We start from the raw sequence: 131,684 nt of genomic DNA, 5'->3' as shown, positions 1-131,684 counted from the left end.
AGCCTCCTTTAAACTGGAATTCAAAATTCTGCATTCTCTTTATTTTTGCAATCAAAAGAGGTAAACCTCTACGGCTGTTCGCAGTATTGTGGGAATGTGGTTTTGCGCCAGTTCCGATAACCAGCGGAGCAGGTTCCTGACGAAGACATTTTTTCGCACGCATGCATTTCGGTAACATCGTTAACAGACGAGGCGTTAATTTTATGATGTGGGATATTGTGTCAAGGTAAGTGGTCGTGCAAGGCATTCGTAATTGTTCCACGCGAAAATATTGCTATTGCAGTGAGCCCTTGATTTCTACTTGCGAATTTCCACCTATTTCTTCATAAACCTCCTTGTAAACTCCCTTCATAAATATGCTGCGTTTAGGACTAGTATGCTAGAATGTCGCATAATAATACAAAGAGTATTTCGAAATCCCCGAACAGTGGTAGTTGGATTTTACTAAATGCTAACAGAGCACATTATTTTTGACTAGTTAAAAATCATATGTATCGGTGATGACTATCCCCTCGATGGTTTTGTCGCGTTACTGCTTCAAGTGAATTAGGACCAAGTTTATTAGTAGCGCTAAATAAATCTGCAGTAATGCAAATTCGCCGGTCTGTTCGCTGAGGCTTCGGCCAGGGACTATGTTTGGGACGATCTATGTTCCTTTACCGTTTTCTACGATTCAGGCTTTTTAAATTACGGCTACCTAATATTAAAAAAATCCTCATCCTGTTGCATTCACCATCGCCTTCATACTATAAACACTGCCTTCATTTAGATGTATGGCACCTGGTGGGCATGACGTCCCTGGGATTTCTGAATGATATTTCAGGGTCACACAACGTTGCAGGAGTGCGGAAAGATGGCTGCTATGGAATTTTCCGTCTTGCTGGCGTTGGGTGTGCAGTTTCTTTAGATCTATTTCAAAGTATTTTTTTGATATTTCAGGCAATTATTTTCCTGGTGTTCACTACGTTAACCTAACCAAAGCCCAAAACTACTATGTTTGATTTCTGTGACAGATGAGCATTAGCATAGATTAAATGTTAAACTAGACTGCTTGGTTGCTCTCCTGATGCCTAGATTCATTGGAGTAAACAAATAATGTCTTAGTTGTGAGAGATAACATTAAAGCAAGCGATATTGCTATAGCTGAAAATCCGGTGAAAGTGTAAGGTATCTTCCTATCTGTTGGCTCCTATCACTAATAGTAGCCCTACACCGTAATCAGATCGTCCTTTCCACATTCAACCCACCAAGGATACCTTTTAGCTCTGTTGTTTATGATGATGTCAAAATGAATGCACGGACGAAGTAATCCATGTACATTAAGAGCATTGGAAGAGTTCCAAATTATATTGCCCATCTTCCAGTTTACAATTGGCATTTGTTTTTTTACTACAACTTCACAATAAAATGTAGGGGGAGGTGCATCTACGTCGTGTCATGGAACCCATTCTAGCTTTCACCACATGAAAGCCAAAACAAAAATGTATCATAAAGGAAAAAAGGCGGGATTTTTATGCTTTCATACCTAGTAAACACTTCCTTAATTAGTGATGACGTTAAACAGGTTGACAACATTGATTGCCTAACTGCATTTTCAACCATAAAATCGCAAAAGCCAGCTGAGAAAAGTTCCACTGAGTGGGTAAGCAATTTTAAAGCAGTGTGAAGGTTTTGTGTGTTCTAAGTGTTGCTCTCGGCACCAAAATCGAACCACTGTAAGGGGCAATAAATAGTGATGGCGGGCACCTTCTCCCTCCATCTCTTGTCTGTATATGGTGAAGTGGGCAGGACTCATGCTTTTTTGGAAATCCCTACCGAAAGACATTAAGGTCCTCATTTTTATCGTTTTTCTACGCTTAGGTCACAACCACTACTTTCTTGCCGCTGTGAAAAACAAAGATGCGCCATGGAGATTGAGGAAGTTACCGCATTTGCTTTAGTATCTAACATAGTTGTCTAACGACTACAGTTCACTGCTACGGTGATTAGAAGACCTAATGTAGCAATTGGAATCGCCACTAAACCAACAAAACGCTATACCATATGGAGGACTAATGATCGTTACAGGTTTTGTAATCTGAGGACCGCTTGAGCTTTGTCAACAATGAACAACATGGCCACAACCATGATGATTTGCAATAGTTCGAAACCCTTTTCATATGATATTACATATCTCCCGATGTGCATAGATGATGAATGGGAAAAGTCTCTGAAATTAGCGTCAGATTTATCTTCGTTGGGCAGAAAGGGGCATTTTAAAGTGTGTGCAGCTTGTACGCCTTCATTTTTCGAAATAGGCTTATTTCTTCGGCAGTGCGCTGTACTTGCTATCAGGCAAAAGGATGTTGGGAATTCAAGAATGGCATGATTTTAATTTGATTAGGATATCCTTTTAACCTGAGGGTTATCACGTGGGGGTGAGCTTTGCATTACTGTTTGAGCAGACTTGTTGAGATGGCGTTGGTTGACAAAACCACGCGAGTAATTAAAGTCAGAATGATGCAAATACGTATCCAGTTCCTATCATTCGCAGGACACGCATGTCTTCGCTGTGCATCACATTAAATTTGCATTCATGTTTTCTTCCACCCAGGCACACATCACCCCCAAAGCTCACTTCCGGAAGGTTGATCACATAATCCTCCGTTCACTTATAAAAGTTGGCATTGTCTCCGAAAAATTGTTGGATAATCGTTCAGCCGTGCTTCAAATGCGACGCGTCGAGCGCCTGAGCCGCAATTTCGGCCTCATTTTCTTCGATCTTTCTTCCGCAGCAGAGGAAGCCGCAGTCCTCCCCTCCACCTCCTCTCCCTCCCGCAGACTGGATGTTTCTGTGCTCCTAGACACCCTGAAAAAACTCCAGGAAGCTCTCAACACCCTGATCGAGGGTCAGCTCAGTCCCAACTCGATCAACCAAATGAACTCAGTCTTTGAGGAGCTCCAAGATGCACGCTTATGGCAGTATATTTTCGACCACTCTATAGCCAGTTCGGATGAATGGCAGCTAGTTCGAAATTTGCGCAACTCATTTCATAAACTTATTGAGGCGAAACTTCTTTGATTACTCCCATATATACTTCTTCAATTTTTGTCGTCTGCATTGGAGTGCCAATATGCGCCTAAATAGTATTTTTAGATTTTCGTCCCTTTGTGAAACCCAAACAAGTTACCCAGGAAAACTGTCATGATAAACGATAAGTCCGTTGGATTTTTAGTAAGAAATCAGCCCTTTCAACTAAGTGGCTACAGTATTCTTTGGTATTATTTTGATGTCTAGCAGGACTTTGGTAATGAGTTGGGAGTGAAATTGTAGAATGTTATTGTGGCAGAGTTTCCTTCTGAAATAATGTGAAATGGGTCAATCCTGATGCTGAGATCCACTTTCGGGTAAAATTTTGTTTGTTCCGTTTACTAATTAGAACGTCGTTGTAATTTATTCGGAGCTTTATGGAAAAATAGGCCTTATTAGGATACGATTCGCTGCAGGACTCCTTGTTCTCAGCAGAAGTGCATGATGGAAGGGCACTTGAGAGCGAATACTTTTTTGTCAACTAAGGTCGTTAAGCTTAGGGTTTTTTCTGTTGAATAAACGGTTCCATACTTGGAACAACGCATTTTTGGGGACAAATGGGGAAGTTACGCCAGTAGTCGGGATGCCTTCCCCACAGCATTCGACGCATCGTAAGCCTGTTAGATGTGAGGGCATAATCGAATGAGCTTTTTAAGACGCCACTCTACATTGTGGAGCATAAGAAATCCAAATTTCCATGGCAAATTTTGCAACTATTCAGAATTACAAGAGTGTTATCCCGATACTAATGCACATTTTATAGATCCACTTAACGGCTTATTTTTATAAATGTTGAGAATTGCACCTTAAATGAAAATGGAAGGGGGGTTTTGCAAATTGTGACAACAGTATATCAGCGGTAATCGAGAAGTATTCCGTCAAAAAAGTAGTATATTTTGTAAAGACTCACATAATCAGGTAACACTAGGTTTGATTTGATAAAATATGCTCGAAGGAGCCTCAATGAAAAGCTCGGCATGATACAACACTGCTATGTCGAGTTTAAAATGTGCACTTGAGGTGAACAAATCAGGTAAACCTACAGTAAGCTCAGACACTCTTCACACTATTCGTCCAATACATCATCCAGTTTTATCATGTATTGCACTTAACCGCTCCTAAATCCACCACACCCAATGCAGACCGTTATGAAATATTTATCAGGGATATCACCACTTGACACATTATGAAGATTGGCTGTTAACAAAAAGTTGAACAGCAAACCGTTTTGGCATACGAAAACATTCCGGCGAAATCGTACAGATTAGTAAAAATAATGAGAACCAAAAGTCTAAAGTGAGAGAGCGTCTAGACTTAAGTCATTAGTGAGGATATTACATGTTTAGTTATTAATAAATGATGGGATTTGCGAGAAAGCTATTAAAAACTGACGCGGCGCTAGCCGTGAACCATCTGAAAGTTTTGTTACAGGGTTTCCCTACCGTATCTGCATTAAGCTGTTGATAAAGTAAATTCGCGATGCCTCCTCCATTCACTTACTATCTCAGTAGAGCCTAGGCAGCTCCAAAGTGTGAACAGCGCGGCAAGGAGGAACGGAAGCGAAACCCCTCCCTCCCCCCGAAAGTGTCTAAAACCCAGGCCTTCCTTACACAAATCGGCTTTGATACCAGTGTTCCTACGGCTAGCCATGGACACGCATGATGGCCAGCACAGTTTCCCGTTCCGGAATCCACTTCCCAAACCTAGACGAAACTCCAGATACAGTTGAATCACCAAGAGGATCAGTGATGTTGCGGTCAAGTATCCCCTCAGTTGCATAGGAATTTGATGACTGGCATGGCCAGATCGCGTGTGTTTCCTTACAGCACCGACTACGTTGTGATGGCTGACGCGGAAGGCTGACCAAGCCAGGGGGAGCGCCGGGGACGACGCTCAAAAGAGGAGAGGGGTTATGTACTACGTTGACTGTTAGCTTAACGATCGGTTTTGGTAAAGGGCCACTTTATCTCTGTTACTGTACCTCTCCAGGTGGGCTAGCCTCCGGGCCATGCCAGAAGCTCAAATACCTTCTCTGTGCTGAATAAATATGTTCTTCCCGAGTATTATGTGTTATTTTATCCTCAAGGAAGTCTAGAGGATCTACAATCACATTAATTAATTCAGCAATCTGTCGTGTTTATAAAGCTTATTAGATTCATAAGTGAATAAAGGGCTCAAAACATTCATGATTTACCTTATTTTGCACTATATTTTATTTGAAAACGAATGGATGCCGTTGATTCCCAACCATTAAAAAATAACACATTATAGCTCATAAAAGAACGAGTGCATAAGGCCAAATAATATAATCTAGTGACTTTAAGCACATCTAAATATTTCTTAATTTTATTCATGTAGATTGATGCATTGCCTTTTGAAAAAGAAAAGTTCTCGAAGGAAATTTTTGTCATTTGTGACGTTCTTCAACAGCGTAGTGCTTTAGTCTCCAAAGGCTGCTATTCCGCATTGCAAGGCGGCGTTCAAGCCACGCTATTGGCATCTCAAATCCTCTGTGCGTTAATAGTGAACTGTAGCGTCCCGAGAGCCAGTCTCGTGCCAAATGCTGAAATCCCCTGGTGCGCAGTCACCGGGTTGCTATTTAATGGCGTGATAAGTGGTTAGCTGAGGCATAGCATGCTCAAAGGTGCAACCAACCCGTCCTTCCCCCGATCAATCAGCACCGTGTTAAAGAGATGCACGTGCAGTGTATCGTGTAGAGTCTACATATAAATATTAGCATAAACCATACTACCCTTACAAACTCTGCATTTCTGTGCCTTTTAATCAAAAAGCCAGCTAGTCTACTCACTATATTTGTAAGTTTTGCATATTCATGAAGATCAGCAGCAAAAAATTAGTTTTGTTAGTTTGTTCGGTTTAGCTCCGTGGCACGACTGCAAATAGCCTTGCCGGGTGTGGGGTGAGGTTGATGGCTTCAATGAGCGATTTGGATCGGCAAATAGCATTGCTTAGGGAATGTAAATTGATATCAGAAAGCGAAGTTAAAGCACTTTGTGCTAAGGCGCGTGAAATCCTAATCGAGGAAAGTAATGTGCAATACGTTGACTCTCCTGTCACAGTGAGTCAAGTCGCACTCTTATTATGTTCTTAGGTCTGCGGAGATATTCACGGTCAATTTTTTGATTTAATTGAGCTCTTTAAAGTTGGTGGTGAAGTACCGGACACGAATTACCTGTTTCTGGGTGATTTTGTTGATCGAGGGTATTATAGTGTGGAAACGTTTTTGCTCCTACTTGCGCTGAAGGTAGTCTGAATATAGTCGTCTGTAGTGGCATCATAGGTTAGATATCCAGATCGTATTACTCTTATCAGGGGCAACCACGAAAGTCGTCAGATAACTACTGCGTATGGGTTTTACGAGGAATGCTTACGAAAATATGGCTCTCCTCTCGTCTGGCGTCAATGCACGGAGATATTTGATTATCTTTGCTTATCTGCGATTATAGACGATCGGGTAGGCCTTTTTTATCAGTTTATTTAACGACGCATCAGTAAACCGAGTGGTTTCGACAAATTGTGCATGAATAAGCCCTTTTACGGAACTGCTAATTGCTACAGATATTTTGCGTACACGGAGGTCTTTCACCCCATATTGAACGACTTGATCAAATTCGAGTCATCGATCGCAAGCAGGAGGTGCCACATGAAGGGCCCATGTGTGATCTCCTTTGGTCCGATCCTGAGGACTCTGCTGGCTGGAATGTAAGCCCTCGGGGCGCTGGGTTCCTCTTTGGAGCTGATACTGTTCAGCAGTTTAACCATGTGAGATTACGGCTTCGTGAAATTGATAATTAATTTGTAAACCTGTTTTAAATGTTTTTTTTTTTGCGTCAATTGCTGATATTTCGTCGTCCCCGTGCTGCAATATATGTGAATTCTTAAAGGTAAATAAGCTCGATCTGATTTGTCGTGCCCATCAACTTGTGATGGAAGGCCGGCGTTATCACTTCAATGAAACTGTGCTTACAATATGGTCAGCGCCAAACTACTGTTATCGTTGTGGTAACGTGGCTGCTATTCTCCGCCTTGACGAATACCTGAACAGGGACTTCGCTTTTTTTGAAGCTGCTTCTCAGGTGCGCGGAACGCTTTTCGAGGACCTGTTCGAGTTTAACCTGATCGGATTTGAGACACTTGCATTAATCGGCATTTTTTACTTGTAGAACAACCGCAATTTTCCTGCACGCAAGCCCGTTCCGGATTACTTTTTGTAATTCGAAGTGACGGAAGTGGCTCGGCGGTATGAGCAGAAAAAAAATGCAAAATAACTCCCGTTTATGCTGCCTTCCGGGAAGTTGTAGATTTTTACCTCTAAGTCGGATTACTTTGCCGAGTGTTAATGCTCATGTGCATTTCCGGACATGTAATATACGATTTCTAATTTGTTTTTATGTGAAAACTTCGCTCGCTGGACTGTGCGAAAATAATGCTTGTTTTAAAGTGGATTCTTATCATTGTTTAGTAGCCCGTGCGATTAGAACGTTATATACACTTCGTGATGTCCCGTACAAATGCGAGTGATTGGGACTTTTAATCTCAATGGTCTGATTATTCCGCGGTAAAAGTACGCAAGCAGATGCGGCTTTTTCTCACAAATTACATGAGTGATTTGTTTCGGCACCGAGGGGTAACTGCGATGGTGTTGAATTCCGAATGTATTCGCATGTGTGTTGTCTGTAGCTGCAATTTATGCTACGACTTTTCTGTTTTTCACTCCGCCAACTCTAGTCGTCTGCAGCATCGGGATGATCGTGTAGACTCCGGGTCCTCTTGAAGTCAGGAGCGATAGGTGGGCACAGTGTTTGCCTGGGTCGGTTTGGGGCTGTGGCCCTTCGAATACTCTTCGTCGGTGCCTTCGATCACGGATCACTGGACGGCGTCTAGTGGTGTTCACGCGCGTATGGGTGCCTGATGTAATTTGAAGAAACAAAAGTTTCCTGAGAGTCCGGTTTCTTATTTCATGCCTCGAAAGGCCCAAAAATACTTAAAAGCCCAGGCGGTTGGGTAATCCTGTATGCCTTCCTGTAGTTTGGTCGTGTTGAGAGTATGTCAAACGGTGTACCATTAAGCGCAAAGACTTGAGTATTATCCATGGCAGGCAAGGGCACGTCGGAAAATTGGTTAAGAATTGTAGTGTTTAAGCACGCTGTGTTCATGCGGACGCATTTGTCTCTGCAGGTCGTGCTTCTGCTCTGCAACGTGGTCTTCGAACCATGCTAGTGTTGTCCCAACTTTTTCGGTGCGCTAGCAATATGTTTTCTTTCATGTCAGTTAAATTTATCACGACTTCGGCAAAGATTTAAGGCGCTGCATTAATGGCAGCAGTAAGTAAACCTGATCGAAAAGGTATTTTTCATGGTTCCCATGTCTGAGTGTAAAACTTTGACCGCACAGAAGCTTAAGATGCCATGGATGCTAAATATGTGAAAGTCGGCACTATTTACGTTTGGCATTCAGCTGAATTTCTTGTTCTACACGAAAGCTGTTAACAGCTGAAGTAGCACCAGAATTGGACCATTCGGAAGAACCTATTATGAAGCTACCTACGAAACCTCTACGAGAATACCAAGTACGCGGTTGGTATTCCTGGTTCGTAGATGGTTTCTAAAGCGCTGGCTGCGTTGTGCTGACTGGCGAGAGGCGCTTAAAAGAGGAGACACGGCCGCTTGAGTCTTCGTAGATTGTTCTTTCGCTCTACGGACCAACCTCCGGGTCAATATGGTATTCTTTCAGCTAGACCATGTGACGTTAACTTGTTAAAACTTCAATGAAGGCTTAGAGAGCCACGTATGCTTTCTGCGCGCATAACACAGCTGTAGATTGGATGGGAACGAAGCTAATTTAAGTCGGTTTAAGCCTGTGGAATGTAACATCCTGTATTTATATTTCAATGACAGGCTTGAAACACTCCAATGAGCCGAAATGAGATCTAGATTGTTCAAGAAGATTACCCATCATGCTTTTTGTTCTCTAAAAATGCAAAAGAAGTTTGCAATGACAACATTGGTTGTAAAATTAATATTGAAATGGGTTTACTGAGTAGTATCATTCTTAACTGAAACAAACAGCAAATATTCTGAAATATTGTTACTTGCACTTCACCGCCACGTGAATAACCTTAAAATTAGCATGCGATTGGCCAGTAAACAATAAACTAAAGGGGTTAGGGAATTTGGCCGCGCCGTGTTTGTTGTGCGTTTCCTCGTTTTCTACGCGAATATTGCTGTTGGGGGACTTCGCGTCCGTTTTGAATTGATACAAGTATCCGACAACGCTCGATCGTGTAGCTATCCTGTATTGGACTGCAAAGTTGAAAATAGCAGTACTTGGGAGGTAGTTGGTAATAGCTCGTACACCTGCCTTTTTATAGTTAATTAATGATATATGCCTTCAAATTTTCATGTTTAGATGGATTTCCCACACGAGAATCCTCATTGTCCTTCGTTACCACCCCAACAATATGTCCTGACAACCCAGATTTCCGGCCAGCCTTTCATCTGTAACCATCCAAACTGGTATCTGCAACCCACCGCTTATCCCTTGCATGCCGCGGAATGCTATCTTCCCTTCGTATTTAGTGATGTTCAAATGAACAACTCGGCTCCTATTATGCCCTCGTCTCTTCAAACTCAGAGGATAGAACGACGTGTGGCTACTGCTCAAGCTTCGAAGCTCGAACAACTTCGCGCGAATCACGTAAATGATGAAAAGAAGAATAGAACCCACATGACTAAACCAGAATCGAGAGAGTCAGACGCGCTGCTAATTTTGGATCCTAAGACACGCACTCCTCATGTATCCCAACCTGGTGCTTCTCCGTCACCCTCCTCTACGTCATTTCCTCGAAGGCATGGCGTTGGATGCAGATCTTCATTTACCTCCACAGGCATGGCTGATGTGGAATCCTCAGAAAGCCATCCGTACGGAGTAAAAACCTCAGAATCGGAAAATGATTCCACTCCGACTAGGGAAACGACACTATCGCGAGAACGCATTAAACACCCTGATTTAGTGAGGCGAGTTAATGAGACCTGTAATGAACAAAGATGCATTGATAACATCACCGATCATCTCTGTCAGCGTCTTCATTTAGGAGGTCCGGAATCATCCACGTCTTCTTTCGAACCGCGCTTAGAGGTTGTTGCTGGTACACACTCGTAAGTGATGCTTTCATCTTCGCTTCATTAATCAATAGTACCTTTCTGTTTATTAAATATTGACCAACGAGTTTTCAGTTTGCTAATACAGTTTGATATGGTTTTGCAGCTGCTTAAAATGCGAAGACAATACTGTGTACATTTAGGTCTATCTATTAATAACTTAAAGTACCAGTAAATTTGTCCTTCTGGCATCATTGGACCTTAAAATCAATACCATTATCTTTTCTAAGTATTTATAGTACACAAACCCTTGTACTTTTTACCAAACTTGGGTTTTGAGTGCTTTTGTCTTCTTAGGAACTTGGAGTCCAAACGCAGCAAGAACAATCGCAAGGCTAAGTTGGATTCGCCTCAAGATCCGCCTCAAACCAAAGCTAATACCACTTTCACGAGACCAAAGTGCCTAAAAACGACTAAACTGGAATCTCCTTCCCCACGGTAATTCATTGTGTGATTAAATAACTTGGATTGCCCTCAATACCGCCTCATGTCCAAAGTTCTTTTCTTCCTATCGTTTGTCCTACAATATTTGACTACTGTTCAAACGAATTCCATTTTGCGAATAATATTTCCTAGGTCCCTGTATAATCATTTTTAAAGGAACCCTGAACATTGTCTTTTTTTGAACACAAATGTACTTGTGACTGTTCTGGCAGGATGGGAGATCCGACTTCGTGGGCTGCCGTAGCATCCGCACCACCAAATCTCAAAATATCGGAGGTGCGTGTGCTCAAACGCACCGAGCCGCTTCCAACCGCTGCTGCCACCATCGCTAGCACCGCCTCGCATCCACGGATGCGAAGGAAGGCGTTGCGAGCGCAGCGTAATCCGCGGCGCGGGGGTTATCTCACCGACCTTATGAAGGAGCGAATGCTCTTTCGCTACCGGAGCCTTCTGGCTCAGAGCACCGCGCCTAGGCGCCGTGGCCAGGAGCGCTTGACGCCTAGGAGGAAACATTACTCTCATCTCAAGGCTGGCATCCTCCGCGATCGTCTCGTCAGGGGTATGGTGGGACAAATGACACACCCGTGTGAGGAGAAATTCATTCTCGCCGAGGCCACACGCAATGTTGTGGTTAGTTTACACCTACCTGATTCGTAGTGCTTAACCGCATCAACTTTGAAGCGCCCTTTTCATTTTAAGAAAACATTGTATTTTTTATATGATTTCTAGTAATATTGCTTTATCGCATATTAGCACTCTGAATAGACTAAAATATTTGCTCTGTTTTGTTTGTCCAATTTCGGTTAATTTTTTTACCATAACGCAGTTGATTCTATCAGCTTCCACATTTTTAAAATGGGACGTGTGGAGTCCACTTTCACTGCAGTTCAAACATCTGTCGTTAGGCTCTGTCACGTAGAAAGCAGTATCAACTGAGGGTGTGATGAAGACTGTTTTCTTCAGTTTGACCCTAAAGCAGAAAAGCGTTTTTGATGTCGGATAAAAAGACTGGGATGAAAGGTAAAATACCTTCTTTGCTGAAGAAAAAGTGCAACTCGCTTTCAGTTACACCTACAAAATTGTGTGGTGGCAAACCCATAACAAGTTGTTTATTTTAAAATGCCGACCATGATGCGTTGTATGTATCTAGGCTAGAAATTACGCACAAGTTTCGCCAGATTTTTCTCATTAAAAATCCACAAAACTTCTAGCTGCGTAACGGAACCATACTTATAGTACTAGAAGTATTGCTGTTATTTTTTGTGTTCTAACGCCATTTCGCTGCATCCCTGACTTTAAGCTCGTATTAGAATTTTATCAATTTCGACTGGCATTTTTCAATACACCAGTGAAATCTTATGAAAATAATGACAACCTATTTGATTATCAGGTCTTCATTATGCATTTAAGATAAGTGAATGAGTAAGTAATAAATAGTCATATATGTCCCCATCCAGTAATCTACACCGCTCATCCGAGTAGGGCTTTCTATCTCTTCAAATGAGTTGTCAATATAAAAGAAGGCCTTTTCGGATAAAGCTTACAATTTTTTCCAACATATGCCATCATTGATGTCCTACATCGTAATTACCCCGATTTACTTGTGCATTCCAGAAGATAGTTTTGCCAAGTATGCCAGACTTGGAGGCACCCGTGGAGGAGATGTTAAAAAAACTGGCGGAATTTCATGATCGGGCCTACAAACAGACAGCGGAGGCGCCTGCGAAGCGAAAGAACACTCGTCGCATTGTCTGCGGCTTTCATGAGGTTATCAAAAGCCTCAAGCTGGACAAACTCAAATTCCTTATTATTGCCAAAGATCTTGAAAAAGGCGCCTATGAAATAGGTAAATTGGTTCACATAGCCTTACAATGTTTTTGAATGCAACCCAATAGCTTTGAATACTTAATTCAATCATTACATACTGAAACACTCATTGAATAGGATTTTAAGAGGTAATGCACTGTGTATTGGGCACACTTATGAAGCCTTTTCTTCAGAGGAGGAGGGATCGAATCAAACAGAGGGAGCGGTCGATCTGCCGAAAAAGTCGAACGCCTTGGCCAAGACACTCAAACAAACCGTTGACATGGCCCGCGAACGTGGATGTCCAGTGATGCTGGCTTTTAAACGACGTTACTTGCAGCGCTTATGTCATAAGGGCGCTGCTGTGAGCTGCGTGGGTGTGATAAACCTTGCTGGTGCCGAGGATCTAGCAAAGCCGATCATGGAAACATATCGCCAAGCGGTTAACGCAGTTGGCGAGTAACGCTTCACTATACCTTGATATTACCTTCTCTCATAGCATAAGGTAGACACTTTTAGTAAGAAATTCGAGGCTGATAATCGTTTATGGATCCTATATTCAAGCCCTCTGGGGAGCCATTACTTCCCTTTTTGGGGCTCTTCATCGGTTCCATCAATCAAAACCTGGAAAGTATTAAAGTGTTTATTGACGAATTGCATACAAATGAACCTAACCCCGAAGCTGACGTTGAAACTCGCCGGCAAAGGATGTGTGACGTTTAATCGCAGTGGAAGGAGCTGCTGAGCCGTGTAATAGTTAGAGGGTGCGGGACGATGGATGGGGTGGGGTCTCCGCCACCGTGGCCACTGGTTAGGTGCCCGGGCGGATAGCTGGGTCCATGAGCTCGGGTCTTAATTTGTGTTCCGGGTGTTGGGCCCTCGGTTGATTCGTGATAGTTGCTCTGGGGTGGGAGGGTCACTTGGGGGTTGCCTTACGCGTGGGGAGGTTTCCTGTGGCGGTATTACTTGGTGAGTTACTTGGTTGGGTTACCAAACTAATTGCTTAGTTGTCTTTGACGGTCCGGTACTGGGACTGCGCATTGCAAAATGCAGATAGTTGGGGTGTACACAGTGACACAAGTTCAAGATATACAACAAGTGCAAATTCACGAGAAATACTCACACGAAACCTCATACGGTCTTACCCAAGCTAAAAACAGTTTCTGTTTGCTAATCTATATTGTGCACTTATTAGACCTCTAGAACAGGTGCATTCCTAAATTTTACATTTTGTTTAAATGATTCATTTTCAATCAATGATGGAAGCGGCTAAGTCGTTCGGGCCGATTTTTGTTCGATGACGGTGGTTTGTGTTATTTTGGGAATATCGAGGTAGGTGACTTCATTATGCTGGCAGTTTGTGGATGTCTATTTGCACAAACTCCGGTGTTTTTTATTTTTTGGAGTACATATTCTTTTCTGAGTTAGCGTCATGCTCCTATTTCTAGTACGTAGTTGCTTCTTTTTAGGTGCCTTTTTCTTGAAATAACTCCCTTTTTATGCTGATGTTTTTGTGCCCCATAGTATACGTAATAAATTTGGTCCAGTGGAACTGCTTTGTTAGTATTGCATGTGCGGTGGAGTGTTTTAACCTCTATCGTTTTCTTTCTCATTTCTGACATAGCTGAAACATATTTTACAGTAGTTTGCCACCTAAATTATGTAAAATCTCTAATGCTTTATTCTGTGGAACCTTTTTTTGTGGAGCAGATGTCTTTTAGCCTCTATCACTTATGCTTCTAATGATATAGGCAAAATTGTCCTGTTCATGTCTATTTCTAGTTGTTGTCTGACTTCACATCCATTCTCCTGTTTATCATGCAGTTTTTGTGATTTTCTGTCGGGACTTTGTTTTGTTTTCTATCTAGCCTAACTTTTGTGGTTATATTCTGTTCTCACTTTATTAAATTAGATAAAACATGGTTGAAGTGAATTGTCTTGCCACTAGACTCTGTATGTTTTTTGGCAAGTTATACCCCCACGTTTCCATTTCTATCGTTATGTTAACTTTTGGTCGCACCGCTGTTGAGTTTGACTTGTTATTTTATTAGCCGGTCAAATAACTGTCTTTAGAAAAAACCATCTTGTTATGGGATGGTCACATTTTGGTCCACCTGCTCTAACTTTACTAAGGCAAAATGTTTTCTCTTTTACGACTGAAAGATGATTATGGTTTTGCCGTTTTAAAATGACGTAACTTAGCAGCAGAGTACGCTTTTACATATCCATTCCCGGTACAAGTATCTTATTAGGCCGCAAGTGATCCTGGAAATAGCTAAAGTGCCCGCTTTAAGTATTGACGTTAGCATTTATGCATTTAGCATTATCTTTTTATCTCATAGGCTCAATTCAATCAAAATTTCCGAGGTCAAACCAATGCTTATTATCTGAGTAGACGTGTGCCGAACCCTTCCTGAGATGGATGAACCCTTTGCATCGAAGCCAACTGAGACTATTACTTCCCTGGACGTGGAGAGTACCACCGATACGGATACTCAGTCATCGAGTCCAAGGTGAGTCATACGTAACCGCACTTGTACCTGAAACCCACTTAAATTCCATTTTATAATTGTACCCGAAGTTCTCCTGGTTTGATTAGCGTGTATTATGGGAGTGCCAGATGGATGTCAGGTGCCTTTAAGCAGACTTAAAATCGGATACTTTGTGCCATGTGAATGCCCGGTTGGTGGCCTGTAGTGAGTTTGGTGTTTCTGTTTTCTGCTTAGCGTCTTTTTTGCTTGAAATACCATTTTGCTTAGTGGATTACGGAAATGGCTTGGTTACTGCCTTTTTACCAAATTACATTTTGTTATGCTAACCCTTGTGAAAAACGTCTATTTTTGATAATGACATCACTGAGATGGCCACTTCCGCGCTTTATCATTCAGTCATCATTCTCAATCTTGCAGCTGCATATACCATCCCTTAAGTCAGGTTACTAGACTGGGGTATTATTTAGTAGGTAATCACATTTTATTGCTTACTGCATTCTTTGAGGCTCGTGACCCCACATTTGCGAGCCAGTGAAGCATTTTGCTACATATTCTGCTTTAGGGTCGGCACAGCCGTTAAAGGGTGGTTCCAAGGTCATGCATTTATCAAAAAGAATCTTCACAAACCTGCAACTTGCCATCATTGCTGTGATCTCCTTTGGGGCATACTTGGAACCACTGGGATGATATGCGAAAGTGAGTTGTTCTAGCTGTCAGTTGGTGCCAATCTAGCTTAACCGAGTAGTGTCCTTCCAACATTTTAACCCCACTGTGCCTTAATGCATTATAGCGTTAGCGCATTTTTCCGACTAAAGTTCCTTGATTGTTGTTTCTCAACGTAGTATCCACTTGTCCACAATTTTTGGCTTTTAACGAAACATTGCTTAATTCCCATAACTATCTACTACTCTTCGAGCAAATTTACTCATTGTGAACACTGCACGATCAAAATCGACAAATTCTACAGAGCAGAGCTTCTGTTTTGATTTGTGCTAGTAAATAAAAGTCAGCCATTGAACAGTAAGTGCCTTTTCGAACAACCTACTCATGGATTTTGCTCTCTTTCAGTTGGAACGCTGCTGCTGGACTTAGACTTAATAATGCCAAAGCAGGATTACATTTGGGGCGGAAATTATTTGAATACTTGTGCTAGTGCATATGCATTCTATGCGATGTGTTTTGGGAGAAGCGCCGCCATCTAGATTACTAGCAGCAATTTTAGTGAGATTCTGTAGACCCTAAAGTTTTTATTACCCTTATAACTCCCAAAATTGGGATTGTTCACGTTTGGCCTTCTCCTCTTTTCTCTTAGGAGTAATAAGTTCACGTCTTTAGAGATTTTATTACTACTGCCGGCTAGTAAAGTGGGTTAAAATGTAGATATGCCACCGTGGCCTTATCTGTGGCCAGAGCATTTTCACTAACCATGGCTTTAACGAAGGCATGACATTAATATTTTCCTTATATCTATTTGTGCCTCTATGCGTTTTCTGCTACGATTCTTAATTGGTTTATATTCCATTTGAAATATTGCAATAAACAATGCAATCACGATTCAGCAAGATGGTGGGTGACTTTACTTTTTTACCCTAAGAATAAATTAATCCAATGATTTAATGCTTGTGAGTTTGAAATGACGGTGGTAGTCAATGAAGGGATCGAATAAAACTTGACGCTTCTTGAGCGGACACCCTTGTTAGGGAATGTGCCAGTAAGCATACGCCTTGGCGACAAGTCCGATTATACTGATTTTTGTTACTCTCAGGCGTTTGCTCTATTCTCAACCCGCATGTTTGAGGCATTTTGCGAAGTTTTACTTGTCTAGAAGTCAAATTCTGCATATGTAAATCATACTCAAAGCATCGGACAGAATTTGCGAAACTGAAATCTCACTTTACTTCGGGGTTCTTCTTCGAAGGGAAGTTGAGTAAGAAGTTATTCAATCCTTTAAGATGAATTTTCTCTTGACCCTTCATGGATAAGGGGAACACCGCATGTATTTGTTTTCTATTTACAGTCTGCAATTTTCTTGCGCACGAGAAATGCATCCGTCAAGTTGTCTCCCCCTGTACCTGCATAATCCCATTTTTAATTCAGGTATGCTTCACTACTTTGCCACTTTATTGCATTGTTTCAAGGCTTAACATTTCAAGGTAATGATGCTCTGAACCATTCTGACTATTGTCAGATTGGTTTTGTTCCGGATAAGTGGTGAACGGCGTTGATAGAGATTTCGCAACGAATTCCAAGTACGATGCTGGTACGCTAACTAGTATTTTTAATTGTAAGAGGCAGTAGTTCTCTATCAGAGCCAAATTCGGGTATTAATTTTTATATGAAAGGAGAGGGTTTCCTCTCCGTGTTTGAACTTGAATGGTCAACTCTGTTTCCCCTAAAACCTACTTATTTGGACTTCCCTGAGTATCATTGGGAGAGGCTTTATCGAAGTTGCCGAACAAATAATTCGTAAGCCTTTAGGAAGACTGTAAAACTGTTAAGTCTTAATAAGACTTCACGACAAGGTATAAACTGTGAATGATAAACACTATCTTAGATTTGAGAAGACGCCGTATCGAGCTCTGGGATTCTTTGTTCCCTCAACTTTAGTTTATTTTCTACTCGTAAAGCAGTTTATGGTCGAGGAAGGTGTGGCGCGGGGCTAAATGGCTGTATATACAATTATTTCCTCGAGATTTGATTTCCAGCCTTGCTAGAACAACTTAATTTTTTTACCTGAGAATAGGGCTTACTGCAGTCTCCAAACTTATTGTTGAGGAGAGGTTTTAGGTCTAGCATCAGACATACTGGTGTTCTTGCCCTACCCGTATAGTCTGTCATTTATTTTAAATGCTTTCAGGATCCCATGGCCCATTGCTGGTCAGATGTTGGTCATTTTAAACGGAAATTCTGCAACGTCTGTCGAAAACGATTGGATGACTTGCTGTCTGTCAGATGCGAGAGTAAGTACCACAATTCATTGTTCTTCTACGCTCCTTTTTATTGCATTCCTAAATCTTGGCATTAGATCCATCCATTCGATTGTATTGCTAGCTCCTACTTGCTTTCAGTAATCAACCATGCTCTAACGTTACCTAAAGGAGTGTCATCAAATTGTTCGTCTAAAACCTGAGTAGGTTTCATTTTAGAGGCAGGAGTATTTTCTTTTTTGCGGTTCAAATCTTCGGCCTGGCCTGGACTACAATCTGTCGTAAGGCCACCCATCAGTAATGTCTTTTCATCAGATGCACCAGTATTTCGACTGCCTTCGTTACCTAGACAAATAATCCTTCGTGTCGCTAGGCCTGGTTGCCTCTTTTTTCATTATTCGTTCGATTGACCCATTAGTCTAACCACTGTTACCGCCTCCTAACCAGTTCGTACGGGATGAAACCGAATTTGAAAAATCACAGTGGCACTGCGTGTTTACCCGTAATATGGAGTCCTCTTTCGTAATTTAACCAATGTACAACTTTCTCGTTGAGATCTTTTTTGTTAAACCGCTATATTCTTTGCTTAAATGGTGGTCTTACGCTAGTTCATCCCTCAAAGTCTGCAAACTTATTATTGAAAACCGTCTTTCATACGGAAACATCCTAATTGGCTCAAATCCATCTTTGCCTCCGAATGGAATGGTGAAAGCGTTGAACCAGAGTTTAAACGAGTGAGAGGTAAGGAATGTTGCACCATACGGCCACCCAGCTCAGGCGTCGATAGGAAGCAAGTTTTAGTCTCTAGACGCTAACTGAAGTGTCTGAAAGGGGGAAATAGGGAGAAAAACGGAACCTCGATCCCGGCCTGTTCAGAATTTCGAACATGAATCACTTGGCCTGTTGCACTGACATTGGTCTTTCATTTCATCACATGCTTGGTCATCTTCGCACCAATCGTGTGGAGGCAGAGCTATTATTTGGTCGGTTCAGGTACTGCTCTTCTACTTTATGAGAACACATGGATATATTGCTGTAAAGATTAAGTGAAACATCCACAGGTGCACTTAATGCTCAAGATAATGCTCTTCTCATTTACAAATCTGGTACTTCACGGCATTTCATATGCTCTGTTGGATTACATCCCGTGTCCTGTGTTTTCCATTACCTCATATCTGTGTCCTTTTCACTGAGCACAAATCCGGGCAACAATTGAAACTTCATTTGAAGCCACCCCCACTTGTCACCGAATCAGCATTTACTTTTCCGAATGAACCAAGTAGGGCACAATTATTCACATCTTTTCGTAATTGTTTGACCCCTTCTTGCACAGGAAGCTAACAGCATTGGTGTGTCTGCGTGCTTGTGTGCGGTGCGGTAGGGAGAGATTGGTCTTCTATTCACTCCTATTTCTCCCCGAAGCATAAATATCTACAGCCTTGTGTGTGCTTATCGAGCGGTCGAGCCCTACTGCCATTCTCTCCCTCACCCAGCCCAAGCGCCACCAGCAGCAGCATTATCACCACCGTCGCCATCCGCCGACGGACCGACCGACTGACGTGCGCACGGGGTGCAGAGAGTGGGAGTGCGTAGAACATGCACAGTAGTGGTGAGCACGCTAAATAGTCCAAGTGGTGAGAACGCGTGAGTGGCGCGCGCGTCTCCTGTTAGCTCATTCACAGCTCTCATCTACTCCCCTTCACGTCCGTGCGCGCACGTGCCGTTATCGACTTTTTCGCTCCTATCCGCGTTCACGCGCGCTTGCAAGAGACGGCTCAACGACGACGATGATGATGATGGCACGAGTCCGTGCGTACGTGCGCATGCGTTTGCGTGTCGGTGCGTGCGTGAATGTGGAGGAATTTGCACGCGCATGCAGGTGCGCACTCTTCAGCGTCAATTGTCGGGGGGATAAGTTCCCGCTTGGCTCATACTTGTTCACGCCGCGTAGCGTACGCGTATGTATGCACTCGTGTGTGTGTGTGTGTGCGCGTATGGCACTTGTATGATTTTATTGTCCCACGTGATCGATCGGTGTAATACGAATGCACAACTCTCAGTTCATTAAAAATGCTCAACTTTGATACGGCCCGTTTGTACCCCCCTCTCATTTGTTACCAAAATGGACAGTCCATTATTTCTTCGGTTTTTCCTATGCAGTAGCTCATTTGCTTCAACCAATCAAACCTGTCGAGGAAGCTGTATCATGACTGTACTGTTTCCGTTACATGAATCATCAGGTTTGAACCCTTACAGACAATTTCTTCACTTCACAGAAATTGTAAGCGGTCGCATTATATAAAAGGGTTCCTGTAGATTTTGACCACTCCAAAATGACATTCAATGTTCATGGCACTCCAATACCTTATAATGCAAGTTCAGATGTGATTTCAAGCGGTTTCAGCCAATTTTCAGGTTTTTGGTGGCGATTCTGTTGATGTACTTTTGTGTTCCACTCTGTGAGTTTTACCGCCTTTTAATAGTTGCTGTTTTGACTCGTTTTCCTTTATCCCCACTTAATTTTTTTTGTAGTCTGTGAGTACTACACCCACTACGAATGCTTGGAATTCGTCTCAGCAGATTGCAAAGTTTGCTCCATCTCAACTCCCTCCAAGGATCGCGAAGTGCGTTCTCGTTTTTTACCCTTTGCAATATCAGCCATCTTACTGTAATCCCTCATCATCGAGTAGTTCAACTAATTGCACTAAAGCCGTCTTTCTGCTGATTGTTTTGTTACTACTCTGTGATTGCGATGTAATGATGAAGCAAGAAATAAATTGTTGGGAGCAGATTGAAATTAGATTCATGCCTTTTACGGGTGTAAGGTTGTTGCGAAAGCATACTGCTCTCATCTTTCCGATTTAGGAGCCTCACATTTGAGTGCACACTTAGTATAACCTGCTCTATATTGTTATCTTTCCAATATTCTATCTCCGTGATTCCTCAGTCATATGCTAAGAGTGGACCACTCTCTAAGATCCTAGTCAAAGCCTGCTGCATTTTCATTCCTCTGGTCTAGCTGAAGCAGCTAATGACTGTAGCTCCTGACTCAGTAGTTGATAAATAGGGTTTCCTCGGCGTCCAAGACAGAAAATCCCAATGATTCTGTAGTCACTCGTACCTCATGAACACCCGGTATCGATGCCACCTTTGGGTATTCCAACTTGTCGTTGTGATCCTTTGCTAAAAAGAAGAATTGTGGGAAAAAGGGGACGTAGGTTCTAAAGTATGAAGAATCGTTTTTTTCCCAAGGTTTTTATTGTAGGCATCTGCGAATACATCAACAATTATTTGAATAGAAAGTAGTTTCAACAGGAATGTATTACGTCTTTTCTTGACCCGATGTAATCTAATGAATTCAGGCCAACCTTGTATAAACACTTCTATTAAAGAAAATATTGTCTAACTGTTGGCGCTGTTTGGTTATCAGTTGGAGCTATTCTTATCCCGAGATGGTTTCGACAGCTCTCCTCACAGTGGTAATTGACGAAATCACAACTTTTCAAATTATTAAATGCTCCGGAAAGGATTACTATTGAACTGTGGACTGTAAAATGCACGACAAAGTTCTCGCTTTTGAGTGCTATTAAATTTTTAATCTCGTTTTAATTGTGTTGCGTTTTGCGTAAGAGTTTTATCTAAGTTTCAATGTTATCGACAGGTTTGTATTGTGTCATTTTTCATAGTTTCCTATGCCCAAAAATGTGGCTACAAATGCAATATTAAGTGAGTTCAGATATTTGATGAGTTGGGTCACTTTAGGAGCTGTTGAAAGTGCCTCTGACCATGGGTACCATTCACTTTCCTGTTGCAAATATATGCTTTATTTTGACTACAAGTCATTTGGACTTTGAAGCCCCGGATTTCGATTTATAAATGATAACTTAGTACCTCTGACCTTATTTCTCAAAAAGTATATTTTATATTCAATTTATCCCACTTGTTAAGCATGTCTTGTTTGGAGCGTGGATATTTGCCACTTCCACGTACTAATAATATCTAAATCAATCTCTTAAGCAAACTACAGCCATATCTTTACTTCAATTTAAATAAAGCAAAGGCCTCATCGCTGGATTGTTCATTTCATTTCTAATAAATGAAATCGGTTGACTACTGTTTCACTGGGGATCTCAGTGAATGATGTATGTGCGTGCACAAGCTTGTACGTTCGACCTACGTGAGTATTACTATTTTGGTGATGTTACGAAACCCACTCTGGATGCGTTCTTTTTTTTATTCTTCCCGGCCGGAACAACAAACCAACATTACCAACTTTGTAACAGCCCAAAGCCACGAAGGTCCTCTTTTATACTGATCATGAACTCATTCCATAAGCGCTCTATCGCCTCGGGTGTGTCTTGAGGCATGCCTATGCCCTTGAGACAAGAGGCATTACACATTGAGTATAATCCTACCGATAATTTCTTGATTATTCTTTTGGTCCACATACATCAACGCAAAAGGTTGGATATGTTGTCTCAATATTCACACATGCAGAATTTACACAGCTTAAGTCTTGCGAATCTTTACAGAAATCGCCAACCCTCCTTCGCAAGCCGAGTGTTCTAGCATCGTTGGGCTTACCATTCTCCAACATCGCGGACATTCCCGAGTTGCACTCGGCCCTTGGTATGGCCAGTACGCCTGGCAGCAGCAGTGGTTGTGGTGGTGGCGCTACTGGCATTAGTGATACTGAGTCCGTTCCCCCACGTCCCTGGACTGGAGGAATGGCCGCATTTGCCGCCTATGCAATGCGCTCTGCAGCGATCCAAGCAGCTGCCGTCACCACTGCCACTGCCGCCACTTCAAGCTCGGTGAATTCGGGTGGAACACTCGCTTCAAGCTCCACTGCTACCGCAACCACCACATCGGCCTCCTCCTCACCCTTCCCCCAGACCGGCGTAAGCGGGGTGAGCGCTCCGACTAACCTGCCTCCGAGTCCCGTCTCCCCTCAGGCACCCCCGCCTCTTCCATTCACCATTACACCCCAAACTGATGTACCCGTACATCACTGGCGCGAGGGCAATCTGCCTGCCAACTCAAAGTGCAGCAGCTGCAAGAAAACCTGTTGGTCCGCCGAGTGCCTGACTGGCATGCGCTGCGAGTGGTGCGGCGTAACAGTGAGTGCAATCGTCCTCTCCTTTTTCTGACAAAAAATTTCACCACTCCGCAATATAAATGGCTTAAAAGTATCCCATCGCATTTTATTTGGTAGTTGATATTTATGTTTCTAGGCGGAGATATATTAAATGATGAAAATAATTAAATCTTTATTGACATAATGTATGTGTGAGTTCACCAACCCCCTCCTGACGTGTTGTATGCAAAAATCGCTACTTTTGATATCTTCAATTGAATGAAAAGTACTCTGTTAGAATGGATCTACTAGTTTCGATTTCTGCTTTTCTAGGCAGAAATGTTGTGTGATTTGGAGCGAAATGGGACTATTGAATCCGGTTTTTATTCATTAAATAGGTGCACTACACGTGCTTTCGAAACCTCCCCATGGAATGCGACTACGGGTCTCTGAGGGATATCATGCTGCCTCCGCAGGCTGTCTCCATTCCCAGAACCAGTCTTCTCATGGAACACATTATTGGTCTGCCCAAACCCCAACCGGACTTCTTTCCTGGCCGTAGGTTACAAATGCACGCCCGCATAAATCAACCACGTCATTATCTGGAATTGTTAGTTCATAGAACTAGTGTGCATGCAAGTCTGTTCCTCTTGAATAACAGGAATGCAAAGGGTCATTATGATTTGCTAATTTTAACTTAAGATATTAATCAAAGTGAAATTCCTTTCATTCAACTTTTTTGTTAAACAACTAATCGAGTTTGTTCTTTATGTACCTTATACAAATGCAGTATCGTAACTATTTTTTGTGTTCCGTTATGCATATTTTCGGAACTTAATCGAATCCGGTTCCATAGCCGTTGTTGTCTCAAGCAGCTGACCTGAGCCACACAGTCGAGAACTTCTGACGTTAAGCCTAAGGTTCGTTTCCTTTAGTTCCGGCTCTGATGGATGAGTTCACCAGTAGTGGTGAGAGCTTGGAGGAATCTGGCTTCGAGCGTCGAACGAATCGTGACAAATCCGATCGCGACTTTGATGGTATGCTTGATTTAGTTTCGGTCTTCTTACCCTTTCTACTGAATAATTTTCTAGTAGGCATCTGAATGTGCACCCTTCTATTGTGTAGATTATGTCCGCGTGTACGATGGCATGGACCGCTACAGGCGACATCAGTGTCGGTACCTCTCATTGGGAAAAAATGTTTCTGTTCGAAAAGTGATTGAACTATCTCTCAAGGCATTCCAACTTCCTCCTGATGAAGAAAAGGATTTCTATTTAGTTGAAATTAATGAGCGAGGTAATTACTAAGCCTGAGAGTTTGAATAATGTTTTACCTAGTAAATAAGCTTTCAAAAGTTTGTGGTGATGAATGATGCGACTTCAAAGATGACTATATTTGTTACTATTCGATTGAAGATGGCAGCGAGCATCCGTTAGACTCGAACACTCCATTCAAGCGCCAGCTTCAATTTGAGACCCGGCGACCTCAGATCATCCTTCGATATGTCGAGCGGGAGGAGAATCGCGATTATATCAATGTCTATCCTGGATCACTAGTGTAAGGTCTCTCTAATATGGCTCTTCACATTAGTCTGTGTGTATAGCTGCTCATCGAATATACTTTTTGCCGTGTAGCGACTACGCTGACATAAGTGTACCCTCAATCCAGGTCTCCATAACACCGACAACTTCAGCTCACGATGTGCTTGTCCTTTCGCTCCATCGGTTAGGCGTTGGCGTGAGTCATCTCTCATTGTTTTAAAAGTGCTGATAGAACGCCTAAGACTAATTCAGCTCTTAAATGGACGCAGTAATAACACTTTTTGAGCATCGTTTTGGGCCCGAATATTTAAAATGCTTTTCAAATATCTTTTCACTTTATTCATTCTATCACATTTATCGGGATTATTACCCATGGAAGACATATAGCAAAGTTTTTGCGCTTCGAATCAGATCCTTTATTAATCTATGCCTCGCAGTATCTGGACGCTAATAAGTTTAACTTGGTGGAGACGGTTGTGGACCGTGGATTGGTTGAGCGAGTGCTTCATCCGAACGACCGTCCTTGGGAGATAATTGATAACGTCCGACTGGAGTCCGTCCGGGCCCTGCGCCTGACTCGCTTTTACATTCGCTCCGTGAAGGATCCTTATGGTCAGGGCGTCTCTTTGTTTGTGGGGAACCTCAAAAGGGGCCTCAGTCAACGTCTCTATGAAATCATTCTTCTTGAGCGCCTGGGCTATCAGAACAAATGGGACGCCATAGGTAAGTGTGATTGCTCTATCCATCACAACTGGATAAATGCATATTTTACTCTTATTAACTGCCTAGATAGATGAGTTAAATAGAATCAAATGGATGTAAATACACACTTATAATCCTTGTACGTTAAGGCCGATTTGCATTTATTTTAACGACGAGCTAATTTGAAAACAAATTTTTCGTTTTCCAACATGATTGAAAGCTACTTGAAATATGGTACCATAGTAGCATCAATTAAATTTCTAACGTAATTGAAAACAGCTTTACCCAATAGATAAGCCAGAATGGCATGGGATTTCATTTCCCACTTTTCCAGCGCGATTTCTTATTTCATAGTCGTGTTACGCATATTTTTGGACTAATTTTCTACTTTAGGTGTCCGTCCTTTTTCGTAGGTTTTCATCCGAAATTGTGAAAAAAGTTGTCATGCAATGATATTATGGCTCTTATTAAAACACAGTATTTAAACCTTAATAATGTTCGCCTCATCATCTTATGCTTTAAAGCGAAACACGCTGGAGAAAAAAGGGAAAGCTGCGAACCAAGGGCCGAAGATAGAAATAAAAGACCAATTCACTGCGAGATAGATTTTCCGTTTTGCATTTATTTTCATAAATGTGTAGCTCCATTACTTTAGAAATGAAAAATGTTTACATCGAGTCGAAGATCGCTATGGTTATTTTAAAAATGTAAGCTTCTCGGTCAATTCCATTGTTTGCATTTATAAACACTCCTCAGAATCCGTTGAATTAGTCGGTCAGAAAGGAGTTTCCAAATGCCTCTGAAGCAATGTTTGGTAATTTTGATAAGAGGGCGATTTGTCGCGTCTCAGTACTCCTATTTGTTTTCACCCTTTACCCCAAGCTTATAGGCCAATCTATGGAGGCTTTGGCCAAGATGAAACTGTTACTATGGCGTATTTCGTGTTATCGAGTTTGCAAAATACAAACGCATTTCGCCAATCATTGCTAACAATAATAAAAATGGGCCAAGAAATAAGCCACTTTTATGAAATTAGAGTATGTGTTACTAAGATCCGCTCCTTTTCCATTTAATAGGTTTAGTCTGACATGTTTTTAAGTATGGCATTGCGTTCTTCAGTTGAGCGGTAGTCCATCAATGTTCCATACACGAAGTATCAGCTATATTGTTTACTTTAGGACTATCATTATTTCTATGCTAAATATCATTACTAATACCGTTCATTTCAGAGTATTAGCTAAGTGGCACAATTTTTAGGCGTTTTTAGACGTAAATTTCCTCCTTTAACCATGGCGGAAGATTCTTTCTAGATCATTTTCTTATGAGAACCAAGCCCTGTTTAAATTGAGACTTTATAGCGTTTAATGCTTAGCTGCTTCTCCAGGCATGTTTTTTTTCACGTTATTGTAATAGCTACCCAACTCATCATGGGATCTTCCCAAATGCTGGATAAGATCCTTCCCTATTACTTTCTTCTTCACATTTCAACGTCGTATCATTGGCTGAAATAATTTAGACTACCCTCTTTCTTGCATATGCTGTCTCATTTGAGAAGCCTGAAAGGATACTAGCACTGTCTGCGATTTTGCTTAGTCAATCAAAGTGCCAAAGTAATTGTAATCCCACTTGAAAAGTTAAATTAATTTGTATTTCATGCATTGATGCACCGTAAACTCCCTTGAACTTAACACCGGATGAATCGTATATGATTCTCGTGATTTTATACAAAAAAAGTCAAACATAATTTCAAGTAGCACAATATGCAGGTAATTAGTCTTTACTTTTATTTCTCCCACTTTTAATCAAATAAATGTTTCCTTCTTTCGTTTGATGAATACTTTATGGCGCATATGTCTGAGGGCTGTTAAATAAAAAGCCAATTGCATTTATTGCCCCCGATTATTCACTCCCCGTCGTTAAACTGAAAGCCACTTTTTCCGGAAACAGGTTGTTTCCGTTACTGCGTTTACTTGCTGCAAGATTATCTGGGGTTCCATGTTCATACCTTTACATCATGCCATGCATTTAGTTCCCCACAAGTTTTTTTCTCAACTTTAAACACCCCGTCTTTTCTCTACATAGCTAACCTTTGGATTAAAAATATGTAATATCAATTCATAATTTGCTGCGACTTGCCATCTTTAATTTCAATTTCTAGATAACCTATCTTCCCCCACTTTCCAGTGTTTTAAACTTTAAACGAATAATTATGATCATTTTGGAGGAGGAGGTAGCTGTTTACACATAACGAAATAAAGTGGCCTTCAGGAGTACTTGAATATTGATGAATTGGAGCAAAACATGAAGGGTCAGATCCCCCCTACACAATCTATCTCCGTGCATCTTCAAGAGGTTGAAAAATAATTTAGGTAGAGGCTGGGTCATTTCACGTAATGGGTTCTTGTGAGTGTGGGTTATGTAGACCTCAGAATCGCCTGTCAGTAGTGATGCAAATTCAGTCAGGAAGTCGATAAGACAGAAGTTGAGGATGACCTCGAGCAACAAGACCGCTTTGACGTCAGAATCCCGTGCCTTTTAATGAACTTGAAAACCGCCTCCAGACTGACATTAGCGAAGTCGGCGACCCTCTGAAGACACTGCTCCAGTCGAAACCCTCCCACGGACTTCTTATGGGAGGCGAGGAAGTGCAAGGGCTGCCTCTCCAATACATTTGACATCCTCGCAGCTCCCACTTAGTCGCCGTTTTGAAGTGAGATTAGTTTTCCGTAAAAGGGCATTGAAAATACCATAGTCGGGGGCAGCACGGTAGAGGATCCACGTATAGTGAACAACATCGGCCAGTCGCTTTAACGGCGGTGCCGGAGTGCGTTCTTATGAACGATACCACTTAATAATTGTTACTCCCACTCTTGGTGATTTCAGTAGGTTCTGTGGTAGGCTCAGGTAACCGGTTTAACTCGTGTGTCTTTCCATAAGCCTACCAAGGGTTTATCGTGCATGGCGTAAAGTTCGCTTATCAAAGGCCTTTACGGGAAGGGGAAAAATGGTTACAAGAACATCAATAAGGCTAGAGATTTTTCTACAAATTTACGGAGGCTGGGCTGTTCCAAAGATATCACAATACCTCTAGAGTTGAAATGCAGTGATGCGGATTGTAATTCATCTAAAGGTACCCCGTCAAGGGAATTGGGTGCTACAGCAGTCAGCAATGTGTAGGCGGCGTAAGCGGACGAGTTCTGTCATTAAATGTAGTAAACTTATCTTCCTCAAATTTTTGAACTTCCTTCAACATTTCATTTTTTTAATTTTATAGTGCGTTTAAATACACCAGTTTTTAACATTGGTCTTCATATCCTACTTTGAGCTAACTTCAGCTCCGGTTCCAGTTGACTCTTCAACATGGAAGTGGTGGAGGTAGGGGTTTACAATTTCCTACTGCCACACCTATGTGCTCTTTAGGATGCTGACATGGGGAGACAAAGACATCAGACCCAACATATTATTCGACTATTTAGCATTATTGACTAATTGTATGCTGTTATTTCTACTGAGCTATTGGCTCAGAGTAGCAATTTGGCTTTGCATGATTAAATACACGACGAGGGCAGAAAATAGAGACAGGTAGCAAATTAACCCAAGCATGAGGCCGATTTTGTTTGATTAATTGTGGTCCAAAGGAAATAGTGTAAATACAAGCAAACGCCTTAACTTTAGGTGAGGCAGTCAATCTTACAGAGTTTGGATGGAAAAGTCCCTAATATCATTTTGTACATCAAAATAGGGGCAGTGGCGGTGATGTGAGTCCTACTCGGTAATGGGGATAACAATAATTTAAATAGATTGGAAAAGGGAACAAAACCACACAAAAGGCGCGCCAGTTATCGTTGACAATTTGTAACTTTGATAAAGTACACACGAGTTTCAGGACAATAGGGCTTTAGTCATGTTTACGGACTGTTGGGCTGGTGTGCAGTGTCTATGATCACAGTGGAAGCTGCATCCAGTCGCTTCTGCTACCAAGCCTCCATTTTTTTTTGCTTTGACATTTCGACGTGAAAATTAGATTCGTCAGTTTCGCGTTTTTTTCAGAGGTGATCTACTACGACTTTGGAAGTCTAGTGGTGATATACTCGAATGCAGAGAAGGCAGACGAAGCCTACCGCCTTTTGAAGAACAGTACATTTGAGGATCGGCCGATTCTCGCGATGATTTTGCCCCGAATAAAGCCCGAACACATCCTGGATGGCACGCAACCACTACTAGTTTTCGTGAACGTCAAGTCCGGTGGGTGTCAGGGCCTAGAGCTTATCACATCTTTCCGAAAACTGCTCAATCCTCATCAGGTGTGTCTTTCATGCTCTTCTGCATGAATACCTTTTAACTTTTCCCTACAACTCATGAATCTATAAAGTGATTATTTACTCATTTTAATATACCCCTTTAACGATGAAAGTTGAACATAAAGTAGTTGGGACTGACTGCGAGCTCAATGAGGGTGATTGTTGACGGTAATGCTTAGTCTACTACTGCTACTCCTAATTTTTATTTTTATGGAAGGCAATGAGCCGGCTATGTGAGTTCTTGCATTATTTATTCTCCTCTCTATCAGTGAATGTCCACGCTGCTTTCGTGTGATGGGTTATTGATGCACTCCCAACTCATCACTCCGTAATTAGCAATACGGGTATCGTATTTACTTGTGAACATCCCCAGGATATCCCTTATTTTCCCCACTTTTGTGAGTTAACGCTATAGTTTCACTGATTTCGTTTGAGTAGCTGAGGTTGGATTAGGTGTTGAATGGATAAGTTCAATGATAGCCATCTGCTATGCTGTTGTTAAAGTGGCATTCCAAATTCCACTTTCGGGCAAAAATTTCGCTGAAATGAGAATCTCCTGCCAAAAAGTTGGAAATTTTATTCATGGTTATATCGAGTAATTAGGCGGACATTGTAGTTTTTGTAGAAATGACAGATCTGATGATGGGGTTCCCTGTTTTGAGTCTAGTTTTTCCCCACAAGGTGTTTAATCTGGATAATGGTGGTCCTCTGCCCGGGCTGCATTGTTTTCGGCACCTCTCGCGGTTCAAAATCCTCGTGTGCGGCGGTGACGGAACGGTGGGCTGGGCACTTTCCTGCTTGGATAATGTGGGTCAGGATGCTGCCTGCCCCACCCCACCCATGGCCATCTTACCCATTGGGACGGGCAACGACCTCGCGCGCGTTTTACATTGGGGTCCAGGATACACAGGCACCGAGGATCCCCTGCAAATCCTCCGGTCAGTCTTTCTTTCCTTCTCGTGAGCAGTAATATATCCAAGGGTTAAATAAATCAAAAATTCCTCTTCTTTATTAGTCGGGAATATCTCTCATGCCAGGTTTTAGAACTCTTTCATCTCATTTCAAGTAATATAGCTTCTATGGTGTAAAAAGGAGATGGAATTATTTTACTTTGATTGTCGGATGTCTGCAGCCCCAGATGATATTAGAGCACGTAAAAATCTTATTATCAAAAGTTGATTAGCTTATTATTACTAATTAAACTATTGTTATGATTCTTTTCTAATCTGAGAAAAGCGTTTCAGTCTGGAGTTGTTTCTTACTCATATCGTAACAAGTTGTGTCAGAAATTCAAAAATAGTTGATTGCGACTTTAATATTATTTTCGGAAACTTCTTTCTTTGGAAATTAACATTCACTAAACCGCCTCGTTTTCAAATCACAAGTGAATATTCAAATTTCATGGATGCCGAATCAGAACATGATTTCTTTGCTTTGAAAAAATTGGTCTAGTGATTCGGTTATAAGGTGTAAGCTCAAACCTTAGCAAATGATGAAAAACGATGCCACGGAAATGTATTAGAAGTGAAATGTTCTTATGATAAAAAAGTTTTCAAATTGTCGAAGAGAAAGACTCCAGGATTGTTCCCATTTGGTCGATGTATTTTTGAATAGCCATTCAACTTAAGAATGAGGCTGATGATGAACCTAGATATTTGTCTTAAGTCTAAGATGGCAGACATTTGACGTATCCTCTGTACTTTTTTGAACACAGACTTGAGAGAATATTGGCACACAAATAATAATCCTTGTTGAAAACTGAGTTTACGATCTGGATGGAGTAGAGTTGAGCTTATTTTGGCTCTTACCAAGAGGCTTATGTAATTAGAGAGTCTTTATTGTAACGTTAATTTAGAAATTCATTGTTTTTTTATTCAATGCTACCCCTAAATGTGTGAGGTTATTGAAATAGTAGAAATAACAACAAGGTATGACTAAAAACCCATTATAGACTCGCAGTTCAAGTAAGCTATCTGGGTAATGTGATTGTTTTAAGGTGATCTTTTTGTGCTCCAGAGACGTGGTGGAGGCGGAGGAGATACGCCTCGACCGCTGGACAGTTGTCATTAAGCCAGATCAGGTTGAGAGTGACGCGCAGAAGAAGCAGCTGCAGATAGAGGCGAACACCTGCAACACCAACGAGGACACCAGCCGCATTTTTGTGATGAACAACTATTTCGGCCTTGGCATCGACGCCGACCTCAATCTTGATTTCCACCTGGCTCGTGAGGAGAACCCAGCTAAATTCAACAGCAGGTCAGTTTTACACCTTACAAAAAACCCTATTTGACCGGTCCGCTTCACTTTACTGATTGTTTAATTTTTTGTTGCTCTAAGCAAGATTAATGCTCGTATTCCATTAGGTCTTTTACGCGTTTATTATGTTACCCAGTCGATGTCTTTGCAGTCATTTATTGGCTAATCTCTTCATACTACTTTAAGAAGTGAATTGAGAATTTTATAAGCATTGGTTATGTCAAGCCAGAGCGAACATGTGATGCGGTTTACTTTTAAATTTCTAGCTAAGAAAAAGTTTAGCAATTGGGAGTTCAACCCTCCCTGACACGAACGTTTCGTGGCTTACTGCAATTGCACCTGGTTTCAGTAAGTCGATTCAAAAGTAAAACTTTAACCTGGGGGCTTAACGACGGTGATATTCGGCCTCACCTGGTTAGAGGTACCCAGAGGATCCTCTTGAATGAGTGGCACTTCCAGCACCCTACCTACATATGAACTGAGGACTACTTTCTGAAATCTCGGCAAAACTATGTATCCACCAAATACGGATTCACACTCCAATTATGCTAGGGAGGTCCTTTCATAGGATCCGTTGATGCATAAACATTGACAGTTTACTGTCGTCAAGTTAGACGTTTTTTAGGAAAACGATGAAATTGTGTTCACCTGAGTGAGGGTGTATATTGTTCTTCGGTGTTTTGAATAATTATCCGCAATGCACAAAAAAGAACTGGGTATATAATAGTGGAGTTGTTTCGTATAGAACCTGATAAAAGTCGCTTTTCGTTTGTCATCCTCCATGTTGTTAGCCAATTGGCTTATCTCAGTCTTTTCAAGTTATGTTTTCAACTTGTGCCAAGTTCTGCGTGGGCTAATAAGTGAATAAGTTATAAGTGGATAAACTGTTGTTGATAAGGCACAAAAGCAAAATATGCGACATGTCATTACTACAAAATCTCTATTTCTAGTGGAAGACTTAGATTAAACCAAGTAAATACTGCTTTACCATTTCTATCGCGCCGTACACTCAATACGTAGCCTAGCCTCTGTACGCTTCTAGTTATTTGCTTAGCCCTTGTGTATCCCGCTACCTCCCCTCATGCATTGGCCTTTGAATAATTAAGATTGCTTCTGAATGGGCCTAATATAGCGTTTTCCCTGTCCAGAGCTCTCCACTTGCACACAGCAATGGTTTTGTTTAGTTTGCTTAAACCAAAGCGGCCTACTGGCTAATATTACAATACGACCATTAATTATTTTAACTTCTTTAATTGCCTAACATTTACGCGGTTGAGTCCATACAGCTGGCTCAAGCATATGTGGGTGGTTTAGTCGATCGTCAGTATATGTCCCCTAGGAATTTTACCTCTTGAAGGTTGATCGTCACCATCAAACTGTGCTAGCCTTCATACCACTGTGATTTGCGCATTGTTAGTAACCTGACTCGTTGCTGTTTAGATTCTTTTTCCCCTAGTGGCGGTTGCTTTGAGCAAGAGGACTTTTAAGTAAGAAATGTTGTCGTATACCTACCACAACCTAATCCCTAATCTTTCACGCATTCGCTTACATTCAATTACTATTCGTATATCAATCCCAAAATTATTCTCTACTAAATGTCATTGTCCATTCGAGAGAAAAAGTGGTTTATCATAACCTGCAGTACATAGCTATAGCCTTACTTAAAGGTAAAAGATACTGGTAAAAAAGTGGGGCTCGAACAATTAATAAACTGTAAACTATTTTTGGCTTAGTTTGGTGGTGGTTCTTTTCACTCTAAATCTGATAAAGTGATGGGATTATAAAATTTCATTTATTGGAGCGGTTTTTCGTACCAGCAGTGAGTGTTATCCGTATTGGCGAAATTCGGTTCGTTTGATTGCAGCGGGGTCACTGCCCTGTCTTGCCTTAATCACTTGATGGTCTCTAATGAAATCTGATAATAGAAACTGACGCTCCTTCTGTCTCGTTTTATTACCTTCATCATGGGTGCGAGAGGGACACCTATTCTTGAACAAACCTAAACTTGTTCGATTTCACATCCTTTTTGTGGAAAATATGCAGGTGGGAATAACAAACATATACATCGGCCTTATCTATATGTGTACTTAGGCCCTCTCTTTGTTAGTATTATTACCATATTTCTTAATTGATATATATGGATCCTTTTTGAATACAAAATCTGGCTTGATCTACATTTTTAGCCGAACTGTGGGTGCATTTATCTCGTTTTTTTTAGCTCACTCTATTTGGAACAGGAGGTAGAACATACTTTGAGTTTTACAAAAAAGAACTAGAATCTATCTCCCACAACTGCAGATTTTTAAAATCACATGCAAAATCTTTTTATTATGCCTAATTAGTCAGGCTTGAAATGCTACTCTGAAGCCGTCAATAGGTCTCTGTGAGGCATTGAAACTTTTCTCACATTCTTCAATTGGTAAATCTGAGAATAATGCATAGTTTCTGTATTTTGTTTCTATTTTAATACCAACAGTCCGTTTTTGGTAAATCGTTACTTCAAATGCTACCTTTATAACCGCACAAATTTTCATATTTACGGCTTCGTTTGGGTATAGTACCGGTTGAAATAGGAAAATCATCTACTATAGCTAAACAATTTGCCATAATGAATTTAGAGACACTGTCATAGCGCCAGGAGGAGCGATTTTTTGTCTTAGCTGGGTTATAATGGCATTCAGTCTTCGTGCTGCGTCTGTATTTTAAGGGCAGATGCTGTAGTAGATTCCTATTTAGGAACCCTAGGAAGTGGGAATCATGCATATTTGAAATTTAGTCATGGTTTCAGTTTTAGAAAACTCGGCAAACAATAAGCAACGTGGAAGATCATTTTAAGGTCAATCGATTTATTTCCTATCTGTGTAAACGACAAAAAATACTGCTGCAAATGAATTCGTTAAATTGGTGTTCCGAGGTTGACGAATGGAGGCGTGCTTTGGTTTTTCAGGAAGTGAAAATCTGAGGTGGCGCACTTTTTGAAGCTGCACTACGTTATAATTAATACATAGATGCCACTTTTAACTTGTAATGAAAACCCACCTTTGCTTAGCATTGCTGTAATGCTTTTACACTTCTGGCCATTATGTCTGCCTTTGTTGTCGAATCGGCGTACCGCTGAAGACTTTCATGAACAGCAATCTTCTATTGATGCTTTTTTGAATAGTGCATTGAAAGTAGTAATTATGAGGAAAATTGGGGGATCCCCACATCTATTTGTCCGTATTTCATTCTACTTCGAATCTCCTTATCCAAATTTTACTAGCTTAAATTTTTTACAATCCCCGTTATTAAATTACAGGCTCACTGCTCCAGTCTTTTATGCTGGAAACACTAGTCTTAATGCAATCTGTAAACTGCATTGGGCAGAACTGATGTATACCATTTCCTCCTTTTTCGTTCTACAGTCTTCATATCTGGATTAGACTAAAGTGGTGTCTTTCAGGAAGTGAAATAATCCGCTAATGTGCTATCAAATTACCTTCAATAGCAATCAGTAGTATATTGCTTTGTTTCCCTTGAAATGATGAGTAACTTCCTATGCATTACTGTAGATTTAAATTTAGCTGATTGATCGAGTGCCTGCTGTACCATGCATGTATTTCGATACTATTCAAATAATTACTTTTTTTAAAACGAATATAAGTGTTTTTAATGTGGATTTATGTAACTTACAAGTGGTATTTTTGCCTATCACTGATTCGTTTGACCTCAAAATTAGTTTGGTGCCCCTAGGGCATATTCCTTCTGGAGCATGTAATTGTTTTTTAGAAGTCCTGGTTTTTTTGAAAAGAAAGGGCTAGCAGCCTAATCGGGGGCAACATACAAGACCGCGTGACATTTCTCATTATGCCGTTAATCTCGCCTTATTTATCACCAACATAATAACTAATAGAATGTCTCCCAGCTTCATCCTCTTATGTGATTTGCTATTGCCTAATTTGCTTGATTTCAACATTAATCCAGTACGTGGCGTGCGTACCCCTTTTCTCGCATAAGGTCTTCTGTAGAAAATTCGACTAGAAGTGGAAATTTAGAAATGAGTCCCAAAGTCTGTTCTTTTTGGGAATTAGATAAAATTTTGTGCAGCCTATTTTCTAAATTCATAACAGCTGCCTTTTATCAGGCCGTCTTCAAATTACTTGGCTCCCCAGCGTTCATTACTGGGGATAAAGCATATGTGAAGGTCTGTGCTCATTTAAAATGGCTGACTACTTGATTATTTCCTGCCTTGAAGTATGTTTTTTCTCTAATTAAAGTTGGAATGGAGGCGTAACTTCATCATATGCTGTGTTTTTTCAAAGGGATATTTTTGAAGTCAGTGCGAAACGCTATAGCGTTTCTTCAAGGCATGAAGGTCGAACTTTAAGTCACCTATCTTAGGGAACCATTTTATGTGTATAGTAAATGTCGGTTCTGCTTAAACCCTCTGATTAGAATTGTAATTAACTTCTACTTATTTCTGTGATGGCCAGAATCCACAACAAGTCGGTGTACTTCAAGATGGGTCTACGGAAGATGGTGAACCAGACGAAATGCAAGGACTTGCACCAGAATGTCCTCATTGAGGTGGACGGCCGGCAGTTGGACCTGCCACCCATAGAGGGTATTATTATCCTCAACATCCTCTCGTGGGGTGCTGGCGCCAATCCATGGGGTATGGAGAAGGATGAGGCCTTCGCTAAGCCCACTCACTACGATGGCCTCCTCGAGGTCGTCGGCGTCACTGGGGTCGTTCATATGGGCCAAATCTTCTCCGGTCTCCGCACCGGCACGCGTCTCGCTCAGGGCGGACACGTAAGCTCTCATGAGTCAAGATATTATCCTTTGAAGGGACACGCTTCCTACTCCGACATCCCGCCCAACAAGATTCCTGAAGTTAGTAGTTTTCGTTGAGGTGAAAATGCGGATAGAACTAGGCCACTATCTTTTGCACTTAGCACAATGGGCGTATACCTCCTCCAAGCTACTATTACCCATTTTCAGCTGTTAAGAACCTTACCAATCTGATTTTGATGATCAGTGGCAAGACGGAGCCCACCCGATCCTCTATCCAACTCTAGACCGGGTGCTTCCTTTCGCGCTTACTTGATGTCCATGCTCTTTTGTACCGCGTGTCACAGGCGTGGCGTAGCACAACTTTATGATACAGCGGGACCGCGCGATGATTTATATCATCCCACATTACTAACACTATTACCGTTGCTGTTGCTATTACAACCATACCCAGGCGTGCCTGTTCGCACCTTTTAGATAAGAATCACACTGAAATCAGATATCCCCGTCCAGGTGGATGGCGAGCCGTGGATTCAGTCACCGGGGCAGATTGTTGTTCTGCGCTCCGCATTGAAGGTAATCTCATCATTGTACCTCCCCTCTATAATCTCACATTTAAAACTGTTTATGCGTCTGTGTGATGGCAGCTGAATGAATTTGGCTTGTATGCATTAATTTTACCATAGGAAATTCAATTTGACTAATTTTTTAACTTTAACATAGGTATGCGAAATTGAAGTACTCTTCCGTGGTTTTACATGAAGATTGCCGAAAAGCATTCTTATGTGTCCACACATTGTTTTCATTATTCTGACCACTGTCAAGTTCATACTCGAGAAAAAAATGATGGACACTTATTTTAACGCAGTATATTTGTGATTAATTTGGCTGTACGACCTTGGTAGACTGAAAGCGTTTTTAGGTGTTCAAGTCTGCTCACCAGGCTTCGGACTCGGAAGATAGCTGTGGCATTCTATCTTTGGATGTTTCTCTTAATTTTCGGGTCTTTCAAAACAGGCATTTCTAGGTGGCTTGTTATTTTCTGAAAATTGCTTGTTGCACCACCATTTTTAATTCTTGAAATCTGAAAGGTGATTTTCGAGGTTTTGAATATGCTAGAAATAGTATAGTAGGCAACGTTTGAAATATTTATGTATCTGAAGTAACAACCTATCCGATTAAAGATTGACTTTGAGAGCGTAATTTGAAATACAGCTACTTTACTTTTCATGTAATCGCGGTGGCCGTGATGTGCATAATACTCATTTTTGAAATCTTAATCTATTCATGCTATTATTGTCATTACACCAAAAGTTATTTGACGATTCAAATTGTATTAAACAATTTCAGTGATCATTTTCTGGCTTTACCATAACACCTGACTGCGAACGATGATCTGACTGCCAAACTCGGCTACCTACCCCAGGTCTTCGTGACATGCTGCTCGTTGAATTTACCTGGAATTTGCTCACATTCAATGTATTTACTCCAGACTATCTTTGTTCCCCATACGCAGCTGTTAATCTGCTTTGCTTTTCTATTGTGTGCTCGTACGGGAATTCAGAATCATTCAACTTTACCAAAAACCATCTTACATCCCGTCTGGACACCGCTCCCCTTCCATCCTGCCATACAAGACAAACAAATGCTTTACTGTTGGGAGTATTGGAATCGCCGTACTAATTTTATTTTAAAGCTGGCTTCTAGTTTGGGTACTACTTCATTTTAGTCCCTTGTCAAGAACAGATTTAAAGATCAACTTAATGGTGACGGTGTATTGAGATTTTCATTCAACGGAGTAAACTTTTAAAAGGGCCGGATTTCCATCTCTTTATTCCTAAAACATAATGTACGTGTTCTATTTTTTACCTGTGGGTTTTATAGGAGAGACTTCTTTCCAGCCATCGGAGATAGTGATCGTTTTTGGTGTGTGAGCACTTTTAAACTCATCAACTTCAGCTCGTTAAAAGCATAGTTAAATAACCAGAATGGATAATTTTGCTCTATTAAGGAAAAAAGCAACTATTTTATCACGGAATATTATACCATAGCTGGTGAGAGGCTTGCTCGCTGCCATGGGAAGGTACAGCTTTACAGTCGTTTTTAAACACACCAGGCGACAATGCTGAAGAAGCGAAAACGGCGAAAAGTCAACCGTCGCCACACAGAGCCCGGCTTGGGGGCAAATAGTGGAGTGGCGGTAGATGCTTCGAGTGGAGCTATGCTACCTGCCATTCTACCCACTACTACCGCTGTTGTCGAAACCGGTTCCTCCTCAACTACCACCACCACTACTGTTTTCTCTGCCAGCCCTTTGCCCTCCATAGTGAACAGTAGCAGCGGTGGTGGCGGCAAGTCCCGTCGCGGACTAACAGCTCTGCGCTCGGAAGCCGCTATTGGGGCCTCTCAGTTTACCCTCCACTCACAGGTCCGCCCTTCCATCTTCTCGCTGATCCAGCTGGCTAACTAGCTTACACTAACTAGGCTTACGCTTACAGGTAGCGATTCCCTCGGACCGTCGGCCAGTGACACCGACGCCCTTCCTTCTACACGATTTCACTCTTGAGGACCGATTCATCGACTGTGGCAGTGGACCCGAACTGGCTCCCCTATCTGCCAATCACAGTCATGTGGATGAAACTGTCGCTGCCGTGACCTCTGGCACTTCCTCTTCCCCCTCCTCTGCTTCGCCCGATTTCCTCCTCAACCCCACGCTGCCTGAGGAATAGCTTTGCTGAGAGAAAGCTTGTATTTTTATTTGGTTTGTTGTTCAAAACTCGATTTTTCTTTTTCGTTCGAGTCATGATATTTAAAATGCGTGCAATTGCAAGCGGCTGAGCTAATGGATACCAAATGATTACACTGTTAAATCTGCGATTTTCGGGTTTCGGAGTAACTGATAGGACTGCCTGATGACTCCTTGTTAGTGTCAGCGGAATGTATGACGATGCGATAAGCGACAGCGCCCCTAACGTTCAGTCATTCTCACTGACTCTCAAAACAACAAGGGTGTAAAGTGCTTCAAAAAGGGAGGCGAAACAAAAAGAAATGAAAATAATACAGCGATCGGGTAAAACCATCGCCTGTTTAGGAGAGTGTTTTTCTGCACCGCATCATTTGCACCACCTACCTTCGCACCTAATTATTTTTACTTAGCATGAAGGCAAAACGGAGTTTAGTGACTCGTCCAACCCACGCGCTGTCGCATTGAAACGAAAACGGAAATGATAAAAAAGTAATGGCAAAATAGATTAGTTTGCAATTTGACTGTGGTGTCACACCTGCATTGCACTTTCGCAAATAATTGAATTCTACCGTTGGTAGTTGCAATTATCAGTTTGCAAGTGACGATATTTGGGCAGTATGGAGTTCTGAAGTTGTTCATACACTATTATTAGAACTACTGTTCAAGCGATATCTAAAAGAGGTATCCTTGGCAGTATACCATATGAATATGAAGTTGTCATGCCTCTAGTTGAAACTTGTTTAGTTCTCGAGAGCAACACATGCTTTTTGGTCATTATTGAGGTTTGCTGGTTATGAAAACGTCATTTTTGCATGTCTTTTAGGTCATTGAGCCAAAGCGTGACAACAGGCCTCTTGCTCACACCCCCTTTCGTTTGCTGTCTCCTCCACTTTTGCACCGTACACCAAAAAATGATGACATTCCATTATAAGGTTAAACACCCGTCAGCCCACCAACCCATTCACCTTCCTTCTTTCTCCCAAAGACAATACGCAGAAGGAAAAAGACAGGGAAGCATCGACACAGATTCATGCAGTTTGCCTTTCCTCGTCACTATCCATCCATCTGTGTAGGGTTCATTTAATGCGAACGTTGCTTCACTCTAGCCATTTTTTGTGTCGGCTTTGTTTCCTCGAGCCCCATACACCCCACTCGACGCAACAAATCATGACGGGTGTTCGCACGTCGAACCCTCTCTGTGCAATATGACCTCTCTAACATAGAACCGCAACTGTGATTTTATCTATCTATCACTTCTCCACCTTGCCCTCTCCTCCTCTTCCTCCTCCTCTGTTACAGTATTTGCATCATCTAGGTTTTCTCGCCTTACTGTGCTTACTATCTCCTTGATACCCAAATCACTCACCCTCCCAACATTCTACTTTGTTCCCCATTGAGTCTGATGCGAACTGAGCCTCGTCCCTTACTTGTGGATCTCAACGTGTGTGTTTGTGTGATTGCATCCGTGCGTGCTTGTGTATAGTCGAATACGGACAACATAATTTTATGCCAGGAGGGGTGATGCTCAGTATGTCAGAGACCTAGTGATGCAAGCGACATCTATCCTCCCCTCCCCCACCCTCCAATCGGTTTTGATCCTCTCTTCAAATCTCCTCCCCTCCCTCTCGTCTTTTTGATTTGTTAATATAGACGGTGGCTTAATGATCGGATGTTTTCTCTCTTCCTCTTTTTCTCGCCTAACTTTATTACTTTCGGGCAGGAGATCTCAGAAATGAAAATGAAATGGATCAGTTTCCTATTTCTCAACTCTGTGTCCGTACCCTCGAAGGAGACGTTAATATTATGTTTGGTTGGGTGGAGACAAGATGAAAATGCTCTTTCTTACAAATTGTGTTTCTGTCATGGACCGTTTCTTTAAAATCATCCTACTTACAGCACAGAGTTTTTTAGTAAGATCACATAAATGGCAATGGGGTAAATGGTTCAACTGGTAGATACGGGGAAAATTATTACCCGTTTTTGCAGTAAGTGTACGCAAATGAAATGTCTAAACTGGTAAGCCTTTTCATACATCAGTTGGCCGAATTATTACCTGAAGCGCTTACGGCTGGTACAGCGAGAGGCGTTCGGTGTTGATTATTAGGCCCAAGTTTCATACAAACAACTACAGGATTTGCCAGTCATTGAGACAAGCATTGCCTTGTACAATCAATCAAATTTCGTCAATGCTGCTTTACCTCTTGTGCCTTCCTTTTCTATTGATTTTATGAAGTGACGATAAAGTGCCCACAATAACCGTTTTTTGCTATTTTCATTCTTGACTTGCACGTGCAGCGTTTTTGCTTTCTTAACAACCCTAGAGGACATTGGGTTGGCAAGTCCAACTACTTGTTGGACAGCTTAAACTGTTCAACTGTCCCCCGAAATAGTTTGCCACAACTTCACCAATGGTTGGTCTGGAATTTAGCACTAAAGCTCATTTATGGGCTGTTTATAGCATGCTATTTCATTTGTGGTAAAAGCTGACAATGGCGATGGTGCAGCTTGTTCAACACCACGACACTCACATATTGTCGTTTATAGTTATATTATAAAATTCAAGGGAAATTGCCCCAACATCATGACACAAGGCGTGTCCAATTCGAAGGGTGTGTTATTATTGCGGATATTACAGTGAATTTTTAATCGTCAATTTAACTTCAGCCAATCCATGACATACCTATTATTTGCGTGCATTCTGATGCCGCATCACTGCAAGTGATCGTCGCTCTGACGGTGTTGAGGTGGTCTTCCTCGACTCAGAAACCAAGGCAATGCCAAAAACCGATGTGACATGGTTTCTCGAGTGCTCAAAATAACCTTTCATTTGAGTATTTCCCAAGAGTGCCATTCATTTTGGTTGAAATTTAGGACGGGTCTGGGAGACTGGATACTGTTAAACCGTTTGTGTGCGCGGGCTCATCGGTCCCCACAAGCTGTGCTTCCGCTCAGTGAAATGGCCCTCGGAATGTGCTACTTGCCTGATAACTCTTACACGCGTTCTTATTGCCCTGGCTTGTTACGACTTCGGGGAAGACTCTGGGCGCTCCTTGTCGAGGATAATCATCTAACCTATCCGAATCAGCCTCTGTACAAACTTAAGACTCAGTTTTACATTTGCAATTTAGATGTCCAGTTCTCTCCAAATAAGCTTGGTGATGAATTGGCGACGGAAGGTAAGTAGTGGACCACTAGATATTAACGTATATCCAAGCCACCTAAAATGTAGTCATACTACTTTAGTATGGTTTTCATGTACGTAAAAATTCCTGTGTTAAAATGGAGAGTTGTGATTATATGTGCGAAAAGACGCTAGGTTTAGTCATTTGGGAATAGCATTCCTAGTTATTCAAAATGGGTAAGAAGCATGTTTGCTCCCTTTTGTGGGCTGTATTCTGGGGCAGAATTAAAGTATTAAGACATTATTGTTCTGGTGAAAACAATAAACACGGTGATGAAGTTTTCAATATTTCAAACATTTTTTGATTTTATGCAAAGTGTTCGCACGTCAAATGAGTAAGACTCGACCAAGATGTGCTTCAAACCTACGATTAAACACCAAGGCGTTAAGGGCCATTCTACACACTTCACTCGTCGTATTTTGAGGTTTTGAAGAATTTCAGAGCTGTGAGCTATGCCCATTAGACTATGAATATGCACTGGGTCGTATTGTTCCCAAAACAGTCGTATAACGAATATTTTGAGTCAACTCAATGTTGACGATATAATTAACGCACGTTTCTATGGCCACACCGTTTTCCACCTATCTCTCCCACAGATATCATGTTAAGTCATTCTAAGAAAGGTGGTACAAACAGGCATGATTTATGAGAAGTGTGCATTTATTTTTCTGTGATGTTTCAAAAATAAATGCCTCACACTGGAGCACTAAAAAGTGGGCTCATTTAGTGCCTGTCAAAGAATTTTTTCATCGAATGGAGAACAGTTGCATCAAACTAATGATGAAAGTATTTCTCATAGCGGATGTGTAAATTGAAACATTTCTTACCCTACTAGTATGCCAAGGCGTCGCATTCAAATGACCTATTTTTTATAAATTGTACAGGCAAATTTCGTAGTTCTGGCGTTATACAGTGAACTGCGTTGTTGTAGTTGAATTTTTGGGTTATGATTTTACTAGTTTACTAAATATCTGGCAAATCCCTTATCTAAGTGCGGGCGATTTTGCCTTCCCAATTGCCTTCAATATCCATTAGTAGGCCTATCAAGATATAAATAAGTAATCTGCCAACACAGGACTGAATGTTTAGTACGGATTAAGTGTTTTTAAGTGAAAAGTCAGTTTGCAATATCCTGTTCGTCTCCAGATGCGCCACTATAAGATTTCATAAGCATTAATTATCATCAGAAGTGGGATTATGGTTTCGCATCATTGATGAGCAACAACAGCCGAAATTAAATAAACGAAATAAAAATATACTTAAGAAGAATGCGGATTTATAACAAAAGAGCGGCTTCACTACTCAGGAACATTAAAGTTTAACAAGGTTCCTTGTCTTTTATGACATCAAACTTCAGCCATTTCTCTGCTCGCCTAAGATGATTAAGACCAGCAAATTTATGTCATCAAGGTATACCTTTGACGGGTTGTTGCATCATCAAACAGGGCACCTTTTAATGTATTTTTTGCCTTGCAATATGGTAATTACCACCGATTAAAAAGTAGCTTAAGTATCACCTTAGATAAGGGAGGCTGATACTGTACTGATATTGTATTCGAGATGAGTGATTGCAATGGCGTCAAGCGGAAAGAACACTTCGAATAACGCATCTTATCATGATTCTATCTTGAAGGTGTATTCAACCTTCAAGTCACCTTAAAATTATATGAGGCAGATTTCAACTTGTAACTGACGGTCAATCTGATTTGCGAAAGCATAATCAGTTGGGTCAACACGCAATTTGAGATAAGGAACATCCAGATTCTAAAATGCTTTACTATATGTCTTGGCTAATAGGAACGAAGTAAGTAATTCTTTACTTCATCAGGCGTACATCAACAGAGTGCAAATTTATGCATGATGTAGTTAGTAAGTTAAGGTGAGTTCAGAATGTGAGGAAAGTAAAATTTTTGCGTAGTAGCTGACTAAGCGCGAGGCTTTTGAACAGTATGGGGAAAGGCGTCTAAATCACCGGGATTCTGTAAAGCTACCTTGATTTATATTGCGTGAAAATGTCTAATTTATTAAAATGCTTCAACAAAAAGAAACAGAGAACTAGTTGCGAGCCAGGTTTAAAGCCAAATTATACTGGCCCAAGCAGATTCCCCAAGAAAACACAGAGTGATCAAGTGCATAGGAAGTGTTCAGGATATCACTTTCCTCAAAACTTCTTTTCGGCGTTTGTATGGAGGCGAACTGGGGTCAACGACACCAAAGTAACTTAGTGAAATTCATAATTTTAATGTACCTTATGAGACAGACCGTAAAGTTATTTTTTCTCTAAAGTGCTTTTTTAAACAGGGCGTTTGGCTGACGACTCATAAAACAATTTCCGTTGAACTTACTACCTCACGTATAGTGCTTTTGAAAGTGAATTTTTGTAGTTTTGCACAATAGGCTTAAAAAAATAAGTCTTATAAAATAAAACATTGTTGTGGAGCAGAGCACGCATGAAAGACAAATTGCCTATGGTGTATTTCTATAGAAATCCGGGAGAGATCCATGGTTCATAAACACGACATGATATTGATCTCTAATGAGAGAAAATGATGTCCAATGCAAATGAAAATTTGGGTTTATCGAAGTTTATGTGTTAAGTGATCACCATTGGGCGACCATAGTGGCTACCGGCCTGGTGAAGGGGAAGTTTGATCGTATCTAGTTGATAAAACTTGGTAATATGTTTGTCTATTTATGTTGACGCCTATAATGTCTAAAAATAATAAAATGACGTCCTTTAAATCCGGATGGAAGTAAACGAAAGTCCCTTAACCGACGCCGGAAATACGACTTGCCAGGGTGGGAGTAGACCTGTGACCACCTAATTTCCACGCGTCGGTGTCTAAATCAGGCGACATTGAATGATTTTAAGGTTACTAATTTAGTACGAGAAGATTTGTTTCGGTTTATATCATTTTATGAATATATCAATACAAGTGCTCTAACGCACATGTTTAGGGTTAGTTTTTGAGCTCAAAGCCCCATTATAAATATTTACTCACTTCGAGAATCTAGTATTTAATAATCGACAAACTTAACCCAAATGAAAAACCACACTCTTTGTGACCCGCCTTGTGAAGTTGAAATTTCAGGGAACATGGGCTTGGCGTCAGTCAATAGTCTCCCAGATGCCCGAGTAGTTATTATCAAAAAAGATAACGAGAAATGAACACACTAAACCAAATATGTAATTAAAATTTCAGAGCACTCATAAGTTAATTCGTCGATGCTAAAGCATTAAATAGCCGACTTCCGTCTACTATTAGGAGCTAGTTTTTTGAAAATAAATACTAGCTTGCTGGCACTTCTAATATACGTCATTCAGATAAATGCGGACTGTCATGTCAAAGTGATCGCGCCAATTTACATTCACGTATTCTTTAAGGCCACTGACTCGACTTACATGCTATTACAACAGCTCTACTTTTAACAGCATTTTTCTTGTGTTTAGAACAAGTTATATTCAAATCCTAGTTACCACTTCTGTTAGGAAGTAAACACACTTTGTGAAAGTTTTTCACTGGAAATGTCAACCGATTTCTTCGGTGGAACAGGCACTACACAATACACAGTGTTCACACTGTCAAACATCATTTGATATTATTTCTCTCAAGAATTAAAAACAACGTTGGACCATCCTTTGATGTTTGAGTAAATAATTTGTGATTTTGTTCAGTCGCATTAGCATCTTTATGAATGTTAAATTTTTAAAGCCTACTTTTGCAAGCTCAATTCACCCAATACGACACCGATCGGCCGAGTTACTAAGCGTTGACTACAGTTTCCAAGTGGTTGATATCGTCTCGTATCAACTAGAGCAAACTCCAAAGGGACTTCCTTGAGACGGTTAAAAGTAGCTTTTTTCGAGTAATTGCAAAAAAAATTGTTGAAATTTTGCAGAGAATGGAGATTAACGCGAAACGAATGATTCAATTTTCCATAAGTAAAAGTGAATGACTCATTTTGTCGAGTAATTGTCGATCATCTAGCCTCATACGAATGTGAGGAGACCAAATTTTTAACCTTATTAGGTAAATGATAGCCTAATTTATTCTTAAGCCTAGACCACCCGGTTGTGGTTTTATGCAATTATGGAATAAAGTCTACTCTAGTTTTCTCAAAAAAGCTTGCATGCATAAATGTTGAAGTCAAATGTGCGACCCGTCATTGGATTACTAGTAGATAAGAAGACTCTGTACCAAGAGGCTATCTAGCTCCCCTTATCGGCCATGTTGTATCGCACTGAGCACGCAATGCCTTGTGAACGGCTAAACCGTAAGCGTGAGATACGTCAGAACCATACACCTATCTGCACCATATACCACTTTAAATTAACTTTGTCGTAATTTCAAAAGATCGACTTTAACAATGCGGCAGATGCTCAACCTCTCCCCTTTTTTCTTCGCATCACATTAGAGAGGCGTTGCAATGTGTTTATTGCAAAGCTGCATTCGATTTTACTCTTATGTTTTTTAAAACCAAAAATGTGTTACTAATGGAAGACATGCGAGATTAAAGGTAATCAAGAATTTGAATTCAACAAATGCCTAAGAGCCGGTATGATTTTTGGTTTTCTTTCAAGCCAGACGTTGACGAAGATGATTCAGTTGTGAACCAAACCATGCCTCAAGTAACTGATAAAGTCAAACCTGCATGAGCAAAATTTCCATTTTTCTTGTTAAGATAAGTTAAACGTCACTAAAACACAGTGTGGATATGCGATTTGGTCCCCGATGGGCTTTTGGCAAAGCAGGAATGGGAGAGTGACAAGGTGGTCACGGTGAGTTGCGTAGTTTTTATCTTAAGCCTCAGCATTTCATTGCCCGTTGTTGAGTGTTGCGTGTTTAGTGAGGTAGGATGGCTTAGCGCTTAAAAATGCATGTACATCCTCATGAAGTCAACTTGTGTGAATATAGACGACAAACGGTATTTTCGGCAACAGTGTAATACGATGGTTGTTTATCTCCCGGTTTTGGTGAGGAGTCTCTTTTAACTTGGCCTCTGTACTGCACCGGGTGGGCTGGTCTTCGGGACATGCCAGTAGCCCAAATACCTTCTCTGTGCCGAATACATATATTCTGCCTGAGTATTGTGTCTTCTTTCGTCTTCAGAGAGGTCCTGGACTGGCATAAATGTATTCAGATAGTGATAAACAGATACCTTATAAGTCAATTTGATAGATGGAGGGATTAATAAGAGTTCATCCACCAGGGACAAAAGATGCTTACTAATGAGGTGATTTAGGAACTTTCATTTATTTCGTTCGTTAGTACGGTTTCAAATTGAGAACACAAAGTTTATCCTGGACATGAGCCAGTTTTGAATTCAGTTCGTGATAGTAAGTACCTTTGTTTATGCTTCAATAAAAGCACCGGCAAAAATTCAGACGGTGCACCATATACCTATAAAAAGGTGTGCCAAAAATACAATCGGCGGTCTAATTCCACGCTAAACGATCAAATTTCAATTAACAGCAGATTAAATGAACTGGAAGTTTCGTACTGCTTGGACAGTTTCCGAGTAATGCCGTTTGGGAACTGTACGATTGGTCTACTACAAGTGTGCTAAAGCAATGCGTTCACATTTTGCAAATGTGCCACTAATTAACCATTCTGACTCAAGACATGTCTGAATACTGCTGGTTTAGTCTTCACCACCTTTCAGAAACTAATGGAAGACAGTCCAGGTAAATAGGACAGAATTTTCCTAGATCACCGGTTGTTCTCAGTTTACACCCTAAGAAATCTGACCTTGTTCCCGTTTTAGTCAAAGAATATTAAGCATATGATACATGTAATTTAATATAAAAGCATTAGACAGTTCCCCTTCTAATAAATTTTGCTTTAAATTCAAACAATGCTTAAAAAATCCGGAATGATTGCAATTTAGCAGGGATTTATCTTCAAATCAGGGTAACTAGGCTTTGAGTAAAAGCCCACAGACAATATTCATACAAACTGCGATTAACGGAACTTTCACCATAGTCAAATCATCACTAGATAAGGACAATGTTCAGCAATTAAAAACTAAGATTAATCAATTTATATTCCTAATTTGTAATTGTGATTACAACTGAGATCTTATGAACACTACACCTAGCTAAACTAAGATCGACCCTAGAGCTAAATTAAATAAATAGCCTACCATAGTTTGAATGTAGCATAGCTGCGTGTAACGATTAATGGGCTTGTCCCATTTTACTTCCCTCAAATTGAAGACGGGAAACTAGGACTTTTAATTTGAGATAGTTGGAATTAAATACAAACAGCAAATAGCAACTACTTTATTTGCTGAAATTCCCCAAAACCTTAGCAACACAGTGCTCTATTTCCTATAATCTCCATTTAACAGTAGGAAATGGAAGAATGGCAGTCTTAACTGACTATTGGTCGGTTGACGAGCCAATCAATCGCCTGATGGAAAATTAACGAATCATTTAGCGAAGGGACAAAATATTTGCCCACATCTGCTGTCAAATGGCATCAGGCTATAAACCCAATTATGTAGTCTGACAGTAGGTGTTCTTATTGAGGTCACACGGTACTCAAGATCTGGGGTCCCAATCTAAACATTCAATTGCTTGTGGATTTTAATCTTTTGGATCTAACTAACCTTCCATACACTTCTTGTAAGTCAAAACGGCGTTGTTTTACCGCGTACGATACTATCGGCTAATAGTATGCTGCTTTTATTTATTTAATTAAGCACTTCATTTCCAATCGAAATAGATTTGATTGTGGAAGTCAGGTCAATTGAAATTTCTGGGTACAGCACAGCAAATCATTAGCAGCTATTGTGTGAAGTTTATTCAAGACTGGTAAATTTCTGTGGACAAAATAGGTGTCACTTTTAAATTTTGTGGTATGCAAGAGGAACGTTAAATTCAGATGCTTTTAATGAAAAAAAAAACCCAATCAAAATCCAAATTCTTATGTCTTGAATTTATTTTGATTACAGATGATAATAGCAAAGCTATTTGTTTCCTTTTTTGCTTATGATTCCTCCGAATACACTTGGCCAATAAAGCTAGCTGTTTACTGTTAAAAATAAAGCACCTAAAACCGATCTCTCTTCCTCTACAAATGAAAATGAGCTACTTGCCTAGAGTTCACAATGGATCTACTGCCCTTAAAGATACTACTCAAAACAGTAACAGCCCCTAGGGAACCAAATGATAAAGATATATTCGTTCGCAGAAATTGGTGGCGAACATTCTTTACGCAGCCTAATAACAGTCTGAGGGAATGAAATTTGCCTTATTATGCGAGTATTGGATATTTAAAAGGGACGTCAACTTTAAATGCTTTAGTTGGCTTTCACATATTTTGGGACCGGACTATAGGGGAGGGTTAAACAAGTTTAAATTCATGTCCTAAAGTGGTCCACTTTAATCATTTACATTCAAAGAAGTGCTAGAAGGAGATAACGAGTTAAACCCATAATGAAATAACTATTACAATCTTATCAGTGGAGCAAAGTCAGATGTAAATGCTTTTTAAACCTTTAATTAGTCAATAGACTGAACGGCACACTGCAAAAACCTGCTTTTCAAAAGGCTTACATTTTGAGCAAAAATATAATGCAGTTTGTTTTAATAATTTGCCATTTATTACATAATTAAGTAACTATCAATCATGTACTAAAACGTGTTGAATTCTAGCGCAAATCGCTGTTCCGCAATTCGGTTGAAACAGGTGCAACTTTTTCCAATGCGGGCTCAGTGTGGTTCCTCAACTTAATATGAGGTCTTCGTTTAAACTTGTGGACAGACTATCTCAATGTGGCATAAGGCGCGTTGAGCCATATTTTAAATTTAGGGTAAGAGCCAGCTAACCAATGGCATATTTGCTACATTTAATGGGACGCCTAACGACTTTTACCATGGGGAGGAGCCACGCCCTCCTTCATAGAGAAGATTTCGGGAAAAAGCTCAGTTACTCAGATGTTCTTCTCCCAGTTGCGTCTATTGGTTGGACAGATTGCGGAAACGGGTTTCGAGATGAAAGTCTATCACAAAGTTCTGCATCCATTTTACAGTTGAGATGAGAATATTTGAAATCTTAAAAGTTGAAAATTGGAGTAAAACTAATTATGTTGTCCATTATGTCAACAAACTTAACACTTAAAAATCATTATTTACGCATACACATAAATCTCTGAATACTAAGAGTTGATGCCATTTTATAGCGCCGATCACTCTCCATCACATTTCTTCGAATTCATGAAGACGAAAAAGCTGTTTATCTCAATGGGACAGAAGTTTTGCTCCCGGATAAGGGATTTTGACAGCATGTCAATAAACAGGGTGAATCCATATTGTAACGATGTGACATTATCTGCGTACAAAGCCCAACCCACGTGGATAAGATGGAAAGACAAGCACTTTTACAACTCCGGATACTAAGCCCTTCTTTCAGGGACAAGCGTCCCATTCTTCCAATTTCATCCAATGGCTGAACCACCTACATTTCACTAGCCAAACGTAGACCCTGATTAAATATTTTCGGAACACTTTCCTGACTTCATAAGCTCAACCCTAATAATCGGAAGCAATTTCACTATAGTGGAACACCCGCTTTGTTTAATGATTCTACTCTTGTGTTACAAATCAAATATTAATGCATCCGATGTGATGTTAGCTGCACAACTAAGATAATTCCCAATTTGCACTTCTGTTGATAAATTTAATTGAATGAAGAGTCAGTGCCGACAAAAAACAGGAATAATGATTGCAAGGGTCGCATTATAGTTAGATTGCAAAACTGGAATAATATCTTGTTTAAGTACAAAAGGTATAGCTTGTCCGAATTTTAAGCAGATAATGTCCTGGCACGCACAAATACGCACTGAATAATTTGACATCAATTCCAAAATTCACATGGGTCCCCATCCTGGAACTTGAGAACCGCATGAAGAGAGGGGAGTTTACAGAATGTCTGGCTGCTTATTTGTTCAGGCAAACATGCTACGACCTGAGAGAAAGGGCATTGGACAAAGATATGTTCAAGGGGCACTTGTGTTACGAAGATTATTTGAACAGACAATTCTATTCATGAGATTCTAGCCCCCAAATAGATCTTTTTATGTATTTTTCAATATTACAGTGATTTTACAGAAACTCGAATTTCTGCATAAATTTTCACGCTTAAAAAAGTATGAAAACTGTTTTGTCACTACCCTAAGTTCCCCATGTTTAGATAACCTATTCATTTTCTTACTGGTACTATCTGAAGTCCCATTCTGGCTATGACACTTGGATATCCATGACATTTTAGCAGGCCCAACACTAACATCAATCGTTACAACATAAAAACAGGGCTTACCAATTGATAATTCTTTTTTTACTATAGACCGTTGTTTTTGGGGTAGATGTAAGTAAACACTGATTGATTAAAGGTTAAGAACATTTGGCAGCTAAATGGTGAATAATTAATATTTACATTTTATGCAGTGTTTGAATGTCTTGCCACAATTTGAGAAGAATGTCGGCATTTCCAAAGTAGAAGCTCTGGAATGAAAGCACTTTTGTTCTCATAATGTCTGTGAACGGATATGTGATGTGAAAACGTTCCGAGTAAAAAAGGAGGTAAAAGATCAAGCGCATGTATGAGCTTTTAATTACAAGACACCACCAATAAACTAGTCTAACTTTGGATAAACTATTTTTCTCCACTGATTTGGGTAAGCAAGCGAGTTTTCTTAAGGATAAAATAAGCCTTCTGAGGAAACGAGGGTATTTTTTCTGTGAGACACGTAAATTCCGCATGGCCTTTTCCAGTTTAAATAAGCTCGAGACGCATTGTGATTTGAAGCACAGAATAGTGAGAGCCATCCGACCAGAATACAGTAAAGCGCATATAGCAGATAGGAATCATGAGTTATTAATATAAGACCAATAACTCTGAAGTTGATAGATTTGGAAGCAACTCTAATAGCTTTGCAATGTGTCATTTGAGAAAACTACACTCCTACGTTTACACACTTTACGTACCTTTCATGCTATAATTTCAGAAAAATTATTTGCCATCACTGATGTTTGACATAAATTCTTGGCAAGAAGTAGCTTCCGTGCAGTCTGTGTTGCCATATTATAAACGAAAGAGAGCTGTCTTAAAATCCAGAAGGTTTGGAGTTGTTACATTATGCATTCTAGCAGTAAACAAAAAGACCAAATTCATCAGTCCCCTGAGGCAAGTGTTACAGTAATTAGTGTTACCTGTTTGAATGAATGAGCTTTTAGCATTCTTTCATGAATAGCTCATTTGTGGACGCTGAGAGGAAGGGCAAAAGTCACCAATTCGTTTTCCACCTGGATACGACACATGAGGCAAGTAATAAGCTTCGAGAGCGCATGAGTTTGTGATTATACTGATGGTTATTATATGAGAGCAAATAATGGGTGCTTCAGTCCTTAAAATGCATTAAAGAATCTGCCTCTTCCTAGCATTTTAGTCAGCTATTAATCTTATATAATGTAATCATATATAATTGGCTTTTAGTGCGAAAGGAATACGAAGTCCCAAGCTTTGTTCTGTGTATACTTGGCGTTAGTTGACTATCTACCGAGAGTTAAATTATTTTAGATCTCTTTTGCGACGTTTCACTAATTGGCCTTGTTTGGTGTGGAAAACAAGACTACCGTAAGGCTCTGCTCCCCTTTAAGACAGTATAACCAACAAGGCTGTTTCAAAGGGAAAGATAACAGAAAATGAATATTGATAAAATCCGCTTTCTTCCATTGTTCTGTATTCACAACGCGTAAAGCGCCGACGCATGAGAAACAGAAATCACTAAAAAAGTTATCCCCTGTTGCAGAAAACAACATCGTGAAGTAGAGAAGATAGATTCCTGTTTCTGTTTTCTACCAATGAAGATTACCTACTGCTTAGCCCTGTAAAGTACCCTCACCCATGGTTGCGCAAACAATAGAGTGAAGCGAATTGATTAAGGCCATAGATAACAGCCTAACTGGTTTGTACATGCAGGATTTTTTCATGCGCCTTTATTAGGCGTGAGGTACAGGAAGTGATGGTTAAATTGATGATCCCTATATCTCTTACTGACCGTTATTAATAATCGTAAAAATCTTTCCACACAAATGACATGCATATTTCTGAATAGCACATACAACCCAGAAGCTCAAAGGTGTAAAAGCTACTACAAAAAGTCCACTAGATTTGAGATTTTTCGAGGCATGGGTACTATTAGCAAGTTATGTTGAGCTTAGGGGTAGGTTTTAGGCACTTTATTTATGGCGTGGATCTTGATTGCAGGGATAAGCAATTAAGGTGAAATTACACATTTGCCTAGCTAGCACAAATCTGTTTTTTAATTGTCCCTTTAAAAATCTTTTTTACACTTTGAACCAACTTCACAGTACATATCAAGTTCCATTTAGTGTAAATAGTTGATAATTTTTTTGATGTAATGAACCCCTTTAATCATCTTATAGTTTATAGGCTCCAAACTCTCCGGAAAGTACTTTAAGTGCATGAAAATTTATGCTTACTACTATCAGTCGCATTTTCGCAACGCACTCTCCTTTCCTAAGTATAACTTCATGCAAGATCTAGTTATTTTAAGCTAGCTTTAAAGTTATGCAAAAGTAGAAGCAGCCTAGTATCCATATTTTAGGGGTATATTTTAAAGAGGACATTTTGTTTTTGACACATGAGTCGGAATACCAACAGGAAACATTGGAGCAGCATGCCAAAGTACACAAGTTTTTATGAATGACCCATTTGCTTTGGCCAGTTTAATTTAAGCCATAAAATCAGAACTGTTGTGCATTCTACTCCAGTCGAGTATTTTCAAGCGGCAATTACAACATTCGAAGTGCAGGATATATTTAACAGTACAGCAGTGTATATATGTTGCCACTTGAGATATGCATGTTGAAGCTTCAGGATTAGAGACGCCACCCTGGTAATTGGGCACGGAAGAACAGGTACTTTATCTGTTTAGTGGGTGTTCAACCCTCAATCTGTGATTTTACTCCTACTCGCACCTCTAGCCTTGGCATGCGATTCCACTAGAGCGCATTCAGTGGACTCTAGGTAGCATTTGGAAATTGCTTAACTATAACTTGGAAAGGCAAATTTTGATGAAAGACTACTTATGTTTGGATTTTTAAATCACCGAAGTATAGGTTTGAGAACCAAAGCCGAAAATAACACCATGCTTACTCCTGATCGGGGATTGATTTCGTGCATCAGGGACTATAACTCTGGCTCTGGTTATAAAAACGGCATAAACAGACGAGCATTAAAAATGGACTAGAACATTTAAATAAAAGCAATTTTTTGCAGCAGCTATGAAATTTACATAGGGCCTTAAAATTTGTTATCAAACTAGGCCTCCTCTATTGAATGATATGAGAACTGGTTTCGGCAAATCCTACTAAACGTGACCCCACTTGGTGTTCCAATTTAGGTATGAAGAGGTGTACAGCAGGAACACGATAACCTGGCAAGTGCACATTAAATCAAAACACAGATTTTCACGGTCGTGTTCACTTCCTTGACCTACCCGCGCCCAGGTAAATAATCAAACTAGTGAATATTACCATTAATGGAAATTTAGAGCCTTGAGTAACGGACATGGTTTGACTAGAATAATTCAAAAATGCTTACAAATAGTCGACAAAAATCAAAGTGGGACAAATAGCTCCGGGATTTTTTACTGCGATCCACAACCCAAATCCCTCCTCTTTCAATTACCTCTTTGATGCTTCTCTGAAATCACACATAAAGACGACTGATATCTCGATATTTTGGAGTTTTTGGACCAACTAATTTAACATTAACCTGATGGATAGCCAAATGTGTAGAAAATTAGGTAATTCACTTTAAGTTAAGGCTGTGCCGACTGCCTAGCCAATGCAAGCATGTCCATGACAGTTGTCTAATTCATGAACTACACGGTAGAGAACTTTTCGACGGATCTGTGGAAACAATGGACTCAGAGAATCGAGTGATCCTGAACGTGGGTGGCATCCGACACGAGACGTACAAGGCGACCTTGAAGAAGATTCCCGCCACGCGGCTATCGAGGCTGACGGAGGCGCTAGCCAACTACGATCCTCTTCTCAACGAGTACTTTTTCGACCGACATCCCGGTGTTTTCGCTCAAATTCTCAACTACTATCGCACTGGAAAGCTACACTATCCTACCGACGTCTGTGGGCCACTGTTCGAGGAGGAGCTAGAATTTTGGGGACTCGATTCCAATCAGGTTCGTTCACACCTCCTTTTGCTCCACTTTGGTCTTTCTGATTTTTATACTCCATTGGAAATAAGAAATTTTAGACTATTGAGTAAATCAACAATTTATTGATAAAATCAACAAGAGATTAAGGCATGACTCACCTTAGCGTATTTATAGAATGACCGCAAACGCTTCTGTGGTTTTCAGTGCAGCTAACTCCACCAACTTTTCGTAACAGACATGAATTTAATAGCTGTGATCTATAAATTTGCCCCATTTTATTTCGAACCCGCATATTACATAAACTAAATATGTTGCAATAGGAGCTTGTCTGCTTCACGAATTTAAACGCTGTTTTAAAGCTCTTCTGGCTTCTCGTAAAATTCTTATGATATAAGGTAATAGCCGAGGTAGTAGAAACGTTTTGAACAGTTGACTTTAACGGTGGGACACTCAAAGGAGCATTAGGTTAAAGGGGATCCTTCATTCACGAATTGTGTGTCACTTTTACCAAAAATGACTTGAGATTATGGCATGTGAAATTTTCAATAGCCTTCTCTACGTGGATGAGGAAGCAATTTCTCCGCTATTACAATGACTGGGAAAGTCGTAGAAACTGCTAGGCTAATAAGTTACATATACTACGCACTAGTAGACGACAATCAGCTTCAAAGGCCATCACTCCACTCTACACATCTTGGACACCACCTCAACCCCGGAAATTAATCTCTAATGTGTGTGCAAGGTAGAATGGGAACAAATTAATTCCTGTTTTTTTTCGCTCGAAACCAGACAACCACGGCTGATTTGTATCGGCTTAATGAAAGCTTCTTCCTCTACATTCTCGTAATGGTCTTTCTTCCAGTGATGGCTGTCACATTCTCTTTAAATTGATATTTGATAATCGGCTAAATAGATACATGACCATTGAAATGATACCTAAGAAATAAGAGACAGAAACGGAGGTAGTTATGACCATGTCATTTGCTTCAGGAGAAAAGTGGTATTCGAAAGCTTGACCCTTAGGGTTAAAATTATGGATTGTAATACTGGTAATTTTAATAAATTACATATTTTGAAAGAGTTCTGTAATTATTCAACTTTTACTAAGAAGAACGACAAAATCCTATCTAGTTAACTCAAAACCCAATTTGGCTTTTCACCTAGTCTCTGTTTTTTTCCTTTTAACAGCGACTGATATTCTCGAAATTGCTTATGCGTTTATCCCATCGAACTGAACAATACAAAATGCTATCAATCATCCAGCCGATTTTACGCTGGTTAAGTTCTATTAAAATTGGATATCATAGAGTTCCACTTAGCGTCAGCTCGAAAAAATAAATTGACTTGATAGTGCCTCGCAAATCCATCATGTTACCATCATTATTAGGAAAATGACAGCATTTTTTAATGACCGACTTTTTAAAACGGTGCCATCTTTAATTGCGAATTTATGTGCCATACTAATCTCCATATAGCAGAACTAAGTTAACCGAAACTTTAAAAATCAGTTTTCACAACTATGGCACAGCAAATCAGACAAGGCTAGGGTGTCACCGGATCTCTTTTAGTGAATTTGAAATAGGCCAGGCACCATAAGGTAGTCTTTTATCTTATTGGCTTTGAGTTCACGTATTTATATGGGAGAGTGGAATAAATTGTGCTATTGATCTGCTCCCAATGCAGGTCATTTTGACAATTTACTCACGTGCTAAAGTTAGTGTCAGCAAATAGGGTAATAGAGTCGGGGTTAGAAGGGTAGTGCGCATAGACCCGAGACACCAGACTGTGCTCTGTCAGCGCAGTAAAATGTCTATATCAGTGAGAGTTATTAAATTAGGTAGTAAAGCCGACTTAAAATCACTTGGTGTAGGACCTGACTTGGTGCCATTTTGAGAAGTGATTAGATGAATTGTCACTTGGACATTGATTAAGGGGAAGTAAATATTATATCTTCTGGGCCAGGAAATAAAGGTTTTAAGAAAAAGTAATCGGTCTTACATTTCAATAGAATAAACTTGTAAAATTTTCCGGGTAAGTTAAATACAACCACTTCACAAGGAATTGGCTTTGGTTCAATTTTTTACTTTGCAATCATATTTAACTATTCCACACTATTTACAGATGGTAAATTTTCATTTAAAACACAAAATTCTCGAAATTCATTAAAAAATGGCTGAAACAGAGTACGACTGAATTTCTTTCCTTCTGAAGGTGAACTATTTCTTGCAACTTACTACCGATAAAGTATAAATATTTATTCTTTCTTGTCGGAACCCACCAACAGCTTCCTAGTGTCTCTACAGATAATCCAATCCATAGCCTGATAATACAATCGGTGCGCAAAAGCCAATTTCCACGACTTTAATATTTTGCCGGGGAAGATATAGTGGCAAATAGCTTTTGTCATTGACTTCATTTTTGAAGCACCACAATTCGTAGTACCTATTTTTTTAATGGTACATAAGCTTATAGAAATTTCAGACGGCATTGAAAGCCGTGAATGTTTTCCTGATAGGTGACGTCATTGCTGAGCCTGCCGCATGATATCTGTTGTGTTGAATCATAATGCTTCTAAGGTCTCTTTACCCTTCAAAATGATATCAAAATATTCCGATATATCTGTGGGCATTCCGTTAAAATTGCTACGAACCATTTATTTCTATGTTTTTTTAAAGTAAATCTCAACAACGAGATATTTGGCTAGAAACAGATAACATAAACGGTAAATTTGAATTAGCGAAACTACATAAGTGCTCAATCAAAGTATTTCCACTGTATTCTTAAATGATTCATCTGCTTAATAAGTGTTAAACTTATTCATCTTTGAGTGCTTTAAAGATTAGCACCAGTCATGTGCATTTTTTTCTATTTTCCTGTTTTCGTTTTAAGTAAATCACAAAATAAGGCACTAAGTTACTCTGCATAATCATAACTACCAATGCAGTGGCCATCGCAAAGGAATGAGAAATACAAAATGAGAAAAATTGTAGCTGTTACAGATCGAAGATTGCGTTGCGAACATGTTGAATGAAGTGAGATTCGTGCTCAAAAGACAAACACTGCTATGGCCTTCCACACTTTTTTCGGTTAGTGTCTATAAACTATGCGAATTTGGATGCGCCACCTTTTCATATTTTCTAGTGCTTCCCAAGCGTTGTGCCTCCAGATGGTTTACGTGCTTCTTAGTCTGTCATTCATATGGTAGATGTAAAGGAATGAGAATGATGCCTGAAATATTTCCCTACTTGTACTGAATGAGCACAAAAACTAATTTGATTTGACTATCGCCAAGTTTTCTCCTGATAGCCAAGTTGGTGGTCATTTTGCACACTGAATACAAAATAATGACATATCAGTTTGAAAGTGAATAATTCTTTAGACAGGAACTAATATGTCAAAATCAAACAGGAAACAAACGAACTGAGATCGAGTCGTATTTTGAAGCAAAATGCGGCAAACTGGCATTTACTTGTGGAGATGGGTACAAGAAGGTATTAAGGTAGAAATGTGAATAACAGTTTTAGAATGCAAGTTTTGTCAGAAGCTATAGCAAATATAATTGTACTACAAGAAAAGATGGAGAAAAACTAAGTAAACCCCACCGTGTCACAAACGACTTCACTTATCTGTAAAGAAGCTAACACCACTGCAACGTATTTGCAACATATTGCTTTTTTAGATCTGGAAAAAGATGCTTTTAGGCAACCTTAACAAAATCATTTTTAGCTTTGTAATATTGAGCTAGGCCACTCAAAATCCAGCAGGGATACCTAAACTTTGGTCATGGAAGCACAAAAATTCTCCCACTTTCATAATAGATGATGATGAACCTGGAGAAAGCGATTACATGAATTTTTTGCCTAGGCTAATGAATGGTCTTGGCGGTTTAAATTGGCACATCTTGTGGCGTTTCTCGTCTGATGTGCCTTTAGGTGCTTCGCTGGCACGAGGCTGCATTTGTGACTCTCCATTCGTAACAATCCACTTTTCGATGACAAGACCACATGGATACATTTATCGTGTATCTAAGTAGGCTGGATACTTTATACGCAACAGTTCCACCTTTTGCTACCTAAGTTACCTGGTAGGATGGTAATCCCAATTAATAATGCTGGAAAACCCTACTGTATAATAGGGAACAGTGGGTAGGCATCAAAACTCCGATGTGAGCTATGCGTTGGTTACTAATGGGACTGGATGTTCTTTTAGGGGATGGTTCATTTAAAATGTCTTTTGTCTTTTTGAGATGCATTGAATAGCTTGAAAGCTAAAAGACTTCTAATTCGAATATTTTTTGCTAACTTCGGTGAAGTTAAAATAAGTAAAATTTTTACATCGCGTTTTATCTGTATATTTATTTATACTCCTTAATTTGGCGAAACATCGCGATAAAATCGCGGCTTGAAACGGAAAACAGCATGAAATTCAGTTTCAAGCCCCATGATAGGCAATTAAGCCTGTGAAACACCAAAAGTCCAATATTGGCGGGCGCATTTTGAATGAACTTTATCAGTAAAATTTGCCTGTTAAGGACTTATCTCTTGAATAGCCTGCTACACCAGAACACAAAGTTCACAGCCCAAAATCAAGGTGATTGGTCACTCAGTCGGTGAACTCTGCCCCCTGATTAAGGCTCGACTGCTCTACCCATTCTCAACCCAAGCGACTCTGCTTCTTATTGTCATCTGCGATTTGGTTGTAATTACAAAGGTCACACATTGAGTTCAGAGGCTTCTCACCTCAATATATGTACACACTCATCAAACAAGCAGTTGCCTTATTTTGATATTGGGTCTTCTCGTTGTCTAGACATTCCAGAGTGTCTACACAATAGGCGTTCAATTGTTTATAACTGGCTAACTTCAATAAGCAACAAACGAAGCCGAAAAGCTCCTCCCATTCTTTATTCAGCATTTTCCACTCTTAACCAAAATGACTTGTTCGAGCATTATTTGCTGAAGGAAGTCCATTTGCTATAAAAACATGTTGTTAACATCGTCATCTATACTTGATTCCTGGAAAACCTCTTTTCCTGACCTCCTGCTTGAACATTCTGGTTTCATAAGACCCATTTTACAATGAGGTGCCTTAAAATAGCATTACAATTTTACTGCGATTCGGCACACTACTTATTTTACATCAATTTTGCCCCGAAAAATAGCACAACAGTAAAATTTAGAGCAGCCTTTGAAACAGCTTTAAGTGCGAACCAGCGTCACTTTATGATTCCTTGGTAGCCTTCCTAAAATTAGTATGATGTTTTAATTTCACTACCACTACCAAAGCCTTCTTTAGAGAAAAATGACTAATTCCACTTATAATAATTAACCAAACCTCAAGGATAAAAGACAGAGTGTCGTCTTTTAAACCGAACAGGCCAAACTCTTAGAAATACGATGATGGGTGGAAGCCGCCAATTTTATTAATCCCTTTAAAGTATCCCCATGATAACTGTGTGAACAAAAGGGTTGAAATGGAACAAAATAAAAAGCAGAACTAGCTAAGGTTCCCATTGATCCTTCTAGTCTCTGAATGGGTGACGTTCTGACTATCACTTTGATTTCAAAGCTAAATCTTTAGGAGTTTTCGGCAATATGTTGTTTGCGATTTTGCCACACTTGCTCCACCAGCGATACGCGAACCATCACCGAACAAATTTGCAAACAACTAAGGCAAAACTGTTTTCAAGATTATCTGGTTATTTATGCTTCGTACGCGAATTTGAACAAATCGCTTGGAGGTGGATTATAGCTTATATGAAACATGAGCCCTACTTTTGAGCATAGCTTTAACATTTTTTATTTTATTCATCATACTAGCACACTAGTGTTTCGATTATTTTAGTTTGGAGGAATCACATCCCTTTTATTATTCCGGTGTTATGGTCCACTGACTTAAAACCATGCGATAAAGGGGTCCTTACAAAACCATCGCCACGTTCTCATGCGTTTAATGCAACACTAATGCAGCGGTGCGGAGAACTGACAATTATAAGGCCTAATCAGTCATTATGCCAATCGCTCCACAAATTTTTAATTCAAGAAAAAATTTGGATTTGTTGACCTTAAATTTTGCCTTGTATTGTAAGTCCCTCTACGTAATTCGTATCAAACCATGATTAGTTTGATTGTATCTATAAAATCATTGGAAAATAACATTGATATCAGTTATCCTACCTAAAGGTTGAAATCCGACAAGTTTAATGAGAGACTAATCTGAATAACACGGCGCTTTATTTTCGAATAACGGCAATAGAAGTTTTATCCAAAGGGCAATAAAGAATTCCATCTGGTGAGATTCTTGGATTTTTTAGGTGGAGCCATGCTGCTGGATGACCTACACACGACACCGTGAAACTCAGGACACCTTACAAACTCTGGAGAGATTGGACATTGATACCGACAAAAAAACGGAAGAGGAGCTCTATGAGAAGTTCCACTTAGAAGAGCAATACCTTAGTGGGACTCTCACAAAATGGCAGAAGTGGAAACCCAAGCTGTGGGCACTCATTGATGAGCCCTATTCTTCCCTTTATGCCAAGGTAACAACTTCTCTGTCTTCAACGAAAATCACAATATTTGCTTTAACGACTTGCCATAGCATTCAGTCCAAATGTCCTCGCATGAAGTAAAATTTGATTACTACCCTCAAACGACCCCAAAAAAGGCTACTTACGTTTGTCCGGCGTTGTCATTTAACCCATTTACAACACTCGCAACAGTAGATATTCACAGATCCTTGAAAGTGTGAAAATCTCTCTACTAGAATTAAGATTATAAGGGTCCAGAAGTTTCAAATGTGGAGAACTAAAGAATCGACTCTTAAAAGCGGTATAATCGAAAGATTTTACGCACCTTCACTTCAATTATAAGTAGGATTTACGGGAAGGAGCAGCCGTCCCAAAATGCATAGGGTCCTTCTTCAGCGAAGTCCCTACTTCAGTACATGAATTGGCTCACAGTAATTACGAATCCATGGCTAGTCACAAGCAATGGAGGTTTTGTGCAAATTATTTGCATCTGCCACGGTCATCTGTACTTTATTCTAATTACCTTTAATAATCCTGACTTTAGTCTGATTTCAAACAAAAAGGAAATGGCGATATTTGGGAAGGATGCAGCCTTGGAATCAGCGTAAAAGGCAAATGAGGCGAATAGAACACTGAATTTTATCGCTGGTGAAGGGCTTGAAAGGGCAGTATGATATGATTGAAACCTAGATTGCTCTTGCTTCACCGTGGAGGTTTTTCCAAAATGGCAGAACCACTCCTAACGCGAATTTACTGATATTAAAGCATTGTTGTGAAATTATAAATAAATAGAAGTAGACGCGGGTGGAATTCAGTGCTCTGCTAACTTATCGCGGTTATCAATGTTTATGTAAGCGTCTCCAAAACCATATTAAGTACCTACAAGAGAGCCTAATTTTTAAATGCTGCCAAACGAGTGTTTTAAAAGGTTCCCTTATAAAATAATCTAGCTTCAAATTTTGACTTTTGTCCTAAAGCGAAGGAATGATTTGAACTATGCAAAACACATTAGGTGAATTTAATCAGTTGTATCAAGCTAAACAACTTTATTTAGTTACTGGTTTGATAGCTTCATTCACGTAACCGAGAAATCTTCAGAACTCGGATCCTAACTTTTCCAAAATGCAATAACTCTTTATTCCGCTTATCTTTCAGGCAGTAGCATTTGTTTCAGTCTTCTTCATCATCCTCTCAATCGTTTCCTTCTGTCTAAAAACGGCCCCATCAATGCGCATTCCGGAGCTGGTGAACCGAACCTTCGAAACACCTTTAGAGGAATCTGCGCCACCGAGAGAGAGCTATTATTTAAGCGATACGGAGTCCCGGCATGAGAACGAGGGTGCGCATGGCTTAGCGCATACGCGTATGCCACGGGCCGCCTCCTCAATCGCAGCATCCACCACCGCGACCGCCTCTACCGCCACTGTCGGACCCATGCAGACCCTCTGGATGATCGAGCGCACCTCTATCCGGGCGCACAACATCTTCGATTATATCGAGATCATCTGCAACATCTGGTTCACCTTCGAGATTAGCCTTCGCTTCCTCGTAGCTCACTCCAAACTCGCCTTCTTCCGCTCTGCGGTCAACGTCATCGACCTCCTCGCCCTCCTCTCCTTCTACTTGGATCAATTCCTTGCCAAGGTGCTCATTTTCAGCTCTGAATACGAGGTCCTGGAGTTCTTCTCCATTGTGCGCATCATGCGCCTCTTCAAGCTAACGCGCCACTACTCGGGCCTAAAGATCCTCATCCACACATTTCGAGCCAGCCTAAAGGAGCTTCTCCTCTTGGTCTTCTTCCTTGGAGTCTTTATCATCATTTTCGCCGCCCTAATGTACTACGCAGAGCGGTTTCAGAACAACCCACACAATGACTTTAACTCCATCCCTGTAGGACTGTGGTGGGCCATCGTCACCATGACCACTGTTGGGTACGGCGACATGGTACCAAAAACCTATTTGGGTAAGCTCATCCTAAAAATCCATTTACATTTCAACTGCTGTTTAAAGTAATCGTCAGTAACCCCTATGTTGATACTTGTACCCATTTACTAATAAATAGATTTCCCATCTAGGTGCTACTAATTGACATTCCCACCTATTATCAGTTCATTTAGACTAATAAGTGTCAGAGGTCTTTTTGTCGATAACAAGCTGTTATTTTTGAGGGTGCATGACAGCTAAGTTAAATTTACGGTCATATGCCTTCAGTGAAGTAGTCTTGGTTCATTCGTGAAGTCATGGTTGCCTCGGTTGCCGCGTCAACCTTTTTAATGAGATGGCATAAATACTACTTGTGGTAGCCATTTTGATTTGCTAGACACATTTACACATCATTTAATATGAGATTAATGAACCTTAAAACATCTACAGCTTTCCAAAACTGTAAAATGCAATTTGATTATAGTAATATATTAGTCACAAAGAATTCTCTAGTACTTCAGAAATCGAGATGCATGTCAAAAAACTGTCTAATTTTAATGGTATTGTGATGCAGCAAACGTTGGCTCTCATTACAACTTTAAACACTGAATAGTTGGTGTATGTTTGCAGGGCAATATTTTTAATGTGAGTAGAGTTAGATTGCTGGAATACAAAAGCCATGAAAATAAAAACATTATTAATATAATTATCAAACCCTGTCACCGGTCTGCTTTTTATTTCAATTCCCTCTCCTTAAGCGCTTAACGAACCTTGGAGTCCTCTTCCAAGTAATCTAAATGCTAACATTCTGCTTACTCCACCAACAAAGCCCCAGAAACGCAACTACTCTTTGTCTTATTGACGAATGAGCTAATTGAAAGCATTTCGGTCTTTGATCCGACAGCTAATTATTAAGCGCTCGAACAGTGCATTAGCATAGCATGGAACAGGAAAGCCTGTTTCATAAAATCGTTCTTGTACTTCAAATAGTCAAATGGATGAGACAAATTGTGTTTTGGCAAACGAGAAAGATTTTAATCCAACCGGAAGAAACAGGGAGAAGTCGTTACTTAACCAAAAGAGTTATCATAAATCCGTTTAAAGTTGATTTTGTCGGTAATCAAGCACAAATTTTTCTACCATCGGTCAAAGAATTGCATTCAATCCCAAATTCATGGCTAGAGGTAAGCAGATGCTGGTGATGTTAAACACTCCCACTTTGCTCTCAACAACTCATCACTAAGAATGATCACCTTACTAAATCACTACATAAATTGTTAAGCAATAGCGTATTCAAGGAATGCTGGCATCTCCTGTCTTCATCACTCAAAGTCTTTCCCGTTGAATTTTGGATTCCCTCATGCAACTTTTTCAAACATCTGTAGGATGAATTACACATAAGTTTTGTTCCAAAGAACTTGAATATTAACAAGAAAAACTTTTAAAACTGGTTTTCTAGACCTTATACATTCCGTGTTATTGGAGTCTCAGTCCATTCAGGGATACTAAGCGACTCAAATAAAATGCACATACCGAGATACAATCCTCTTATCTTCTAGTGGTTTGATTTACTCTCATAATTCCCTTCCTGTACCGTTCGTCAAAACCATAAGAAGTATGAGTGTTGAGCCAAAACCGAAAAAACCTTTTCCTTTGCAGGCATGATAGTCGGAGCGATGTGTGCAATCACCGGAGTTCTAACCATCTCGCTGCCAGTGCCAGTGATAGTCTCCAACTTCTCAATGTTCTACTCACACACACAGGCGCGCTCAAAGCTGCCTAAGAAGCGTCGTCGCGTGCTACCCGTGGAGGCAGTGCGGCCAAAATGTGGAGGTGGTGGTAGCGGAGGGAGCTCGAGGGGTGGCGGTAGGGGTATAACATCCAACGTCTTCACCGGCTTCGCGGCCAACTTTGGTCCCTCAGTCAAAATGACGGAACGCGGCGCGCTGCCCGAGCCGCTCCACAGCCCCGACAGCCGACGGATGTGGAACAGTGCCATTTTCGAAAACGTTCATACAGCTCCTCTCTGTCCTCGCAGAAGTATGCATTCCTCCTTACTCTCTCCTCTTTTCGCCTAGTTAAATCCAATAACAATAGAGAAAAACATACTATTATGGACTTGGTAGCCTGGTAACCGAAATAACACTTTATGAAGAGCTATAAGATGCAATGAGGTAAATTTGGCAGGTTTGGTATACGATCACGTATCTGTCAATCTACTAAACTCTCATACTGTCAAAAATGAAATCTTATTAAGTTGAACTAGTGTCAAGCCTATCGTTTTAAGGAACTGAAAGCTATTCGATTGCTAAATCAAATGTCTTTGGCTTCAATTACCTAGATGGCTGCGCAGGAAATGATTATGCCATGCACTTAAAGAGAAATGATTTGCCAAGCACTGTAGCAATTAATGGCGCATACATCTAACGCAATTTAGACACCTCGATAACCCCAGTATCGCTTTATAAAAGACAGACTTCCTGATTAATAGCATAGATTTCCTCCAATAAGCGAAAAGGCTTGTGTTGACTTACTATTCACATGCCTCAAGCAATTACTCAATCCCACTAAGCTGTTTTCCCGGTGCTAACGAATATTCAAAATGTTAACTTATTTTTACCTAATCAGCTTCATTTAAAACATCCAAAAGTCAAATCATCTATGGTTGATAAAACCTTATACAATGGGTTTCTAGAATCCACAATAAGAGACAATGGAATCGTTGAAAACTATTCAGTAGGAATTTCCCCCACACTTTAACAAAGTGATACCCCATGTGTAAGCATTGTATCAGTGGTTTGGCGTATTATCTAAAATGAATCTTTTTAACAGTTTAAATTTGCCTCGGCTACTGGATTACTAACCCGTTGGAGGAAAGGTTAAAATTTCAATCCCATTATAAGGAAAATACTGCGTAAAGCATGGAGGGGTTGGACGGTTCTTGGCTAAACGTTCACGGCTTCACAGAGTCTCGTTGGGAACGAATGTATCAATCCTAGCTGTGCTTCTAATGCAACCAAGGTTGCCTTTGAAATGGATGGGTAATAGTTCAGCCCAAATGTTAACTATTATAGCTACGCCTATCATCGTAAATTTGAAACAGGTACTAGTTTTCATAATCCCACTCACTTTTTAGACTTGCTGAGTTGCTCCCTCTTACTTGTCTTAGGAATGCTTGAGATTATCGTGTGCCATTACATTCTGCTGCTTGACATGTTCGTATTCCTCGATGAATGGTTTAATTTTTCCTTTCTACGTGCCAGTCTATACACCATAGTGACGGGTGAAACGGGCAAACAGATTACTATAAGTAAGAGGAAGAATTTTCCAAGCACGTCTTTGTGATCTCGGCCTGATACATAGCCAGAGTTCTTATTGACAAAAAGTGCTCATTCATCGAAGTATAAAGGTTGAACTATTTATAACATCTGAGATGGCACTCGAATACCACGGTCCCGCATATAGAGATACGCCTTCATAAAACAGAACAGTGGAAAGTAAAATCTTCTTTCATTTTTGAAGCTGCACGATGAGACAAAAAACATGTGAAAGTATTTTTCTTGAGCAGTAAAATGATCTATGTGATTTCATAAGTACAATAGTTGGCATCACTGAATTCAGGTAGTTAAAAATATTTAATAAAAACTCTCCTAATTTATCTTAAATTGCCTTGTAGTTTACGAATTTCTAACGAAGCCCACCTGTCATTCTCCGCAGACTAAAAACCACCCGTTATGGTTGTGCGAGGGTGCGGCTGTTTAAGATGAAGCGGTAGACTTGAATCGCGTCCCCATGATAAGGTAGAGTGGCTCGCGGGAAGAGGCGTAAAGTCGATTTTGCGGGATTACAAGCATTCAGCGAATCTAGTTAGGTCTCACGGGCTAGCGCAATACAATCTACCTTCCCCTGTACGATTTCACAGAATAGATGGAATACATGTTTCACTTGTATTCTATTGCTTGTCACCTGCAGCAGTATGCATCTGGTCTCTGAAAAGCCAAGTTTAATCAGGTATACGTTCTTTCAGGGGAAATAATATCATGCTATGCTATTGCATGCATTTTTAGTTGACCAATGTCTATATTTTCATTGCCAACACAGCACAATATCGGTTCCACCACGCTTTTATAATTTTGAAGCATCTGAGTTAAGCATGCAAATTCATGTTTTACAATTGGAACTTTTTCTTTCAGTCAAATGGTGTTTTGTCATAATACGATATATTACGGTGAAATCTAGCCGGCCGTCTGACACTTTTTTCTGCTTACTATCAAATCTGCAAGTCCACAAAGTTACCTTTTGGCGAGAGATGTTAAAAATCCCTCCAAAGAGTACGCACATCGCCACTCCTGGGAAGGATGGAGTTCTGTAAATGACCGGAAGCACACTAAACGGAAAGTAAAAGCAGGCTGCTAATCCGAATTGAGAGCACTTTTTAAGAAAGGAGTAATTTTAGAGAAAGTGAAGATTATATTAAATTGAGACAACTGGTTTAATAATGCTTGAAGCATTAAAGTGTATAAATTCGTACATGTGTATCTACTTTTTCATTTATTTTAAGGTATCAAATGGAAAAAAGTTTGAAATGAGAGCGCCAAAGTATGCAGAAGTGTAAGATCCTAGGCTTAAGTATGCGCCTTCATTGGAAGTTCACTCAAGTCGCCTACGTATGGGATCGAAACTTGATGGTCCACAAAGTGCGAAATTAATTTGTCAAACCTGCACTTGTGAGGATATCGTTCATAGCAATTTTTTCTGCGCGCACATAATTGCCATTGGCGGCACAAATCAGACTCCAAATGTGAACATCAAAAAATGGCATTAAAGAGGGCTTTATATTTTACCTGATTCAATTTAGTTTTAGATTCGATTAATAGTGAAGTAGCCAGGAGATAATTTGTTTCACTCGGTGCTTTTACCATTAGTTCTACCACCAGCGTTGTGCGAAAACGAAACGGTGTATGCAACTAACTTTTCGTTTAATAATCAAATTGTCGAAATGTGACTTAGTCGTGACTTGTTCATATCCAGGTATTCCATGCAACCGACAGGCCAGTCTAGTAGGGGCAGGCGAGGAGACTCCAAACTCGCCAAGGACTTCACAGCCATCAAGTAAGTTCACATCCTTCTAGACTTTTGCGTATTCAAATTCCCCTTTGATACATAGTGATGCCATTCTACCGCTATTATTAACAAAAATTGCCTTGCATATTGTTTTACTGATCCACGGAGAATTAAAAAGGTAAAGCATGTCGTGACTGTCGGTGAATTTATTGTGTCCTTAAGAGATACTTAAGTCTCAATCGTTTTTTGCACAAGATCAAGGACTTATATTAATATAGTAGTTACTGATTCCTTTAAGAATTTATGGATTAAAGACAGAAGAAATATTTGAAAACATAGAAAGCAAATCTTATGGGCTAACTTGCAAGCTGAAATAACATGAAGCAGTATCCCCTAACCTTTTGCAAAACGCGAATAATGCCATATTAATTTTTGACGACTCTTTCTCCGTAATTGCTGTGCCAGTATGTTTGGTATACATTCGCCATTAATAATCCGAATATTGCTGGCTATCTGGCTACTAACTTTCCTTAATTAATTAACTCATTAATTAGTCAGCCTGTCAATCAACTGGTTCATCAATCAGTCACGCATGCCCGACTTCAAATGCTACGGGAAAAATCGCTACATTCTTTTGACAGAGTTGGCGATAGTTCGTCGAATTGTAAAGCGTCCGCCTGTGGTCGTCTAGTGATCTTTTGATCTATGCAAGGAATCAAATTTTATTTTCCCAAGCGAAAACATGCGGTTGCATTTACGCTATAGACAAAGTGGAGCCGGAAAATTGTGACCCTCCCAGAGGTAAAAATAAATCTCTAAACATGAATTATTACCTGATAACAAAGCACGAAAATTGAAACAAAAGGATGCGCATTACTGCTAATTCACTGCAGTTGATAAGAATGGAGGAATCTGTTTATTGAAGGATTAGGCCAAAGCTATTCCTTCTTGAGAAGAAAAAAAAGTATTTATAAAGAAAATGGGCTTTTATATACGGCAAATGGTATTAGAAAAACATGTCTAAATCAGTCAAAGAATTCTCAGCTCCTTCGTTTAGTGTGTATATCCTCCAAATCTCACCCAAAGCCTTATCGTCTCATTTGTGCGAAACGGGGTTTAGCAGCTGTCCGAACCTTTGTCCAAACAAGAAAATGGAAAAGGTTACAATAAGGAAAAATGATCTTGTTAACTTTTCTCCGAGCTGAAATTCATCAATAAACGTCATAAAAGGTAGTAAATGCATTCCTTATTTTTTAATGACACTAATTATTCGCTATGTGGGATTTTAGATGTTTGAGTTTCATTTTCTCCTTCGCAAGACGGTATGAGCTAATTGCGAATCAAATGCAACTCAATAAGACTTGGTCTTTAAACGTTTTAAATCTTAGTAAGTCTCGAGATTTATGCATGAATAAATACAACATAAAATAGTTTTTAAGTAAGAGGAATCTTAAGCAGTAGAAATTACCCTTACTGAACTCTGGAATGCATGTAATATACATGAACCATTAATAGAGCCATGGGATTTTATTAAGGAAGTAAGATTTGCACTGGATAAACGTGCAAAGAGCGTGAGATGCGGGTCTGGATCAGGAAGCTTTGCCGCAGGGTTTGGGGTCTACCGCGGGATAACTTGCTGAGGAATGCTTTCAAATGTTGAGTGGATGTAAATAATCCTCCTATGCAAAGCACGCTTCATTAGACTCAAGCCCGTCCACGGTTTCACTGCTGAGTGGCAACTGTTCCGTGTGCGAATTGGAATTGTACGATGGTTGAGGAGATATAAGCACCTTTTGTAAAAAAGCACATGGAGCAGGAATGATTAAGAATGGACACTCTTACTAGAAAATTATTGGCAATATAGGGATTTTGAGTTGGTAACTGTCGGATCAGTATTTGTTCCACTTTTGTCCCCTTCTAACCTCATCATCTAAATTGCATTGGGTGGCATGTTTAATTCAAAAAATTTTTCCAACTGACTTAATATAAGCGGTTCTTAGATGCTAATTCTTTCACATTCAGTCTGATTGCAAAAAACCTATTCTCTCCCAGCTGAAGAGAGGTACCATTACGTAGGGCGTTATTATGCTTTGATTAATCGCCTGACCTGTTTTTTAACGAGTGACAACCCACTTTCCTTAAGTGAATCGAGATGCCATAAGTCCAGGGGCCAAAGCCTCTCAAACAGAGCAATATCACGAAATCATGCTTAATTCTCTACCTTGATAAACGTACGCATTTTTCACTATACTAAATGGTTACACAGCATTCTTTACCAAGGTAAGCACCAATCAGCTAAATTTTAAACATAACTTTATTATGACCTATGACATCAATGAACATACAATCCAAACTATCGACGCAAAGTGGATTTTCACCATTTCCACGTAAGGGGTATTTGTAACAAGAAGAAAACCATGAGATTTTGCTTTCTTTTGCAAATGCATCAAAGGTGGTTTAAGGTTCACCCGTCCGCAGATCACGCACAGCAGCGCATTTGCAATCCATTCCACTTCACGGAGGAGTAATAGTATTATTCTACCATCCCATTTAAAGTGTTTCCTCTCGGGATTGTTTTGTTTATTCATAAAAAGCTCTTTGTTTTTCAGCTACTTTAATAAAACAAATAAATAACTTTTTGTTTCCTTCATGCCTTTCTAGAATTGCACGAATACCTAACTGCTAGTACATTTCCACTACCTTTAATGGTATTTATTAAAAACGGCACTTTTGCAGTGCCGTGGAACCTAAATGGATCTCGCTATGCACTGAGGTGTTCTGTATTAGATCCGTGTATAATATTTGATGGATTGGATCTAATGTAATGAGAGAAATCGCTTTTTTGCACAACTTAGAATACAATATAAGAAATGGTAGTTTGTTTGGACATCATCATCGGTATATCCAAGCGCACAGTTCACCTGAAGAATTTATTTTTATGTCAATACTGATAAGGGTAAAAGTGGTTTTTATGTTTCCGTTTAGATGAAATTAACTGCAACTGTAGTTCGTGAACTACTTTAAATTAATTACCCATTTGACGGCATAAGCAACAAGTTTCCTTCTTAATAACCCAAGTAAAACACCACAAAGCCATCCTAACTTTGAGTTATAAACGAACAGAGGAACGCGTGCTTCGATGGCAAAAAGGGATTCTGCGCGACTAGGCAATTTTGAAGTAGTTGTGGTAAACAATCGCACCATGTTCGCCATTTCCATCTCTGCGTTTTATTAATACCTCATTTGAAATCTCGGTATGCATTATTGAACTATGCATTCTGACGATGCACATGAGTAGGTCAATAGTGATTTATGAAAGAAATTGCTTTCCCTGATAGCCTTTACTTCTTTACTTGCTGGAATAACATGGGTAACTCAACTAGGGGGTTTTGAGGTTCTCCTGCGCTTGACGATGCGATTTTGTTATGAACCAGTGTTTATTTTCGTGAGTCTGGATCCTGTCGAGTTTCCAAAAGGCGTAATCAGGAGACAAATTTCAGCACGGACGTGTGAGTAACCCAGAGATGTGGCATTTAAGTATGTTAACTGCTAGCCGATGAAGTGCTTCCATTCTGATTTTTTATTGGTGTTTAATTAGTCTTGATCTTGTGGTAATTATTAGCAGTCTAAAGTCCTTCTGTTCGTGATATTGGCCAGTCAGAAGAACTGAGCCAGAAAACGATGTTCTAGAATCCCTGGAGATTAGCCACGAAAAAGGGTGCTTCTGGGAAGCCGACACAGAAGCGTCTTCTGAGATTGGAGTCATTTCCAGCATACTTTTGTGTCTGTGTTAGCATCATCTCTGTAACAAACAACTACGCGATAGTAAACAGTCGCTGTTAAACTATGTCTAAATTTTGGCATGTTTTTAAATATATCAATATCATATTTTCCTAAGATAGGGTCCGGTATGGTGTTATGAAATCCACTTCAGGCAACGCATATAACCGACTGGACTAAAAAAACGCAAATCGACTCCAAAATGATTTAATTCAATGAGGTTCTACATGACTTATGTTCCACTTTGTGCAGTGCTCGGATTATTTTGACCATCATAACATGAAATATAAACGTCGCCGTGCTAAACTACTTATTTTTTGTTAAATAGAACTAGTTTATTTACAAGTACCAGAAAGCCTTCAATCATGATTCCTGGCACGTTGTATTTAGCTGTTCTCAGTAGCAAGATCGGTTGTTTAAAATGTGAAGATTTAAGAATGCGCGATGTTTCGTGCAGCATGTCCAAAGTATTTTCAAAACTATTTTAGTAGCCCTTTCCCTTTGCCACCGAAGACCTCATAACCTCCCCAACGATGCTTCACCACTGGTCACCGCTGGTAAGTACTCTATTGGTATCTAACCTACAGTGAATGCAAGTCTTCTGTCCAAATCTAACAACTCGGTACACCGTCAATATCCGAATGTTTAATAATCTTGATTTAGTTAAATCCGAGTACTCTGCTTCATGTTGCAATAGGTCATTCAGCTCGGAATACGGTTCATGCAAACGAAAAATTACATACTTAGCCCATACCTTGGGCCTTCGCATTAACAATGAAGTATGCAAAATCAACTTTTAAGACGTAACTGCACTAGATATTTAAGATTTCTTTGCAATCCGCCCATTAAGATCTGAAAGACAATTCTCAGTTAGCTCGCTTTCAAGAATTTGCACTGAACATTACGACCGCACTGTGCTTGCATGTTACCTCATGTGCAATTGAATAATTACGGATAAACTTATCTAATAAGTTTACTGAAACGCTATTGAGTCGTGAGGATTGACGATCTTTCTGCAGCTACAGTTATTAATTTATTTTTATATTAGTGTTTAAATTTGATTCAGTTTTGAGACTGCTTAGATTTGTTAGTGAAATGCCACATGCGTACCTTTCAAAAAATTAACTTATTAGTTCACTTTAATTCGTTAGCTTGGTAAAGAGCACTTCGTTCAGATCAGCATCCAATAATACTTCATTTTTAATAAATTAATGCTGAAGTTGGTGTTAAATATCTCAGAACTGAAGACTATCAACACTTAAATAATACATAGCGTTTTAGAATTCAGGATTTTGAAAATACATAACTTTAAGGCGTGAAGTAGTAAAAATTAACGAGTGCCCTAATTTATCTGAGAAAAAAAACCCAGCGTAAATCGTGAGAATCAGTAAGGAATGCAGCACTATGATGTAATCGGGATGCATACCGTAGAGCATTATCGTACATTCGAATCGTGATAGCTAACGCATGACTGAAAGATATGACCTTATTTCGAAAAAAATAGGCTGCATAACGAATGCATGTACTTTTCGTTCATATAAACTAAAGGTGGAGGCCAAAACTCCAAGAAATGTTCGACGGAACTCTTTATGGTTCCGCCCCAGCAGTCTATTTCGCGAAGTATCTACGAGACGGTGAACGAAGTAGCTTCGATAAGTGATTCCTCGCCCCCAAATCCCCTCACCCCAGAGATCCAGAGTCCTCCGGTGGTAGACACTTTCACTACCACCACCGTTACAGCAGAAAGTCTGCGAAGGCAGCAGCGGCAGCACCAGCAGAGTCGCTGCGACTTTGAGTCGCTCTGTTGGGATAGCGAGTTTCCTGCAAATAGGTGTCACTTCTCCTTTGCCTCGTCCACAGCCTCCTCCGCCACCCACCAGAAAGCGAGGGTGAGCAATTTCTCGCACACCAGCCTCGATCAACGCGCACCGTTCCCACCGCTGCGCGAAAATCGAACTGCCAACGCCATGTCCCCCGAGATCGCATAGAGGGCCGAGGGGTTGGTGTGTGGAACTGTAACTTGGGACCACGCCATGCTAGGATTGAACCTCACACTTCTGTTGTCCTACCCAAAGGCTAACCTTCCGTCGATGAAATAAATATTGTGTAATCTATTTGATTCCAAAGTTACTTTAAGGCAGATCATTAATTATAAGCCTAATGCAATAATAGTAGAATTCCATCTTATGGTTCATAATTAAGTTTCCAATTGAAAGCATGGCAAATTTGTAACTTCTGATAAGTGTGAAACGAATAACCTTAATAATCGAAATTTTAACTCTACATTGTTTTGAACGTTCTAGTTAAGTTAAATTGAATGATGTCCGAAAAAATAACTGAACCAGTGTTATTCTAGCGTAAATTAGTAGGAATTAATGAATATGGAGCAATTATCTGTGAGTTCCCGTGGATGGTAAAATTCAAAGTTAAACTAAGTGCCTACTGACGAGGAGAGTTAGCAAGGGGCTTGGGAACAACATGCGCGATTGTAGGTAGGGCCCTAGAAGCTTATGTTGGATTTATAAATAAAGAACTCAACTGTTACATGCGGACAACATGCTGCAGAAATAGAACTTAATTAAGGGAACTTTATGCGATAAAGGCAACGAGGAGGAAGGTATTATCTAACGCAACCGATTCCATAAATAGCATCAATAGTTGACTGGCAAAATACATCGTTGGGAAAAAATCACTTGAAGTGATCGAAATGCAAACACAAATTTATGTCGCTAACATCGTGACTCGGTGAGACAAAATTTTGGCCAGCTTGGCTATGCACTTGTCGACAATGAGGAAATGATACCAGCAACCAGCATAATGATAAGATAACCTGAAAAGATAGCACATGTAGAGCATCAGTTGTCCTCCCCTACGTAGCGCATTGGATCCAAATAAGCTGCACACTACGAATAAATAAAAACATGGTTGTTTTCCTAACTTAAAAAGTTATAAACAGACATCTTGAAAGCACACCATTGCAGCAGCAATTTCGAAATAGTTCAGTGGGTTAAAACCATATTTAGTTGCTTTTAAATGCTTAAAATGATTGAAACAAAAAGTTACAAATCCAATTGGAAGTCACGTACCTTATATGCCATCTAACAATTGCCAAGGGAGATGGGTAAACACTACCTCATCGCAGTCAATACCAAAACGAATTGTAACGGAGTAAACAGTCACCTATTCACCCAAAGAAGAAAATGACGGAGAGAGCAATAACTTTTATCACAAAGAAGGATATTAAGAACAGTTGTAAGAGGAATTCTGAAAAAATTCATAGACCTCGGGGTGCGTGGGTGAAAATGAACACTACAAATAAATATGTGGAAAATTCCACTTTCTACTTGATACTACTAAGTACCACGGCTTCACGAGATGAGCAGTGTGATCAAATCCTTTAAGACGGTAGTGATTGTCTTAAAACAACTTGACAGCAGTATCTAAAGGCTAGTATTCAGTCTATTGTCTGTTTTTTTTCCAACTTTGTGAGAGTAACTGGGGTACATTCCCACATCATTTTGAAAACGTCAAGTGATCATCCGACTTCCGCCTTCATTAATGTAGGATAGGTGGATGAAATTCACATTCTAAACCTGACATACTTAAAAAGAGGGGTGAAAAGTACTTTAGATTTGCGCAATAGTCTGCAAAGTATCATTTAGAGGGCGAGTGACTTACCAAACAGAAAGTTGACCTTAGTGCTCCATCAGCGCAAGCTCTGTGTTTAAATACAAATTTTGCGCCGACAATCAGGCATTTTAACAGTCATGTGCCATTTTGTAAAGTGTACATCAAAACGGAAGATATGCACTAATTTAGACATCTGTCAAGTCATTTCCAATGCCGAAGCATCATTTTAATAGGAGTTAGTCACGGAGCGCGTCACAGCTGCAGCACGGACGAACCTCAGAGAACCCGAACTGATGTCCGAATAGCTGCAAATTTTGTTCACTTGCCATTTTTGGAACACATAGAATGTACTCAACACCCATCAAGACCAAAGGCTGACGCGCCTACATTAAATAAAAAACAACTGCTAAAGCCAGCGATCCCCTTTATTCCTACAACATTAACAGGTGAATGGGTGGAGAGAACCACCGGTGCCCCCAAAAAGTTCTTCATCCATTTTCATTGCGGATCAAAAACTACAGCAGCGAAAAGCAACACATGCTGAAATAATCAAGCTAATATCCAGGAAGAAAATTTGCTCAAGATTGGTTTTGGTTTGGCATAACATTGCAACCACAGGAGGATTCCACACTGCAATTGGGGGGTCCAGTAGGATGGTGAGCACATTATACATCAGACATGCACAGTATCGCAGCATTCGTTCTCAAAGCCATAGTGCTCATTAAACAAGCAAACTGGCCAATTTACATGTGTACTTGCATGTGTGGTTTCGAAACCCCAAGAATCACAAAAAAAGACAACACACACACAGGATTACTGCATAAATTTTATTGAAAAGGGGGAGAAGGAATGGGATAACAATCAAATAATAAGGAGGCATCAGCCCACTACACATAGAAACGCATAAACAAAGTGAAAGTTGTGCATAACTAAGAGTAAATGCTGCCGACGCCACCGGGTAGGAGGCTAGCAAGACGTTGCATTCGAGGAGGTGGCACCCAGCCACCATTGTATTAAAACGACCCACGCTGAAGACAACTGCTCTTTCACTTTTACGAGGTCCCTGACATAAAGTCGGAAGAGCCACCAGCAGATGGCAATGAAACTGAAGTTGTAGACCAGCATTATCATCAACTCGCGCGTCGGAGGCGGCGACGACAGGGGCATAGTGCCCAAGTGATGCTGGTGTTGCTGTTGGATCGTGTGTTGCTGCTTCTTCCACATGCCCTTCATTCGTAAGAGATCCCGCTGCTGGTGTTGCGGCTGCAGACTGTGATCGTGAGGAGGCTTCGAGGACCCCTTGAATGAGAAGGCGGCCGAATGAAAGCCGTTGAGGTAGTGGGTGGGGTCGGGTAGTAGTGAAGATGGAGGAGGGGACTGTAGGCAGGGACAACTTGCAGGCCTGCAGAATCCCTCATCGAGGGTCGAGTAGTACACCGGAGGGAAGGAGGGCGTGGCCAGACCCAGAAAACTCGCCTGGAGGGGCACTGCGGAGGACATGCTAAGGATGCAGGTAGCGTTAAAGAGGAGGAGAGCCATACCAGCGCTGTGGGTTCGTGGGTAGATATGCTTGCACACCAGAGGGAGAGAGTAGAAGCCAAACAGACTGATGCAAATAACGAACACCACCATCAGTGCCTTGCAAAAAAAGAAGCAAAATTATCAATTGAACATTTGGAAGCAAATAGACAGTTAAAGATCGCTGCTCATACCCCTGAAGCAGATGTGAGAAGAATTCAATATTTTTTAAGCTCTAGAAATGAAGTTCTGGTGATATTTAAATTCGATAGATATATAACTATACCTAAATATGTTATACGCCTTAACTATTATTAATTCATGACTGAATATAATTGGTATTCGTCAATTGTTATAAACAATAATAAATATTTCAAGTATGGCATTTCTAATATAATGTTTAGCAGTAAACATAGAATGAGCGGCGTAACATACAGGTATCTCTGCTATTAAGGATAAGGGGCATATTTAAAAGTGAATCAGGAATACTAAGGAATAATCCGCGCAAGACCACAGAGGAAGAGGAACTCTAACTGTTCGTAATACGCAATTTTGAAAGCACAAGTAGTACGCATGGAAAAAGAGTCCCACCGTAACCAAATGCATAAAGCTTGTGGTAAATCATGTTTGAAAATCTTTTTAGGCGTTTTACAGGTACCATAAACTATTTACAGGAATACTAGTACCTACCCTGACTAACAACTATCATGTCAGTGAGAATATCAAGAAGAAATGAAGCAAGACAGAAGCACGTGCAGCAGGAGTAGTTACGCCCAGATTTTACCCCGCGAGAACGGATGTTCACAAAACAAAATACATGTGATAATAAATGATGCTTCAATTCGATAAAAAAACGCTATTTTTACTAACTAAGAAACTGCTGCAATGACCAGCTTAGCTGCAAGATTTGCGGTAAATGCCCCCTTGTAAAAATATAGTGAACCTCAATTAAACCGTTACCGAAAATGAGTTTAAAGGAATACAACAATCTTTGATCAAAATTAAGGGGAATTGATTTGAAACCTTGATCGACAATAAAAGAGATCTTGTTTGTAAATTTTAGTTAGCAACAACATAAAACTAAAAATCTCTAAATTTTTATCATGTAGTTTAAATGAAAATTACAGGAGAAAATGCGGTTTAATGATTGTTGCTCGTAAAACAATCAAATGAGTAATTTGAGGAATGTATTTTAGAGATAACCTTTTTTACGCACTAAGAAGTCGTTATCAAAATCGTGCAGAGAAAACGTCCTCCGTATTTAGCTTAAAAAAGGTATATTTTTCAAGAGTGCGATTCCTAAAACACCATTCCCACCGCCGCTTTTCTCAAACAAAATTCGAAAGCCATCAGGAAACGCTCAGACTTAGAATAATACCGATCAACTGAAAAAAAAACTAGCCTCACAAGAATGTTGCTGAAGATTCACACAAGCTAAATCAAAAAGACCATCTGTACTTCTTGTGAGCCACCATTTGTTACCAGCTGTGAATGTTACAAATACTTTATTGACGTTTAACAACAAGCCAAAAAGACCGTGTAACTGCGAGACAGATCAAATTGATGGAGTTGGGCTTGAGAAAGTTGTCATAGACCCCTCAGATTAATTGTGAATAGCACTCACAAAGCGGAATGCGATGGTTACCAGAAGCATGGCAAATGTGTACAAAGAGGAGTAATATTTTTGGAATTTGATTGAAATATACTTTTGAGGAAGACCAGTGTTTTGCTTTAGCAAGTTCAAAGCAATAGAAAGTTGACAATATGAAACCCTAGTTTTTCAGTAAAATTATTTGTTGCTGCAATCCAGTATTTCAGCAAAATGAATAACAACCACTTCATGCTGCATTTGAATTTCGTGGAACCAAATATTAAACGGCTAAAAAAAGTCAATTTGACAGTTTGATTAGAAAACGAACACTGAAATATCTTCGTCGCTATATGATAAAAAAAGCAAAATCCATATTTTTAACTCTTCATACATCCCAAATAACGTAGTAAATTGAATTCCTGGACAAAAGGGCAGTCACATGATGCAAGACTAAGTACCGCCAAAGAGCATGCAGAAAACGAAAAATACACCTATACACTTTCAATGAGACTGAAAAATGCTGAACTGCAAAAAAAACAAGAGATTAACCAACTAAGAAATTGTTTACCCATTTATCGATGTAAAGCTTGTACGAATTTCTCGTCTTGCTACTTTTGTACCTAATCTATTACACCCGTCATACTTGATAACTTTCTGTGTCAAAATCACCGACGAATTCCCTTATCCAGTGCACGCAAAAATGCTTAGGTTACAATGTAGTGCATTGTCTGACGAACGGATCGCGCCACGGGTGTCTGTAGTTAGAGATGGTGCGCACACGGATGGAAAGTTATTAGCATTACATTTTGTGAAAGTTATCACGCAACGCCCCATTTTGTTCAAAGGAATAACAAAGATAACACAAAAGTCAGTGCGAAGAATAGGTTGAAAAGCATCATATGAGGATAAGCGTCTTGACAGGTGAAGACGAGGGTCACATGGCGAATAGCACAAAATATCACGACAAAAAGTGAGCTAGTTTACTTCTACGACGCCTGAAGTAGTGTATATGGGAAGAAGCGCAAGTGCGAACAGCGAAGAGTTGACATCCAACTACTTTTGGGATTAACACCAACAGCGCGACTACATTCGCACTTTTGCGTTTCAACATTGTTATAAAATTGAAATTACTGAAATTATTTTAGTTTTATCCATACAGAGGGTTCAGGCTCGGCCAAATATTGAGCAGATAACATCAACTTGAATAAAAACTTCAAAAGCTATAAAACCCTATTTCCGGAACTAGGCAGACAAAAGCATCCAACGACAAGCCAAGACACTTGAGAACAAACCAATTGAATGCATAAACTCAAAAACGAGGAGGCTAAGAGATATTAATCACTCGATGACAATGATGCAGTGAGTGTAGCTGGAATATAATCTCGTCAATTTAAAAAAGGACGGCTAATTTTTTAGTTTTTACTCCAAATTTACACTCAACATCCAGACTCGCAGAAGCCTCGGCAGTGTGACACAATACACAACAGATCCACTATCACATTGACAGCGAAAATCCAAATTCGGCTAGTGCTTATGATCATCAACAAGTCTGCCGAAACACCAACTTTCCAAACTTCTTAAAAATGAGCGGATTTCAGCGCCTACATGAACATGAGATAGCTTTACCGTCTCAAAATAAGACTCCATTGATCACAACTCCATGTTAAAGCAAGATCAAAACTCCGTAGACCATTCTTGATATTGCTTCGAAAATTGACACACATCTACTCGGATGTAGATAGTACGCTCTACCCATAGGAAGAAAAACCGGGATGCCAACATAACGGTTCAATAGCTAGCACAGTTGCATTTCGAAGCTCGGGGATTATCGGTCTACATCATATTGTGTCTGCCAAAGTAATACGAGTGAAGACAAGAAAATCATAGTAAAAATAAGGCCTATTTTGTGTCAAACTAGCGACAAACCAATAGAATTAGGTAGAATGTTAATACATGTTACTTGTGACATACTTGCAAGCTTGCACCAATGAACCCAAACTTGGAGGCCGATTCATGTCCCAAAAGGATTGCATCTCTGGAAGAATGGTCTGCAATTCCGTGGGTACGAGATGTTAGGAGCTGATAGAGCAGTACAGTGACATTCATTGATGCATACAACGCGGCAGCAAGAAGCACTGATAAGAGGAAGAGGAAGGCCAATGAAGAGAGCAGTGAACGGCCAGTTTTAGGTGAGACTTCCTTCAGATCCCAGGATAATGAATTTACGCCAAATGAATCTTTGGACTCCAAGGAAGACAAGTGATAATGGGCGTCAACAGAAGAGCACGAGTGGATTCGATAATCTAGCTTGTCAAACTGCAAGTGAAGTGAGTGTCGAAGAGGTTCGTTTAGGTTCTCAATATATTTTAAGCACTGTTGTAGCTGGAGATGATAACTCTCATCTATCAGTTGCCAAATGTAGATATCATTAGAGAGAGAACGCAAAGATTGGGTTGTAGAAACCTTCATCATTTGAATGATTATGCTGCTGATCCCACTGGGGATGCAAATTAGTAGGAGTCCCAGACCAATGTAGGAAATGAACTGCTGTACCAATGTTAAGGAACTATTCACGCAGCAAATGATGTCGCCTAAAAGTTGCAGCGGCCAGGAGTAGTAAAAGAATGTTGAATTTAGGCAAGCGCGAGGTAGAAGCTTCGTGAGGAAATCATTGGTGCTGGCGAAATTTGGGAATTTGAACGCAAGCGCAAAGGTGGATACCAAAGTGGTTAGGGCGCCGAATGAAGCAAGGTATGTTATTGCGAGATATAGTATCGAATAGAAGAAGCGTGAAGATACGGCCTTGCTACCAGTGTATACACTGTGTGACGATAAAACAAAGAAACCGAATGGGATCAGAATGCATGTTCCTTTAAAAGCAATCTGGACGAATACGAAAAAGGTGCGCAGCAGTCCCGCGCTAATCCACTGAACGTAGTAACAGTTAGGGAACAAAATTAATACTTCATTGGCAAGGATTGACAAAGGAAGCATAAAAAACATTACGACACTTAAAGTCATCGTGGCTGTGCATATTCCCATTACAAAACTGTGCACATACATATCATCTTTAGAAAGATAAGGTTCTTTGTATTTCCGCCTTGAGGCGACAATAATGTATGATAGTGGAAGAAGAACTGAGATAGTCAAAAAAACAACAACAAGAGCTCGGACATTTTCATAAAACAAGCTTGCCTCTTGATCAAGTACTTCATCAGAAATATCCATGAAACTAGATGTAAGCCTGCAGAAGGCATTGAGGTTGCGCACAGAAAAGAAGGCTAAGGAGCAAATTACAAGTCAGCCAATTAGACAATGAATTGGAATTCAGCTGTAACTGTTGGAAGAACACAATGGTATTTACATATATATTGCGCAAAAAACGAACAGTCCAAAATTTATTTTTTCGTGCTAAACTAATGCAGTAAGTTTTTAAAAAAGTGACCCCAGATTAACGCAGCTTTTTTGGCTGTAATTATTTTGCACATTTTTATGAACTCTATAGACACAAACCCTCGATGCTGCAAAATAGCATTTACTCAGGTACTCGTTTCATAGTGCACTCTCATGACGTGACTTAGGTGATTTTTAAGCTTTAGTTGTTGGATGTTAGGAATCGCCCCAAATGAATACGTTACAAAACGACACACTAATTGTTAACATCCCAAATCAGTTATTTCATAGGTAAGATCCAAATCCTTGACGATGATCAGGAAGTACAACAAATGCTTTATGCTATCTTCTAAGAATAACAATGCCAATGTTGGGCACGGGATTTCTTAGGCTGCTAGCATCTTGCAAAGTAATGCCACAGGAAGCTTCTCAACTTCATTTTGACACTCTTTGCATTAGTGCAATGGCACAAGTCCTCCCCTGAAGCGCCAAGGCAAAGTAGTACGAAAGAACAAACATCACTGACAGCCGGACAGACGGGTCCGTAAAACCTCAGAGGACTCGATGCCCTTGCAGCCAAGAAAAGCTAAACAGTACTCAGTCACGATGCCACAGTGGACGCCAAATTAGTAACAACTACCAGTCTACACAATCACAATCAGCGTGCTAAATATACGACTGAAGCCAAAAGGTAACCCTCCGAAATTGGACCCCATACGCCTTTTGCGCTGGTCATCGAATCCACGAAACCGCATTACTGAAAACCAGACGCCGAAATGATGCCTACCACGACAAAGGAAGTGGACGTTCTCATGATACTTCACTCCACTACAGAATGCCACGGTCGATAGAACTTCTCACCGTTGCAATGTCTTCACAACAATTCAACGCATAACGCCTGACAGCCTGAGTTAACGAGCAAACAAGACCAAAGGAAAAGGGAAATGATCAGGAGGTAGAAAGAGCGCAACTTAATTACACATGACATTAAGGGCGAGGATAACAAAAATAGCAGATGATCACAAAATTAAATCATAATGCCTTCACCACCACTATTTATTCTTTTTTAACGTCCTCTGTTTGTCCGCCGAGGTGACAATTTGTTCATGTAAACTAAGTCCCTTTCGTTTGCGCACATCTCGAAGGTAGGTCCGCAGACGGGTAAGCTGGTTGTTACTCTCGGCCTGCGCCAGATCCTCGTCCACCTCGCTGTCAGAGGTGGAGGAGGACGAATTGGGGGAGGCTGGTCGGACAGCAATGCCTGGACCAGACAGGGGGGAAGTGGTTATGTCGGCAGTGACGACGGTGTTTCGCTCCGACAGTCGCAGGCGTTTTATGGCTTCCTGCTGGCGCTGCCACACCTTGATGTGCGTCTCTCCAAGAATGGCAATGTGGCCGCTGGCGTCTCGCTGGAGAGGATCAACCTCGAGCACCTCCCACCCGCCTGGTCGAAGCTGGGGCAGCGAGACCAGACCCGAGGTGCGCTTGCGCAAGTCATTGGTCAGGCCGAAGCTCTCCACCACCGGCAGGCGAGCGTGAGTCACAAAGCACTCTTCCCCTTCTCGCATGTCCTCACTCACCACCCGACCGCAGCGCTTCCGCAGCACTGCATACATGCGACCTAACACGTCACCTCGGCACTACAGAAATTACGAATGGACGAATTTAAGATGAGCGAACACCAACAAATTCCGCCACACAAAGAATGCTTTCCTTCCCCGCACTCCCTTGTCAAGGCTACCTATTCTTATATTAGTCCGCGATGCTAATACTAAAGTGCCTTTTTGTGCTCAAGAACATCAAGTGGATTCAACAAAAAATCGAGGAAAGACTGGGGAGGATACTATTTAGAATATCAACTTAAAGGTCGCACATGGGCTCGAAACAACCAATAAGTGCTAACTCCAATATAGGAGTCCGAAATCCACGGGCCTGACGACAAATGGTTTATGCAAGTATGAGACAGAGAACAATTCTAACCCACCAAAGATTAATCCTGTGACTCCGTATTCCATTATCAATTACCAAGACACTGGGATCAGCTCAGACTTGGCAAGAGACGCTAAGGCGCACAGTCCCGAATTCGTTTATGTGTGCGATTTGCCAAATACGCAAATACGTTTTGTAAGCGAAATCGGTTATCCAACCAGACACCTACACATTGATTCGACATTGTCGAAATGACTAAGCAAGCTACATAAGGAATAGGACGGTGCATCAGTTCTTAAAAATTCATCGGGCCTGCATGACCGAGGAGAGCGACGGAATATGCACAGATATTACCTGGAGTTCTATGTCATACATGGAAAGGACTAGTCGCTGGGCAGGACAGGCCATGAAGGCGGAGGTGCATGCACGAGCCATCGCGGGCGTCAGTAGACCTGGCGTCACGTCCGAGAGCCAGTCGTTGTCGCTGCGCCGCTGCCAGTAGAAGTGCTCCCTAAGAGTAAGTTTCTTCTGTAAATAAACAGAACGACAATATAAACAAATCTCGAGATTCCAGTGTCACGACATTCACGATATCAGTAACCTAATGAGGCTACAGCTTTATAAATAGATACATCACGTTCCACCTGGCACATCAAGCATGAAATGGTATTATTAACCACTAATCGTGTCGTAACGAAAAGCGATATTATATGCAACCAGTCGTGATTGAGGATTTCGAGCCTAATTTACATCCGACTGACGAAATGGTCAGGAAACAAAGTGGACGAAATGAGTTAGAAATAAGTAAGGGGAAGAAGAATGATACCTCAGATTTGGCTGCATGCTCTTCCTCCACTTCAGAGTTGGCCTCCTCGTCCTCCTCCTCCACTTCTGATAGATTTTGATCGCAGTTGTCGTTATCATCGTTGTACCAATCACCATCGTCATCCAAGCAATCATCCTCCCCGTCTTCATCGTTGTTAGCGTCATTATCATCATCTCTCAAATTTAGCCAGGACATAGAGGAAATGAAATCTGCTTTTTGCCGCCTTTTGATAGCCGCTTGCTTTGCCCTGAGAGCAGCGAGAATAGGGTCGCTTTCTACAGCCGCCTCTCCTACTGGTTCGGGTGCCTAAAATGAGCCGCAAAATCACAAATCAGGACTAATCATGACTTTTGCTCAGAAAAAAAGTTGTACAGTTGAAAACACAACGATGCCATAGCGATTCATTTATGTGGCATGCCATTTTCTGGCCACTTGTTCACGTGACTCAACATCGAGTGCAAACCCCGACGGTAGGAAAATAGAGGGCATCAACTGATGTTTTGCTAATAACTACAACCTTGGAAACTCATCCGTGGTAAAAACAAATTTACTATATTTATGATTCCTGAAAAATTGATTACAGCATCAAATGACGCTGAATGGAGGCTAAAATTAACTAAACATGATGAAGCACATGTATATCGAAACACTACAGTTTGGGCCGCAAATTTCATGTACGAATTTGCTACTACAATCAGATTAACGTGGTAATCCATTCCTCGTCCGTTTATGTGATGGTCTCATAGTATAGTAAACCAGTCGTTTGCGTAATGATATACCATTTAGAGAATCTACCCAGATGATAGAAAGTGGTTTTAAGCAAAGGATGAACGTAAGGTTAATGATCACCAACAAGATTTACGCGATTGACCAGGTCCACCAATAACTTACAGGCTCATTCGCTTTTTTGAGCTCTGCAGCCACCTCGTGTGTGGCCTCCTTTGCCAGAAGATCGGCAGAAGTGAGGATTCGAGGCGTGGGCAATTGGATGCGATCCTCGGCGTAGATGTCCTCCAGCACGAAAGCGACCCCACGCATTGGTTCAGCGCACAACGGTCCCTGCTCCGTGGCCACCTGAAACCCGCGCAGAATGGCCTTGCCGTAGCTCAGGAAGGGGATATGCACCGCCCCTCCCCCGCCGACCTCGCCTGTTGGTACGGCATCCGCCCCTGGCCCCTGGGCCGCATCCGACCACGGCGACATTGGCTTACCCCAAGCCGTGTCCAGGCGAAAAAAGTTAGAGCGGAGACGAGAGAGGAGAAGATTCGGCCCCACCTGCTGTGGGCCCAGGCACAGGAGTCGGCCCTTGAGTGAGTGCCATTCAAGAAAGTAACAAGCCTCTGGTGGTACTGCATCCAATTGGGCAGAGAACTCCTCCTCAAACCTCTTCAAACATGTGAGAGCACGACGCGAGGAAGAAGATTTATGTTTCACGGCGCGCATCAATAGGTGCATGTAGGCAGCAGCGCGAGTTTCAAGCCAAGTGAGGAGATTTTCGGGCACGGGATGAGCGGTAACACGGACAAAGACGCGAGTACGCGATTTGCTGTGCGGCAGCTGGAGCATACCCAGTGGAAGATAGCGCGTTGGATCGGAAGTCTCCATGCAGGTTGTCTGTTGAAGACTCTGTTGCTGCAGAAAAGCCTCTTCCTCCTCATTGCTCGTGCAAAGGCGCACACAATTTTCCCTCGCATCGTCGTACACCAGATGCTTCTCCTTCAGTTCTCGCTCAAGTTGCGCCTTGGCAAAGGCCAGAGAATCAAATGGGACATAGGAGGCGGGCGGACAGGCCTCTGTGACGGTTTCACGGAAGGGTACCAAAAAGGGAGAAGTGTGCAGTTCAAGATCTGGAGCGAAGTACGTGGTGAGATCTTCAAGGCACTTTTGCATGTGAATTTCGCCTGCAGCATGAAGGAGGTACTCGCCTTTGGGTGAGAAGGTCAATTCAGCGCAAGGGTCAGAGCGTTCAAGAAGTCGGAGGCCATTTTCCAAACGCACCATATCGTTCGGATCAGTAGCGCTGGCGGGTTCAATAGCAAGGGAGACGACGGGTGCACCGTGCCAAATCGCCAGTCCGGCAAGGGGCAGGACGCGGCGTGCTTCCGAGGTGGCAACTAAACGCAGACTTGACACCAGAAGGCCCGACTTGGGTAGACTGGTGATGACCGAGGCGCCCATTAGACCTACCACATTGCCTGCGCTGAGTGAGTCAATAGGACAGGAGGGGTCCTTCAAATGGAATGCGTTGTTTTGACCACCGCAAAATTGTACAACGTCAGTAATCTCACCCACGTAGACATGACGCAGAACTTGGTCATCGTGGTGACCTGAGTCACCGACAGAGCCTGCGGAAAACGCACCACTCAGATTGGATGAAATGGACGAGCAAGAGGATGATCTATGGCGAGCCTGGACTAAAGAGGTTAAATCGTCTTCCTCTGGCTCAGGTATGCGTAGAGGCCCAAGAGGCAAGTCTGCTGGATTTGCATCCAAGAGGCATTTGGGTATCTGGCAGTGGAAATCGCAAAGCCTTCACCCATACATACATTCGACCGTTATTGTCTAAGGCAAAAACAGAGAACACTTACGTTGCTTCCATCGAACTTCGGTCCGAGAACAAACAGCCGTTGACCAATCTTCACTCGACCGCTATAGATTCGCGAAAGCGCCACGAACTCAGTGTCTGAAAAGGGACTATTTGCTGGATTTTTGATTGCCGTCTCAACGTTGTCGTGGTGAACGACTATCCGACCAGGAGTTGCAAATCTGGGAGCTGATGGAAACTGTACAGATTTGGGAGGCCTGCGAAAGGGGGATAAGAGTGTCCGAGGTAAATGGTTTAGCACTGATGAATTCAGCGTAATTGATTCGATCAGTTTGTTAGTACACAGAAAATACGAGTCTAGATATATGTTAAGGATGCAAATGCAACTGCAGCATCCACAGAAAGCTTCATGTATCCACTTACTATATCTATTAGAAACATCTGCTTTTCTTAAAAGGAAACAGAATCTTGGGCTAAAATCCATCAAATCAAGAAAAAGAGCCTTGAAATAACGGAAGCAGGTAATGTTCTTTGTGTGACATTAAAGTTACACGATTAGCTTAAAGTAAAACTCACTGAACTGATTTTGGAACATTCTTAGGAAAGACGATGGTAGAGAAGGCATTTTTCAGTTTGTCTGCCCAAAAGACCTTCGATACAAAGATTATTACGGGTGCATCAGCATTCGAACTACAAGCTTCCAAGGCTGAAAAGAAGATCAACATCATCCAGAACATTATGAGTGGAAATAAAGAATAAACAAAAAAGTCAAAGGTCGATTCTGATTTGGCTAAAAACAATTAAGCCATCGTGATCGCGGAGCGACTAACGAAATAAAAGCCGCACATGGGCAAATTCAGCTTAATCACCATCAATAGCAGGAAAGGCGGCAGATTCATCTTCCTCATAGTCCTCCTCAGTACCATCATTACGGCAAGAATAAACGACTTCTCGTAAAATCGACTGCCCCGCATTACTACCATCACTCGTGACGACTGCGTCTTCTCCGGATACAAATTGTGTAACTGAAGACTCGCCAAACAGCATGTACTGAGCTCTTTCACGACTTATTGCAGCCAATGGGCTGGGGCAGGTATCCACAATTGTTCGGAAAATGGCTGGTCCAAGAGGTTGCCAGGTGCTGAGGATTGAGCGCACCAGCGTTCGATTGTCCACACTCTGTTGGTGTAAACGCGACTCTAGTTTAATACCTAGGCGTTCAGCTATGTGAGGTGCCATGTCGCGATTGTTGTCCACAATAATTGTCTAAAAGAAAACCACATTCATCGAAGCATTCGTCGAACCAGTGCAGTCGGTACATGCAAGTTGAATGCAGAAAAGTGTAAGTCTGGAAAACGAGAGAGGAAAGCTACCTTGTAGATGTGATGTAAATGATCGATAATGAGCTGGACGAAGACGGGTTTCTTGTTTTTGGCTCTGGCATGGGGCTTGACTCTAGGCAGACCCCCATCAGGCGAGGAGGTGAAGTAATAATCACCCCAAAGAGCCTTTAATAGACCCTTCTTCGGCAGATTCATCCGCTCCGCCCAGAAATCACCGAAATCGGAGATGCGAAAGCCCCAACCGTCAACTGCGGAGGTGAAAAGAACGTTGGCCTTATCAGGTGAAAAATACACGTGGGAGTCATCTGTTGCCTCCAAACCCGTGCTCCATGTGTACGTTCCTTCTGCTGACTGCCTTACTGAGTCTCCCTAGAAGGCATAGGCATTACAGCCAGCTTGGGTGGAACCCTAGTGAAGGGTATAACACACTAGAAAGCATCACAAATTCATTCAACTTTGGTGTTCACATGGTTTCACAAAGACCCAAGTGCTCAAAACAAGCCTTCATTCGTGGTTCAATTAAAAATTCGAAATGAAATGAAAAGCAAACTTGCACTTATGCTACACACCAATGGTATAAAAGCTAGAGATCAAGGAATATAGTGGAAGTGCTAGTGTAAATTTAAAATGGAATAAGTTCTTTAAACTACTACAGAACAAAACATGGCACACACATCAGCCTCCCATCCGTGAGTTTGCTGCATCACATCTGCGGTAAACATTTCAGCCAGAACAGAGTTAATCTGCTCTAAAACGCGCAGAATCCTATCGTACACTTGAATAGGTGAGAGACCAAGCTGCAGAAAGAGTCGGTCGAACTTATTCAGAACAAGAATAAGAGTGAGACGTTCATTCCAGGCTTGTCGCAGAACGGCCCGCGTTTGGGGGCAGACACCTTCAGCAACGTCCACGACGATCATGGCACAGTCACAAAGACGAACTGCTGTAGAAACGTCTGACGCGAAGTCCACGTGCCCCGGTGAGTCGATGAAGTTGATCAGATAGGAATCCGGATCATCAGCAGCAGCTTGTGGAGAAATATGTCGACTAAGTTTCAGCGTAGGGTTGTAGAAAAGCGCCACAGCACTTGATTTCATCGTGATACCACGCACCTGCTCTGCTTCTAAACTGTCCATGAATCGTAGCTCACCCGCTTGACGAAAAGATATGATGCCATTTGTGGCAAGAAGAGCATCAGCGAGCGAAGTTTTCCCTTTAAAAAAGTAGATAAACGAAGTTTTAATGAAAACTCCCCTAGGCCTTGGTAAAATGAGTCTCACTGATTTGAGTCTTGTGGATATATGTAGTTCAAATGCTTATAGCAGCAGCACAAATAGTATGCCAAAGGTCAATTCCAGCACTTTATTTGATACCAGCTAGACAAGAGTTGAAGGCCATTTGAAACCAAGTAAGAAAGGGCAATCATTTATAAAATTTACGCATCAATGGTGCGTGACAAGAGTGCATGCAAGTTTGGAGAAAATACTGAGAATAATTTAAAAAAAAATTGCAAGCATACCATGATCAACGTGGGCGAGAATGCAAACATTGCGTATTTTATCGACGTGACACGACAAGAACGGCAATACCCGGCTCGCAGAAGTCATCGTATCAAATCAGAAAATCCACAACGAAACATGCCACAAGAAACGGCAGCCAATCTATTTATAAGGTAGAACACTTAGGTCATAAAATTGAACAAAGAATGATCCAATTTGCACACTATTTTGCAGTGGAAAATTGTATATTTTTTAAAAATTTATAATTAAAATTATTATCTTGCATTTTTATTAGCTTTTATTTATAGGAATATAAATAAATTTAATGTACTAACTCAAACCTAAGACACTTAAGGTGTATAATAAACATATTTTTAATTTGTCTCTTACTTGCCTAAAAAGTTAAACTAAACTTGTCTCATTTTAGGTTCACAGAAGTAATATCCCTTGGGAGGGAGAAGCTCACAACTCCTTAAAGCCTTTCTACGTCAGCGACAAGATAAACGGGAACTAATGAGTGACTTACGGTCAGCATGCCTTATGGACGGGAGCCGGCACCTACTGTCAAGGTACCAAGCCCCAAAACCGAGACGATTCGCCCACTAACCGAAGAGATAGCATTACGTGCAAAAATTAAAAGATATGTCAAATTGCTCAAATTAGTCTTTGAATTGTTGACTTAACTTTTCATTTGCACCAGCTGTTGCGTTGCTCTGTTTGCCCTGTTTCCAATACTTGAAATGTTCCTATGTAACTTTTTGGGTTTTGGTTGTGTACGTACACTCATACACAGTCTGAGCCGATTTTATCTGGTAATTTGGTTGGATTCTGATGTTTGCTTTTTCTTTGTAAATTTACTTTTATTTCTTGGGAAGCGCATGGTGGTGTTGTGTGCGCCACTTTCAAAGTTGTCGGGTTGTTGCGTTTGGGTTATGGTGCCGGTCGGTGGTGTGGGCTTTAAGTATTGGCGTAAGCGCATCAAGCCTCTTAGACCCTGGCTTATTGGTCTCCGAATTCCAGAAATCATAAAAGAGTTGGCTGACGTTGTTCCATTTATTTACTTATGCTGCAAACTATCCGTTGTTGAGCAGTCATGGGCCACTCAGCCTGGAGATCCAAAGGCAGTAATAGTGAAGGATAGAGATGTGGGTCTGTTCCTTGTTTTGTATTGTTTAGTCACTAAAGTTGTGTGATGGGCAATTTTGGATTGAGTTGTCGTTGAATGAAGACAGTGAAAAACTAATGGTCTGTGGGTGGGTACAAAGCTATGCACCTAGTTTTCAGAAATAAGTTCAGGAGTCGCTATACTTGCTTTTTCATTGTTTTCCTCAATGAGTATTCAATACATTACAATTTCAATTTGGTATGCCTTTTTTCGACATCCCTTATTCCTTAGGGCCGTTTTGTCGCTCAAGCAAGTGAGGTAAAGTTCGTCAAGGAAACTCATTGTCTTGAACAAGCCTTCGGTTCGATTCCATGCATGTAAGCTTTTTGTTCAATTTGTCGACCACTTACCAAGGTTTGGATTACCTGGTTTCCCAAGCACATCTTGGAGGCAAATGCTGTAATACTGGTTCACATTATTCAGTGACATTGTATTTTGCGAATGTTCTAAGGTAGCTTATGTTAAAGTGCGCGATCGCCCACGATTTTTTTAGGTGTTAACGAGCTTGTTATCTCTTAACTGAATTGCTCTTCCTCGTTTCATTAATTAGTAGTATCGAAACGGTTTCCAATTAGGCTTCATTTTAGTCACTCAGGGTAATTCTCTTGCTTTTTAGAATGACCTGTAAAGAAGAACTGCTTGCGCAACCTTCCACCCCGTAGGGACTTCGTTTTCATCCACCGACTTACTGTTCACCTTGCTTATAGACTGTCTGATGTTCCTGATTTAAGAGACTATTCCTTTGGGGGTGACATGAAAAAAAAAGGCCTGGGTATTTCGTGCTCCTGCAGTAACACTGGCATACCTCAGGTGAGTCCCGCTTGATCTCTTTTACTATTTATTCCACGTTAATGATTATTATCTTACTAGTTCCGGGGAATTTGCAGGATCGTGGTTAGTGAGGTGTGGATTAGCATTTAGTACTGTGAAATTTTGTTATTAACTATTAGTGTTGAAGATGTTTCATATGTAATCTATCTTCCGTTTTTTATCACCGTTTAGTTTCTTTTAAATAATTGCGGTCAAAGCTGGTCTGACTTTGACCGTATTAGACCATGGTTTCACTTCTTAAGTAGATGATTGAGGAGGAGCGATTGAACGCTGACAATGGTGTGGTTGTGGAAAGGCAGGACAATTGTGCTACAGTAGACCAGTGGATTCCCACTCAAAACGCCAGTGGTGAGACTCTAACTGGGCTTGCGGAGGTGGAAACGGATGTTTATCTGGATACTTCGTGTATCTATTCGCACCCGTTGAGTCCCGATGCCGTAAACACTCGGTCAAATGGCGCACCACATCGAGGTACGTTCGTAAAATCCATTTTGCCCCAATTTTACGGTTTGGCGATCAATCGGCTATTTCATTCCCTACACTTATGCAACAATCTTTCGAAATCGTGTGTCTTGCTACTTTGTGTACAAAGATGCACAAATATATTTGCGCTGATGCCGTTTGCAGTGAGCAAACTTTCATCCACGAATTTAATGAAATGTTGCTGATTTTGTGTTTATTCCCCTCTGCATATGCATAGAGGAAAACAGCAGGGATAGTCGGCTACTGAGCGAAGATGTTGTTTCGGGAACCGAAGGAGAGCTTGACTGCCCTAAACGCCTTTCTTGCACTCCACCTGAAAAAGTGATTTCCAACAGCGATATTCCGTTGTTCTGTGGAGACAATTCACCCTTTTTAAATGGTCCAGGTCTACGCACCCTGCCCGATTTGGTAGGTTGTAGATCAACCCATGCAGTTGGTATCTATATCTTTATCTCCTAGAGCATACTATCTTATAAGCCTTTTGTTAAATGACTGCTATGAATTTCTGTCATTGAGTGTGGTCTACGCCCTGACTTGCCTTATTGTTCTTTGCTACCGAAATTAAACTATTCTTTTTAACAAGTCCTGGTTCTAGAAACAACCTAAGTGATATTCGCCATTTCCTGTCTACACTAATGTCTATCTGCATCCAGTATTTTTTATAACTTTTGTTCTCGATGTCATAAATTGCGGCCTACCACTATTAACTATAATTACGATAAGTAGTTAACCGTGTTAATGGTAGTTGAAATAACTGTAATCTCATTCAAGCACTTAAAATACAGGGGGGTTCCTTTTTACTGAAATAAAATCTAATTCGCTTGAACACTAAGCGGCGTTAAATTCATTTCCTTTTGAGTGAAGTCTGCTTTGTTTTACGCAAAATAGATCATAATGTGATAATGTTTCATCTCCGTCACCTAGTAACGAATTTTACTGTCCACACCTGTTACAGAATTCAGATCGCCTCCGCCTTCTCGAAAATCTTGCAAATACTCCAGCTATCGTTTGGTCGACTGATAGGGTAAGCTCCTTCTTTACATTGTAATCTTGCTGCTTTGTTTTAGTCTGGCTTACAACTTGTACAATTAAAATGAATTCTTTAGCAACATTCTAAGTGGGACTTCCCTAACTCCATTTTCCTTTTAAAATTCAGTCGAGCTTTCTTCACTGGCTTGGTGCGCAAGAGGCAACGGTTGAAGTATGCTACCTTGAAGAGGTAAAGGGGTTAATCCATAAAATGTTTTACGGACATGGAAATATGGGGCTTTGCTGAGCAATTTTACAAATCATTTTTAGACTGTTCACGCGATTGATGAGCTGCAAGAGATAACGCCTGCTCGACCATTCTCAGAACACTTCATTAACTTTGCCTTTTCAGATTAGTTGCGCAACTTTTGCTGTCCGATGGTGCTTTTATTGAATATTTTGCATGTATTTTCGCTATTTATGTCTCACGTCAATGGGAATACTCCCACTTTTACGTATTTGCAAGACATTTCTAGAGCTTAATCTGGCGCCAATTTATATTGCTGATTGTGAAATGATTCTTACATTGCGACAACAAATAAAAGTGTGTACAGCAATGCATTGTGTTTGGGATTAGAGAGAGTTCCCGAATGCTTTAAGTGACTCCAGTATAATTTGATCCTAAATGGTGATGAGTGGCAAAGGCAATAATTGCTCACCTGAAGGCAGATGGTGATGAATTCCCTCCTTCCGATTTTGCCATCGCGGTCTACGTCGAATTTCTATTTCAAAAGGCAGACGTGCAATAGTGTCGATGTCAGGAGCATAAAATGGATGCCCAAATATGCTTTGTTTTGGTTCGTTATGACAAAAATACTTCAACGCTGCAATCAGCTATGAACCGTGCCCTTGATCTATGTCATGGGCTTTCATCTTCGTGGATGATAGTGTAACTTGCATTTCAGTTCGATACTGATCGTTACGGGACTGCTTTCATTGCTTTTTTGTTTCCGTCCAAAACAGACTTCCTGTTAGTACATTATGACAGCCATTTGCGCCGCGTTTTCGTTCCTGGGTTTTTATGCGTCTACCGTAACATTCAGTGCCAATCTAGAGGGGCCTAATAAATGATTTGCAAATGGCGAAGTAGTTTGCATAGTTTGGCTTCGGTTCTTGAAGAGTAGCTTAATCCGTTTTGCATAGTTTTGGCGTTTGTAAAAAAAGCTACTAGAAATAAATTTGTGTCAACTTATTACACAGCTGGTAAAATACAGGCCCCACCCCTCAAACATTCATTAAAACTATTATCTTACGTTGAACATCCAGTTCACCTTCTCGTCGATATCCTCCACAGACCCTCTGGAGCCGTGCGGTGCTCCCAGAAGGTTGTGCACGGCTCGAATGAGAGCTGTCAGCTCCTGGCGCGAAATGTAGCCGTCCTTGTCGAAGTCGTAGAGATCAAACACCCAGTTGAGTATTTCTTCTCGCGTTCCGTGCAGCAGGCGGGAGAGGGTTTGAACAAAGTCCTCGCAAAAAAAGTTGTCATCTGCTTTGGAATATTTGGTTGCGATGGTGTGTTTGGCACTCTCAAACGCCACGCATTATCAAAAAATGGAGCATTTCTTTTCATTGAGTAATCGTAACACGTGTTCATGGGTGGAGGTTTGTCTTAACTTACTAAGACGTATTCGTGACTGATGTCATCCGAACCGGGGTCATGTATCAAATTGACAACTTTTTTGCTTGCAACGTCGAGGCATGATGGCTGCCGGGCCCAGTTAAGCAATTCGGAAGTAGTAGAATTTTGTAATCAAGATTAGAATAATGTAAATGCTTACGCGCGTCTCGTTTCACGACAAAATATAGTTAAAAGTACTAAGATTATCGTAGTTTGAATTTTTTTACAATCACAAAATAAGTCAAACTTTGTTTATTACATCTTAGTCTATCATAGCCAAATGGTCATTTAACGCTACTTTTGTAGCACATTCTTAAAAAGTGTATGCAAATGATACGCTGGACGCTCGGATTCGGTAGTAAGATACTGCAGAAACATACCGAAAAGGTTATGTGCCCTCGGGAGCATTTGTCGAATGCATTGAATGTGAGGATTGCGTAGCTTTGTGACACTAAAAGTGGTAATTCAATTCGAACGTGAATCAAGGCCGTGCCTCAAGTTTATGCAAATGCCATCAAAATTATTTTACGATGCTGAACGCTTTAAATCTGGAAAGTTTTATTGCTCACAACCTTTCCATCGAATACATGGTGTAGGGGACGAGTTTGGATTAACGTCGGACGGCTTGTGAGAAGCAAGTGGTTCCTACTCTGAGACCTGAAGCTTGAAATCACTCTTATTGGCGCTTTCATTTTTGTGTTGGATGTGTGCTATTGTTTCGGGGTAATAATTTTTTGCAAGAATTATAAAAGAATACACCCATTAGACATCATGGGATAGACCTAGTAGTGTTCCCATTTTTTGTTGCTATGTTTGGGAGTTGGTTAGCTGTTTTGACCTGCCTGACTTACTGGCATGCATTGTAAAGCACTTGAGTTAGTGAAATTCTCGCTTTTAGAAATAAGAGGGTAGGGTTAACGCCTTGTAGTAAGGTGTGCATATTTGCGCAGGATAGATGGTTTTCGATGTCTGAAAGGACATACACCCGTCTCTATACAAGACAGATCAAAGGAATGCTGGTAATATCTCACCGGCCTCGTGAAAGACGTAGCTGAGAGCTGCACAGAATGTCTCCTTGGTAGCAACACCAGAATGGCAGACCTTCAAAAAGACGCAAAAGATAACTAGGCCGATATTAGAACGGGTCTGACCTCTGCACCTCATAAGGAAGAGCATATGCCTTGAGATGTTGCCTTTCTTTTAACTGAACATGAAGTGCTATTAATCCTTTGTCAAAAATTACCGAATCTGGCATTAGCGCATTTAACTTAATGCCTCTAAAAGGAAATCTCTTGGTAATTTAAGCAAAGATTTTTTGTTTTTGAATCTCATCAAATACCCGAAATAAGTTGAATGTGGTTTTTGGCAGTCTTTTAGGTTCAAAAAGCCTTGTTTTTAGCAGGTTTAAATCGAATCCTAAAGATGCTGTTTAGTGAAGTTTTGAATCGACAGCATTTGGAATGAGTTTTCTCTTTCACTATTTACTAAATTCATCTTCAAAACCGGCTAATGATGCAATATATAGGAGGCCCGCTTGACCCACTCTGCTATTTATGACGTCCGTGGTATTTATGTTGTTGTATTCTTTTCTACTTCGATCTATTAAATATAAATGCTATATTTGTTGGATTTTAATAACCTTGTCGGCCATCTGTAACACTTTCTACACATACTAGTTTCGTGACTTTCAAATTTCAGTGTTTTGGGTGGATTTTCATCAAGTATATTTTATCAACTATCAACTACACAATCTCAGAGGGCACATCCTTTTACTGAAGGTTGGTGTGTGAGAAGAGTTTTACTACCTAGTTGGTGTTGGGCTTATTCACAATATGGTGGTAAAAGAAAGGAGGCGCATCAGCATTCCTGAATTAATTTCAAATGCAATGACATCTGATGGATAACCCAGGCAACACTCCTGAGTAGTGGAAATGAAACTATGGTTAGTGATTAAACGGAAATATTTACAATCTGTCATTCATGACAAAAATGCCAGGCTTCTGTGATAGGTTACTTGTGTAGATGAACAAGTCACGATGTACTCAGTGACTTTAAGCACCGCCTTTTCGCATAAACTACTCGAGAGGAAAGTCATGATTCTCATCATTGGGACTATTTTACAAAAAAAGAAATGGTTGAATCTCTCTCGGGAATTATCTTTGTGTTGTCATCAGATTCAGCATGAAATTACATCGAGGTGATGAAATGAAATAAACAGACCTTTTGAGGACATTTAAATTAAACTTAGGGGCATTTTAGAAAGCATATTTGATCTTGTGTTAGTGGGAATAATATAAACTTTTATTACTCGTAGATGCTGCTCCACGTCAGTAACGTATTCTATCAGGTATGCCCAAGTTCAAAAAGCAATTTTGTTCGTAATCAATGAGGTGCATCAACTATTACTTTTTGAAAAACAGCGTCCAACGCTGCAGAACCTGTAACTTTTCCACAGATATTCTGGGCAATTAGGTAATAGCAAGCATAGTCTGGTAACTAAGCAGTCAAATTATGAGGAAAGACGTGCTTGCTAGTGTGATGCTCTCATTAATTGTTTGACTTCCAGTTTTGATAATGGGCCACTTAGGGACTCCGCCATTGCACTTCCGCCAGGCAGCCGGGTCTGCGGCCTATGGCAGTGGCCCTAAGCCCTTCTGTTCGTCGGCAATGCATATTATGCTCGAGTATTATTGCCTTCAACCGCCTTCAGGGAGATTTCAGGGCACTCGAATAGCATGTTCAATGCTGCACTATGTCATATGATAAGTAAACTTGTTTTGGCATGGCAAGGAAGCATTACGGCAATGCGTTTTTGGTTGCATAACAATGCAATATAATTTAAAGTTTATGGTCGAGTATTCATTTTGCTGTAACTTGAGTGAGCAAAGCCCGAAAGAAGATATAGTTTGACTATGCGACATTAAATTGCTCAAAAACGGGAGAACAAACGCACGTTTTTGAAGGCCTTGTAAAGGTGCCTCAAGTCATTTGCCGAAAATTTCGTTTGAGCCACCAAGGTGTGAAGTGGTGGAGGGGGCACATACGGACCCTGCCGCTTGTCTGAATCACAAACGATATCTTCGAAAAGATGAATGAAAGAGATAACCTGATTTGCTTTTTTTATGATGACGCCTTCCACCTACCTCTCTCTTATCTGTTGCCGTGTAGACAGAAGGGGACTTATGTATTTGTAATCTTACTATCTACGGAATACCTATTCATCCTTACACTTTAGGATTATGATTTTCCTGTTAGCCGTTATCACTTGGAATTCAAAAAGCATGGCTTTCTTGTTTTTTCCTTTTTAAACAAGCTTCTATTCCTTCTTTGTGAGAATCATTTTTGCATAACTCACGACATATTCCAACGTTTAATTGACTCGAAATCTATAGCAAAGGACAAATAGGATAACAGTTGATAACCATTTAGGATTGAATTCAGCATTGCAACTAGGAAAGATTAAATACTTTTGGTCGAGTTCAGCCTTGATAGGTGTGGCAAGAAGGGGAGCTTCATTGCATCCATTAAGCATTTCGCCTGCAAATATATTCGTTCTTTTTTCAAAAACAGCCAAAAGAAAACTAGGTCCCTTGTGTTTTATATTTTCTAGCGGAAATGACAAACCTAGTCGTGATTCAGAAACCCAATGTCCTCTTTGTATTGCTATCTTTAGCAGCTAAAGCGTATCATTCGAACAAGCTATAAAATTTATTGCGACGGTTGATTATTTCATGTTTCCAAATCCCAAAGAATGTATATATTTACGCGTATTCCTTCACTGTAAAAGTGAGGGACGGTGAATAGAGAAGGACCGAAATTTAGCATATGGTAAACAGTCCGGCCAATTTTTTGGCATGAATAATGGGAATGGCTGAAATGCATTTTCGATTAACCACACCCAATTACCTCGTCGCGAGCAGAAAGACTTTGCCTCCCACACATTAAAAACATTCGTCGAAACACTAAACAAATTTCCCCAAAATTATTTAACTTAGTCCGTAAAATCTGCAGAAATGCTATGGATAATTTTTTGTGGAAATTACTCCAATTCAAAAAGAAATCCAAAAATCACTCCGTTGGCCTCTGTTTTTTAGCCTTTAAAACTCATAGATTTATGCTTACTCGTTCATTGTAGAAGAAATTTATTTCACGAAAGACACTTTTATTTGAATAAGTATTGAGAAGTTCTAAACAGACATCTAAAACCTGTGTACCGGAAGGTTCCTTACTTTACAAAAACCAGCAGAAATATTCTTCACTGCCAAATGACTAGAAAATAGAGTCTAGTATTACTGCCATTCAGGCAAGTTGGACATAAAATGACATCAAAATACTAAAAGGTATGCAATTTCTCGTAGTAGACAACCGCTAACGCTAGTTATACAATGAATAAACCTGCCAACTTATACTGTTCCTACATATTTATTCAACCTGATTCGAGAGATATGAGAACAATGATAGAGATTCTTTAGTGATTTAAGTCGAACATCGCAACATTTTCCATATTACCTGAAAACTTCGCTAACGAGTTGAAATTCTGAATTTGACCACCTTTCAGTGTCATACCAAAAATAAAATTATAAATGTCGTTTCACAGGAAATGATAGAGGCCTACCTTTTTCGTGCTTCCCAGTAGCCACTGAGCTGTACATGTTGAGGCGCCCATATAAAGATAACTCTTCTAACCATGCTCGGGTTTAAGGTACCGTTTAAATAGTCCGGCCAATAAAAAGCAAGAACAGAGCCCTTGCCCCTAGGTGGCCAATCGTCGTTAAGAGACAAATCCATATTTTGGGCAGTAACACTTGTTGTATTGTCATAAATTAAGGGAGGGCTGCATTTAAAAATACGCGTGAAAACAGCGCATTAGTTAAATCTGCGTGGTGTCGCAGACATGGAATACATTCTCTAATTAATAAGGATTATGATGTACATTGTGAATTAATGTCATCCTTTGATGAATGCTGAGGCATCATAAACTTAAATCACTCTGTGCCTAACAAGAAAATAAATCATGAAAACCAAATAATTTGTAGCTGTTAGGGAGTATGCCCATTTCATTTCATGCGTGTTGATATTCCGAGAGAAATGTTGAGCCCTAACTGTAGGTATAGTAACCTAAACGACTCAGTTGTAGGTAAAAGATCAGTGCCTTAGTGGGAACAAAAGTATCCTGCAGGTCAAGCCCCAATCGCCTTTACCTTTTTGGCAATCGTATAAGAAATTACAGCAACGGAGAACAGAAGCGGTTAAAGGAATCTAATTTCCTGCCACAGACCTTTAATTCGAGAAAAACTTTAAATGACAAAGTAAGAGACAAATGTTTTCTTGAAAAAAACGGATTAAGCAAACCACTTTCGGTAATCAATGTACCAGTTAAATATATGTATGACCGAATGATGCAAAAGTTTATTCCCTGGGGGGATAGTATGCAGCGTTACAACCTGCTCTGGCAGTATTAAAAGGTTGTGTGTATCGTACAAAGGTGTCCATTTAACCCTCATTTGAAATTAACACTGACAAATATAATCGGAAAGATGCTGCTTGAAAACACTTGAAAGCGTGCCGCGTGTTTAAGGACTAACGAAGAGCAGTTGAGTGCTAAAATGGTCAATCGTTATGGAATACAAAAAAAGAATTGGGCCAAAAAGGGTTGGGATCACCCAGAGCCCTTCGTTATGCAAACAAAGTGAGCCCCTTCGACGTAGGTGCAGAATACAACATTTCAGCACCGCTATCCTAACTACTGTGACGGTTTAGATTGGCCCACCGAACGAGCCAAATGATTCCCCACATTGTTCATGATAAAAATTAAAAAGCATATATGATAAGCACTGTTTGTAAATTACAAAGATGTGTTGCTAAAAATCACATGTACTAAAGAGACCGGAAATTTGAAGAGAATGAACAACGAGGGCAACATCTATTCCAAAATAGCGGAAGTCATTACTCTAAAATAGTGATATTGATAACGAAATCTATGCTCGAAAATAAGTAATAAAAGTAGACTCGAACTTTCCAAATCGCATCTAACGTGTAATTATTAGAAAACAAAATACCTTTTTGCTCACAACATCAAATTAATATAGACTCGAAAAAACCCTTTTATTAATGCAAACTTTGGGACAAAACCTCCAAGACTATTGCCCATGTTTGGTCAAGGAGGTGGCAGCGATGCATAATAAGGACGTGACAAAAGGTTGAGAGGTCAGTTTTACTTATTAATTGCCTTAACAAAAGTTTGCTGAGGGGGAAATAGGCGCCCATGCTGAAAAATACCAAGTTTAAACGCTGAATTTGAGTGTAAATAGTTAGATATGAAAACACGGACATGAAAGTGGTGGGTTTATATCCCTAACCCATTTATTATTTCCATATTTTCAAAGATTGCAAATTTACTTCATTTAGAAGTTGCAAATTCATTCTACTTTTGAAAAAAAGACGAAATTAAGTCCCATGATAAGCGGTTGCCAGCGGAACAAAAAAAAGCCAAATGAGAAAACCACTCCCGCTAAAGGCAGTCAAATGGGTAATATCTAGTACCGGGTCTATTAAAAGAAGGCCGATGCTAAACAAATTGAACTCAACAGGACTTTCGCTAAGTTGTAAATATTTAAAAAACAACGGGACGCAATTTATCAGCATCTCTGAACCGTAACAGTGGAAAGTCATATTGGGCATATTTGGACGATAAAGTTTAATAACATGAAAACTTCTATTTGTGATGTCAAATTGCTTTTGTGATTATTGAGTTCCCAAAACGCAACCTTAAGAGTTAAACATTAAAAGGCTGTTAGCCACAACAGTTTTTTTTTCAGACAAAGGATGCTGAACATTTAATTTCTAATTATAATTCCCTCTAAATAATTGGAACGGTTACTTCAAGAACTCTCGAGATGACTGCATTTTTGTATTGCTGTCCGACTATATTCTCCCTGCAATCCATGAATGCACAAAAACCCATTATCAAAGCATTTAACCTTCTGCTTCCATGTGTTTTTTAATAAAGTACTTTCGCCACTTATAACAGTGGCCAACACCAAATTGTAATAATATCACCTAATAGAGACCATTCAAAGAGAGAACTAGCCTTGCAAAATCTAATTTTTCTTATTAAGAAAAAGACCATAACCACTAAGGCGAATCAGGATATTTAACAGGCAGTTTAGATGACGGCGGGTTGCTACTTAAAATAAAAAAGCGTAAAGAATCTCAATCTGCCTACTCTTTATTTATATGGGTTACCGACTCGTGGAAATAACAGTGTAACCCGAAAATATCTTGAACTGAAAGCAATCTTGAAAAGATTCACCGCAATTAGTACTTTAATATCATCTTAAATTCGTCTTCTTGGTGTACAATACATACATGACCTAAAAATTATTCGTTTCTATTTTTTGCTTTCCTTACTTGATCGAGCATTATAACTAAAATGGCCACTTGATAGGAAACGGTTGATCAGAATTCGAGCACAGTTTGAATCACTTTTTAAGCACCATTGCTCATTCTATATGGAAAGCATAATAGTTGAAATTTTAGCTTTCTTCATCTTTTAGTTAAAATATAAAAGGCCTGTCAGAGGGGGTTATTGACTAGACTCCTCTGTTTCTTTCATAATTAATTGCAATCTTAAGGCTGAGGAACTTGTTAGTACCACTTTCCTATGTCACCTCTTCGGAATGCTAAATCACAACAGGAAATCTATTTTAAGAACAAACTATTAGATTAGACCGAAACGCTTCCAAGACAAACAAAAATTCTAAAGTTTGATGTAGCGTCCTGAGTCTTTTCTAAAATTGTAGGAAGTCATGGCCATGGCGCCAAGTGGAAGCACAGTTTGCGGAGCCTTAAGTGATCAAACGCAGTTCAGTAGACTACTAAAGCATTACAGTCAAAGCTATGCAAAATGGAAGCGGAATTTTTTGAAATTGCAAAAAAGTGAGGTTTATGCTCTGCTTTTAGTCAGAATGGTAGTAGCTGGAATAAATTTCCAGTTTAATGCAGCGATGTTTACAAACACTTTGAAGAAACGTAGCATTCATGTTTTATTTATAAATATTACAGCCAAATTTTCCCCTTCGGGTACTTTTTATCTTTACTGCTTCCTCTCAAATTGAGGTGCATTGAAGTAATTTCTCCAAGTGTATGACAAGTCCGTGATGCTAAAACCACTTTGGTAATTTAGTATTTTTGTCATTCACTTTAGATTTCAACATCTCACATGAGAGCAAGTCTTCGAAGGGAGCAATTCTCCCAAGATGCAAAGCTTAAATTAATAATGAAGTTTGTGTTGGGCTAATGAATTTAATTATTTTAGCAAAAATTAGTTAGTTCAGAGTTTTAAATTAAACTTTGCCGACCAATATTCGGTGGTCAATTTTACGAACTGAGACAGTAAAGCGGTAGAAATCAGTTTTATTTATTTACTTTTGGGTAAATTACTTACCCAAAACGACGTAGTCATCTTCAAGTTCATCAATCCTGGGACGTTTCAGAGGCTAAGACTTTTCTTCCAGTGGTTTTGGCTAATTGGATCATGTTTCATTCTTGCGTCCGGTGTGAGCTCTTTTTAATTTTTTCATTAATCCAAAACAGAATCAAATAGTATTAGGTCAAAATAGCCTTTTCCTTGATTCAGAGGGTGGATCATAAACCAGTACGACTTTCCGGTTTTTGCATATTCAGTGGTTAACTAGCGCTCCGACACGACATTACAGAGTATCCAATTGCATTTGTGGCTTGTGCATAAATTTTTTTCTTGAGGCACACTCATGGCACACTCTCGAGCTCGCCGTGTGGATGAACCAATCGGAATCCAAAGGCGTCTTTTCACACTTTCATCGACTTAGGGGCAAAGTTTGTGCTCATTTTCTGCATCATTGGTTGTCGATAGCGCTGCTATTCATGTTTTGTGCTTTTATTGCTGAAACATGATCACGAAGGCGGTCACCAGCGTAACACAATTCGCTACCACTCCCCAGCCCGATCATCTTATGTCAAACTCCTTCCTCGCGTGGTCTGGTGGCGTTCTTAACATTACCAACAGTGCTTTACTCATCTTCGTTCTCATCCTAATTTTCATCGCTATAATTCTCGGGTGTGTTCTGCTAATTTGTATCTTCAGGTGTTGCTGCTCCAAGCGCCAGAAACACAGACCTACCTATCAGAAAATGCCATCTCTTTATGTCGATCAATTGCCAGGTCAGGGTGGTAAGGTGGATGCCCTAGGGACGTTGGAGTACTCTCTCGAATACAGTATGAAGACAAACGAACTGAAAGTGGGTGTCATTCAAGTTATGGACTTGAGTGCCAAGTCGGCCTCTGATCAGCTGGATCCCTATGTTAAAGTGATTCTCGTCATCGATGATCCCGTCGACAAGCCCAAACCAAAGCATAAGCAAAGGTCGCCAATTTACAAGACGGACATCAAGCATAACTGCCAAAGCGCGTGTTTCAATGAGCAATTCAGCTACAAACTGCCTTATGATTGCCTAAAACGAGCCCATATTCGCTTGATTGTCTATGACTACGACTCAAACTTGAAGGATCTTGTCGTTGGTGAGGTGTTTGTCAGTCTGGAGGCGATTCCTATGGAGAACTACGTTGGGAAGACGTATGAAGCTGTGGGATATTTGGGCCCATCATTAGGCGCAGATGATGAGCCAGGGCAACTTTGTATAGTTCTCAAGCAGGTGCTTCAATCAGAGGAACTTCATGTGCACATTTTAGAGGCACGCCAGCTGGCGCTCCCTCTGTTGCACGGAAAGCGGTATCCAGATACTCAAGTCTCGGTTACTCTGCACATTGGAAATAAGAAGCTTGCCAACAAAAAGACAGGCTTCCGTGAAGGCAATGTTAATCCTTATTTCGGCGAGACCCTGATATTTAACGTGAGACGAGACAAACTTATAGTTGCAGATCTGACATGTAGTATCAAGTACCGGGCTCATGGAGGACTGCTAAGGACCTTTGGAAAGGTTCATCTTGGAACAACTGTGAACGAGGCATCTAATCAGAAACAATGGAATGAAATGATCCAGAGCCCCGGTAGACCAGTAGCTATGTGGCATTCCATTGTTCCCAAGGTCGAACACCACTAGACGCTAGTTAACCTTCATCACTCAAGATTCTGCTTCTTTTGAACCTAGTGTTTACTTTAATCTTCCATTTATTGCGTAATTTTGACAGTAAGCTTATGCATGATTGAGAGAATGCAAGTGTGCATCGTCCTTACTAGTATTTATGCTTCTCGGTTTGAAATTCACAAAAGCCAGGTACGTTATAATGTGCAAAGCTGAACAGCACTTTTTTTAAATGAATAATTTTTAACTCTTTAGGCTTGAATATTTTGGTCGTAGTACCAATTAGATCCTCGCCCTTTATGCGTATGTAGATTGTCACCCCATCCGCTTTAAGTTCGTTATCAGAGTTAGTATCAACCCCTTTAAATTGTGTTATTTTTTTAAGCCGATACTTTTTTAAACGTACCCATTTTTAATTTCAACTCTAGTGTCTTACACCACACTGTGTCATAAAAAGTATCACTGAGCTTAAAACGACCTTATCTGCGCATAACCGATACTCTGTCCTGTAGTTTGATGCAGCTCACAGTTTGGCATATGTAGTATTTGTAAATTGGTGCACGTAGGTTGGCGATAGTGTAAAAGTCCATCTTTCAGAAGATGCATTAATTTGCCTACCATGCTTACCGATCCCTCCATCTGAGAATGTACTAAGCCTAACTTCTTTGTCACCACAACACATGACTTGATTATCTTCAGTCGGCTAAACGCAAGTTTTGAATTCTTGTGTACAGCGATAAGTTGGCATTTAATGCTATCATGCCTAATGCCGTTACGCCATTTAGTACCCACCTCTGCCTGCCTGCTTAATCACTCGATTTGATAAGGACCCCGGTACATTAACGAGCCGGCTCTTGTATCACAGTTGCTTATCACGCCCGATGAAATGACTCAAGTCGAATATTTGAAATGGTTATAATATGTAAGATTGCAAAACGCTCTTGGATTCGAACGACATGACCTAGCAATTGGTTGTGTCAAAAAAATAACGCTTAGGAGGGAAAATTCAAAATAGGCGATCGACTTACAACATCGACTGGCATTTAGGCGCCCATATAGAGGAATCGTGCACACTGATAATCCAATTCCCTGAAAAGTTAAATTACGCACATTCATCAGAGCTTTTGGCAGTATGCTTCGTAAAAATGATACATTTTATCAAACAAGTCTGCAATAACTAATATCGGTAATTCAAGGTTTCCTTCCTCCAGGCTCTGAGTAATGTGCATTGCATGATTTCCTAACCTGCATATACAAAATCAAAATTTCGAGCGAATCCATTCCTTGCACATACGTATGCATATTTCGAAGTCCCTTATTGGTAAGAACTCTGACCCGCATTAGAACTACCAGCATGCGAACTGTGCGCATGCTCCAGTTCAACTGCATGAGGACAGGCGATTCCCACTGCACTGAACCACCGAATCCGGGTGGGACTGCGTTACACAACTAATGCTTAGCTAGCATTCAGGTCAGCAGTATCTGTTCATAAAAATTCCGTCGAATAAAATTTATGGATGTCAACCATTAACCCAATTTCCACCTTGGAAATGCTTTCCAAAACTTCAAATCTCAGTGCTTAATTTGCGTAGAGGATTTCTGTCTGTTTAGGTACTTATTGTAATGCATGGACACAGATACACGCCTTTAGAGAATAAACTGGAACCAAAGCTGTGAGCAAGAAGTAGACAACACTCATTAACAAATAAAAACTCCTTCAGAAGCCTTCAGGATGAAATCAATGGACTTGATGCTGTTCGGCTATTTCGGAGTTTAGAGGTAATTTGTCTATCGGGTAAAATATCAAACAGATCAAGGCAAATAAAAACCTAAAATGTTCGATAGAAACTAGAAGCAAATGTTAGTCGAGAAAATCTGTCTGAACTTATGAATTTTCCAAACAATGCGATTTGATTGCAGCAGTTTTAGCAATTGCGTGGATAATATTTCTATAATCTCTTATTGTTCAGAGAACATTGCTTCATTTTTTTTGTGAAATAAGTAGGTAATTCATTCCTGGAGCCTCTGTGATATTCACGGATGGTCATTACCTAGCCTCTGCCGAAAACAATTATCAAAGGAGATTTCCTTCGCGAGTTTACTAGAGTTTATTGGACTTGTATCACCATTCCCTTTTCGACTTTTTTAAGGATGCGTACGAAGATGCAGAGCAAACTTCGGATATTGTTTTAAAGGAGTTGACATGTCCTGCAGATTTGAATGCGGATGCGTCCGTGTGAATAACACCCATTATCATTCTTTACGCAGGTGCTGTGAAAGTGGAATGTCTCAAGCATGAACTACATTTAGAGACTTCCGGATACATGGAGGTGGCACTCTGATAACTATTCGACCGAATACCTGGCGAAAATTAGATGTTTATCAACCTCTAAGTTTACTTACCCAATTCGAAAAAGGTATTTTTCTAATGAGTGGTTGCTGGTAAAGTCGCGTGATTAGGCCTCCGACTTTATCAACATGTTCCCTTTTAGGCAGTCCAATTAGTACGTATTGGTCACCTAATATGGCCTCCTAATAGCAGGAGGCCGTAGTATTTATTTGTGCACATTTTATTGTGAGCCCAGGTGTAGATTATAATCCGAAGTCCAACTGTAATCATTCAGTAAGATTTATGGCTTTAAAATCATTTAGGAACTCTGCCTCAATCACATAACCCTTCAGCAAAGTTTTTTACAGCTCGTTAATCACTACTGGTAGCACTGTACTTTATTAATAGCTCACTAGCAAGCTATCATAAATAGTTTTTCTCATAGGCTATTTTTGGAGTACAAATTGAACTTGCCTAAAGGATGAATCCCCAAATTTTTGACGATTTAACTGTAAAAGCTAATCATCTGGCGCTGTCTTGCATTGGAAGCCTTTCCAAAAGGTATCTCACCAGTGTTAATTTGCGATAAAAGACGGTAAGCGCACCTCACCCTCTATAATGCGTTTACCTGGTCACCCACCTCCAAGAGCATGCAGTTGGGTCGCCGCATACTCACTGTATCTTTCAAGTACCGTTTTTGTGTGGATTAACTAAGGAGAGTTAGACTACTGTGTCAACTCAGTGCTGACTTGCTGTGATGATGCACAGCTGCTTGAAAAAGCAGGCTTTGACTCACACTTACATAAGTGGCAAGATTACGTGGCTTTGACACTGCTTTACACACATATTGCCTTAGATTTAATCGCCAATTATCAGATCAGTTTACATCACACGCAAAGATTTTTTCAATTTTGCAACTAAAGGCCAGCTCTACTACAGGGATTTGCCATCATAATTGTGCAACGTCTTATTTCGTTTGCCGTTACTTCACCCGGGAATGAACATTTTCAACCCTCAAATTAGCTGTCTATTTTCAAAGACTTTTACAGCCGACCCAACAGTTTCGCTCATTGAACGGGATCAAGTTACTCCCACGATATCCGCAGCAAATATAATTGGCGCACACTTTCAACGCTCATGTAGGGATGAAGCACTCATTTGAATCGCAAAACATATGGCAATATGCCAGTAAAGAGCAAGTACGGAGAGGAGAAGAATATGCGTGCAGACCTAACGGCCGACAGAGTTGATACTTATTTTTAAGTAAAACAGTCTCCCCAGAAAAACTCTTAAATAATTATTGATGCGTCATACAAGCAAGTAGATTGTCGGCGCAGTCGGCTCGACTGGACCAGATGTACCAAAGACGGTACGCACACAAGTGGTAAACATGCTAACTAATCCCATGGCTTTTCTTAGCAGCATGGGAATTTTTAGTACTAGTCGAGTAAAATACGTTAAAGTGCTCCGAAAACGTCAAATCCGTGACTGGACAATTTTGGGAACACATATTCCTTGTCTCAATTCCAAACTGGGGCAGTCAGCACAAACCTGACTGTTTTAAGGGACCCATTTGAAAAGTTTTTTAGGCTAACCAAAGGCAGAACTAAATTTTCAATGCTATCGCCTAATCTTTGAGCAAATGACATTAGCGTGAATACATTTACAAGTAATCTGAAATAAATACTATATTATCAGAGGAGACAATGCCGAGAGTATTCCTCTTTCCGATTGAATACAGTAGTTATAGGAAAATTGATGGAAAGGTTCACCTACATCTGTCAACTCTTCTGAAGGAACAGCATCTACGGACTGATCCAAAACAGAGCCTGGTGCTCCAGTTACTGTTAGAAACTAGGCGATAGACTAGTTGAGGAACATGGATGTTGTTATTTCATTATCCCTATCAAGGGTGAAATAAAGTTCACTTCGCATAATTTGGCTAAACTGATTAGCCCCATTGGGTGGTAGCAATGCCAATAAGCCGTCAAAATCAGTCATAAAGTGTGACCTCTGAAGGGCCGCAAAACCAGGTCCACTGACTGCACCAGCCAACGTGCTTAAAAATAATACCGCTTGTTATTATGCAGTTCAGATTTGCCGACAAATTAACTCTGATGTACTCGTAAAAGTTATTTGAAGGCCCTTTATTTTCCCTTCAGGCGCTACTAAAATGTATTTTAAATAACACTAAAATAGCAAATATTCGAGCACAATGTGTAGGTTTGCAGTAGCCTGCAGTCCATTTTAACAAGATTAATTTCTTTTCAAGCGAAAATGTAAAACCGTCATAAGGAATTGCATTAAAATTTCACGAAATCCAGCCTTTTTTATTGAAGAATTCTGGTTCTGGGGCGGAGGTTCGATCAAAATATTCTAAAATTAAAAAAGTACAAGGATTAGAAATGGAAAAAGGCTAAAAAGCAGTATAACTCTGCACCGAATTCGGGAGCAGCATTCTAAAGTAAGGAAACGGTAGAAGCAACCACCCAAGGAGTGTAACTCGCAACGGTTCTGGGAGAAGCTCGCGAAGCATTAGACGGGCGTAGTGGGTGAGCATACCAAAGGTGGCTTCGTACAGCGCACTTGCGCTAGCATGCCTGCCATGCAGGAGCACCACAGCTGATGTGGCGAACCGTCCGTCAGAGTGGCAAATTACTCCCGGTATTTAAATGCAGCACAGCGCTCGGTAATGGGCCTTATGCAGGCTGAAAGAGAACATCGTCTTTTGACAGCCGATGCGTTAACATCCCAGTTTACGAATCACGATAGTGCCTAGCGTTTAATTTATAGTCTCATTTGGTAGAGTATACAAAGCAAGGGAAACGGATTGAGACCACTTCGTCAACCCATGGTCGGGGAGTTTCACTCATAAAAAAGATTGCATTGCCTATCTGAACATTGTCTGGGATGAATGCATCAGCTGACATTAAAACTTGACATATTATCAATTGTGTGTCAATATAACAATATTAGACCTATTTTTATAGTCATTCACCCAGCATTTTTGATTATGTGCATTGCAAAAGAAAATAACAAGAGAGCTTTTTACTGTCGAAGGTCATGAGATCCAAGATGCAGCATGCGTCGCGCAATTTTATTCGGCAGGAAAACTTTCACCGTCATATCGACCTCATAAATGCGTCCTTCGGTTGCGGTCACAGGGGAATAACTCATATATCCAAGTTAGCAACTAGTCTTCAATAAAAAGCGTTAGGGTCTGCAAACACTGGGTAAAATCTTCCTTAAAAGGCATAAAACAGCAGGTAGTCTCGGTTTAGTTTAAGTCTGGTTTGAAACTTTTCATTGCACGAGTACAAGAGGAACCACTGCATTTACCAGTAACTGAATTCTATAGTTCGGTCTTTGATGTAAACATGTCAGTCGAACAGAAAGTCATCATCAAGATGAGATTTTTTTCTTAATCTTGAGGTAAAGAGCCTCCATTCGTGTGGCGACTTACTGATGAGCATACCATCGGCGATGCAGTAGCTGTGGGGTGAGCGTCTGTTGGCGGCAGTAGCAGAGACCTTGTGACTGCGTAGCCAGGCCTGAAAGGAGGCCTCCGCCTGTCGACGCTTCTCCTGCTGCGCCAATTCGCGCACGTAACGCTCCTCCTCATAACGTCGACTCTCCGCCTGTTCTTCCTGCCGCTTCCTGTTCAGCCATTCCTGATACCTCTCCTTGGCTCTTATCTGTTCGGCAGTAAACAAAAAGCACCTCCATCCTCTGTTGTTAAGTGACTCTATTCATGCAAAATGCACTTCAAATTTGTGGTCAACCTGTTTAAAAAATTCGCTGGTGTTAGTAGCGACTATTAATGCATTCGGATGAAAATGAGATCAAATACCTGCTGCGCTTTCTTTTTGGTAGCCTCAGCTTTCTGTTCCAACCTGGCGATTTCTGCCAGCTTCTTCTGCTTCATAGCATCCATATTTTTGTTTTCAATCCACTCCTGCACTTTCGCCTTCTCAATTCGTTTCCTTTCTAGACGCTTCTGCTCTTCTAGTTGGCGTTTGCTTTCGTTCTGTGCCTTTTGAAAAGGCCTTGAGAGGTAAAATTGTTACTTATTTTACATAAGTAGAACTGTTCTGATTGTTTACCTTCAACTTCGTTAATTCGAGTGTGGCTTTGTCGCGGTCTGCTTCTTTCTTGGCCATCCAACGTTCCCATGGTGTAAGCCGCTTTTGAAGTGATAATAGGTGTACACCATTATTGTTGCGGTCTCCAGGTGAATCAGACAATGAACTAGCTAACGCATCGTTGTGTGAATTTAAAGATGGGGCATCTTGCGGTGGAACAACTTTAGACGAAGTCTTCCGAATATATGGTGCCATCAAATGAGTCCTGAAGGTAAAAAAACGATTGCAAACAGAAAGCATGTCTCCGTACCGCAAATGACATCAAAATAAGGTAGCGAGAAGTCATATGAAAGAGATCCAACCAACGAGTTCAAAACGAGTATTGGCAAACGATTAGAACTTTTGGGAGAAATCTGGCTAGAATTTGATAAAACAGCAAGCAATATTGCAAAATGGCATGCTACCAATAGGCAATTAACAGGAAGTAAATGCGAGGCATGACCTGATTAAATGCGCATGAGACTCATCGGAGTTATTATCTAAGTAGTTCATTTTTCGACCCGAATATGCGGACAAATGACGCCGCATCCGACTCTATAATGTAAAAAAAATCACTATCCTTTTTATAGTTCAGGTACCTTTCTGAATGCTACAGTATACCTTACAGCGAGCAGTACAAGGATCGAATATTTAAAACCCGGTAAATCCTCATAATTAACAAAAGGCGAAGGAAACCACACAGCTTATAAAAATGGCGCACCTAAAATTCAATTACTGGTTGTACGAATAAATATACAGCATACTACCAAAGTTTGCGCATACGAGTAAGACACAATACCATTTTTGATATTTCGTCCCAATCTATCTTCACAATAGTTAATGTGAAGTAGGATTAGCAAATTTATACACAAAACACGACCTATTATAGACTGACAAAATTCAGTGACTTCAGGTCGTACAATGGCAGGATTACTCAGAATTATACAGTACAACATCACTTGAATTCATTGACAGTTTGACATTCAACTATAAAACTGAAATTTTGCAGTCGGTTCCAAAGCAAATGAGATCAGTGATTTGGATGCATTAGAAGTCTCAAGTACAGCAATCAACCTTAAATTCCAAGCTGCACAAAACCATTAAACTCCAAAATAACTCCAAGATTTTCGCAGCTACTTTACATTCCGCTGTTATCACGTCACGACTACACAAGAAGAATATAATCTTATTCACTGTTTGCAGGGGGACTATATAAGGGTAAAAGGGCGGTGTCAGTTATCTCTGAATAACAAAGTAGTAAAGATGCACTGTAAAAAATCAAAAAGTGGAAGATTAATGGAAACAAATAATCACAAAATACTTTGGACGCTTCGCTAAGTCGAGATACTTTCCGATTTATCCGATTCGCACCCGACAGAACGTCTGAAGAAGTATCCAAATCAATGCGGCTTTATACCTTCGCTAAGATAACAGCTATTGTGTACAGAAGTGAGAGAAGAAAAACTGGACTCGACTTTATCAGTAACTACAAAATAAACTTACAAAAAATCATTTACCATCATCTGTGGAAGGGTAAGACAGTTCAAGATTCGTTAAAGAAATGTCCGAGAATAGGCTCTGAATCGAATCATTACTTTCTGCGGTATGGTGGATCACATTTGCGTCCATTAGAAACCCCCTCTCCCAAAGTAAATAATATCAAAATTCGCACCTCAGACACGTCCTTGAAGTTTAGTATTATCTATCGTTGTATTTACCGTTTAGTCCCAAAGCCAACAAATAACTATTTTAGCATATTTTACTTGCAGCGACAAGCTGGGTATTATTTTAATAGATGCCATTTTTATAGACTTGCAACTGTGCATGCTTGTATTTCACTGGACTTTGTTCTGCTTTTTCGTGACTTGCATCATCTGTTAAAAAAGGTTTTGATTTCTGCACCAGTTTTGTTGTAAGACCTAAAGTGAGTTCAATTTCGCAGTAATTGGTTTTGATTTTACTCGTTCTTCTGATAAGCGCCAAGTAAGAACTGTGGGAGGGATCACGCTTTGGGTATGTTCCATCCAGACTCTACTAGTAGGTATTTTCTTACAAACGCCTAAGTATAACAATTCTACGCCTATATGATCTTCAAAAAGCGCTCTCACACTGAACTACGCAGATGCCTTGGTTTGGCTCCACTGGTAACCGATTTTGTTTCCTAAATAATCGGTTGGCTCTAGTTTGAACATTCTAGTTTACCATAAAATTCATCATAGTTTTTGCTCTTCGTGTTTAGCTACTTGTTTATTCTGTCTTTACAACTTGCAAAGCAGGGTCTATCGGTGGTATGTTCATGCATTAACCTGATCCAACCCTGATGATTTAATAAATGTTGGGCACTTTTTTTCAAGTCCATAGGTTGCGTATATTTCCCCCATGGCATTTATTAACCCGAAACGGATGGCCACCTACACATTGACACCCACTGGGGCCTCTATTGCGGAAGACGAGTCAAATGTAGGACAACAGATGCTTAAGAAAATGGGCTGGGCTCCGGAAACAGGCATTGGGAAAAATAGGAACGGTATCGTAGAGCCTGTCAAAGTATGTTTTAAACAGTTTGATTATGGTCCAAGGCTTCATGCAATTATGGTAGAAAGGGACTAGGTAAAGGCCTCACTCAGTCTTCTACAGACATGGTTCAGCAGTCAGCCTTTAATACAATCCTCCAGTCTCTCGCTAAACACAAGTCCTCTGTCGTTAAGAACAAGTCCAGACTGGAAGACAAATCTAAGCAAAGCCGTTCACGAGTTCACTATGGGAAGTTTGTTCGGGCGAAGGATGTTTCCCAGTATTCTCGAAAGTCACTTAAGGTTATTCTAGGCGCATCAGTTGATAAAATACAAAGTTCTCCGGAAAACGACGCTGCTTTTTCGGCTCCAGAGGATAGCAGGTCGAGAGGCACAGAAATTAAACAGGAATTCGGTGTTAAAACATACTCCAGCTCTACCGATCTGGCTAGTTACTTTTCATTGAAGAGAAGTGCTCTAAAACCCAGCACTGAGGACTTACCAAAGAGGAAACGCGCGCGTTTTACTCCCACGAGTGACGAAGGCAGAGGAGAGAAACCGTCTTTTGCGGGCGCTACGCCCGAGCTTCCGCATGATGATTCAGGTAGAATTACGTCTTATTTTACGTTTGTTCATTAGCCAAATCTCCCTCTGTTAGTCTTTATTTAGATGATAAGGAGATTCCACGTTCGAGCAAACCCACCGTCTTTGAAGCAGAGCCACATGGTGAATCAAATGCTTTTATTTGCTTTTTTCCCCCACTGAATGCCGAAGTTGTTGGATTACTCATGATTTGATCGGTGACACATTCATCCCCTTCTAGAGAGCGACTCGGATGAACCACCAACAGAAGCACCAGTCGAGATTAAGGAGGAACCCACCCGACGTAAGACTGACTTTGCCTAATATGGCTCTTCTAGAGCGAAGCGCTGCTTTCTCAACTTCCAATGTGCACTCCCTCCCTGGCTACCCTTTCTACTGAAGTTCAATCTGTAAATTAGGAAGATCTGTAAATAAAGCGTTTAGAGCTGTCCTGGTTAGTCATTGACCTTAACCATTTAGGATCCAAAGCTTTGTACTGGGAAGAGTAAAGGTCGGGATATAATATAGCTAGGATTCAATAAATGTGTGTACAAGCAGATGGGAACGGGGGCGAAAACTCCTTAGCGGACATCAAGAGTGAAGCGGTACTCCTGGTCGCAGCCCATGTATGCGTCGGACATAAAGAAGAGGGTGTACTCGTGCTTGCCACCACCCTGTGCTGACGCAGGCACGGTTAGCTCGAGACGCACCTTGATGGATTTGGCCAGGGTTAGGCGCTTGATCGCTATGAGGCTGTTAGTCTTTACCTCTCCTATCACCAACCACCAAGCTTCCTCGCGCTTCTGCAATACCAAATCGAAACACTTTACACAATCTGACATGTGTGCCGCAATTATACTGTTTTCCGCTAATTCGTCGGTCATTCTGCACAACTAGTACTACTAACAGGTGCACGACTTACCTGAGGGAAGAAGGGAGCGAGCACAGGACCCGCGTTGGCCTCATCACGCTCAACGCTCACATTCACGCTAATTGTATCGCCGCTAAAAATGAAACGCAGATTTCGACGATCACATGTAGTTCGCATAGAACGCAAAAACCCTCTAAAATGAACGCTCAAATGCAACCACAAAACCTGCTGGTGGAAGTCCAAAGCAGGATTAGGCGAAAATTCTAAGATGAGTAGGGACCAAAAGAAATTAGCATGTAACCGGCCTTTTGACTTGGGTCTTGCTGGTAATTGGGCCGTTGGGACCAGTGAGTTCATAGTTGACCTCAACATCTGGATAGCGATTGCAGAAGCGCGCAACATCAGCGACCTCGGCCTGTGAGAGGCCCTCGAGAAGCTGAGCTCTTGCACTATCCTCCAGCTCCATCAGATCGAAGATGGATTCCACCCCGGCCTCCTTGCACTTGGAAATGCGCTCAGTGTTGAAGTGGGGCAGTTGTCGGAGATAAGAGTCCTTGTGCCAAACAGCCTGAGTGATCATCTGAGAAAATTCCATGGCCGCGAGAGCGGGACCCAACCAACTGTTACTTGACAACACGTCCACACAAGCCTGTAAAAAAGAGAACAGATCGACCTGTTAGCAAACGCAGACAGGGAGAAGCATGGGAGGTTGGTGCCTAGGTTGGAAGTCACCTGAATGAGGCGAACGGTGCAGACAAGAAGTTTGTCAGTGTCTCCCTGGAGCTCTGTGGAAAGACTGATGCGCGAGAGGTGAGCCTGCAACAGAAGATTGGCCTTCACATGAGGGCTGGTGTAACTGGCCTTAGGGGCGAGTTTTTGGGGCACTTTAGTAGCCAACTGGCGCAGCACCACATCCTCGTGATGGCGCACTGGCAGGAGGGTGTCGAACTCTGAGGCGTTGCTTATGACATCCAGTAGCCCACGAATCTTCATTTTGTTTGTCAGTGACAGGCTAAATAATTCTACAATTGAGGAAGTAGCGCAAAAATGTCCATTATGCTGACGTGTTCAAGTCACAATATAACCGTATGGTAATTAAGAAATGATAGAAAGAATTAATATGAATTGACTTAAATCCCGCAAATATGCTTAATCAGGTGCACGATTCAACATGTTACGAAATAATCCCAATTTTAAAGTTTAAAATGACCCTTTCTGGGCTGACAAAACCACCCCTTACGAGGCACGATAGTCTCCTCTAATAATGAGCTACTTGTGCGATTGAAGGCAAGAACTACAGTTCCCCTGTTTTTTGATTTCCAAACATGTTTCCAGAAGTCATTTTGAGAGTTTACTATAATCAGTAGGAAACCACACATTTAGAGACAAGACGATCCTGCTTGGTAAAAAAAGCAGAGTATAGTAAACAGTAATTAATGCTACGATAAACAAAGTGCAGAGCCAATGTTAGAAAAAGAATCAAATAATCTAAGTTCAGCTACTATCCAAACCGTAACGACGATGTTTAATGAAAGGATTACAGTGACATTTCCACAAACAAGGACACATTTCAGCTGCGGACGTGTTCAAGTTAAAGAGCATGGAATAGAACAGGATTGAAAATATACATGGAACGCACATACCGATGGTGCTGTGATAGATGTAGTAGTATGCGGCAATCATGCCCAAATTGAGCGGAGAAAGGTCCATCTCATCCTCAATGGCAATGCACTTAGACTGCTCCAAATCGGTCAGTGTTGTTTCCACCAGTTCACTCAAGTGATCACTGAGATGACGATGAGTGACACCCTGCAGAAACAAATCAGTCCGATTAGGTATCAGCCTGATCATCCAGTTAGTAGTGATTGGTGGTCCTAAACAGCGGGATCCAGAACGGCATGACATAGTGTTGATAAAAAAGTGAATGAAATTACCGATGCTTCTTGTACAAAAAGAAACATTAAACCAAAACAAGGAAATAAAGTCATTTTAGCAGAGGAATAACCTGTAAGTTGTAGTAATTGGGGTTTTGTGTCATTCGTCGGTAGAGGAATGTCCATGTCAAATAATCCACAGCATCTTGTTTATTCTCAATGGTCTTTGTGACAATTTCCGCATTGAAGTGGTCGTGAAGTTCGTGATCCAAGTGTGATTCAACAGGAAGAGGGTCGTGCAGAAACTTCTTCAAGTACTCTCTTTTGCCCGTTTGACAGAAGACAATGGCCTTCGAGTCACTATCCAAACCAGGTCGGTTCGCACGGCCGACCATTTGAATCATGTCAATGATCGGATAGTCCTCATAGGCATGGATCTTGCCATTGTAGTCCTGCGTATCCAGCACAATGACCAGGTAGGCAGAAATGGATGAGGCCCAGGCGAGATCGCGAGAAACAACCAAGGTATGTAGGGCTCCAGCGGCGTATAATGCTTCCACTAAACGCCTGTCGCCCTTATTCAGAGCCTTGTGCAAGTACGCCACACCACCTCCGTAACGCAGAATCTCAGAGAGTGCGTTGTCCGAAATTTGACTCGCAGCTTTCTCTAGGGCTTCCTCCAAATGACCAGAAAGAGGCACGAACTTGGGCATTTGCTGTTGTTGAGTGCTACCCAGTGTGTTGGCGGTAGCCTGCATAGTAATCAGATCGAGCGCAGTTCGTTGGGCCTGTCGTCGTGATGTCACAAACACAATGGTAGGTCTATGCAGACCTGGACCGCCACCAGTACTCAAACAGGCGTGGCGATTGATGGCCCGAAACATAGGTCGATTTGCAGCCATCAAACGACTGGCCTGGTGGGCGAAATTGAGTTCCACTATGGAGAGATCGAGAGGTAATGGGCGAGTATTGGGTTGAAAGTTGTAGCTGGCACCAGCAGAGCAGCCTAACCAACTTGCCATGTCGCGCAGATTTGTGACGCTGTGCGCTAGACCAACTATGCGCAAGGGCTGGCCACTGGACTCAATTTGACTCGCCATATAGCGCATACGTGAACAGACCACTTCGTAGACAGGTCCGCCTTCCGCACCAACGAGATGGAGGTCATCGGCAATGAAGAGATTAACACCTTGCACGTGCTTCCGCTGCTTCCATCGGCGTGATAGTACATCCCAGTGATCGGGAGTGGTGACAATGATTTGGCCTCGGGCAAGCAGCTTCAAGTCGACCGAGGTCTCACCTGTGAGACGAACCACGCGACGACCCAGCTTGGTGGCGAAGCGAGAGGACCAATCGCTAAAGCGCAGTTCTGCCTGCTCCTCGAAGGGTGTAACGTAGACGCACTTGAAAACCGGTTCACCTGATTCGTCGACCTGTTGATTCGCCTGTGCTGTGGTCATTAGACGGAAAAGAGCCAACTCGGCGCAAACTGTCTTCCCGCTTCCAGTGGGTGCAGCAATGAAAACGTTTTCATCCGAATTGTACAACGAGTTGAATACCTAAAATGAGCGAATATGAAAAGAGCCAGTGTCTAACCTCGTATTCGAGTCCAAAAATTTTTGCGTAATATTGATAATATCTATTGGTATTCCTACAATAAAAGTGATTCGTGAGGAAAAAATTTGCTATTCACAATAACGTCTAATAGAGAAGTTGGAAAGAAATTAACTGAAATACACTTTATAAAGTAACTTCAAGAACGTACCTGTGTCTGGATGGGGTTAAAATCTCGAATCTGATCGGCGTAAAGGGCTTCGAACTCCTTGTTTCTTAAGGCAGTAACTGGAAGAGGCTGCAAGTCCAGCAGTTCGGTAGGAGGAACGGTCTTTTCAGGGAGGATGAGATGTCTGAATGAGACTGGGAGTGTAACCTCCCCACCAATCCATCTATCTGAGACTGCGCGAATGTAATAATGCGGTGGAAGTGGGTCGAATATGGGCACAGTGAAGTGAAGCACATGCTCCTCTGTGGCGTAGCGCTGTTTCAGCAAGAAGAATTCTCGATGGAGAATAGTGTCACCATCCACGTCCTCCACGAAGATCCAAAATGCCTGCGTATTTCCGTGAGTTTTTTCGTCCCACACGAAGTCGGGTGTGAGCGTGAGCTCCACACGGAGAACAGATCTAGTCACCGGCTGTACATGTACGCTCATCTCGAGACGGGGTAGCTGATGCAGGTACTTGTGGAGAGGCTTGCCTAGCTTAGCAGAACGAACTAATTCGCCCAACTCGTGATGATTCATGTCATAGAGACGCTCAAAGGGAAGAGCCTTCTTTTCCAATTTTGTGATAACCTCGTCAGGCAATTTTTTGAATTGCCTCAGTGGGCACATGGACTCCCACATTCGTCTCTCTATCATTTTCGCGAGGACAAGCGCGTTGTCGGCCAATTCCGCCCATCCCTTGTGGAGGACAATTTCAAAAAGCGCTCGCATCAACCGACCCGCTGATTGGGTTATGAAAACCATATCGGATACCAACGAGAAACCCTCCAATTTCAGACCAGATATGTAGGCTTGTAGTAGACAATTTACTTTTGCGGATGAATCATCTGCAGCCTCTTTGATTGGAATCGGGACGCGCTCTAGAAGTTGAGCCAATTCAAACTTCTCCTCCTGCCTCACAGTGATGTGCTTGAACTCGGAACTGGCGGCAAATACTCGGAAGAGTTCAATTTCACCAAGACCTGGTCGGAGCAGTTTGTTGTAAGTTTGAACGGTTTCGTGTGTGAGATAGAAGTGAGAAGCGATGCGACCCAGTTCTGTAGACTCGAAATTGCCTGTACGTCTTTCATAGTTGATGAGACCGCAGCGCTCAAGGGCGATTGCAGCGGTGTGAATGAGATCTCGACGACGCTGCTCCAACCAGGGATCGGTGTGTTCACTCCCCGTGGGGACACCGTAGAGTGAGGGAGCTCTGAGCATTCGTATGTAGAGGTAGGTGTAGCCCAGCCAATTGACGGCATCCCGCAGATTCGAAACTGTGCCCAGCACAATTTCGGCATTCAAAAGATCAGGAAGACGTGAAACCAGCTGACTCTCAATAGGTAGTTGTTGATTCATAAGGGAGAGGTAGTATTGGAGCTCCGTATGGTTTGTGATGAGGATGCCTTCGCCCTTAGTGTCGTATTGAGGACGTCCTGCACGGCCCAGCATTTGCATCACGTCCAGTGGACCCAACTCCGTCCACTTTCCTTTCTCCGGATTGTAGACCTGTTAAACGACAGTATTCAACTAGAGTTCAAGTACTTACTATTAGTACAAAAGCGTTGAAGCGAGCATACCTGAGTGCCCTTTATAATGACCGTGTGTGCAGGCAAGTTGACACCCCAGGCCAGAGTGGCGGTGGAGACAAGAACTTGGATATGTCGATCTGCGAAGAGGTCTTCAACAAGAGTACGATCTACACGACTCATACCAGCGTGATGCATAGCGAAGCCGTAAGGCAGTAGGTCCTTCAACTCGGAATTCTTCACCTGCTCGGCCTCTTGACGCAAGACCATGGTAGAGGCGTTCTTATCCTTCATGAAGAGTCCCAGAGTGTCCTTCTCTAGGCACATGTCACGCACAGCCCGCGCCGTCTTGCCTGTCTCCTTGCGTGAGTGTACAAACACGAGGATCTGATTGCGACCCGCATGCTCCACCACCTTGTCATAGACGATCTCATTCATCAATTGGAAACGCTTTACCGCCTTCTTCTCCGTTATGCCAATATACTGCTGCTCCAACGGAACAGGACGGAAGCTAAAAAGCAAAGCAAAAGACTACTTATCCATTGGCCACAGACTCAGATTCAAATAAGTTATTTGGATCCATTTACTACTATAAAAATAATAAATCTTTTTTAAACTTTAAAGCGTGACTTAGTGATCGGCTGCCGAACTCCAAAATCAGTTATATCAAGTTCGGCAGAGAGAAAGTACTGGGTGTCCATTGATGAGAAACAGAAAGCAAAGTTAAGAAAATAATAAATGTAATGCACAATAAGAACTTCCACGTCCTATCTACACGGACCTAGAAATGAGAGGTCCTACCTAGGGTAAGACAAGTTTCCCAAATTATACCCCAACGATTGACGGAGTTTAGCCCTCGTAAGATGAAGAGTTTTATTCCAAATAAGATAGAAACTTACCTTTGGGAATCAAGCCAAACTATGACGCCAATTCGGACAAGTGGTGGTGAACAGAAATGGACGAGGTTTTAATCATGCTACTTATCGCACTTAAATATACTTAGTCTAGTCCTGGGTACCAAAGTTAAAAGATGTCTGTAGCTTGTAGCTAGCGTTACTAATAGCCAGTATGATTTAAGAAAAATAGCTAGTACTTAAAATGAACTAGTGTTGACTTGGCAAAATCGAACTAAAACACAAATGCCGAAAGTAAATTTATTATCAAATGTAAAAACATGCAAAGCGACCAGAAAAATAATTGTAAATCACCGAAGAGGATGCTAGAGAGGAGCTTTGTGAAAAGAAACTACAGGAAAACCTACCTGTTGTCAAAATAAAAGAGACCTTTTTCAACATCGACCCGAAGGAAAGTGGCAACGTCGGTGTAGTTAGGGAGAGTAGCGCTAAGCCCAACTAGGCGAATGGTGTCAGGGCTGGCGACGGCGGCACCAGAAACGCTGATGCCGCTGGCAGCGGAGGCCTCGGTGGCGCGCAATGTCCTCGCCACGATAGCCTCGAGGATGGGCCCACGGTCGTCGTGGAGAAGGTGCACTTCGTCGAAGATTATCAAACGCACCAAATTGATGTAGGCACGCTCATCACCGCCCCGACGTGTCACCACGTCCCACTTCTCCGGAGTGCAAACGATCACCTGCGTCTCAAGGATCTGCTCTCGGCTTAACTGATGGTCGCCAGTCAGCTCGTCCACTTTAATGCCGTAGCTGCTCAAGCGCTAAAGGCATGCAACCAAAGAGTAAATCAAGCTATGACATCATAACATGATGACGGCTTCAGTGGGATTACTAGATGCGTTTAATTTCCGTAAGCATACATAACACTTCAAATCTGACTCACTTTATTGAAAGTGCCGACCATTTCCTGAACTAGGGACCGCATAGGGGCAATGTAGATGATTTTGAAGTTCTCCTTATTGATGCTACCATCGGCACTAATGTGATGTCCAATTTCGTGCATAATGCAGAGAAGAGCGACGTTAGTTTTACCAGCACCCTGAAACGGAATGGTTGAGGTAAGAAAGACTTACAATAGGCCTTAGAAAAGGAATCACTCACCGTTGGAGCACAAAGTAACAGATTTTCATCCGTTTTCATGGCAGCGTTGTAAAGACGAGTCTGAATTCGATTGAGGGTTTTCAGGCCATCGAAGGCCGCTTTTGCATAAGCCGGGAGCTTCTCAATCTTTAGAAGAGTCTCGTCTTGGTCGAACGGTTTGGATCGAAGTGCGGGCACGTGCACTTCTTCATAGCCTTTCTTCTGCGTCCGGAATGAGCCCTCCGGCAGCTGACATCGTTTGTTAGCCATCAAGTGACCGCCTTGAGTAAACGTCAAATTTACCAGATCGACAACATTAGCAACTAGGCCTCTTCCATCGTCGGACGAGCCATTACTTCCGTCTCCATCGCCCTTTGAACTCTCCTAATTAAAGTGCTTGTTACGCAAAAGGCAGATAAAAACCATGGGACAAAGAACCAAGAACACATACGCGAAGGCGGGTAACTCTCTGATTAGCCTTTCGATTGCGTTCATCCGCAACGTTATCAGATGGGGCGTTAGTTTCACGCAACTGTTTCAGAATTAGCGAGAGCTTTGGATCACTCCTCATTTTGGTTTCCACTTCGGCTCGTTCTTGCGGCGACTGGGCTTGGGCAAGAAGAGTACAATACAGGATCATTGACGGGTAGCGACGAAGAACACGAAGAAAATCAAACTGCTCATAACCAATGCATCGAACCAGGCGGTTTTCCAAATCGCGATCATCAGTAGCCATCTTCAAGATATCAAGGCACTCTTGCGCTTTTTTTTGAGCCAAAATGGGGTCCTGAAAACGGCCCAAGTATTTCTAAGGACTCCATGAAATTACATTTGATGCTTCAAATGCTCGCAAACGATACCTTGCAGTGCTTTGAGACATTTCGTTGGAGCCAAAAGGCATCGATATCGCGAGGATGAAGTGTGTCAACATCGCTCTTCGATCCTGAGGCCTCATCAGTAGCTTTCGATTGAAGAGTCATTTCTTCCCCTGCCTCTTCACCATCAATATCGTCATCATCATCGTCCTTGATCTCATACTGAGTGTCATCTTCATCCTTGAAACACAATCAGAGCATAAGCACAAAGGATCTACCTCTTGATCCGATTCTTCAAACTGAACATTGACACCATAAGCTTCGTCTATGTTTTCTTCACCGGTTTCATCATTATCATCTTTCCAATCTGTTATTTTCTTGCCGAGGCTTACAATTATGTTGTAGCGCTCATCGGCCAAGGGACCTACACAGCATATGTCTAAAACTAACCACTTACCAATCAGACTTTCTACTTCTTTACGTCGTTCTTTGTCTCTAAGCTTATTGTTTTTCAGTGCAGCCAATACCTCATCGGCGGCGCCGCAAAGAATTTCACGCGACTGATCCCCAAGTGCTTCCTGAATGCAATGTAGAATGTACTCGTAAGTCTTGCGTGTCTCCGGAGTTTTCGGTCTATACAAAACACCGACAACTTCGTCGAGATCATCACTTAAGAGAGTAACTGCCTTCAGTCTCATTTCATCATATTCCTCTTCTCCCAATTTACGACGCTTAGCTTTCTTCTCTTCCAGCATACTTGGTCTAGTACGTTGGGCTTTGCTCCCCATATCCTCAATACGTATTTTCCCGGCAAGAGAAAGAACTTCACCAGTAGACTCGTCGCGTGAGCGACGATCTATTAAAGACCGATCTGCAGTCATGACCAAGTTCGAATTGATATTGTACTCAAACTGCAAACTTCTTGCAGCTTGATCAGCCATTGTTATCTATTGCAAACGAGACAGACACCAAGTGCCCCGACGTTTCAAAAGTACCCCAACTCAAACATCCGTTAAAACAAAGTTTGAAACAGCTTATTTTTATTTATTATCCTATTTAACAATTTAACATAAGAAAAATTATAGCTGCTTTTTACACTTAGGGCGTATTAGGCTTTATTTTGTTTGTACTGACCGTGCAGGCGCCACCACTTTGCAATAAAGTCGAGCGTCTCGCCTCATGGCGCTGTTTAGAACGGCGGGGAAATTTGTGAAATTGTGTACGTCTCTTCCACTGTGGTCATTCCTTTTTTAAAGATTCGGATTCTTTTAAGCTTACTCGGTCCATACATGTCTCGACACAGATGCTAGTGAAAGACTACTACAAAATATTGGGAGTTAGCAAGGGGGCGTCGCAGTCCGATATCAAAAAGGCGTACTATCAGGTTTGCTGACTTTATGGTGATGTATGCCTTACTAGCTTGCAAAGAAGTATCACCCGGACATAAATAAGTCCGATAAATCTGCAGCACAAAAGTTCGCCGAAGTCAGTGAAGCCTACGAAGTAATTTATGCTCCTAAATTTCATGCTGCCTTAGGTTCTAGGCGATGAAGAAAAGAGAAGATCCTATGATTCTTTTGGTGGGACCTCTCCCGGTGGTTTTTCTGGTTCAGCTAGCAGTTTCGAGAACTTCACGTCGCACTTTGATCCAGAAGAACTATTCCGTCGGATTTTCAGAGATAGTGATTTTGCCTATCAAGAATGGAGTTCTGGAGATCGTAATTTTGCCGAGTCTATTTTTGGATTCAATACTACAAGGGAGGTTGTAGTCAACCTCTCCTTCGAAGACGTATGTCGCTGGTTGTTTTTTGGGTTTCGGTTCCTTCTTAACTGCTTCCGGTCTTCCTAAAGTCTTATCTTTACTTCATTGGGTTATAGGCTGCCAAGGGTGTTACACGCGAAATCGTCATCAATGTTGTTGTACCATGTACCACGTGTGAGGGATCGCGGTGCCAACCGGGAACTGGGATGACTACCTGTCCCAATTGCAGTGGCTCAGGCCATGAAACAGTCAGCACAGGACCCTTTGTTCTCCGGTCTACCTGTCGTCGGTGCTCCGGTAGTGGTAGCGTGGTTCGGTACCCTTGTCGCGCATGTAATGGGACGGGCCAAACCATTGGCAGAGAACAGGTTAAGGTCGCTATTCCACCAGGTGTTGAAGACGGTCAGGTCTTGCGAGTTTCGGTGGGCAACGGGCGAAACGGAGCCCGCTATAAGTCGTCGCAAGAGCTGTTCGTCACTGTCCGAGTGGAGGCAAGTCCTAATTTTAGACGTGACGGTGCAGACGTCCACTCGAATGTGACAATAACCCTGGCTCAAGCGGCGCTCGGTGGGAAGATCAGAATCCCGGGTATTTATGAGCAGGTTTTGGTGACGGTATGTTGTATTGAAAAGTAAGAAACGTAATTGTGACATCCTTTACTTCATTTTTTTAAATACAGATCCCTCCTGGGTCCTCGAGTCATGATAGGATTCGTCTACCTGGGAAAGGCATCAGTCGTGTAAACGGGCGTGGCTACGGTGATCATTATGTGCATCTTCGTATCAGTACGCCGAAGTAAGCGCAAGTGCTTTGTAGTTGTTTTTTATCTCTACGGCCTAATTCATCTATCCAGAACTTGTAATTGCGCTCTTTATGACCTGCTTTATTTTCTAGGCAACTCTCGGAGCTTCAGCGAGCTCTTCTACTGGCCTTCGCTGAAACCGAAACGAACGTCAAAGGTTCTGTGGACGGCGTTGCAACAACCGAATCAGGTATGATTTCCTCCTAAAGTACTTGCTGCGTGAAAATGGTTAAGTGTGTATCAGTATGGGTGCAATCTTTTCGGGACGGGGTATCAGCTGCTTGAGGAAAATGTTAGCGTCTTCGTATGATTCGTCACTGAGCACTGTCACTCTCCGACTTTAGCCCTCTCCCGACTACACCAAACCCTCACGAAATTGAGTAGCAGGGACGTTGGCCGATCAGGCAACAGTGCTACGGCCTCGGGAAGGTACGATGATGGTGATTATAATGATGATTGGATATCTCGCGTCACAAGTGGAGCAAAACGAGCCTTTTCTGCTGCAAAGGATTTTATAGGCGGTGGCACCAAGCACTGAGATAAACGTGTACGCCTAGCTTTCTCCCTATTTGTCTGCTTTTGAAAATGTATTTGTGAAATCTGCCCATTGGAAGCACTTAAGGCCTGTCGTTCTCACTATTAACTGCAATATTTCGTTTGTGACTGCGCTTTACTCCTCAAATCTGCAAGTTCGAGATATCTAGGCCAGTGGACCGTCCTCTTGCAGGAGTGGCAGTGAAACCTTTGGCCGAGATCATGTTTTAGGTGCTACTTCTCATAGGCTCAACCCTTCGCCAAAGCACGGGCGAAGCTGCTATTGTCGGCTAATGGGGGACTACGACACTTCCCATCGGTACCACTGCATTCCATCTATTTTAGCTGGCCGCCACGCAATTGACAACACTCAGGGCTTTCTACTCTCCCGGATTCGGGCTGCCGTGGCAGGCAATCCTCCCCCCATAGAAAAAAGAACCGATTCCAAGGGCCAATCCTCAGCGCGCTCACCCAACCCACCGTGCGACGAAAATTCTCCTCCCGATGACGAGGAACGCGAGGTGCTCCCCTAGACAAGCGTTTGTTCATAAAATCCACTGTCCATCCATACAACCATCCCGTTCCGTAACCTCCCACATCGTACGATTTTAGTGTTGCCCCAACCGTCTGTTCGCCCACCCCCTGTCACGAGCGGTCGCGAGGATAGTTGATGCTCAATTGCCCTTGACTCATTTTGGGATGGGGACGATGGTAAACCAACCTGTAAAGTAGAACCTAGTTCCGGTAAGATTTTTCTTGAAACGGCTTTGAGACCACTGCCTCGATGGCATAATCGCTTCCGAAGCGGACGCTTGTTTGGGTGTTTTATGCACGGTTGGGTAGTGCACATTCACCTAGCTAGTTATCAGCTACACGTACTTCAGTTCTGAGAATTACTTTTTTAAGAAGTATATTTACAGACATCCCAATGGAGTAATTACAATCCCACAGTCACACTGAAGTGAGGTCAACGGGTACGTCTGCTGCCAATCCGCCACTAACATCTTTTACGTCAGCATCGTTACCTGAATTGAAAAAAAAGAGTGGGACGCCCGCTTAGGTAATGAAAACGACTATGAAACAAGCCCAAAAGGTCTCGATATTACTTAAGGCAGAAAGAGGGCGGTGGCTGTCATACTTGTTTCACTTGACGTTTCCACCTTGGGCATTCTGTCGGAAATATTTTCGTTTGGAGGGGGGTCTTCTGTTCGTAATTCAGGAGGACGAGACGACATTGTAATTATGCTTCCACCAGTGGGAGGAAGGACGTTGGCTTGAGCTCGGACGAATCCGCTCTTCTTCGGCTGTGCATGCTCATCTTCAGCAACAGGCACCCATTTGTAGATCAGCATCGACGTATCTTTAACAGGAACCCATTTCTTTTCCCTACAAAAGGCACTAATCTTCAATCATTTCTTGCACAATTGCTAATGCAGTAAAATGTTATGCCAAGCACAGCGACAACTCTTTACGTCCAGAAAAATGAGATACTATGGGAATGGTGGTGTGGCACATTATGACGTAGAGAATGCTATTATTACCCTGCAAATAGAAATCTCATTTACCATCTTTGAACCTTTTCCGATGACTTGTGAACTCTTCTATTATCATCCCTTGCGCGACTGCGCGTTTCTGCTCGAAGTGCTCTAGCGAACATGGTAAGATGAGTAAATAAACGAGACTTGAAAGAAACAGTCGCTAGACGCCTATTGGTGGATGCAGCCCTTTTAATTACGGCCCCCTTCGACATGAACAAACAAAGAAATTAGATTATGACGTTATCTTTTTTGAAGATTTCTAAGTGACTCAGGACCATCATGTTTGCAAATGTATATTTAGGTTGTATGTATTTAGAGGTCAGTTTTACAGCCGCCCCGAAGAGCATATAACCCTTATTATTCATTGGTTAAGTTTTTTATCTTTATGCTGATTTAATACCGGACAACTTTGTTTAAAAATCAGAAAAATTGACTTTCGCACTAATTTTAGAGGGGAATTCATCACAAAAACAAGTAGTATCCAATCGGCAAATGCGCATTTACTTTCTTTTCGAAGACCTCTAAAGTCCACATGACAAAATTTATTAACTGTAAGCAGTGTGATGCAATTTGCAAACGACGACTGGCGAGGAGTAGCAGTATCTTCCTCCTTGGACCTCAAACTTTTGAAGGAGCAAACTGACTGACTGGGTAATTTCAATGGCAGCCATTAGTGGGGTAAATACGGCTCATGAGTAAGTGCGCTCTGAGCTCTTGTCTATCCCGAGGAATCATGACAAAGACTTCGCCATGAGATTTGCCTCCTCCAAACGTTTCTCACCTAAAAGGTACATTCAAACAAAATATTGCAATACCATGCTACCCCACGACGCATTGCTAACCCCCCAGGTAGTATAAAACGGACAAACACCTTACTTTTTGCCAGTTCAAGGATCCACTTTTTGTGATGCCTACTTTGATTAAACTTAAGTGAAGAAAATAATGCATGCAATGCAACGTTCTTGAAGCAACTGTCATGAGCTATCGATATGGTGGGTATTTCAAAGTTGTCAAAAATCAAACTCGTTGCTCTGTTTGGGTTGTAGCGTCTTGAAACTTCTCTGCTGTTGTAGCAAGCCAATGGTTGAAAGGCGGTTAGCATGATTCGAATACATCCTCTCAGGGCGGATCAAAATCTGAGTGGACTCAGGAACCCATGTAGTTAAGCAAAATAGCAAACCACTATAGCGTCCCTCTAGAAACAGGATATTAAGGGTCCCTGTCAGGGAAGATTTTTGACATGAATACATGGAATAGGCATTGTTTAGCTCAGAATAACCTTCCCTGAAGTCATGTTTGTGTAATTCAAGAGATCGATTACTTTGTTTGTGTTAAACCCTTTAACGGCTAACATTCTCATATCATTCGCCTCAGCGAACACTTATGCCTTTTTGATGGTTTATATGGAATTCAAAATCGGTATATTTGTGTTAATGCTATATCACAGCATTTGAACACGGGAATGCAAGGCTTGGTATAAGGTTACATAGCTCGGTTTTTTAAGATTCATCTGAACCTAATGTGGGCACCTTACTGTCCTGCCGTTTCACTTTTAAGTCATTCACAACTGCATTTAGTAGCAAAAAAGTTTAATACGCCAACATTAATGGCGGCTAAATATGACACGGTTGGGGGAAGGGGGAGGGGGGAAGAGGAGACAAGTGGACTTCCAGACGCATGGTCTGATTGGCAATGGTGGAAAACGGAAAAAGCACGAACACGCTATTAGTCGTGTCCTTTTCTTGCCATAAATCATGCCCCGCCTTTCGGGTGCCTGTCTTCTCCCCTGATTAAACGGCATGCAAGTCGAGCATAAATAAAATCTGCTAGGTCAAAACGCCAGAATGGACCATTTGAATTGACGCGAATGAGTGCGTGGAAAAGCGATTCCATTCTAAATCTAGTCAAGTGGGAAGTGATGTCAGTCAATTTCTTTATCAATCGCAAGTGTGCCACTTTCTAAATAGGCGCCACCTGACTACCAAAAGTTGAAGCTTAATATTTGTATGGTCCATCTCTAAGAAATAAAAGGCTGTTAGTAATCCTTAGACAATAAAAATCTATCAGTAGTTTTTAATATTTTGCGGAGAGCGGATTTTGAAGCACGTGTGTTAATTAATTCTAAAAGAAGTTCCGATAAAATCAATTTTCCGTTCAAGGTCGCAGAAATTTGAAGA

General features: G+C 41.1%; 14 protein-coding genes across 14 annotated transcripts in view; 8 read left to right on the top strand and 6 right to left on the bottom strand. All coding sequences in view use genetic code 11, as the record gives it.

Moving 5' to 3' along the window:
• Positions 1-3,061, top strand: part of EGR_00834 (hypothetical protein) — a gene marked incomplete at both ends in the record, with an annotated part of 8,898 nt that extends 5,837 nt beyond the window's left edge. The window contains 3 exons of the mRNA XM_024490083.1: positions 770-890; positions 1,549-1,642; positions 2,594-3,061. Of these exons, the coding sequence (XP_024355486.1) occupies positions 770-890; positions 1,549-1,642; positions 2,594-3,061 (683 nt within the window). The remainder of the gene's footprint in view (positions 1-769; positions 891-1,548; positions 1,643-2,593) is intronic.
• Positions 3,062-5,999: 2,938 nt separating this feature from the next.
• On the top strand, positions 6,000-7,305 carry EGR_00833 (Serine/threonine-protein phosphatase 4 catalytic subunit; the record flags this gene model as incomplete). The annotated part of the gene is made up of 6 exons (XM_024490082.1): positions 6,000-6,149; positions 6,183-6,335; positions 6,372-6,545; positions 6,650-6,853; positions 6,976-7,167; positions 7,255-7,305. 6 exons carry the CDS (start codon positions 6,000-6,002, stop codon positions 7,303-7,305), a joined length of 924 nt encoding a protein of 307 aa, XP_024355485.1.
• Positions 7,306-9,499: 2,194 nt separating this feature from the next.
• On the top strand, positions 9,500-39,299 carry EGR_00832 (Diacylglycerol kinase theta; the record flags this gene model as incomplete). The annotated part of the gene is made up of 25 exons (XM_024490081.1): positions 9,500-10,248; positions 10,549-10,689; positions 10,908-11,325; positions 12,310-12,541; positions 12,696-12,960; positions 14,754-14,794; positions 14,897-15,014; positions 15,556-15,689; positions 17,011-17,090; positions 17,851-17,953; positions 20,453-20,544; positions 22,453-23,040; positions 23,396-23,555; positions 23,933-24,034; positions 24,123-24,293; positions 24,413-24,554; positions 24,632-24,734; positions 24,976-25,261; positions 29,291-29,544; positions 30,223-30,479; positions 31,558-31,797; positions 36,270-36,591; positions 37,048-37,146; positions 38,687-38,998; positions 39,069-39,299. The coding sequence occupies 25 exons, from the start codon at positions 9,500-9,502 to the stop codon at positions 39,297-39,299; spliced, it is 5,640 nt and encodes a 1,879-aa protein (XP_024355484.1).
• A 16,153-nt stretch (positions 39,300-55,452) lies between these two features.
• On the top strand, positions 55,453-66,237 carry EGR_00831 (Potassium voltage-gated channel protein Shaw; the record flags this gene model as incomplete). Its single annotated transcript, XM_024490080.1, has 5 exons — positions 55,453-55,731; positions 58,707-58,793; positions 62,021-62,248; positions 63,392-64,199; positions 65,819-66,237. The coding sequence occupies 5 exons, from the start codon at positions 55,453-55,455 to the stop codon at positions 66,235-66,237; spliced, it is 1,821 nt and encodes a 606-aa protein (XP_024355483.1).
• Positions 66,238-75,858: 9,621 nt separating this feature from the next.
• Positions 75,859-82,970, bottom strand: EGR_00830 (Limb region 1 protein; the record flags this gene model as incomplete). Its single annotated transcript, XM_024490079.1, has 4 exons — positions 75,859-75,906; positions 76,909-77,016; positions 77,684-78,271; positions 81,714-82,970. The coding sequence occupies 4 exons, from the start codon at positions 82,968-82,970 to the stop codon at positions 75,859-75,861; spliced, it is 2,001 nt and encodes a 666-aa protein (XP_024355482.1).
• A 1,217-nt stretch (positions 82,971-84,187) lies between these two features.
• On the bottom strand, positions 84,188-91,385 carry EGR_00829 (Elongation factor Tu GTP-binding domain-containing protein; the record flags this gene model as incomplete). Its single annotated transcript, XM_024490078.1, has 10 exons — positions 84,188-84,775; positions 85,419-85,592; positions 85,891-86,196; positions 86,782-88,398; positions 88,479-88,692; positions 89,012-89,141; positions 89,305-89,701; positions 89,809-90,147; positions 90,453-91,093; positions 91,298-91,385. 10 exons carry the CDS (start codon positions 91,383-91,385, stop codon positions 84,188-84,190), a joined length of 4,494 nt encoding a protein of 1,497 aa, XP_024355481.1.
• Positions 91,386-92,209: 824 nt separating this feature from the next.
• EGR_00828 (hypothetical protein) lies at positions 92,210-95,142 on the top strand (the record flags this gene model as incomplete). The annotated part of the gene is made up of 8 exons (XM_024490077.1): positions 92,210-92,422; positions 92,674-92,759; positions 93,150-93,252; positions 93,519-93,744; positions 93,974-94,164; positions 94,712-94,780; positions 94,913-94,975; positions 95,056-95,142. 8 exons carry the CDS (start codon positions 92,210-92,212, stop codon positions 95,140-95,142), a joined length of 1,038 nt encoding a protein of 345 aa, XP_024355480.1.
• A 216-nt stretch (positions 95,143-95,358) lies between these two features.
• EGR_00827 (Kv channel-interacting protein) lies at positions 95,359-97,579 on the bottom strand (the record flags this gene model as incomplete). The annotated part of the gene is made up of 4 exons (XM_024490076.1): positions 95,359-95,406; positions 95,445-95,507; positions 96,039-96,274; positions 97,435-97,579. The coding sequence occupies 4 exons, from the start codon at positions 97,577-97,579 to the stop codon at positions 95,359-95,361; spliced, it is 492 nt and encodes a 163-aa protein (XP_024355479.1).
• Positions 97,580-105,333: 7,754 nt separating this feature from the next.
• On the top strand, positions 105,334-106,503 carry EGR_00826 (Synaptotagmin-2; the record flags this gene model as incomplete). Its single annotated transcript, XM_024490075.1, has 1 exon — positions 105,334-106,503. One exon carries the CDS (start codon positions 105,334-105,336, stop codon positions 106,501-106,503), a length of 1,170 nt encoding a protein of 389 aa, XP_024355478.1.
• A 4,622-nt stretch (positions 106,504-111,125) lies between these two features.
• Positions 111,126-114,564, bottom strand: EGR_00825 (Coiled-coil domain-containing protein; the record flags this gene model as incomplete). The annotated part of the gene is made up of 7 exons (XM_024490074.1): positions 111,126-111,190; positions 112,278-112,509; positions 112,665-112,847; positions 112,918-113,161; positions 113,399-113,490; positions 114,257-114,318; positions 114,453-114,564. 7 exons carry the CDS (start codon positions 114,562-114,564, stop codon positions 111,126-111,128), a joined length of 990 nt encoding a protein of 329 aa, XP_024355477.1.
• A 750-nt stretch (positions 114,565-115,314) lies between these two features.
• On the top strand, positions 115,315-116,430 carry EGR_00824 (Pin2-interacting protein X1; the record flags this gene model as incomplete). Its single annotated transcript, XM_024490073.1, has 5 exons — positions 115,315-115,482; positions 115,611-116,052; positions 116,118-116,174; positions 116,272-116,334; positions 116,369-116,430. The coding sequence occupies 5 exons, from the start codon at positions 115,315-115,317 to the stop codon at positions 116,428-116,430; spliced, it is 792 nt and encodes a 263-aa protein (XP_024355476.1).
• Positions 116,431-116,611: 181 nt separating this feature from the next.
• EGR_00823 (U5 small nuclear ribonucleoprotein helicase) lies at positions 116,612-125,812 on the bottom strand (the record flags this gene model as incomplete). The annotated part of the gene is made up of 15 exons (XM_024490072.1): positions 116,612-116,833; positions 116,953-117,164; positions 117,247-117,550; positions 117,634-117,923; positions 118,545-118,710; positions 118,907-120,334; positions 120,541-122,046; positions 122,118-122,577; positions 123,328-123,737; positions 123,860-124,015; positions 124,078-124,440; positions 124,508-124,843; positions 124,917-125,111; positions 125,150-125,295; positions 125,329-125,812. The coding sequence occupies 15 exons, from the start codon at positions 125,810-125,812 to the stop codon at positions 116,612-116,614; spliced, it is 6,678 nt and encodes a 2,225-aa protein (XP_024355475.1).
• Positions 125,813-126,174: 362 nt separating this feature from the next.
• Positions 126,175-128,502, top strand: EGR_00822 (Protein tumorous imaginal discs; the record flags this gene model as incomplete). Its single annotated transcript, XM_024490071.1, has 8 exons — positions 126,175-126,255; positions 126,291-126,374; positions 126,409-126,660; positions 126,750-127,247; positions 127,313-127,428; positions 127,528-127,625; positions 127,780-127,875; positions 128,315-128,502. 8 exons carry the CDS (start codon positions 126,175-126,177, stop codon positions 128,500-128,502), a joined length of 1,413 nt encoding a protein of 470 aa, XP_024355474.1.
• A 418-nt stretch (positions 128,503-128,920) lies between these two features.
• Positions 128,921-129,719, bottom strand: EGR_00821 (B-cell CLL/lymphoma 7 protein family member A; the record flags this gene model as incomplete). The annotated part of the gene is made up of 3 exons (XM_024490070.1): positions 128,921-128,994; positions 129,108-129,355; positions 129,535-129,719. 3 exons carry the CDS (start codon positions 129,717-129,719, stop codon positions 128,921-128,923), a joined length of 507 nt encoding a protein of 168 aa, XP_024355473.1.
• Positions 129,720-131,684: the final 1,965 nt, after the last annotated feature.

This window comes from Echinococcus granulosus (assembly GCF_000524195.1).
Source record: "Echinococcus granulosus chromosome Unknown EG_S00003, whole genome shotgun sequence".
NCBI lineage: Eukaryota > Metazoa > Platyhelminthes > Cestoda > Cyclophyllidea > Taeniidae > Echinococcus > Echinococcus granulosus.
This window is presented reverse-complemented; position numbering and strand designations above follow the sequence as displayed.